This window comes from Salvelinus namaycush, chromosome 4, assembly GCF_016432855.1.
Source record: "Salvelinus namaycush isolate Seneca chromosome 4, SaNama_1.0, whole genome shotgun sequence".
Classification (NCBI taxonomy): domain Eukaryota; kingdom Metazoa; phylum Chordata; class Actinopteri; order Salmoniformes; family Salmonidae; genus Salvelinus; species Salvelinus namaycush.
The window spans coordinates 15,346,437-15,489,024 of NC_052310.1; the positions used below are offsets into that span (position 1 = coordinate 15,346,437).

At 44.0% G+C, this 142,588-nt stretch overlaps 8 protein-coding genes across 14 annotated transcripts; 4 read left to right on the plus strand and 4 right to left on the minus strand.

The window, feature by feature from the left end:
- Positions 1–6,193: 6,193 nt before the first annotated feature.
- Positions 6,194–15,255, plus strand: calcoco2 (calcium binding and coiled-coil domain 2). The gene is made up of 16 exons (XM_038991246.1): positions 6,194–6,323; positions 6,861–7,036; positions 7,272–7,374; positions 7,588–7,748; positions 7,956–8,081; positions 8,192–8,314; positions 8,795–8,920; positions 9,013–9,135; positions 11,259–11,374; positions 12,966–13,023; positions 13,172–13,345; positions 13,432–13,620; positions 13,801–13,896; positions 13,999–14,176; positions 14,321–14,343; positions 14,514–15,255. Exons 2-16 carry the CDS (start codon positions 6,869–6,871, stop codon positions 14,676–14,678), a joined length of 1,929 nt encoding a protein of 642 aa, XP_038847174.1. The 5' UTR covers positions 6,194–6,323; positions 6,861–6,868; the 3' UTR covers positions 14,679–15,255.
- A 41-nt stretch (positions 15,256–15,296) lies between these two features.
- snf8 (SNF8 subunit of ESCRT-II) lies at positions 15,297–21,376 on the minus strand. Its single transcript, XM_038991247.1, has 8 exons — positions 21,034–21,376; positions 20,875–20,925; positions 20,127–20,265; positions 19,855–19,959; positions 19,692–19,764; positions 16,256–16,397; positions 15,924–15,998; positions 15,297–15,750 (listed from the first exon to the last, which is right to left on the minus strand). The coding sequence occupies exons 1-8, from the start codon at positions 21,085–21,087 to the stop codon at positions 15,613–15,615; spliced, it is 777 nt and encodes a 258-aa protein (XP_038847175.1). The 5' UTR covers positions 21,088–21,376; the 3' UTR covers positions 15,297–15,612.
- Positions 21,377–22,626: 1,250 nt separating this feature from the next.
- On the minus strand, positions 22,627–24,635 carry LOC120045474 (gastric inhibitory polypeptide-like). The gene is made up of 4 exons (XM_038990364.1): positions 23,427–24,635; positions 23,171–23,308; positions 22,932–23,028; positions 22,627–22,805 (listed from the first exon to the last, which is right to left on the minus strand). The coding sequence occupies exons 1-4, from the start codon at positions 23,510–23,512 to the stop codon at positions 22,803–22,805; spliced, it is 324 nt and encodes a 107-aa protein (XP_038846292.1). The 5' UTR covers positions 23,513–24,635; the 3' UTR covers positions 22,627–22,802.
- Positions 24,636–36,451: 11,816 nt separating this feature from the next.
- Positions 36,452–44,216, plus strand: msl1b (MSL complex subunit 1b). Of its 2 annotated transcripts, XM_038991249.1 has the most exons (10): positions 36,452–37,098; positions 37,455–38,230; positions 38,332–38,528; positions 38,613–38,941; positions 40,472–40,536; positions 40,688–40,755; positions 40,939–41,063; positions 41,221–41,293; positions 41,822–41,883; positions 42,455–44,216. In XM_038991249.1, coding segments are annotated over exons 2-10 (1,578 nt in total). In that variant the 5' UTR covers positions 36,452–37,098; positions 37,455–37,573; the 3' UTR covers positions 42,457–44,216. The 2 variants fall into 2 exon arrangements, with proteins under 2 accessions (XP_038847177.1, XP_038847176.1); XM_038991248.1 differs by lacking the exon at positions 41,822–41,883 and having other exon boundaries at positions 36,453–37,098.
- A 311-nt stretch (positions 44,217–44,527) lies between these two features.
- On the minus strand, positions 44,528–48,400 carry LOC120046207 (charged multivesicular body protein 2a-like). Its single transcript, XM_038991250.1, has 6 exons — positions 48,252–48,400; positions 46,566–46,733; positions 46,179–46,358; positions 45,861–45,991; positions 45,611–45,672; positions 44,528–45,476 (listed from the first exon to the last, which is right to left on the minus strand). The coding sequence occupies exons 2-6, from the start codon at positions 46,731–46,733 to the stop codon at positions 45,355–45,357; spliced, it is 663 nt and encodes a 220-aa protein (XP_038847178.1). The 5' UTR covers positions 48,252–48,400; the 3' UTR covers positions 44,528–45,354.
- Positions 48,401–48,919: 519 nt separating this feature from the next.
- On the plus strand, positions 48,920–64,256 carry fbrs (fibrosin). 5 transcript variants are annotated; one of them, XM_038991251.1, is made up of 18 exons: positions 48,920–50,708; positions 53,136–53,321; positions 54,003–54,038; positions 54,160–54,189; positions 54,310–54,358; positions 55,503–55,860; positions 56,028–56,242; positions 56,470–56,768; positions 56,877–56,918; positions 57,058–57,156; positions 57,268–57,351; positions 58,002–58,040; positions 58,498–58,569; positions 58,963–59,116; positions 60,167–60,244; positions 60,532–60,615; positions 60,732–60,936; positions 61,137–64,256. In XM_038991251.1, the coding sequence occupies exons 1-18, from the start codon at positions 50,409–50,411 to the stop codon at positions 62,740–62,742; spliced, it is 3,936 nt and encodes a 1,311-aa protein (XP_038847179.1). In that variant the 5' UTR covers positions 48,920–50,408; the 3' UTR covers positions 62,743–64,256. The 5 variants fall into 5 exon arrangements, with proteins under 5 accessions (XP_038847179.1, XP_038847180.1, XP_038847181.1 ...); XM_038991252.1 differs by having other exon boundaries at positions 57,283–57,351; XM_038991253.1 differs by lacking the exon at positions 58,002–58,040.
- A 2,249-nt stretch (positions 64,257–66,505) lies between these two features.
- Positions 66,506–94,294, plus strand: LOC120045375 (Snf2-related CREBBP activator protein). Its single transcript, XM_038990249.1, has 33 exons — positions 66,506–66,515; positions 66,853–66,927; positions 67,049–68,560; positions 69,452–70,269; positions 71,322–71,576; positions 71,721–71,906; positions 72,278–72,617; positions 73,326–73,504; positions 73,644–73,722; positions 73,837–73,926; positions 74,106–74,282; positions 74,486–74,697; positions 74,952–75,129; positions 75,251–75,387; positions 77,336–77,505; positions 77,787–77,979; positions 78,176–78,312; positions 78,540–78,726; positions 78,843–79,164; positions 82,821–83,030; positions 83,213–83,377; positions 84,102–84,251; positions 84,361–84,777; positions 84,857–84,999; positions 85,222–85,532; positions 85,761–85,963; positions 86,323–86,492; positions 86,695–86,891; positions 87,164–87,278; positions 87,374–87,499; positions 87,816–87,998; positions 88,106–88,189; positions 88,311–94,294. Exons 1-33 carry the CDS (start codon positions 66,506–66,508, stop codon positions 92,799–92,801), a joined length of 12,222 nt encoding a protein of 4,073 aa, XP_038846177.1. The 3' UTR covers positions 92,802–94,294.
- Positions 94,295–94,588: 294 nt separating this feature from the next.
- Positions 94,589–101,615, minus strand: LOC120046210 (syntaxin-1B-like). 2 transcript variants are annotated; one of them, XM_038991257.1, is made up of 11 exons: positions 101,407–101,615; positions 100,397–100,501; positions 99,937–100,036; positions 99,533–99,607; positions 99,341–99,411; positions 99,116–99,224; positions 98,845–98,918; positions 96,590–96,727; positions 96,310–96,420; positions 96,128–96,216; positions 94,589–95,990 (listed from the first exon to the last, which is right to left on the minus strand). In XM_038991257.1, the coding sequence occupies exons 1-10, from the start codon at positions 101,434–101,436 to the stop codon at positions 96,139–96,141; spliced, it is 891 nt and encodes a 296-aa protein (XP_038847185.1). In that variant the 5' UTR covers positions 101,437–101,615; the 3' UTR covers positions 94,589–95,990; positions 96,128–96,138. The 2 variants fall into 2 exon arrangements, with proteins under 2 accessions (XP_038847185.1, XP_038847186.1); XM_038991258.1 differs by lacking the exons at positions 99,341–99,411; positions 99,937–100,036; positions 100,397–100,501; positions 101,407–101,615.
- Positions 101,616–142,588: the final 40,973 nt, after the last annotated feature.

The following is a 142,588-nucleotide window of genomic DNA, read 5'->3' on the forward strand; positions in this document are numbered from 1 at the left end:
TCGTACAACTGACCATCCTACCGATCCTCGACTTCGGCGATGTCATCTATAAAATAGCCTCCAACACTCTACTCAACAAATTGGATGCAGTCTATCACAGTGCCATCCGTTTAGTCACCAAATCCCCATACACTACCCACCACTGCGACCTGTACGCTCTCGTTGGTTGGCCCTCGCTTCATACTCATCGCCAAACCCACTGGCTACAGGTCATCTACAAGTCTCTGCTAGGTAAAGCCCCGCCTTATCTCAACTCACTGGTCACCATAGCAGCACCCACTCGTAGCACGCCCTCCAGCAGGTATATCTCACTGGTCACCCCCAAAGCCAATTCGTCCTTTGGTCGCCTTTCCTTCCAGTTCTCTGCTGCCAATGACTGGAACGAACTGCAAACATTTCTGAAGCTGGAGACTCATATCTCCCTCACTAGCTGTCAGAGCAGCTCACAGATCACTGCACCTGTACATAGCCCATCTGTAAACAGCCCATCTATCTACCTCATCCCCATACTGTATTTATTTATTTATCTTGCTCCTTTGAACCCCAGTATCTCTACTTGCACATTCATCTTCTGCACATCTACCATTCCAGTGTTTAATTGCTATATTGTAATTACTTCGCCACCATGGCCTATTTATTGCCTTAACTCCCTTATCTTACCTCATTTGCACTCATTGTATATATACTTTTTTGTTTTCTTTTTTTCTACTGTATTATTGACTGTATGTTTTGTTTATTCCATATGTAACTCTGTGTTGTTGTATGTGTCAAATTGCTATGCTTTATCTTTCCCAGGTCGCAGTTGCAAATGAGAACTTGTTCTCAACTAGCCTACCTGGCTAAATAAAGGTTAAAAAAAAAAATATATATAGAAAAAAAATAAAAAAAACGATCATCCAGAGGCGGCGCTCTTAGTGGCCCGGGAACTTTAATGCAGGGAAATTTAAATCCGTTTTACCTCATTTCTACCAGCATGTTAAATGTGAACCAGAGGAAAACAAACTCTAGACCATCTATACTCCACACACAGTGATGCGTACATAGCTCTCCCTTGCCCTCCATTTGGCAAATCTGACCATAATTCTATCCTTCTGATTCCTGCTTACAAGCAAACACTGAAGCAGGAAGCACCAGTGACTTGGTCAATAAAGAAGTGGTTAGATGACGTAGATGCTAAACTACAGGATTGTTTTGCTAGCACAGACTGGAATATGTTTCGGGATTCTTCCGATGGCACTGAGGAGTACACCACATCAGTCACTGGCTTCATCAATAAGTGCATCGATGATGTTATCCCCACAGTGACCATACGTACATACCCCAACCAGAAGCCATGGATTACAGGCAACATCCTCACTGAGCTAACTTCTTATGAGCAGGTGGGATGGTAGCGTCCCACCTGGCCAACATCCGGTGAAATTGCAGAGCGCCATATTCAAAATACAGAAATACTCATAATAAACATTCATAAAATATACAAGTGTTATACATCGGTTTAAAGATTAAATTCTTGTTAATCCAGCCGCTGTGTCAGATTTCAAAAAGGCTTTACGGCGAAAGCATACCATGCGATTATCTGAGGACAGCGCCCCGCTTACAAACGCATACAAACATTTTCCAGCCAAGTAGAGGAGTCATAAAAGTCAGAAATAGCGATAAAATTAATCACTTACCTTTGATGATCTTCATATGGTTGCACTAACAAGACTCCCTGTTACAAAATAAATGTTTGTTTTGTTCAATAAAGTCCCTCTTTATGTCCCAAAAACTCAGTTTTGTTGGCGCGTTTTGTTCAGTAATCCACTGGCTCCAGGGCGGTCAAAACATGCAAACGAATACATCCTAATAGTACCGGTAAAGTTCGTCGAAACATATCAAACAATGTTTATAATTAATCCTCAGGTTGTCTAGTGTCTAAATAATCAAATCATATTTCAACCGGACAATAGCGTTTTCAATAGAAAGGAAAAACAACGAACGGTGCGCTATCGTTCACATGCGCAAAGCTGCTCTGCATTCTTCCTCTGATCAAAAGGTATTTTTACTCTTCGTTTTTAAAAATACAAGCCTGAAAGCATGTCTAAAGACTGTTGACATCTAGTGGAAGCCATAGGAACTGCAATCTGGGCCCTAACCCATAACATAGTCAATAGGCATTCAATGGAAAACAACTCACATCAAAAAAATCCCACTTCCTGGATGGATTTTCCGCAGGTTTTTGCCTGCCATATCAGTTTTGTTACACTCACAGACATTATTTTAACAGTTTTAGAAACATCAGAGTGTTTTATATCCAATACTACCATGCATATGCATATCCTAGCTTCTGGGCCTGAGTAACAGGCAGTTTACTTTGGGCACGTTTGTCATCCAAACTTCAAAATACTGTCCCCTACCCAAGAGAGGCTAAAGGGTAGAGCTGTCGCTTTCAAGTAGCGGGACTCTAACCCGGAAGCTTATAAGAAATCCGCTATGCCCTCAGACGAACCATCAAACAGGCAAAGCATCAATACAGGACTAAGATTAAATCATACAACACCGGCTCCGACTCGTGTCGGATGTGGCAGGGCTTGCAAACTATTACAGACTACAAAGGGAAGCACAGCCGAGAGCTGCCCAGTGACACAAGCCTACCAGACGAGCTAAATGAATTATATGCTCGCTTCGAGGCAAGCAACACTGAAGCACGCATGAGAGCATCAGCTGTTCCGGACAACTGTGTGATCACGCTCTCCGTAGCCAATGTGAGTAAGACCTTTTAACAGGTCACCATTCACAAGGCCGCATGGCCAGATGGATTACCAGGACGTGTACTCCAAGCATGCACCGACCAACTGGCAAGTGTCTTCACTGACATTTTCAACCTGTCCCTGACTGAGTCTGTAATACCAAAACCAATTTCAAGCAGACCATCATAGTCCCTGTTCCCAAGAACACTAAGGTAACCTGCCTAAATGATTACCAACCCGTAGCACTCACATCTGTAGCTATGAAGTGCTTTGAAAGGCTGGCCATGGCCCACATCAACACCATTATCCCAGAAACCCTAGACCCACTCCAATTTGCATACCACCCTAACAGATCCACAGATGATGCAATCTCTACTGCACGCCACACTTCCCTTTCCCACATGGACAAAAGGAACACCTATGTGAGAATGCTATTCATTGACTACAGCTCAGCATTCAACACCATAGTGCCCTCAAAGCTCATCACTAAGCTAAGGACCCTGGAACTAAAAACCTCCCTCTGCAACTGAATCCTGGACTTCCTGACGGGCCGCCCCCAGGTGGTAAGGGTAAGTAACAACACATCTGCCACACTGATCCTGAACACGTGGGCCCATCAGGGGTGCGTGCTCAGTCCCCTCCTGTACTCCCTGTTCACCCATGACTGCATGGCCAGGCACGACTCCAACACCATCGTTAAATTTACTGATGACACAACAGTGTCACCGACAACGATGAGACAGCCTATAGGGTGGAGGTCAGAGACTTGGCCGTGTGGTGCCAGGATAACAACCTCTCCCTCGACGTGATCAAAACAAAGGAGATGATTGTGGACTACAGGAAAAGAAGGACCGAGCACGCCCCCATTCTCACCGACGGGGCTGTAGTGGAGCAGGTTGAGAGCTTCAAGTTCCCTGGTGTCCACATCACCAACAAACTATCATGGTTCAAACACACTAAGACAGTCGTGAAGAGGGCACGACAAAGCCTATTCCTCCTCAGGAGACTGAAAAGATTTGGCATGGGTCCTCAGATCCTCAAAAGGTTGTACAGCTGCACCATCGAGAGCACCCTGACTGGTTGCATCACTGCCTGGTATGGCAACTGCTCGGCCTCCGACCCCAAGGCACTACAGTACATCACTGGGGCCAAGCTTCCTGCCATCTAGGACCTCTATACCAGGCGTGTCAGAGGAAGGCCCTAAAAATTGTCAAAGACTCCAGCCACCCTGGTCAAAGACTGTTCTCTCTGCTACCGCACAACAAGCGGTACCGGAGCGCCAAGTCTAAGTCCAAGAGGCTTCTTAACAGCTTCTACCCCCAAGACATAAGACTCCTGAATAGCTAACCAAATGGCTACTGTGGTGTACAGCAGGTCAGCCACCAGGGGGAGCCTCGTCGAGGCGACATCACGAGGCGATGGCTCCATCTGCTTGACGTGCCAGGTCTCGACGGGCTCTCCGGCCAGGACTAATTGGGGCTGATTGGGAGCTGGTGAGTAATCAAGGGCTGATTGCTCACCAGCTGTGCAAGGCCCATAAAGCTGCCAGAAGGGCAGCACACAGGAGAGAGTGGGGGAAGAAAGGACTCCCGTATAGTTGGGGACGGTTGCAGAGGTATGAGGAGGGAGTTCAGTTTTTGTGCCCGACAGGATACAGCAAGACCCGGAGCCGAGAAGACAGTATCCCGAAGAGGGTCTCATGGGGGAGACCTATCCTTTTCTTTTTGATTTATTATTTAAATAAACACCCTTGAAACCGAGCTAATCATACTCTGTCCGTGTCTGATCTGTGTAAACGTCTTGACCAAACCCCCTGGTCTGCCACACTACCATTGCTCCCCCACCCTCTTTTACGCTGCTGCTACTCTCTGGTTATTATCTATGCATAGTCACTTTTACACTATCTACATGTACATATTACCTCAATTACTCAACTAACCGGTGTCCCCGCACATTGACTCTGTACTGGTACCCCCTGTATATAGCTTCGCTACTGTTATTTTACTACTGCTCTTTAATTAGATGTTACATAACACATATTTTTCTTAAAACTGCATTGTTGGTTAAGGGCTTGTAAGTAAGCATTTCACTGTAAGTTCTACACCTGTTGTGTTCGGCACATGTGACACATACAATTTTATTTTACTTGATTTGGTGTCTGCTTCTGCTATAGCAAAGTTCTACCCATTGTATGCCTTAGATTTCCATTGGTTGTCATCCTCTATGGCCCTTGTTTCATCTGCTATTGTTTGCCAATGGAAGGAGGAATCCTTGCACCTTCAATCACACCAGATTGCCAAGTATTCAAGTAGACACAGGAGATTGTGTAATTCAACCAACAATATGACATGATGTTGTTGGTTTCCTCTAGAAAACAACTGATTAACTGAGGAGAAGCCTGTAGGCTACATGCTACATACAGATATCTGAGTGCACTACAGCAGATGCAGGGAATTGAAAGTTGATCACGATTATCTCCCATCTTATCATCTATCCTGGGTGACAGTCTATTTTTGCTTTAGCTGAACTGTCATAGTTGAATACAGAAACAGTCTGACACCAAGGCTACCTGAACCCCTTTCCTAGTATATAGTGCTATATTGACTAGTGCATTGCCACTCATTGACATCAGCAATTACCACAGTCACAACATAAGACCAACCCTTTAATAATGGGGACAGGTCAATATCCAACTTTCGGGAGGGAAGAGGCTATATCCCATTTCATATTGTGAAATCTCCCCAACTGTCTAGATCAGTGTTTCCCAACTCGGGTCCTCGAGTACCCTCAACAGCAGCACACATTTCTGATGAATCCAAGGACAAAAAAAACTGATTTAACTTGTCAAATATTGATGATTAGTTGACAAGTAGAATACGGTGTGCTTGTCATGCGCCACATCAAATTCATGTCCTGGCAAACACTGGTCTAGGCGAAAGGGAAAGTAGAAACATGTACGTGTTCGAACAGCAGGCACGAGGGTTTCCACAAGTTACCACAGCCACAAAGTCTGAATTGGCTATAGGCGATCATAAAAGAATGTATGAAAACAAAAATCGGATTTTTGGTGTTCATTTAAGGTTATGGTTAGGCATAAGATTATCAGTGTGGTTAATGTTAGGTTTAAAATCACATTTTAAGAAGATACATTGTAGAAATGGGCTTTATGACTTTGTGGCTGGGGTAAGTAGTAATGACCAGCCACAACTCCGATATAAAGTGTGTTTTCTCAAAGTTCCCGGGATGTCAGGTGTCCTATTTATATCCGTACACTCGTAACAACCTCATCATTATGAGACTTCTATTTGATCAAATAAGCCACACATAGAAAATAAGCCATCGCATTTTTGTGTTAACAAAATTCGACACTTTCTCATTGACCTCCATACAAAAGCTCCTCGCTTGTTGAGCGAAAAAAACGAAACAACGCCACCTGTTGGAGAAGATAGATTTTAGCCCTGTTATCCCTCTCCCCTAACCTCTTCCTCTCTGCTGGAAATTAATACCTAGGGACAGTAAGTACTTCTTGTTGTTGTCTGAGTTGCGACACCGCTGAGTTGAACTGGCAGTTGCTGTTGGCAGTCCAAACTTCATGTAAGTTCAACCATTTAATGTCATTATTTTAGCTAAACCGTATAACACATTGATCTTAATAGTGACAGAATTGTGTTCACTTTCATATTCGTTTTCTCTCCAGTGATTTATTTGTGGCCCTGTATGGCTTATTGTAGCTTGATCAAACATAATAAATCACCCTCGAATAAGTTATTGGGTTAGAAGTATATGTTTGACAATCAAATTGACGTCCAAAAGTCTTAAAAAAACATTTATGGGTATGTTAAATGTGATTGTCAAGTGTGAAAAATAGGCGATACGTTTCACAATTTTTTTTAAATGAAAGTGAAACTTAGTTTTGCGAACGCAACATTGTATGCAATTTTTATGTGTTATAAAATGTTTGGCCTTCTAATTAACACACGAACCATCCGCAACGTATGCTGCCAGATTAGATACATATACGGGGTTCAGTTGAGAACATAAATTATGGTTTATTCGAGTTGTACATGCTGTTAGTTTTTTATGCGCATGTTGGGCCTACTTGTTTTCATTTTGCTATATTCTCCATTTCAGAGGTCACAATGGAGAGCGTCGAAAGTGCAGCCAACATGGAATTGTCAACAACCTTTTCCCAGGTTGTATTTCAGGAAATCCCCCACTCCTACGCACCAAATATTGCCGTGACTTGCTGCTACACTCTGACAGCAGCCATTCAACAGAACCCCAGAGACTGGGTGGGGATATTCAAGGTGAGTTTATAGATATTTTGTCATGAATATTCATGAGTGGTCTGTTTCATCAGATATTATGATATGGATTGTATTTCCACAAAGGAAATAATAACCTAATATATTTAACAATAGAAATCCACAGTCTGGAATGCCTCCCAGTTGTCAGTCAGTCATGATTGTGTTATAACTGATGTTGTGCTGATTGTGTTATAACTGATGTTGTGCTGATTGTGTTATAACTGATGTTGTGCAGGTGGGCTGGAGCACCACAAAGGATTATTACACATTTGTGTGGATAGAACCATCATTGAATCTGATAAAACAGGATGCAAACAGAAAACAAGTGCTTTTTAATGGTAAGACCATGTGTGCATTTTATCCTCAAACTTTTCAACTGACATGAACTTTGATATGAATGATCGTGATCAATTTCGGTTAATTCATTTTTGATGATACCTATAGGCCCATGTTCATTTCTTAATTTTAGATACAAATGACATTTATTTGACATTCAAGTGATCAATATTATGCTGGGGATTACACTGACAATGATGTTGTTATTCTGATAGCATACTACTTGCCAAAGGATGATGCAGAGTTCTATCAGTTTTGCTATATTGATAGCAACGGCCAAGTGAGAGGAGCCAGCACCCCCTTCTGCTTTAAAACCTCAGGGGAACAAAGCACAGACGGCAGCCTGGAAAACGACCTCTTGGTCATCACAACACAGGTACAACGCAATCCACCATACCTAACATTAAAAGTTGATTTGATTGTGTTTTAAAGACCATGCTTGAAATACTTAAAAATGCAGAACTTGTTGTTTGGCTTGCTTAGTTGCTGAGTCAAGGAGATGATGTCCCTCACAAGAACATTTTAGCTAGAATTATCCGTAGGAGAGGTTAGGTATGTACATGATGTGCATTTCTGAATCTAGGAAAAGGTAGAGCAACGTGAGAGGGAGAAAGAAGAGATGGTCATGGAGTTGGGGCAACTGAAAGAGCAAAATGAGATTTTGAGAGGAGTCCTGAAGGAGCAACAGCAAGAGATTGATTGCCTCAAGGTTTGTTTTCAAGATGTTCGTTACAGCATCTGCTAATTTCTAGCCCCTAGTCATGTGTGAGAAGGGAAATTACAATGTGAGGTAACAGAATTGTAACATTACTTCTGCAGTTGTCTAACGAGGAACTATACAAGGCAGACGGGAACCTGGAGAAGCAGCAGCAGAAGTCAAAAGAGCATGAACAACTGACACAGAAAGCTAAATCAATGGAAGACTCACACAAAGGACAGGAGGTAATATTTGGTGAATTCTGTGTCTACAACACAGTGATCACAAATCATCTGACAACTAAGAAACTCTTTCCATACTGAAACATAAATGCTTTTCAACATAACTGGTGGAACTATACTTGATGGATAGATGGGACTTTCCAAACACAGTAAACAAATCAAAGTGTATTGGTCACATACACCTATTTAGCAGATGTTATTGCGGGTGTAGCGAAATGCTTGTGTTCCTAGCTCCAACAGTACAGTAGTATCTAACAATTCACAACAATACACAAATCTAAAAGTAAAATAATGGAATTAAGAAGTATATAAATATTAGGGTGAGCAATTTCGGAGTGGCATTGACTAAAATACAGTAGAATAGAATACAGTATATACATATGAGATGAGTAAAGCAGTATGTAAACATTATTAAAGTGACTAGTGTTCCATATCCATAACCAGTAGAGGTTATGGACATGATTTGAGCATTTCTGAATCTAGGAACAGGTGGTGCAAAGTGAGAGGAAGATAGAAGAGCTGGCCATGGAGTTGGGGCAACTGAAAGAGCAAAATGAGACTCTGACACGTGCCCTAAAGGAGCAACAGCAAGAGGTTGACCGCCTCAAGGTTCGTTTGAAAGTCTTTTCTTTCCACCAGCAGGTTTACTTCTAGCCCCTAATCAGGCTGAGAGGGTGATGAATTGTATATTGTTCCTGTAGGAATCCAAAGAGGAACTTGCACAGGTAGTGAGCAAACTGGAGCAACAGCAACAGAATGCTAGAGAGCATGAAGAACTGACACAGAATGACAAATCAATGGATGAATCACACACAGGACAGGAGGTAACTGTCGCAAACCATTTTCCCATTTGGGACTACCAAAGAACTACCACTACTATGGAGTACATTTTGTCTTGTTTCTAACAGTTTCTTTCCATGAAAGGCTAGAGTCTCTGACCCCAATTCATAAAAAATATTTGGTGAACGTGTCAAAACATGTGACAGCTGTTTGTATACCATCAATATTTTTCAATGCCTCTACTCTTTTTTCCCCACACTTTCTCTGTCTCCTTGTCATGTATCGAAGGGTGTTTTCACATACAGTTCCTTCTGAAAGTATTCAGACCCCTTGACTTTTTCCACATTTTGTTACGTTACAGCCTTATTCTAAAATGGATTAAATAAATTAATTTCCCCAGCAATCTACACACGATACCCCATAATGACAAAGCGAAAATGCAAATGTATAAATAAACAAAAACTGAAATACTTTATTTACATAAGTATTCAGACCCTTTGCTATGAGACTCAAAATTGAGCTCAGGTGCATCCTGTTTCCATGAATCATCCTTGAAGATGTTTCTACAACTTGATTGGAGTCCACCTGTGGTAAATTCAATTGATTGGACATGATTTGGAAAGGCACAAACCTGTCTATATAAGGTCCTACAGTTGACAGTGCATGTCAAAGCAAAAGCCAAGCCACGAGGTCAAAAGAATTGTCCATAGAGCCCCGAGACAGGATTGTGTCGAGGCACAGATCTGGGAAAGGGTACCAAAACATTTCTGCAGCATTGAAGGTCTCTAAGAACACAGTGGCCTCCATCATTCTTAAATGGAAGAAGTTTGGAACCACCAAGACTCTTCCTAGAGCTGGCCACCCGGCCAAACCTAGCAATTGGGGGAGAAGGGCCTTGGTCAGGGAGGTGACCAACAACCTGATGGTCACTCTGACAGAGCTCTAGAGTTCCTCTGTGGAGATAGGGGAACCTCCCAGAAGGACAACCATCTCTGCAGCACTACCAATTAGGCCTTTATGGTAGAATGGCCAGATGGAAGCCACTCCTCAGTAAAAGGCACGACAGCCCGCTTGGAGTTTGCCAAAAGGCAATTAAAGACTCTGACCATGAGAAACAAGATTCTTTGGTCTAATGAAACCAAGATTGAACTCTTTGGCCTGAATGCCAAGCGTCACATCTGAAAGAAACCTGGCACCATCCCTACGGTGAAGCATGGTGGTGGCAGCATCATGCTCTGGGGATGTTTTTCAGCGGCAGGGACTGGGAGACTAGTCAAGATCGAGGCAAAGATGAACAGAGCAAAGTAGAGAGAGATCCTCGATGAAAACCTGCTCCAGAGCACTCAGGACCTCAGACTGGGGCGAAGGTTCACCTTTCAACGGGACAACGACCCTAAGCACACAGCCAAGACAAGGCAGGAGTGGCTTCGGGACAAGTCTCAATGTCCTTGAGTGGCCCAGCCAGAGCCCGGACTTAAACCCTATCAAACATCTCTGGAGAGACTTGAAAATAGCTGTGCACCAACGTTACCCATCCAACCTGAAGAAGCTTGAGAGGATCTGCAGAGAAGAATGGGAGAAACTCCACAAATACATGTATGTCAAGCATGTAGCGTCATACCCAAGAAGACTCAAGGCTGTAATCACAGCCAAAGGGGTTTCAACAAAGTACTGAGTAAAGGATCTGAATACTTATGTAAATGTGATATTTCCGTTTTTTCTTCTTCTACAAACCAGTTTTTGCTTTGTCATTATGCGGTATCGTGTGTAGATTGAATACATTTTAGAATAAGGCTGTAACCTATCAAAATGTGGAAAAAGTCAAGGGGTCTGAATACTTTCCGAAGGCACTGTATAGTCCTCTTTAATAAAGTAGTGTAGTGTGTGGTGCAGGAATAACGACAAGCGAACCTGGGGAGCTTTGTGTTCACATTGGTCTAAAAAAAAAAGAACCGGCCTGCAGAATTCAAGCGAACCGAAGTCAGACCACCTCTCGAGATGGTCTCAGTTCGGTTCACTTCGGGGGGATCTTTTGAGGGGTTTGAGTTCCTTTGGAGTGTTTACGCTACACAAAATATTAAGCGAACTGCACTCGCAAAAATTGGCTTAAAAAGGGACAAAGTCTGAATCACTTTAACTTGCTATTTCTCTTCACAAATGCCTGCAGTCTCTGACTCCTATTTGTGAGAAATATGAACGAGCATTGACCAAGATCAAACAGCTGAAGAAGGAGCGAGAGGAGTTGAAAGGAAAGGTTGAGGTTCAAAGTGTGGAGATTGCACAGTGAGTACTTGTCTCGAGCAATCCATTCAATGGACATATCTTCCTAGTACAACACCTTTCCAGTCATATCATGATATCATCCTGTCTATATATAAACTCAGCAAAAAAAGAAACGTCCTCTCACTGTCAACTGTGTTTATTTTCAGCAAACTTAACATCTGTAAATATTTGTATGAACATAAGATTCAACAACTGAGACAGAAACTTAACAAGTTCCACAGACATGTGAATAACAGAAATGGAATAATTTGTCCCTGAACAAAGGGAAGGAGTCAAAATCAAAAGTATCTGGTGTGGCCACCAGCTGCATTAACTACTGCAGTGCATCTCCTCCTCATGGACTGCACCAGATTTTCCAGTTCTTGCTGTGAGATGTTACCCCACTCTTCCACCAAGGCACCTGCACGTTTCCGGACTGGCGGGAATGGCCCTAGCCCTCACCCTCCGATCCAACATGTCCCAGACGTGGTCAATGGGATTGAGATCCGGGCTCTTCGATGGCCATTGCAGAACACTGACATTCCTGTCTTGCAGGAAATCACGCACAGAACGATCAGTATGGCTGGTGGCATTGTCATGCTGGAGGGTCATGTCAGGATGAGCCTGCAGGAAGGGTACCACATGAGGGAGGAGGATGTCTTCCCTGTAGCGCACAGCGTTGAGATTGCCTGCAATGACGACAAGCTCAGTCCGATGATGCTGTGACACACCGCCCCAGACCATAATGGACCATCCACCTCCAAATAGGTCCCGCTCCAGAGTACAGGCCTCGGTGTAACGCTCATTCCTTCGACGATAAATGCGAATCCGACCAAAACCGCGACTTGTCAGTGAGAGAAATTTTTGCCAGTCCTGTCTGGTCCAGCGACATGGGTTTGTGCCCATAGGCGGCGTTGTTGCCGGTGGTCTGGTGAGGACCTGCCTTACAACAGGCCTACAAGCCCTCAGCCTATTGCGGACAGTGAGCACTGATGGAGGGATTGTGCGTTCCTGGTGTAACTCGGGCATTTGTTGTTGCCATCTTGTACCTGTCCCGCAGGTGTGATGTTCGGATGTACTGATCCTGTGCAGGTATTGTTACATGTGGTCTGCCACTGCGAGGACGATCAGCTGTCCGTTCTGTCTCCCTGTAGCGCTGTCTTAGGCGTCTCACAGTACGGACATTGCAATTTATTGCCCTGGCCACTACTGCAGTCCTCATGACTCCTTGCAGCATGCCTAAGGCACGTTCACAAAGATGAGCAGGGACCGTGGGCATCTTTCTTTTGGTGTTTTTCAGTCAGTAGAAAGGCCTCTTTAGTGTCCTAAGTTTTTGTAACTATGACCTTAATTGCCTACCGTCTAAGCTGTTAGTGTCTTAATGACCGTTCCACCGGTGCATGTTCATTAATTGTTTATGGTTCATTGAACAAGCATGGGATACAGTGTTTAAACCCTTTACAATGAAGACCTGTGAAGTTATTTGGAATTTTACGAATTATCTTTGAAAGACAGGGTCCTGAAAAAGGGCTGTTTCTTTTTTTGCTGAGTTTATATATATATTTTTTACACTTGTGTAACAATGCTGTTCCTCATGCCCCTGTGTCAATAGGCTGAGAGATTCTGAGCAGGAGTCTTACAGACTGAAGGATAACATTCAGCTTCTACAGGTCAGCACACTCAGCAGAGTAATTGATGTAAATGCATGCCTGTAACACACATACACTCTTTAAAAGACCTGTTGGCCAATTAATTTAGTGCTTTCTTTGATGTGAAAAAAACCTGTCAATCACAGAATCTCATGTTGACCCTTTCCAGGTGGATCTCCAGAGCAGTGAGAAAGAGAAGGCGAAGCTTTCTGTGGAGCTGCGCAAACTGCGTGGTCTCACACATGACCTGGAGGACTTGAAGACTGAGAACAAGGCCTTACACAGAAGCCTGTCAGAGCAGGGGCTCCAGCCACAGCAGGAGATGGTGGACAGTGATTTGAAGGTTGGAACAAGTTGCTAAAATAACAATGTCCTTCCTGTACACGCCATTGTGAAATGTAATACTGTAGTCTTCTTGTGTGCCTTCAGGTGCAATACCAAGCTCTTCTTGGCCAGCTGCAGGAGGCTCGGACACAGTTGCACCAGGAGCTGCAGGCTTCCAATAACACACGCAGACGTGCAGAGCAAGCAGAGGGGGAACTGGTGAAGGTCAATGAGTGCACGAATCTCATAGTCATGAGGTCTACACAGGCGGAGCAGAAAAGCAGCAAACTAGAGGTGCTTAGAGAATATCTTTGACGCTATTTCGATCCACAGACAGGGTCGGGGATATCATTTTTTTCTTACCAATATGTTGTTTGTTCTGGGAAAGTAGTTCACCTGTGAGAGCAAATGAATATAAAACGCACTAAACGTATTCTCTTGGCTGATCACAAGTTCCCTGTTCTCTCCTCTCAGATGCAACTTTTAGAGTTCCACAGAGTCATTGAGGAGAAAGAAAGCATGGCAGAGATCGCTAAAGTAGAGAAAGAGGAGCTGTCCAGAGAAAATCAGGTGATTGCTGTGAATTTTGATACTCTTTACTAGTCATTTAATTATTTACAATTAGGGACATTTGCTTACATTGGGGTTTTGCCACTGTATTCTATCTATCAGGATCTCAAAAGAAATGTTGAGAGACTCCGCAAGGAGTTTGCTGACATCCAGGCTGCTCCAGTGTCCATGCAGCATCCCAACCCTTATGGCTCTTCAACTGACCCCACCCCCACTGAGGAGCAGCAGCAAGATACACTGGCTGCCTCTCTCCACTTTGGGAACCCTTATGAGACCCCAGGTATTCCCAATATTCCAGCTGGTGGAAAGCCTCACCTAAATATTCTTAAATGAGACATGAACGCCACTTGTGCCTCATGGACACGCCTTCTTGGAAAATAACAAAACAGGTTCAACTATGGCTGACATATGATTCTGTTTGCAGGCCCTGCGACAAACGCGGAGGAGGTATGTTAAGTCATTCCTATGATATACATGGTTATACGGCAGATTATGTTTGCAACAACATACACTAGTGGTTTGGTTTCATAATGCTCTATAATTTTTGTGCTGGAGTAGTTAACTATCCAGTCTAGATCCGATATTATTACCACTTATGACCCGTGTCTGTCCCATAGTTGTCCTTGACGTGTCGTCACTGCCATGAGCGCTTCCCTGGCATCACCCCGAATGAGCTGGAGCTGCACGAGGACAGCCACAGAGTGTGCCCCTTTTGCACCCTCATCTGTGACGGAATGGAGCAGACCAAGTATGAAGAACACGTCTACAGCCATGAGGTGTAGGGAGGCCACATCCTCACAACCCAGAGAGTTGACTACTATTTAAAGAAAGCTGATACCCTACTAATTATATTTCTAAGAGGTGGGGGGGGGACAAATAAATACAGGCTAACAACCTATCCACGACATTGTAAGACAAACATTTAAAGTCCCGTTTATTACTGTAAACGTTATCTTACCTGGTAAAATAAGGGTTGTGAATTTAATGTCTGGGAAATCTGTATCTAATTGAATTTGCCTGAATTGATCATATTGTTTTAGACACTTTGATGTTTAGGGTTAGGGTTGACTGTTTTTTCTTAATTTGCCTCCATCGCTGATGGATAGGACTGTATGGATTTGCTATTTAATCGTTTCCTAGGTTTACTCTACTGCTATTATCTCTTCTGAACTACTGTATGTTTACTTTGGCTAACTTCACTATATTCCCCTTGAACCTGCTGCTAAAATGTAAATGATGTGTTGCATAATAAAGTCAAATGATTAATGGTCAAATGATGCTCTCTGATAATGTAAGGGTTGAAATGAGATTCATGTGGGATGTTCAAGCAACAAATAAAGTTCTCTTCACAGTTGTGTTGACATGAAAAGAAACATGTTTTTGTAGCACAAACTGCAACATGCAAAGAAATCCTCTGATGTTTTAATAGAAGGTAATTGAATATAATGACATTTTTTTTTAAATAAAAAAAACTAATCCATGATTGACAACTGCCACAGAAAACAACAATTGTGACCTAGTTTTCATCTCCACAATCGCTGAAGGGAAGGAAGCAATATCACGTGTACCTACCAATGATTTATATACATAATTGGTACCTACCCTTTAAAAGTTATAAGTTAAATACACCATTTCAATTCAGGACATTCCCAACAGGCACACATTGTTCTTCAAGAAGTTACCGAGACTTCCCACGTACCAAAAATCCTATCTTTCTTAAGGCGTTATCTGATTGGCCTCCTCAGGTGTGACATCACGGGAAGTCAGCTCAGAAAAGAGGGCTGGCAGCCAATACTGTGGCTCTCCAGAAGCTTGGGAATCCAACCACGCCAAGCCCTCTTTCAACAGGTGATCCTAAGACAACAAGGAGTGTGTATGTTAGGATGGTGGTGAGCTAAAATCAAATCAAGAACCATGGTTCTATGGTGCTTCGTCACTCCCAATTTTCTTCTAACCATTTCCTTCTCTAAAATATCCTCCTAAACTCTTGGCAGCTTTGCTTTGCATTTCCTCTGTAGGCGACTTACCAGCACATGACAGGCCCGCTCTCGCTCCCACTTGAGACTCTCTCTGATCTCACTCACTGAAACGTAGCCCTTCTTCTGCAAATTGGCAGAAAAACAAATATTCATGACACCCGGCACCATATTTGCAGTCCTCTAAATGACTCGGCAAAAGTATCAGAGCAGCATGTTCTGGATCCAAGCATGATGTTGGCAACTGCTCACAAGAAAAAACAAACCGCGCCCCTCTTTAATCTCACAATCAGTATTCTGAGACATTTTTGACAAGTCATTTAGCATAATTACTGATGAGGCAGCCACACAATACAGATTCAAGAGGTGAAATGAAGGATTACCTCAGCCAGCTGAAGTACCACAGTGTGGTCCATGTTGAGCTCTGCTGGCACTGACTGCACGAGGTAAGAGCCTCCAACAGGAATCATCCCAAAGCCGTTCCCCATGACTTTCAGCTTCTTTATGGCCCGTACCAAGTCATCTCTGGAGTGGAGAATAGAGATACAATTTCAACTTCATAATGAAAGTGCACTAAAGTTGATTAATAAATATCAATATGTTTACATTATTGTATTTAGTATTTATTAGGATCCCCAATTAGCTGCTGGAGAGGCAGCGGCTACTCTTCCTGGAGTCCAAACAGGAAACAGGACAACAAATAAAATACATAATATACATAGCACTAAATTTACATTACAATTTAGCCATTCAGCAGATGCTCCCATACAGAGCGACCCACAGCCAGGCGAGTCAACCACATATCAAAGTCCTATCCCAACCACGTATCACATACATAATACAATGCAAAATACAATACAAAATGCATAAAAATGTCTCTGTCTCTCCACAGTCCCCGTCGTGCCGTATGGTGTTCTTTAATTTATTTTTTATCTTGTTTATTTGCTAGCTTGAGTTACCTGGGGTGGCAGAGTTCAATTTAGTCATGGCTCTATTTAATACTGTGTGTTTCCCAGCCTCTGTTCTGGACCTGGGGACAGTGAAGTCCTCTGGTTACATGTCTAGTGTTGTGCCGATGAGTGTCCGAACTGTGTGCCAACTGCTTGAACAGACAGTTCGGTACCTTCGACACATCAATACCTCGCACAAAGACCAATAGTGATGCAGTCAATCTCTCCTCAACTTTGAGCCAGGAGAGATTGACATGCATGTCTGTTGACATTCGCCCTCCGTGTACATCTAAGAGAAATCAATATGTGCTGACCTGTTTTAGATCAACTGCAATTTGCCTATGTCCTTCTTTGCTGCAACTGACCACACAACTGCACAGTAGTCCAAGTGCATCAAAACTAGGGCCTGTAGAACCTGTCTGGTTGACTGGGATATCAAGAAAGCAGAGCAATGCCTTATCGTGTACAGACCTCTTCCCAATTAAGTAACCATTGCATTCGGAAAGTATTCAGGCCCCTTGACTTTTTGTTATGTTACAGCCTTATTCTAAAATTGATTCAATTGTTCCAAGATTGAACTCTATGGCCTGAATGCCAAGCGTCACATCTGGGGGAAACCTGGCACCATCCCTACGATGAAGCATGGTGGTGGCAGCATCATGCTCTGGGGTTGTTTTTCAGCGGCAGGGACTGGGAGATTAGTCAAGATCGAGGGAAATATGAACGGAACAAAGTACAGAGATCATTGATGAAAACCTCCAGAGCGCTCAGGAACAAAATGTGGAAAAAGTTAAGGGGTCTGAATACTTTCCGAATGCACTGTATATATTTTGACCATGATAGCTCGTTTAGTCTCCTTAACTTGCTCAATAGCCACACTATTCAATAATCGATTGATGAGGTTTAGGGTTGAGCGAATGATTTGTCGCCAAAAATGATGCTTTAAGTTTTTGAGATATTTAACACCAGCCTATTGCTAGTTACCCATTCTAAAACTGACTAGACCTCTGTTAAGGGTGTCAGTTATATATTTTACTGTTACAGCCGACGTGTATACTGTTGAGTCATCTGCGTACATGGACAAAGAGGCTTTATTCAAGGTCAGTGGAAGGTCATTACTAAAGACAGAAAACAATAATAGTCCAAGCCGGTTACCCTGCGGTACACCACACTCAACCGTATTTGCATTACAGAGACTTCCATGTGTTCTATTGGACAGATATCAGTCCATCCATGATAAGGCAAATTATGTTAATCCTTATAACAACTGTTTTTTCAATGACATCAAAGGCTGCACTGAAGTCTAACAAAACAGCTCCCACGATCTTCTTATCAATTTCTTTCAGCCAATCATCAGTCATTTGTGTCAGGGCCGAACACGTTGAGTGCCCTTCCCTATAAGCATGCTGAAAGTCTGTTGTTCATTTATTTTCTGTAAAATAACATTGGTCGAACAATATTTTTTTTTCAAAAATGATGCTAAGCACCGGTAACAGGCTGATTGTTTGAACCATTCAAGGGTGCTTTGCTATTTTGGGGCAGCGGAATGTCCTTTGTCTCCCTCCAGGCCTGAAGGCACACTCCGTCTTCTAGGCCAAGATTTAAGATGTGGCACATAGGAGTAGCAATGTATTCCGCTACCAACCTCAGTAGTTCACCATCCAGGTTGTCGGTACCAGGTGGTTTGCCCTTATTTATAGATATTAATAATTTTTTCACCTCTTCCACACCCACTTTGCAGAATTTAAAGCTACAGTGCTTGTCTTTCATCATTTGGTCCTTTATGCATGAATATGAAGGCTCAGCATTTTTTGATTGCATGTCATGCCTAAGTTTGCTTATCTTGCTAACAAAAAAGTTATTAAAGTGGTTGGCAATATCAAAGGGTTTTGTTATGAATGGGCCATCAACCTCGATGGAGCAGAGTTAGCTTTTCTGCCTAGAATTTCATTTAAGGTACTCCAGAGATTTTCACTATTATTCTTTATATAATGTATATTTGTTCCATAGTATAGTTTCTTCTTATTTTTGTTTAGTCATGTGATTTCTCAATTTACTATATGTTTGCCAATCTGCTGTGTTGCCAGACTTATTTGCCATTCCCTTAGCCTCATCCCTCTCAGGCATACAGTTTTTAAATGAATCATCTATCCATGGGGATTTGGCCGTTTTAACAGTACGTTTATTTATTGCCGCATGCCTGTCAGTAACCGGAAGAAGCAATTTCATACATGTTTAAAGTGCAGCGTCAGCATGTTCCTCATTACACACATTAGACCAACACATATTTTTCACATCTTCAACATAAGAATAATTGCAAAACCTCTTGTTCGCTTATACACTATTTTAGGTCCAGTCTTTGAAACTTTGGTTTTCCTAGCTATGACTATTATGTTCACTACATCTGATAGGTGTGGAAACTGCTTTAGATCAGATTTCGGAAGCATTAGTAAAGATGTGTTCAATACAAGTGGATGATTTAGTTCCTGTTCTGTTTGTAAATACACTGGTAACCTGAATCAGGTTGTAGGCACTAGTTACAGTTTAAGGTTTTTTCTTGAGTGGACAGCTTGATTAAAGCCAGTCAATATTTTGGTCACCCAGAAAATAAACCTCTCTGTTGATATCATATACATTATCAAGCATTTCACACATATTATCCAGATACTGACTGTTAGCACTTGGTCTATAGCCGCTTTCCACAAGAATAGGGTTTAGGTGAGGCAAGTGAACCTGTAGCCATACTACTTCAACAGCATTTGACATGAGATCCTCTCTAATATTAAATATGATGATAAATGTTGACTTTCTGCATTACTTAGGAGAGAATTTATTATATCATTTCTGATATTTGTCAGATAGTACTCACTGGCTCACATCCTGAGCAAATTTCCCCCTTCCCTTCAACACTCTGTGATGGAGTTCGTCCAGGGTAATAAGTCCTAAAACACAGAGATGGAACACCAATGAACGACACATTTCAAAATGCAGTGTTTTGCTATGACTTTGATGATGTTCCAAAGAAGCCTCACCTCCATTTCTGTGTTTCAGGGCCAGGCATACTTCAATGATCTGCACACCCAACTCGTAATAGAAGTCACCCACACCAAGCATCTCTGACCAAAAGCCTTTGCCAGCTGTCAATGATACAGAAAACACTTCATTGGTTGTATTTCAATTCCTTGAATAAATACAACATATGAGTAACCACATGCATAAAAAAGGAGTAAAGGACATTTTAATGGGCTTTTAATGTAGAGCAAAAACAACTTCTATTTTAAACAGACACAGTTGTGATTCTCACAGGCAAGTGGGTCAACTCCAATGGTGGCACACATCTCCTGAAACTGGACCCGGAACTGGGAACTCTTACGAATCTCTTGCTTGTGCTTGCTGGCAAATTCCTCAAGGTTAGATTTGAAGGTCTCCAGCTGTTTTGACATCTGAAAGACCATGATGTTTTAGATATTTCCACAATGGCAACAGCTTGACTAGCTACATGGATTGAATAACATTCCAATGAAGACACACTTGCACACATAAGCTCAGTTGGTAGAGTATGGCGCTGCTCGACTATGAAAACCCAACTGGCATTTACTCCTGAAGTGCTATATCCACATTTACCTTAACCACTGTGGTTGTTATCTGACCCTACCGGTCATCTATGAACATTTAAACATCTTGCAGAACAATCTGGCCTAAATGGCCAAACTATTATAATCTCCACCCTGCACAGCCAGAAGAGGACTGATTCCCCTCTAGGTTTCTTCCTTGGTTCCTTCCTTACTTACTCGGGAGTTTTTCCTAGCCACTGTGCTTCTACATCTGCATTGCTTGCTCTTTGGGGTTTAAGGATGGGTATCTGTATAACACTTTGTGACACTTACTGGTGTAAACTGGGCTTTATAAAATCAATTTGATTGTTTGCAACGCCAGGATAGTGGGTTGATTCCAGGGACCACTCTTAAGTAAAATGTATGCACGCATGACTAAGTCGCTTTAGATGAAAGTGTCTGCTAAATGGCATATTATAATATTATTATCGAGCTTACCTGAACAATTTGATCCTCAGCTAACACTGTCCCCCTCTCTTTATACTTGGCCTACAAAAAAATAAGAGAGTGTTTTGGATAAGATGGTTGTACTTTTGAAATGCCTTGGATTCATTGTTTACATTTTGTAGATGGGCCCATTCATCTAGACAACGTTACCTCTGCAAGCTTCTTTTTGGCGATTGCTCCCGCACCTACTCCTCTCCTATGCATCTTGTTGATGTGAAAAAAGTACTAGCTAGCTATGAAAAAGTTTACACCGCTATTGTTATGCTTGCCAACTAACGTTAGGTAGCTAGGTAGTTTACAGTTGCACGGTCAAAGTAATTTGTTAGGTCGCGAGGTGCTTTTAGTCTATTGCAGCCATATGATAGCTCTCAGCATTCCGTTCTTATTCAATAATAATTTCTATCCACACAACTTTGAAATCGACTCATTTCGAACTATTCGTGACACTTGAGAGCTAGCAAGGTATATTTGCTTAGTTTAGGAACCCGGAAGTAATTTCATCCTGTGTTTGACGAGAGGCAATGCCATCAAATTTGGTACTGCCACCTACTGCCTCGGCAAGAGACTTCTTCTGCCACCAACTAGACTGTGAATCAGAGACTGTGAAGGAGTGAGTGCATACACTTTCATACTTGTCCCCCATGGGAATTGAACCTACAACCCAGGAATTGCAAGTACCATGCTCTACCAACTGAGCCACACAGGACACCTCCCAGTTGGATGTTTCCCCACCAATTTCATGGTACTATTGAGCCCTGTGTGTCGCAGTCTCAGCCTTCTGATTACACTTTCCTCCCTTCTCTCTTGGCCTGAGGATCTCCCTGCCCCCAACTTTTCCTGGATCTTATACAGGTGTCTTCCCTTTCTCTCCCTGTTCCACAACTCTTGCCATTTGTTTTTAACCACTGACCATTGGAGTCTTAGTCACCTCCCTGACCAAGGCCCTCCCCCCGATTGCTTAGTTTGGCCGGCCGGCCAGCTCTAGGAAGAGTCTTGGTGGTTCCAAATTTCTACCATTTAAGAATGATGGAGGACACTGTGTTCTTGGGGACCTTCAACGCTGCAGACATTTTTTTGGTACCCTTCCCCAAATCTGTGCCTTGACACATCCTGTCTCGGAGCTCTACGGACAGTTCCTTCGACCTCACGGCTTGGTTTTTGCTCTGACATGAACTGTGGGACCTTATATAGACAGTTGTGTGCCTTTCCAAATAATTTCCAATCAATTGAATTTAGCACAGGTGGACTCCAATCAAGTTGTAGAAACATCTTAAGGATGATCAATGGAAACAAGATGCACCTGAGCTCAATTTCGAGTCTCATAGCAAAGGGTCTGAATACTTATGTAAATAAAGTATTTCTGTTTTTAATTTTTAATACATTTGCAAAAATGTAATACGTTTGTGTAGATTGATGAGGGGGAAAAAGAATTAAACGAATTTTGGAATAAGGCTGTAACGTAAGAAAATGTGGGAAAAGTCAAGGGGTCTGAATACTTTCCGAATGCTCTGTATATGAAGCCTCCTCTCAAGCTACGCAAAGGACCTTGTTATTCTTTCAATATGACCAGTAGGACTCTTTAAGGTGTGACATTTGTGAAAAATTTGAACATTTGTGAAAATATTGCAATTCAAGATTTTACTTTTGTGAAATGTTTATCTCATGCAAAATGCTAGATGCAATTAACAACTCAGTGAGGCCAATTTTTGTTTTTTACTTCAAGCTATTTTATTTCCCCTTAGCAAATATTTATGAAAAACTTCAGACATGCTGGATTCATATTTCTAACTTTACAATATATATTGTGTACACAAAAATAGAAAGCATACATTTTCCTCCAAATTGTCATAATGTTTTGGTTGACTTCTTTGCATTACTCTCCCACCTATGTTGATCATTTGTTGATATTCTTCAAAACATCACTGTGTTCGGTTTTAGTGAGGAAACAAATGTGAAAATATTATAATAAAAACAATATGACACAACCAATAATTTGGCAACAATTTACTATATTTACTATATTAAAGTAGTTCACAGAATGAACTCACATGGATCTGTCCCTTGCTGCGAATGCACAGTGCAAGCATTTTCAGGAGATTGTTGTACAGCCGAGCCTCTGGATCTTCCTCTGGAGTGACATTAGACCTATGACAGTTTTATTTTATTATTATCGTTGCCAGTGGCTGAATTTGCTCTCCGCTTCTGCATATCTCTCCGATTCAGCTTCTGCATATCTCAAGTTCTGAACTGCAGTAATTATAGTAATTTCAAAGCCAATTTGACTTACATGCTCTTTTTCTCTCTCTGGTTGAGCAGGAAGTTGACAAAATTCTTCTGCACCATGGAGTCCATGATTTTGCTCATGTCACTGGCGATGGTTGACTCTGCATATCTTCTCCCCAAACCCTGTCCATTTTCTGTGAGACTAACAAGCAGACATGAACACAAACATGCGAGAGGAATGGACATATTTGATAATGCAGGCGACTCAACATCAAAATGAAATATGATCAGACATCGCAAACGCAGGATGGGAATCTTACCTGTTCTCGTCAGACTGGGACAGGACTTCAGCATGCAGCATCCCAGCCAGGCAGAGAAGCACCAGTGAAAACAAAGCTACCTTCATGGTGACAAAACTAAACGAGGAGAGAAGCGAGAGTCAGAGAAAGTCAGGAAGAGAAAAAAAACTGCAATTGTGGAGAATGTCTTACACTTACAATATAGGGATGCCTTTATATTTCTAAATAACTGTTATATTTCTGTAAATGTATTACACATACAGTAAGCTAGACACAAGATTGCATGTATTAAGTAGAAATGTATAGTTGGAACAACAGAATACTGGAAGGGTATATTTTGAAAACTATCTTACCTTGTGAATGGATATTCTTCAGTGAGAGATGCAGGCTTTTTGTGAATTGCTACAAGACATTGGTCCTTTTATACAGTTTCTCAGAGGTGATTTGTGGCAACACCGGCATATCAACAGGAATAACACCTTAGTTCCACTACATTAGGGCAATAATATACACATACTTCCGATAAGCAAGCTTTCTAATAAATTCAAAACTTTTAAGCCTGTTTTTCCTCACTGAGTAAAATAATAGGATGTTTAAAATTGTTCTCTAGATTGGAGGTAACTACCCTTAATATGATCAGTGGAAACCTTTCTGGGCTATTAGGCTAATCTGAATGGTGCTAGATGGGAAACAATTGAGACGTGAACAGCTTATGGTCAAACTAGAAGATAAGGGAATGAAGTAAAAGGTGAATGTTTTCAATGCTGTAACCTGTTTTGGGTTACGTGTAGCTAAATTTAAATCTAAAATGGTCCTTGAGATCGGAAAACATGATTTGTCTTAAATATGAACGATGGTGTAATGGTAAATATGCTAATGCTGTTACTGTTTGTTTTTTATTCATCATGGTCATTTTAGGTTGCTAAAGGAGTGACCAGGCTAAACCCACCTGTCTCTCACAATATCGAATGAAATTGTATTTGTCACATACTTTGTTAACAACAGGTGTAAACTAACAGTGAAATGCTTACTTACGGGCCCTTCCTAACAATGCAGAAAGAAAAAAATGTAAATAATATGCATCACAGAGAAAGCAGAAAACACGTCTCTACCTTGCCGGCCGAACATCAACTAAGCCCTCGTATTTATCCCTAAAAGCAAAAACATGGAAATGTTTATGAGTACAGGATAAAGAGCACACAGGTGTGACATATTGGTGATTGAAGTGAATCACCTGACCAGTGGCGATTTTAGCATGTAAATCTTGGTGGGGCAATAAAAAAAAAAGCTTTTAGACGCATCCCAGCAAATCCACTACATAACACAATACAACCCTAAACAATACATTATAATTGGACTATAAGGGTGACAAACGGTGCCCACTAACTGTTAGGGCCTACATAAAGCTGTCCCAACAGCAGAGTCCCAAAAGCAGTCCCAACACCTTACCACTGTTACACCTGGCTATCAGCGGAGCCTTGTCTGGCAGAAAAACATTTAATTCAGCCTCATTTACTGCCTTTTAAAAAAAACATAGCTGATATGGTTTACTTGCTTAAACAAATGTGGTTTCTATTGATAACTGAAATGTACAAATGATGGCATAAGGGGATGACAATACATAATTTCGATTAAGACATTAATGATCGAGCTAGAATGGACGTAGTCAATATACCTATTTGTTCAGCACTTTTGAAATGTACAGCGACAGAATTCAGAACATGGACCGTTCTTACAGTATTCTCCCTGTACACCAAGTCAGAACCGTACGATAAATAAAGGGGGCATATTGTGGTTTAATTTTGGTAGATGTTATTTACAATAATCTTTAAGGGTGCCATTAATTGTGAAACCTTGATTTGGAGGACATTGATTTTTAATTTATTAAATCAATAAATTATTTTGGTTGGTTCCATTGAAACATTAATAAAATACAGTATTTCTCACATGTTGGTATTTTGAGTTTCTCTCTATAATTATATTGTTTATATTTTTTTAAGTATTGTTTGTGCATTGCCAGTCAGGGGTGCCAGTAATTTTGGAGACCACTGTAAGCAGACAATGAAAGCTCTTACAATATTCAATGATGACATTTCTCTAAAACAGGCTATAGGCTACATTTGCACCACCAAGTCAGAACAGTAGGCCAAATTATGAGGTGAAAGGGGACCAAATTATTAGGGTAAGGCACATGGGCTACTAACAGCTTACTACACAACATACACTTACTATTACTTTCTTAGCTACGGTATACATATCTCCCTGGCATAGTACATAATTTATGCAGCAGCAAACAAGACATTTTTGTACTCACCTTGTTGTGCTGTGGTCACTTGAAAAGGAAGGTGGCGCGGCGGTCCTTCATGGGCAAATTTTGTCATCAAACTTTGTCATCAAAGTCTGACATTCTCTGGATTTATGGTGCTTTCAAGACAATTGGGAACTCTGGGGGGGAAAAAACAAGGTTTAATCATGACGTTAGTAACCTTCAGGTCGGAGCTCTAGAAAGAAGGCCGAGTTCCCGATTTGGAATGCCGAGTTGGATGACAGTTCAAAACATATTTTCCCAGTCGGAGGTCATTTTTTTCAAAGTTCCCAGTTGTCTTGAACTCACTGAAGTCTGATATTTCCCAGTTCAGAGTTTCCAGTTGTTTTGAAAGCAGCAGAATATGTTTTATATATGTTTTTTATATGTTTATCCTTTTAAGTTTGGAAAAGAGATCCTTAAACCCAGACTTGGACCACACATCCACTCCACTGAATAGCTGGCTAGTGATTGCTTTGCAATGCTTGCATTTAGCCACTGATTCCTTTCAAACTACTTATTGTTGAACTTGCGATTTACAACTTGTTGTGTAATGTTTATGTCCAATGATCGATGAGCACCGATAAGTTTTATCTATAATTTCTCTTAAAAAATTTGCCAGTAGATTGTAGACTTGATTCATGATGATAACTGCTAGCTTGCTAGTTAAGATTTTGAAAGTATGATGTTGACATGATCAGTCCAATCAAAGCTAATGTTGATATAAAGTGATTTGACATAATTTTATCTGTGGCCAATGACCTTGAGCCTTCTTGGATGGGCACTTCCAATGTAACTCTATGGCTACACCAAAGGGGCTTGAATTTTTGAGCTCTCCCGTAGATTTTGTGGTGACATAGTTTCCCCATGAGTGAAAGAACACTGAGCCAATCACGGCGCAACTACAGAACATTACCAACCCCTTCGCTCCGTATTTTTCGCTGGCTGTCCCTTCTTGGAAGGTTGTTAGCCTAGCCAGCTATAAAACGTGGGATTCGGATGGCCTCCCCCTGGTATTCCCTCTCCCCTGGTATTACTAGCATGGTACAAGCTAGCTAGCCACTGTGTGTCGTCAGCTAGTTTACCAACTCCACCTAGCTGCCACTGTATGTTGTCACCTTGGCTTACCAAACGACAGCCATTTGTACGTGTTTCGCATAAATAAGCCTATGTTTAAACATAATATCTCTCCTGCTCCAACCCTGTGATCATACTTTACCTCGCCTTACCCAAAATTATTTTGCAGGTGCTGTACTGCTCCCGCCAGATTATTGTAGCTCTCTACCCTTACTGTGTATTGTGGTAGCTGTTGTATACAGTTTCTGGTTACTATTATATTAGTTAATTTGATGAATCAGTGTATCACATAAGACATATGTTATAATTGACTTTCTTCACATTCTGAACTGAGAGAACACCGCATCACCATGATGCTGGGCGTGCATTGCTGCTCCTCTTGTGGAGCTGAACTACAAGTAGAAGATGGTCATGACCTGTGCCCCACCTGCCTAGGCGTTGGCCACCTGCGTGAGGCCCTTTCTGACCCCTGCATTAACTGCGCCATCCTGACTGTGAAGGTGAGGGAAGTGTGGCTAGCCAGAGTTGAGGGCCTGGTTTTCACAGATAATTTACCAGTGTCCGGCGAAACTGATGGCGCTCCCCGGTAAAAAAGTAAAAAAATAAGAGCCTCACTCGGAAGGTCGATTCCTTATCCTCTGAGATAGAGCAGCTAAAACACTTTTGCATTCCTTCAAGCTCCCTGAGTCGGGACCCTCTAGCACACCCTCCAGCATGGGGGACGCAACAGAGGACTCTGATAGCTGGGATGATGACCTGCTGTCCACTCGGGCATCCAACCGGCACTTTAGTGTCCAGGATGATGACACGCCCAACATGGTGAAGGAGGTGCCAACCAGTGTTGTGGACCCATTCAGTCTCAATGCTAAAGATGGGTCAGAGGAGTCATTCCGAGACTCTGATCACACAGAGTCAAAAGAAAGCTATGCCTCACTACGCGCGGCCTTAGCTAGGCTAAATCTTGATGACCCTCAAGCCACAGGCCCTGCAGCTAACACATTCTTTAAGAAGGCCCCGGGAGCTACACCGTTCAGTCTGCCACCTTCACCAGCTTTTCTTACGGAGCTTCAGAGATGCTGGGCTGACCCGTGGGCAAGGACAGTAGGACGCTATCTGCCATGCGCAATGCAAAACAACATGGGCTGGACCATATGCCTAAGGTGGATGAATGCATAGTAGAGCTAATGCTCTCCCCAGATGAAGCACTGAAGGATGACGCCCGCTGCCCCAGACGACAGGGCCAGAGGTGAGCTACTGTCACGGGCCTACGACACAGTGGCCCGCATTGAGAACACCCTCTCAGTGCTCATGCTAGCACAGAACAGAATGCTCCAACCGGAGCACGCAGACCTGGACCTCTGCAACCTGAATGACGCATCTCTTCAAGCGTTTGCGTTCATAACCCCCCCCCCCCAACCCAACCCAACCCAACAAACAGGCGTGGGGGCAGAAACTGAATGGCGGGGCCGATTTACCCAGCAGCACCTGACCTACTGGGCATCCCACTCCTTAGACCCATGGGTGGTGATGACCCTCTCACAAGGGTACAGGCTGCAGTTCCGACGCCAGCCCCCACCATTCTCAGTGATCAGAATGACTTCAGTCACAGAACCCCTGAAAGCTTGCACCCTCAACCAGTAGATTACATCTCTCCTGGAGAAGGGCGTGATCACAAGAGTAAAAACATCAGAAGAGCAAGATGGCTTTTACTCAACCTATTGCCTGGTTTCGAAGAAAGACAGAGGGTTCTGTCCAGTCCTGGATTTAAAATGGTTCAATGTTTTCCTAAAAGTTCTCCCCTTTGACATTTTGCGGAAGGTCGACATTCTACAGACCGTAGCCACAGACTTAAAAGATGCTTACTTTCACATTCCTGTGTTACTGGAACACTGGCGTTTTCTGCAGTTCACCTTCCAGGGCCAGGCATACCAGTTTGCGGTATTACCCTTCGGTCTTTCTCTAGCTCCTCGCGTCTTCACAAGATGCGTGAGTGCAACCCTGAGCTCAATCCACCTACAGGGGATCAAGATCCTTTCTTACCTCCTTGACTGGCTCATCTGCGCCCCCGCTTGCGAGTGTGCGGCCAAAGGCACAGCACTGACACTAACCCATGTCACTGCACTGGGTCTTACCGTGAACAACGAAAAGAGCAACGTCACACCAAGCCGAGAGGTCACCTTTATTGGCATGGCTCTGAACTCCCGCACTATGAGGGCATGTATAACACCTCAGCGCAAGGACAGCATTCTTCTTCTTCTGCAACAATTCCAGTTGAATGCATTGGTGAAAGTATGGACGTTCCAACAACTGATGGGCATGCTCGCAGAGACCTCTGCGGTGACACCGTTAGGCCTGCTTTCTTTAAGGCCACTACAAGTGTGGTTCAATGACCTCCGCTTGGACCCCAAGTGGGACAGAAACACCTAAATACAGGTGACAAGGGCGTGCTACTCTACTCTGTGGCTGTGGAGGAAGAGAGCCTACCTGACTACAGGTGTCCCTTTCGGATCGATTCCGGCAAGTCGGGAAGTAGTCACGGCCGACGCTTCACTACCAGGCTGGGGAGCAGTGTGGCAACACAGTTTATTAAGGGGAGAGTGGTGCCCCCGTTGGAGGAAAGAGAACATAAACTTTCTAGAACTTCAGACAGTTTACCTAGCCCTGAATCACTTTCTGCCGGTTCTCAAACACAAACATGTTCTGATACGATCAGACAATACATTGACAGTGTTCCACATCAACCATCAAGGGGGAACAAGGTCTGTACGCTCCTACAGGTGGCCCAACAACTCTTGATATGGACATCCCATTGCTCCCTCTGGTTCTCTCTGGAAGAGTTCAAGAGCCCCTGGTCATGGACGCCTTAGCTTACACATGGCCGGAGGGCCTACTAAATGCTTTCCCTCGGACCCCCCTTAGTAACGCTGCACAGGGTCTTTCAGGCTCAGCGCAGACTTCTGCTTGTAGCCCCCAGATGGCCAGCGAGACCCTGGTTTCCAACCCTCCTCAGTCTTCTGGAGGGAGAGCCATGGCAGCTCCCTTACAGACAGGACCTGCTCTCACAGTTGGACGGCAGGATATGGCATCCCAGCCCAGACAAATTACAGCTATGGGTGTGGCATCTGAAGAGCCCGACCCTCTACTGATCGGCTGCGATCCTGCTATTATCGAGATGTTACAGAATGCCAGAGCCCCATCGACCAGGAGAATGTATGCTAGTCGCTGGAAGCTGTTTACAGAATGGTGCTGTACCAGGGTGGAGGAACCAGTGTCCTGTTCTGTACCTTCCTTCAGAAACTATTGGACTTCGGTCACTCTGCCTCTACCTTGAAGGTGTATGCCTCAGCCATATCGGCTAACTATTTACGCATCGATGGAAAATCGGCAGGGGCCCAATACCTTATCTGCCAATTCTTACAAGGTGTCCGCCAGCTGCATCCCCCCAGGACCGTCCGCGCAGCATCCTGGGACCTGCCACTAGTATTATTTGACCTTATGGACCAATCCAGCCTTTTTGCCTAAGGTTTTATCACCCCTTCACATCAATCAAGCCATCGAGCTGGCGGCCTACTGCCCCCATCCCTTCCAGAATGTGGAGGAGGAGTGAGCAAATCTCCTGTGTCCAGTCCGTTCCCTCAAACGCTATATGTAAGCCTCGGAGGACTACAGGAAGTCAGACCAGCTGTTTCTGTGAGAAGTCAAAAGGACTTGCATTGTCCAAGCAGAGGCTTTCACACTGGGTTGTGGATATCATCACTCAGGCCTACAAGGGTGTAGGGCTCCCTGTCCCAGAAGGTGTGATATGTCACTCGACCAGAAGTGTCGCCACATCCTGGGCTGCGCTGTGAGGCGTCCCCCTGAATGAGATATGTGCAGTTGCTACCTGGTCGTCGCCCTGCACGTTCTCAAGATTTTACAAGGTCAACGTTTCATCCTACCACACCATGGGCTCTGCCATTCTTCCAGTAGCACTGGTGCATTAATTAGAGGTTAGTAGTGCAATTGTTGGTATGAGTCATCCATACTTTCAACCGTACGGACGGTCTGAAAGGTATGAAGTAGAACGGAAGTTACGAATGTAACTATGGTTCTACGAATACCTGGAAGTCTGTCAGTACTTTCCTGTCATTCTGAACATTTTGGGCGAGAAGATTCTCTGAGACAGTGTGTGGTCTGACGTACGGTTTTACATGAACCGCGGGGCACATCCTCCCACGCTGTCACGTCATTGGCGTGATATTGTTGTTATTATTACTTGACCAACGCGGAGAGCGAGGGATATAATACATACAGTTGAAGTCTGAAGTTTACATACGCTTAGGTTGGAGTCATTAAAACTTGTTTTTCAACCATTCCACAAATTTCTTGTTAACAAACTATAGTTTTGGAAAGTCGGTTAGGACATCTACTTTGTCCATGACACAAGTCATTTTTCCAACAATTGTTTACAGACAGGTTATTTCACTTATAATTCACTGTATCACAATTCCAGTGGGTCAGAAGTTTACATACACTAAGTTGACTGTGCCTTTTTGGAAAATTCCAGAAAATTATGTCATGGCTTTAGAAGCTTCTGATAGGCTAATTGACATAATTTGAGTCAATTGGAGGTGTACCTGTGGATGTATTTCAAGGCTTACCTTCAAACTCAGTGCCTCTTTGCTTGACATCATGGGAAAATCAAAAGAAATCAGCCAAGACCTCAGAAAAAATTGTAAACCTCCACAAGTCTGGTTCATCCTTGGGAGCAATTTCCAAACACCTGAAGGTACCACGCTCATCTGTACAAACAATAGTACGCAAGTATAAACACCATGGGACCATGCAGCCATCATACCGCTCAGGAAGGAGACGCCTTCTGTCTCCTAGAGATGAACGTACTTTGGGGCGAAAAGTGCAAATCAATCTCAGAACAACAGCAAAGGACCTTGTGAAGATGCTGGAGGAAACGGGTACAAAAGTATCTATATCCACATTAAAACGAGTCCTTTATCGACCTAACCTGAAAGGCCGCTCAGCAAGGAAGAAGCCATTGCTCCAAAACCGCCATAAAAAAGCCAGACTACGGTTTGCAACTGCACATGAGAACAAAGATCGTACTTTTTGGAGAAATGTCCTCTGGTCTGATGAAACAAAAATAGAACTATTTGGCCATAATGACCATTGTTATGTTTGGAGGAAAAAGGGGGAGGCTTGCAAGCCGAAGAACACCATCCCAACCGTGAAGCACGAGGGTGGCAGCATCATGTTGTGGGGGTGCTTTGCTGCAGGAGGGATTGGTGCACTTCATAAAATAGATGGCATTATGAGGAAAGAAAATTATGTGGATATATTGAAGCAACATCTCAAGACATCAGTCAGGAAGTTAAATCTTGGTCGCAAATGGGTCTTCCAAATGGACAATGACCCCAAGCATACTTCCAAAGTTGTGGCAAAATGGCTTAAGGATAACAAAGTCAAGGTATTGGAGTGGCCATCACAAAGCCCTGACCTCAATCCTACAGAAAATCTGTGGGCATAACTGAAAAAGAGTGTGCGAGCAAGGAGGCCTACAAACCTGACTCAGTTACACCAGCTCTGTCAGGAGGAATGGGCCAAAATTCCCCCAACTTATTGTGGAAGGCTACCTGAAACGTTTGACCCAAGTTTAACAATTTAAAGGTAATGCCACCAAATACTAATTGAGTGTATGTAAACTTCTGACCCACTGGGAATGTGATTAAATAAATAAAAGCTGAAATAAATCATTCTCTCTACTATTATCCTGACATTAAACATTCTTAAAATAAAGTGGTATTCCTAACTGACCTAAGACAGGAATATTTACTAGGATTAAATGTCAGGAATTGTGAAAAACTGAGTTTAAATGTATTTGGCTAAGGTGTATGTAAACTTCTGACTTAAACTGTACTTTCAACTGTACTGACGGTCTTCCAGGTATTCGTAGAACCATAGTTACATTCTTAACTTCCGTTATGGTATGGGCAGGAAAGTGCTCCGGACAACGAACACAATTTCATTTTATCTATGGCAATATGAATGCACAGAAATACCATGACGAGATCCCGAGGCCCATTTCTTTTAAGGTATCTGTGACCAAGAGATGCATATACAGTACCAGTCAAAAGTTTGGACACACCTACTCATTCAAGGTTTATTTGTTGCTATTTTCTACATTGTATAATAATAGGGAAGACATCAAAACTATGCAATAACACATATGGAATCATGTAGTAACCAATAAAGTTAAATGTAAATATATTTTATATTTGAGATTCTTAAAAGTAGCCACCCTTTGCCTTAATGACAGCTTTGCACACTCTTGGCATTATCTCAACCAGCTTCACCTGGAATGCTTTTCCAACAGTCTTGAAGAAGTTCCCACAAATGCTGCTTTTCCTTCACTCTGCGGTCCAACTCATCCCAAACCATCTCAATTGGGTTGAGGTCAGGTGATTGTGTAGGCCAGGTCATCTGATGCAGCACTCCATCATTCCCCTTCTTGGTCAAATAGCCCTTACACAGCCTTGAGGTGTGTTGGGTCATTGTCCTGTTGAAAAACAAATGATAGTCCCACTAAGCGCAAACCAGATGGGATGGTGTATCACTGCAGAATGCTGTGGTGACCATGCTGGTTAAATGTGCCTTGAATTCTAAATAAATCAGTGTCACAAGCAAAGCACCCCCACACCTCCTCCTCCATGCGCCACGGTGGGAACCACACACGCGGAGATCATCCGTTCATCTACTCTGCGTCTCACAAAGACATTGCGGTTGGAACCAAAAATCTCAAATTTGGACTCATCAGACCAAAGGATAGATGTCCACCGGTCTAATGTCCATTGTTCATGTTTCTTGGCCCAATCAAGTCTCTTCTTATTGGTGTCCTTTAGTAGTGGTTTCTTTGCAGCAATTCGACCATGAAGGCCTGATTTACAGTCTCCTCTGAACAGTTAATTTTGACATGTGTCTGTTACTTGAACTCTGTGAAGCATTTATTTGGGCTGCAATCTGAGGAGCACTTAACTCTAATGAATTTATCCTCCGCATCAGAGGTAACGCTGGGTCTTCCTTTCCTGTGGCGGTCCTCATGAGAGACAGTTTTATCATAGCGCTTGATGGTTTGTGCGACTGCACTTGAAGAAACTTTCAAAGTTCTTGAAATTTTTCAAATTGACTGACCTGTAATGATGGACTTTACTTATTTGAGCTGTTCTTGCCATAATATGGACTTGGTCTTTAACCAAATAGTTCTACCTTCTGTATACCACCCCTATCTTGTCACAACACAACTGATTGGCTCAAATTCCACAAATTAACTTTTAACAAGGCACACCTGTTAATTTAAAAGCATTCCAGGTGACTACCTCATGAAGAGAGAATGCAAAGCTGTCATCAAGGCAAAGGGTGGCTACTTTTAAAAATCTCAAATATTTTCATTTAACACTTTTTTGGTTACTACATGATTCCATATGTGTTATTTCATAGTTTTAATGTATTCACTACTATTCTACAATGTAGAAAATAGTAAAAATAAAGAAAAACCCAGGAATGAGTAGGTGTGTCCAAATATTTGACTGGTACTGTATGCATCCCAGTCATGTGAAACTCGTAGATTAGGGACTAAAGAATTTAAATTGACTGATTTCCTCATATGAATTGTAACTCAGTAAAATCTTTGAAATTGTTGAATGTTGCGTTGATATTTTTGTTCAGTATATATCAGGGGTGTCAAACTCGATCCATGGAGGGCCAAGTGTCCACAGGTTTTTCCTTTCAATCAAGACAACCCAGGTGACAGGAATTCATCAATCAAGTACAAGGGAGGAGCTAAGACCTGCAGACACTCTACGCGTTTCAAACTTATAAAAGACACACCCTCGGGCGAATCTCCACGGCCATATTTGTCGTCGGTCCAAATGATTAGTCAAGCAAGGGAAATTTACAATTTAAGCCCCTCAGCTTTAATAGAGTTAGCGAGTGTACAATTATGTTCCCTTCGGTGCCTGAAAGGCCCCATAATTCAATTTGCAATGTTTGTACATCCGCTAAGTCAGCCAAAACTTAAACGTCAATATTGAGTCAACATACAAGTGTAAGTAAAAACGCATGTAAATAAGTTAAATTGTGTTAATGCACAAACACGTCTGGTAATGTTTTTGTTTGGTTAGCTTTTGGAAGTTGTAGAAAACATTTTCCATCGGAAGTTCCATCTAGACAGGCTAACATTAGTTGGCTCATTAATTTTCTAGCTATCATACAGTAGGTGTATATTGTCACCACCCTGGGTTTATCAGTGCTGATATCGACTCTGCCGCTCGAGTATCCTTTTGCGGCACAGTCGATAGCGCGCTGGACTTCGGGCTAGAATGTCGAGGGTTCGAGACCTGCTCCCTGCTGTTTCATTACATTGGTGTCAGAAGTGGGATCGGACCTTGCATCCACGACAGTGCGTGTGCTTGGCCGGTGAGCGCGTTCCTGTAAGACGCAAGCTAGCGCGAGGACGCGCTCTTTGAAAGGAGGGCGTAGTGTAACAACCCTGAGTTTATAAGCGCTGATATCGACTCTCCCGCTCGAGCATACTTTTTGCGGAACAGTAGATAGCGCGTTGGACTTCAGGCTAGAAGGTCGAGGGGGTGTGTCTTAAGTGTTTGGAATGTAGACTCGGCCCTTCATGTAATGAGTTTACACGTGATCTATTGCTCTTTGACAGAGGTCAATATGGTTAAACACTGGACAAACCCTGGGTCGGGGTCCAAAGACTTAAGACCCATCCTATCCCCTCCGCCCTCAAATTAAGTGGACACTTCTGATAACGTTTCATGACGTCAGATGAGTATGCACTTGCAGGGTGAGGGAGGAATTATTTTTAAATGGATCGCCCTTGGCTAAAAATTCCCTCCTTCATCCCATGATTGTTTTCATCCACCTGTAACTGGTGGGTGCTTTGTGCTGCAGTCAATTGTGGGCATGTCTGCTTATATTAATTTAATATACACCTACTGTATGATAGCTAGCAAATATTAGCCTGCATAGCTGGAACTTCTGAAGGAATTGTCTGCCAAAAGAGAACCAAACATTAACTTTACGAGACGTGTTTGTGCCGCCATGTTAATTAGTAGCACAATTTTACTTATTTGCATTAGTTTTTACTTACACTTGTATGTTGACTTTTCCATTGATGTTTAAGTTTTCGCGGACTTTTCTTAATGGAAGTACAATCGTCGCGAATTGAATTATGGGGAGTATCAGGCCTCGAAGTGAACATAATTGTACACTCGCAAAGCCGACTGAAACCGTGGGCTTACGTTACAAACTTCAACTTGCTTGGCTAATCATTTGGACCGTCCTCCAAGATGGCGACGTACGTTTCCAGCTCAATGCTCCCTACTGAAGCTTTTCTGCGACTTCATTCTTCCCTATTCATTTGGCGTAATTACGCATGCGCAATTATGGGGACAATTAAAAAAAAAAAAAAGTGAGCAAAATTGGAAAATTAACCAACTGACGTTCGCAAATTAAGGATAACACAAAATACCATGCTATTTGAAACTATGATAACTTATTTTCAGTAGGGTGTGTTACATAGGTCCTCTAAATCCCTATCGCATGCGAGTCAGTGCTGTGACCCTTTTCCAGTACACGACACAGTGACGTCACGCACAGCTGTAAGAAAGCCAAAGCTGCACCCGTTCAACAGCCTAGATTTACGTTATTACTTATAAACAACATAGCTTTTTTGGCTTCTCATACGCTTACAATGATGGTTTGATTCTTGCTTGAACAGTCGCTAAGATTATGTTTGGTTATGATCTTGGCAAAATAACTATTTTGGATGGAGAAGTTGTTAGCTAGAATGCTAACGCTCATTGATAGGCTAGCAAAGGCTAGCTGAAGAGCCATTTTATTGGTTGAAGTGTCTTTTAAAAAGTATAATGCGGTTAATTTCTGATGATGACCCAAACATTATATTAAGCAGTACATTAATACGAGCCTTAAAATCCAAAAGTAGTGTGAAATGCACTCATATGCAACATGTAAATAGAGGCTTTTTTGCTGGCGTTCTATAAGAACTCCCCCTTGTTCTCCCACCAATTTGCGCTTATCGCCCTCGTGCGGCAATGTTTGCAAACACAGAAAGGGGACTGTACTATGTTTTTCATCAATGCGTGCAGGACTAAAATGGAGGAAATGTCGAAGTGCTATCACTTGTTAAAGCACGAGCCACTCTAGCCAAACGATATCCCCGCGCGTCCTCTTGGCTTGCAATATAATTGGCTAGCTACCAAACATTTCTGCAGGACCATGAGGGTGTGCAAACTATATATTTTTATCCGATTGTAAAATAATAGACCCTACGTAGCAAGTTAGCTAGCTAAATGCTAACTAGATGCTGGGAGAGTTTTGTTACCTTGTTTGTCCCGTACAGTTAGTAAGTTAGCTAGCTGAAATTGTGTGTTTTTTTATGTCTAACTGGTAAAAATGAAGCCCAGCAGTCAGACGCAGTGCAGTATTTTATGCGTCAGTCAGTTGAAGTAGCTAGTGTCGAGGTTTCCAGTGATGGAACAACATGGTGCCCAGCGTAGCTAGCTAGCACTTTTCATCTGTTATTTAGACCCGTTAATTATAATGGTTTCAATACTGATAAACACTTCTTTCTGTTACAGGACTGAGTCTGATCCAGGCTCAATGAAACAGAAAATAGACTCCAATGACACTTGACTGCTTTGCAAGACAAGCAGTTATTCTGTCATGTTAGTTCAATAACACCTGCGTTTTATTCGCCATGACTATGAGATCAACTTTGTTTGCTAATGCAGGATTTAAGCTGGACACAGAGAAACTTGACTTTGACAAATCACACGTGGGAACTGCAAACGTCGTGAATTCCATAACCATCAAGAGAGAATCCTGTGACTTTGTCATTGATGTCCATGACGTACATGGGGCAATCCACAAGACTGGAGGGGAGCTCCTCAGCAAAACAAAGCTCCTAGACCAGAATTACATCATTCGGACCCCAGTGGCTGCTCAAAATAAAGCGGAAGGGGCACCGGTTCAAGGTGACAATTGGGAAAGCACAGGAGTGCTGTCATCTTCCGTCAGACAAATGGGGGGTGAGGGAATCCCAATTAAAGGTAAACTCATTCTGAGAGACCGTATGGATAATACAGAGTTGGTTTCAAACAATAACTCCAAGGATGCTGGTACTGATGAGAGCACCAGAGGGGTCTCCCCTGGAGGAGTTGTCAACACTGCATCCATTGAGCTCAGCACAGAGGGCAAGTGGAGGAACATCAGGAAAACCCCTGCTAACCCTCACACACAGGCCACCTGCCTCCAGCAGATTATCCTGCTTCAGCTGGACTTGATTGAACAACAGCAACAACAGCTGCAGTCCAAGGACAAGGAGATAGATGAGCTGAAAGCGGACAAAGAGACGGTATGCACGGTATCTGGAAGTGTCTAATTGTTTTTAGATGACAGTAAGTCTGTCATTTCTTTTGAACCAAATCATTTATAAAAACATGTCTGCATACACAGTTGCTGGCGCGTATTGAGCGTATGGAGCGCCGTTTGCAGCTGACGAGGAAAGACCCACGTGATAAGCGCCTATTTCAGCCGCTAGAGCCCTGGACCCCAGATAAAGAGGACATGTGGGATCTAGAAGTGGGTGACAGCCCCCAGACTCCCACCCCTAGGTCACTCCCCTTCAGCCGAGGAGGCAAAGGCCTCAAAAGGTAACACATCCCAAATACTACAATGCATTCACATCTTAGTCAAACTATCTTTCATTCACTAATATCTCTGCTCTGCCCATGCAGGAAATTTTGCTTCCTGGACTCCAAAATCCAGAAGTCACGAGGAGGCAAAGGCTCCAAGTTCGCCGCCTCTAAGTCAGAGTGTGGAGCTGGCTCTCCACATCAGAGGGAGCTGCGCAATAAAGAGACCCCAGAGAAGACAGGGTTTGGTCGGTCAGCGGTAGAGAGGGGTACTCTGCAATCGAGCAATGAGGACCCGGAGCTCACCGCTCGGATGGAGGAGCTCCCTTTCATGTCGACTACTGAGATGTACCTGTGTCGTTGGCATCAGCCTCCCCCCTCCCCCCAGCGCGAGCCATCGCCATCCCCAAAGAAAGAGGAGGTTGTGGCCAGTGAGTAGACCCACCACACAAGCCAGTTTTTCAGTTCTAAGTGTAAAGCTGTGTAGTATTGCTTCACAATGAAGTAGAAATCCAAGTAGAGTCATAATTAGGCTTATGTCTCTTACAGAATTATGTGAAGCCTTTGGAAATACCTGGATTTCTGCATAAATTGGTCATCAAATTTGATCTGATCTTCATCTAGGTCACAACAACAGACAGTCTGCTTAAACTAATAACACACAATTATATGTTTTCATGTCTTTATTGAACACACTGTAAACATTCAGTGTAGGGTGGAAAAGTATGTGAACCCTTGGATTTAATAACTAGTTGACTCTCCTTTGGCAACAGTAAACTCAACCAAACGTTTTCTGCAGTTGCGGATCAGACCTGAACAACGGTCAGGAGGAATTTTGGACCATTCATCTTTACACAACTGTTTCAGTTCAGCAATATTCTTAGGATGTCTGGTGTGAACCGCTCTCGAGGTCATGCCACAACATTTTAAATCGGGTTGAGGTCAGGACTGACTGGGCCACTCCAGAAGGTGTATTTTCTTCTGTTTAACCATTCTGTTGTTGATGTGCTTCTGTGTCCTATTGCATGACCCAACTTCTGTTGAGCTTCAATTGGCAGACAGATAGCCTTGTGTGTTCCTTCCAAACAACTCAACTTTAGTTTAATCTGTCCACAGAATATTTTGCCAGAAGCGGTATGGAACATCCAGGTGCTCTTTTGCGAGCTTCAGACGTGCAGCAATGGTTTACTTGGACAGCAGTGGCTTCTTCTGTGGTGTCTTCCCATGAACACCATTCTTGTTTAGTGTTTCACGTATCGTAGACTCGTCAACAGAGATGTAAGCATTTTCCAGAGTTTTCTGTAGGTCTTTAGCTGACACTACGATTCTTCTTAACTTAACTTCTTAACATTGAGCATTCTGTTCTGTGCTCTTGCAGTCATCTTTGCAGGACGGCCACTCCTAGGGAGAGAAGCAACAGTGCTGAACTTTCTCCATTTGTAGACAATTTGTCTTACCGTGGACTGATGAACATCAAGGCTTTTAGAGATATTTTTGTAACTCTTTCCAGCTTTATGCAAGTCAACAATTGTTAATCTTAGGTCTTCTGAGATCTTTTGTTCGAGGCATGGTTCACATCAGGCAATGCTTCTTGTGAATGGCGAACTCAAATTCTGTGAGTTTTTATAGGGCTAGGCAGCTCTAACCAACATTTCCAATCTCGTCTTATTGATTGGACTCCAGGTTAGCTGACTCCTGACTCCAATTAGCTTTTGGAGAAGTCATTAGCTTAGGGGTTGACATACTTTTTTCGACCTACACTGTGAATGTTTAAATTATGTATTCAATATAGACAAGAAAAATACAATAATTTGTGTTATTAGTTTAAGAACACTGTTTGTCTATTGTTGTGACTTAGATGATCAGATCAAATTTGATGACCAATTTATGCAGAAATCCAAGTAATTCCAAAGGGTTCACATACCTTTTCTTGCCACTGTATACACTGTTCTGTCTTCCAGTCCCCTCTTGGAGGGAAAACATTATGGAGCCCTTGGAGGAGGAAGCTGCCAGTGTCATCCCAGAGGTGAGAGAGGAGAGCGCACAGGCTATACAATTACAGAATTGTATAGAGATAAAGTCAGAAATAAAGTATTACCACACTATTCACCTCGCCCATTTGTCCATGCAAATGGTCCTTAACCACATCAACTATGTTTTTGTGTTATTATACCAAGATGTTGGACGACAGTGTCTTTTTGAAGCGACATGCAAAGCTGGAGTTGGATGAGAAGAGGAGAAAAAGGTACAAATGGGTTTTACGACTTTGAAGTTAATCAATGCCTCATGAACCATCTTTATCCTCACGCACTAAGGCTCCTTTTGTTTTTTGTGTAATTCAATCTTGATTTACTACATTGAGCCACCAGCATTTTCATCCTTTCCTTGCGCTCTCATCTTCCCTCCGTAACTGTCCTGTTTTTTGTAGATGGGACATTCAGCGTATCCGCGAGCAGCGCATGTTTCAGCGTCTGCAGCAGCGCATGAACAAGAAGAAGGGGATCCAGGAAAGTGAGCCAGAGGTCTCGTCGTTTTACCCGGACACTGAAGATGGTATGACTGGCCACTTCATCTGCTGTGTAAACATGTTGTTTTCTCAGAACCATGATGTTGCACCACATTTAATACTGTCATTTAGTTGCAAAAGTTTTCAGAGCGACGTTTTCATTGCACGCAGACACTCTTGATTCCTTTTCTTTCCCTTCTCTAGTCGAGTCCATAATCATCACCCCTTTCCTGCCTGTGGTGGCCTTTGGCCGGCCATTGCCGAAGCTCACTCAACAGTAAGTCTTTGTATTTATGATTTCCACCACCAGTAGTTCTGTCTCTCTCTCTCTCTCTCTCTCTCTCTCTCTCTCTTTCTCTCTCTCTCTCTTTCTCTCTTTCTCTCTTTCTCTCTTTCTCTTTTTCTCTTTTTCTCTTTTTCTCTTTTTCTCTCTTTCTCTTTTTCTCTCTTTCTCTCTTTCTCTCTCTCTCCGCAACACTTGTTGTAGTTTCAGTTCAACATGCCGGAATCATCTTATCATGGCACCCTTTTCCAAGCACCTGGTCCAAACACACACAAATGCATAGATGTATCTTTCATGCAAAGGATATAGTTTGTGATATACCATTCATATGCAGAGATGTTATTTGTCAATTTTTTATTATTTTTTTGTCCGGTTTTGACATTTTCCTATAGGTTCATTTTTTTGTTCGGCTTGTCGCTGGACATTTCTTTGTACAGTGAGTTAGGGGATAAGTTAGGAATGTAAATCATTACGCCCACTAGCTTGAGTTCATCCATTACTATGCATAATTTATTTTTCAAGATGGTACCATGGTGCAGGTGGCGGGGCAGGGCGAGTTTCACAGAAAGACCTTTCATCAAAATGCAAGTATTTATTCTTCCCCATAAGTATGTCTTTTAAGTTAAGTAAACTGAACATTTGTCGCCCAAAACACTCGTCTCAAAGTCAATCATTTTCTTGCCTATTCTTTCCTCTGGTCTCAAAGAAGATGATTTAGAAAAACAGGTTAATATGAATGCACACTGGTGTAAATTCAAAAAGGGTCTCATGAATGATTGCTAATGCCATTTTGAAGACATGGTGAGGGACTTAACATAGAATCTGAAGGGGTAAATATTGATACTGGATATTTAAATACCAGTAGTTTTGCTAATCCTTTAAAGAAAATTGACAAAAACAAAAAATATATATATACAATAATGCACTTTCCTAGATAAGAAATGTTACACATTTGTCCATTCCAACAGTCATTAATATTATTATTATTAACATGTCTGCATGCTGAAAACAATTTACACATGATGTGCCAATTGAATGATAACCCAATGTGAAATGCTTTTCATGTTCCAGGGGTCCTATTTTCCCGGTGACCTTCCCCTTTCCCTGATTTCTCCAGTCAACTTTTCAATTGCTGAATTGTGTCTTCCTCTGTAGGAACTTTGACCTGCCTTGGCTTGACGAGCGAAGCCGCTGCCGCATTGAGGTGCCCAAGAAACACACACCACACCGGACCTGTCGGAAGTGAGGTGGTATCTGCGTGTGTCATGCAAAAGAAAGAGAGAGGGAGAGCGCACCCTTCCTTTACCACATGTGAAAAGTTTAATTTTGTGGGTTTAGGCTATCAGTGGTGTAGCATGCACCACTCTCAGTAGTCTGTGGGAAAGTAAACCACTGTCTTCCCGTGTGGTTACTTGCCAGCTGGCCTGGAGAAGGAGCTGCTGGAGATAAAGAAAATGGCTACCAAATTGGTTAGCTATGGTAAATTAGGTGCCCAATCTACTCAAAAGGAATGAAAAGCTGCCCCCCCCTTAGATAACAGACCCCCTACTAACAATTAAGTGATTATAAGGTAAAACACAACTGTTACTTAATGTCTGTAGTAAGTAACTATTTAGTAATAAGCATGTTCTGTGAAGCAAACCTGGGGAGCACAAACATTTTCCAAATGTTTTGGAATTCGGTGTAATGTAATACTTAATTACTGCATCATCACTAAAATGTGTAACTTTTTATTATTACTACATTATTACATAGTTGTCAGCCTGACTTACCCTTTAGATCCCAGTCCCCAAGTTAAGAGAAGTGATATTTTCTGATTTGACTGAATGGCAGTGCTTGAATTGTACAATATGCACATTGCTACAACTAACCCTGTATGCTGGAAGCTCCATTGGCATTTACATGCTCGGTGTTTTGCTTAGATTGAAACTCTGAACTATTTTCCCTGTCTGTGTATTAACTGTAATAATATTTCCTTGTGTGGACACCGCTTCAAGCGAAAGGTTTTATTATTGTGCACTAAAGTGTGGATATATGTTTGATCCTCACTCTGCATGTATGTTTAATCACAAATGCAGTAAATATGAGATAAATGTCCTCTTCTGATGCTAAAATGTGTCCATACTTTGCATCATGAAGAGAAGTTGGTTGTTTGAGTACTTCTTGGCAGAAAAAAATTGGCTGTTAAATTAATTTGAGGACCATGGGTCTTCTACAGTATGCTTCTTTTTTCCCCCAAGATTTTATCATGCAAGTCTGCATGGTCTTTTTTGAGGTGACAAATCTGTTCCAAGCGATATCAACTATCAGCATGGTAGATCTGTAAATGAAACATTTCCGCTGAGTACAATTCCCGAGAAGAGTAATATCTGATTTAATTTCGAAAGCATGACTCTGGCTGCATTATTCAAAAAGCACTGCTTTGTTTCTAGAACATTCTCTGTGAGGAATTTGCTCGTGTTTTTCATTTAAGATGTTTTTTTCCCCCATTACATCACAATAAATTGCAGTAGACAACTGAGGTTTAGAAAACATGGGTTGGCATTAGAGTAGCCTAATCAGCTAGAGCACTCAAACTTAATGCTGGGTATTTTCCTTCTCTTAAATGCTAGCTATATCTAACGATATTGGCATCGAGCAGCTGGCGATGTTAAGCTTGTGTTCTGTCATGTGTTATCGCGTCAACATTTTTACTTTTGGCTCAATGGCTTCCTGGCTCTCCGACGCTACAGACCGCAAAATTGTTCTTCTGTACATAGCTTTCAGGAACAAATGTAAATATGAAATACATGGCTTATTTTTGTATTATTTAAATGTTTGTTGATTACATTCAATATTGTTCTATGATAATTGATTGTATGTTGACGAAATAATTTACAGAAGTTTGTTTTGGAATAAAAATAAAATTTGAGCTTAATCTTCAATTCTCGATTTGTAGATTGACAATGGTAGGCCATATCCATGAGAGAAATGTAGTGAAAAAAACAGGTTTCCCCAATAGTATAATTGAGTTTGAACATCATGGGCATGTAAGCGCACACCATGAAACAAGGCAGCAGCTATGTGAATCTAGTGGTTAAAAAACCTCTAAGCAAGGTTAAACCGTGGGAGCTTAGTGTATTACCACTACATAAATGAGATTGAGCTAGTTAGCCAAATGTTGTAGTCATGGGGGTTAGAGAATCTAAATTAGCACATTTTTAGGTATTGAAGACAGACCCCTTACTGTCAAATGTAAAAACACAAAAGTTTATTGAATAAAGGCAAAATAGGAATTTCTTATACAAACCACACCTTCCATCAACCTTTCGATAAATATTACATTGATTATCAAACTCAATGACTACAGTCCTAGGATAGAAAGGCTATTTCAGTTTTACCAGGCACCATCAAGTGAGTGCCCCCTTTTTGGACATCTGACATGGAAAGATTTGCCAAACGGTAGACATTTTACCCCACTTAAGTATTTTTGTTGAATCCATTTAACTCAAAGGACGTTACGATAATGGTATTGTTGAAACCTCAACCCCTATGTTATTCAAAGTCACCAAGTAAATAAAAAGCAAGCAACTAACAGTAAAACCATTACTAAATCATGTTAATGTTATCTGGCAATGTGTACTGTATGCCTGCACACCACTAAAAGTTGAGATTATGTACAAATGTAATGATACTTGTACATATACTTGTATATACAAAATGTTTACTTTAATAGGATAATCTAATGATTTTAAAGTGAATTTAGTGTGTAATGCATGCCTCTGGGTGTATAAACTCCATTAAAATATACTCCCTAAAGAGAATGCTTCATTTTTAAGAGAACAATTGTATGGATAATGATTCTGATCCGTCATTGATTAAAGATAACATACTGCAAGCGAAAAAATACCTGCAACAAAAAAGCTATATACCAAAACAGAGTTCTCACTGAAACCATCCAGTGTTCCTCTACTTCTGTTCCCCAAATAAATCTATGTACAGAGATTTGAGTTGCTGAGTACATCTGTATTAACGCCAGGCAGCCAAAGTGCTGTTGTGTGCCAGTTTTTCCACGCTCAGTCTCTCCTGAGGTTATTCAGTCTCTCCTCAAGGTCAGCATCTGCATCTGCCAGGGCTGGCTGGGGTTCAGCTTTCTTCCCACCTGCTACAGAGAGGCTACCTCCCGTGGATGGCAGATCTAAATGAACAGGAAGGAAATCAAATCAATCAGTATTCATAGGAATCTTGATGAAGAGACATCCAGCTTTATCACTACAACATTTTACTGAATGCAGTTGTAAATTTAACTGCAAGCGCAATAATGTTCCTTACTTGAGAGTTCGTCAGAGAGATTGAGACCCAGCTCGTCCAACACTTGGGACACAACAGCATCACTAAATAAAACAGTATGAGAGTTAGTGTTTCCATAGATTTACCAGCTAACATAAATATGCCAAAAAATATGAATAGTACAAATTAATATGACATTCACAAATAACGTTGTGATCAAATTGAGGTAGTACAGGCTTTGGTTTTGAGATTTAAATGATTTGGCTGGAGATTTGTGTCATGAACCCCCTACCTCTCTTCTTCATCATCCTCATCACCCATGGCATCGTCTATGGCATCATTCATCATCTCCTCCTTCATGTCCATGATCTCACTCTGTCGCTCAAACTCCATCATGATCTTCTGAATCTGTGGCAACTTCATCTGTGTAGGGGAAGTGAACATATGATGTAAGCCAATAGAATGTATTGGCACAATTCACTGGTAACAAGAATGACTACAAATATTTTGGGTTATTAATAGTGTTTTACAGTTCTACTGGCAAGTTATCTTAAACAGAATTGGATCGTGTTTAACAGGAATCAATCAAATGATACAATGAAACGATCACCTGTCTGTTCATGGTAGCCATTGCTTTGGTGACACCTTTCATTGCTTGTGCCATGCTGTTGTTTGACTTGAGGGTCTGGATCTTTAGACTGACTGCTTGGATATTTGCCTTCATCATAATGAATTTCTTCACATAGTGTCTTGTACGAACCAAGTCCTTCGCCATGATCTTCACAGCATCCTGTAATGGTAACAGAGGAGTGAGAATACATATATATTTTTTTAAAGCATCAAGACTTTTCCCCTTTACAGCATCTTATCTCAAATCAAATTTATTTATATAGCCCTTCTTACATCAGCTGATATCTCAAAGTGCTGTACAGAAACCCAGCCTAAAACCCCAAACAGCAAGCAATGCAGGTGTAGAAGCACCTCCTTATTCTCTCACCATCTGTCCCTGTTTGGCCATTTTCTTAATGTCAGCTATGATTTTCTTCTCCTGCTGCTCCAGTCTTTGTCGCTCTCTGTCCAGATCTCTCATGGCCCGAGTCAGTGCCCTCTGGTTTTGCCTCAACATCTCCTCCGGGGTCTTCCTCTTCCCAAACAGGAACTCCATCTAAGGAACAAAAACAGCAAATACAAACAATCCAAATCTAACTCTCGTCAGTCATTATTAATTACAATGTGCCAGTTTTTCCCCAGAAGAGGCACACATTTTAGGTATGTTTTATGCATACGTTTTGTTCGCGCCTAAACAAATTCTTGTTTATAGCTAATGTAGATAGCCAACTTCTCATTATATAAATTTACTGTAGCTAGATAGCTGGACCCTGATTAAACTGCTTTTTAACATTCAAGATTAAAGGACAATTCCACCACTTTTCAACCTCATATTCATTATCTCTAGCACCATGCCAGTGTCTACATATGTCTAAATGGGCGGCAGGTAACCGAAAGGTTGCTGGATCGAATCCCCGAGCTGACAAAGTAAAAATCTGTCGTTCTGCCCCTGAGCAAGGCAGTTAACCTTTAATTAAATTAAACAAATTAAAAAAGGCCCGTTTTTATGATCTGTGGTTAAAAAATAAGGTCTTAAATGCTTCTCTGTGACATCACATGGTAGAATTAATAGTGCTTTCAAGACAACTGGGAACTCAAAAAATATTAACGAGGTCAAATCATGACGTAAGTCATTTTCAGGTCGTTAAGCGAAAGCTCTAATAAAATGCCCAAGTTTCCAACTTGGATGACCGTTCAAAACTATTTTTCTTCCAGTAGGAGTTCGTTTTGTCCCTTGAGTTTCCAGTTCTCTTGAACGCACTGAAGTCGGAGATTTCCGAGTTGTTTGAACGGGACATCTTTCTAGAGCTCCAACTTTCCGACCTGAAGATCGCTGATGTCATGATTTGACATAGTCCCCCCCCCCCCCGAGTTCCCAGTTGTCTTGAAAGGACCATTAAAGTTAATTGACAAAACCTGCAACGAGTTTCTAGCCATTGTGAGGATATTGTCTTGCTCCACATGTCACCACGAATCTCATATGGTGTTTTTAATGCTGCGTTCAAAACAACTGGGAACTCGGGAAAAAACGAGCTACGATTGGGAAAATCTATTTGAACGGTTATCCAACTCGGAATTCCAACTCGGGCCTCTTTCTTGAGCTCCGACTTTCCGACCTGAAGATCACTGACGTCATGATTTGACCTCATATCCGAGTTCCCAGTTGGTTTGAACAGGGCAATAGTGTTTGAAAATAATGCTGTAACTTTCAATGTCAACTGGTAGAACTTCTTTTTTTTTCCAAGAGAAATGCGCCGTTTTCACATATGTATACATTGTTATTCTGCAGTAGATAATGAAAATGAGGTTAAAGTTGTGAAATTGCTCTTTAAGGTTATTGATCGGAGTCTAATAATTCAACAGGCATATGCATAACTAAATGAGACTGATTACGCTACTCTGGTGAGTAGACGTTTAAACCACAGAGTACTGTCTTTGTTTAAACTATTGTGCTTGTTTCCTTGCTAGTTTAGTAACAAGCTAGCTAACATTAGCTGCTAGAAGCTAAGAAGTTGAGTCATAGTAACAAATTAAATGTATTGGTCACATGCTTAGTTATTCCATGTTAGCTTACCGTGTATGAGGTCTTTCGTGTGACTGTTTATATCACGATAATGACAATTTCAAAGGAAAATACTGTTTGAGAGCTCTTCAAAGGTTTTAATTCGGGAATAGTCTACCTATTTGTTTTCTTTCATATACTTCCGCATAAAGATATCTCCACTTCCATCCCAGCAGGATATGACGTAATAAAGAGTTTTGAGTCATAAATGCTACTGGTTCGTTTGTTTTGAAAGGAGACTTTTGCCGTTTCTGTCCCGGTTAGGCAGTGCCCACTTAAGTCGTTAAATTACTAATATTCACTGCTGGGTAGTAAGTATAACACCAAATAAACACACTTGGTTGAGACAATCAATAAACAGACTGGCAGTATTACCTCTTTATTGGTATGTTTATTAATAATTTCGTGGCACGGTGTCTTGCAAAACGAGCGTACCAAAGAGTCATGGCGTTCATGTTCTTAGTGCGATAGTCACAGACACAGACCAGTGACTTTATTATATAACCATTTAGAGTGAAATCAATAGGTGGTAAATTAACGACTTAACGTTAAATCCATAAAGTGTAAGGTTTGAAATGCATTTGGTTTCACAAATCTGATTAAAACAGACCCTGACATGTTCAGACCAACTATGTCCACTTGGTGGCAGCAAGGTACTTGCAGTGGTATCAATTTCCCAACTACCCAGATTGAAGAAGAGGACTGGCTGAAGCACGCAATGCACTTCTGACAAGGGTAGTATCGCCTAAATCTTCATATCCTATTTGTTTAAAAATATAATAAGTCGTTGGAGAATCGTGCTATTTTGTGTGTATTTGAAGACTGTGGTCAGGGTAGATTTGGTTCGACCGGAAACGTCGGCAAATAACTTCCCCCTACACAGTGCATTATTGTGTGGGCCGCTGACGGAGTTGTTCTGCCAGGGGCTTGGTCGACACCCTTATCAATGGAACTCCAGATCGAGGCTTAAGTAGGGCCTTGAATAATTTCGTCTTTAATGACTGTTATGCGAAAACAAATTGGTGTAGGAAGAGACACATCGATAACACACGGATGGTGGGTGGCCAAACAGTCGCCATATAACGTCAGTCTTGGTGTAAACAAAACCATTTTTGTGGATTAGTTAGGTCTTTTACGATAATTCAACCATTCGTATCGGGCCCATCGTCAGACTGGAAAAATTATGTTAGCTATCTTTACCCCCAGCTGCTGCAGGGTAGTTATTGATTTTGTACTAATCAATATTTCAGACGGTTTTTAAAGAATGCGTTTTACTCCAGTAACGTTGCCTACTCCGTGATAACTAGCTACATTGAGTTTGCAATACACATGCTAATTAGCTACCCAATGTTAGCATAATAAAGCACTTGAATACATATATCTATGTAGCATTAGCCTAGCTAGCAGCAAGCAAATGGATATAATTCTCATGTATTGCTAAAGTTAGCTTAGCTACAAAAACAGTTAACTGTCTAGCTGCTTATAATAATTGTGTGGCTGCGCTAAATTAGTTAGCTAAACAGTGATATATGCTTTAAACTAGCAACACATCTTACTCTGGTTATTTTCCGTGGCAGGTAGCTATCTATCGAGCTATTGTCCGTTTAGCTAGTTAGCAGTTAAGCTATCATTGGCTAATGAGTGATTTTAGCTAGCTCATTTGTCAGCTCGTACCAAAATTTTAATTGGAACGAGATGGGTTTGCTTTACATTTCAGTATTACATCAGTAAATGTAACATTGCTATAAAATACACGTTTTTGGGGAAAAACAGCTAACTACGCAAGTTAGTTAGCTAGAGTTAGTGATTTTGTTTACATACGCATATTTGGTTTTTGTCTTGCCAGCTAGCTTTTGAGACTTAGAATCAGCCATGTCTTGACAAAAGCTTCCTAGGGTTACTCCTGCTGAACAGTAATACCAACAATTCTGGAAATAAAGATAACATCTTAGTGCATTGACATGACAGTCAAAGTTCGCCGAGAGAAAGGCACAGATGCCATCCTGTCCGCAAAAGACGCTAAATAATAGACTACTATTAACGCCATTTTAAACAGGGGCTCAGTTGTGGGCCTGTGTTGGTGTTTCTTTTTGGTCTAAGGAAAGTGCCACCGTGCCGGATTTTTACAAGTGCCTTTGGTCAGACTGTGACTGGTGCTGATTTTTTGACATGGAAGGTCCGATTCGAAGTAGTGTGTTCAGACAGAGCCGACGCTCCCGTTCTCAACGAGACAGAGAGCGGCGCAGGAGAAGAGTAGACCTCGCTGTGCAGCGGGCCACATCGCCCTCCTCGGGCTCGGAAATGGAGATTTGTGGATCAGGATCTGTACTCGGTCCTGGAGGTAAAGAATGTCGAACCAGCCCCAGACACAGGCCTCCTCGACGGAGGAAGCGAGTGTCGGTGTCCTGCGAGGAGGACATCATCGATGGCTTCTCAATTGCCAGCTTCATCAGCTTTGAGGCCCTGGAGGTAAGTAGCTGTATTTCCTTATGTGAGCACAATCTTACCCTGAACACAATACTCAGATATGATGGACTTCAACCTTATGTAAATAACATTTGGTCCTGGAATAAATCAGACTAACACACATCAACAGTTTTTGGAGGCACACAATGGTCTCCACAGAAGTGGATTGTCCTCCCTCTATCTCTTTGTCTTTACTTGGTCACTAGTTAGGCTAACATCCCCTCCAGGTGTGAATCAGTTGTGCATTGAACTTCTTACAATTCAGCTCATTTACACTTTGAACACTTAGGAGGAGCAATCCAATCAACAACAACAATGAAAGCCATTGGATACAATGATCTTCTCTGATGTGTCTTAACAACCTTAATTATTTGTGTACTCTAAGCACCCTATGTAAATACAAATAGCCTAGGTTATATTAAGGTTTAGGAATCTGCTTGACATTAGACCAACAATAACTAGTCTCGTTCTTCTCTTGAGTTTAAACCCCACACAATCCAGTATTTCAGGATACGTATTTGATATACACTATATATACTAAAGTATGTGGACACCCCTTAAAATTAGGGGACTCGCCTATTTCAGCCACACTTGTTGCTGACAGGTGTATAAAATGGAGCACACAGCCATGCAATATCAGTTGCAACACTCACTACCGAGTTACAAACTGCCTCTGGAAGCAACGTCAGCACAATAACTGTTTGTCAGCAGCTTCATGAAATGGGTTTCCGTGGCCGAGCAGCTGCACACAAGCCTAAGTTCACCATGAGCAATGCCAAGCGTCGGCTGGAGTGATGAATCACGCCATCTGGCAGTCCGAAGGGACGAATCTGGGTTTGCTGGATGCCAGGAGAATGCTACCTGCCCGAATGCGTAGTGCCAACTGCAAAGTTTGGTGGAGAAGGAATAATGGTCTGGGGCTGTTTTTCATGGTTTAGTCTAGGCTCCTTAGTTCCAGTGAAAGGACATCTTAATGTTACAGCATGACATTCTAGATGAGTCTGTGCTTCAAACTTTGTGGGAACATTTTGGGGAAGGCCCTTTCCTGTTTCGGCATGACAATGCCAGCATGCACAAAGCGAGGTCCATACAGAAATAGTTTGTCGAGATCGGTGTGGGAGAAATTGAGTGTCCTGCACAGAGCCCTGACCTCAATCCCATCGAACACCTTTGGTGTGAATTGGAATTCCAGCTGCGAGCCAGGCCTAATCACCCAACATCAGTGCCCGACCACACTAATGCTCTTGTGGCTGAATAGAAGCAAGTCCCTGCAGCAATGTTCCAACATTGAGTAGAAAGCCTTCCCAGAAGAGTGGAGCCTGTTATAGCAGCATAGGGGGTTGGGGGCATATTAATGACCATGATTTTGGAATAAGATGTTTGATGAGCAGGTGTCCACATACTTTTGGTCATGTAGTGTAGCATGCTCTGGGGGCAGTTGAATGGCAGCAATCCAGTATCCATACTTTAGACAACCTTCAAAACTGAGTTGCTAAAACATGCAATATCATTGTAACCAATCTGAAATCGTGTCAGGGCAAGTCATCACTGACTATGCTATTAATTTCTCAGTCGAGGCTTCATTTGTTTTTTGGCCAATTAAATGTCGGTGGCAAGAAGGTCCTTGGTGGCTATCAAGGCAAGGCATGAGCTGCTTAAAACTTGCGTGCGAAATTCTGGGAAATACTAGGAAGTCAATCAAATCGTTGTCATTGTTTCAGTAAACCTAACATGCTGACCACACCGCTCGCGTGCGTGGCAAAATAAGTGTACACATACATCAATCATTGCACCCACACTGTTCGTGCGCCTCAGCAAGCGTCTGCGTGGCCAGGCGCTAAAATAGAAATAGGTTCTATTTGTGACACTCAACGCGCTGCAAGTCCGTTCTCTCCCATCTCCTCAATGGTTTTTAAGAGCGTATACCCACGAGCCATCTCCTCATTGGTGTTTAGGAGCATATACCCACGTGGGTGATATGAAAGATGAACTGACGTCCTCACTCCAGTCGGTTGTAGTAATGCACTGTTAAGTTGGTTGCCAACCGCCATATAAAGTCCAAAGAAGTAAAAAAGAAGCCTGAGGAAGGTGACAAAACGGTTAACTGAATTCCTTTCTCATCTATGGATTAATTGTCAGAGTAGAGGACCTTGTGCATTTCAGGTAAAATAACAACCCAATGTTTATATACCAGAACAAATTAGCTAGCAACAGCAAGCTAGCTAAATTGCCATAAATGTTTAATGCTTTTCGATCTGTCCCCAAATTAATATAATTGGTTCAGTTTTTGTTTTGATATTTCAACCTGCGTATCCTGATCATGTCTGGTGTAGGGGTACAAAATCAACATGCGCACACAGGCGTCCGGTTTGATCAGCTTGTAACAGTTTTGTACCACTTGTTTAACACTGCGATGTATCTTCTATCAAGATGGAATGCTCCATGAAGCCTAACCAACGTGCCGCCATGCTCATGGGAAGGGGGAGCAAGAGAAAGAGGGGCCCAAAGGAGAATGGCAGAGGGCTCGTCTCAGAGCCAGAGGAAGGGGCCATACCCAGCATCTCCCACAGCTGTTGTAATAGGAACAGAAAGAAGAGAAGAAAGACAGAGGTGAAGGTAAGCAGCACACCGGCGGTATGGTTGCCATGCTATTGCGACCCATTTGTCTCTTGTTTTTGGGAAATAGCTGGCCTGTTCATCTCAAATATTTAGACTGAAGTGAATTCAAAACCTTTAATGGCCTTCAGGGCTAGTAGGAGCACTGGCTGAGTAACACTTAATAGTGACAACTTATAGCAACGTGTCGGCCGAGCGTCAAATGGAACGATGGGGATTTATTGACTCAAGGTCAGACAGACATGAAGATTATTTCAAGTTGCTAAATACCCTGTCGATGGGGAAACTATATTTAGAGTACGACTGCTCTTTGACACTGGATTTTCAGGTGTTATGTATCCCAACCTAGGGAACGGCTAGCCTACACAGTATAATTTGGAAATTCAAGGGTGTTTAGTCCTGAAAAAGTCAGTCAAAGAATGTGAAGGCAAGAATAGCAACCCAATAAAACCATCTGCAAAGTTGAAGCCAAGGGACCTCCTCAAAACTACTAGGCTGGGAGTTGCAGAAGAAGTACAAATTGATTCTGGAAAGGCTTTGATGTCTGAACTATCTCAGGATACAGATCCTGCATAACCTGTAATGTCCCACCTGCTCTGCCTAAGGCTTGGGCCAACATTTACATTTATGTTGAAGGTGATTACCACCTATTTTACATATTAACTGTGAGAATTTGTTTAGGTTGGGAGCATCCTCTTCTTGGAGACTGGCTACATTGTAAGTTTCTTTATACTTCTATTGATACAGTACTTAAGCTGTCCATAGGACAGTGTTTCAAATGTTGTGGCACATCTAAATGTAGCAATTTTTATTTTTTTATTATTATGGTTTCTTTTAGTGTGACACAGAGAGCGAGTCAGCAGATAAGGTAAGGTACTGCTTGAATCAAACCACACAAAATTAAGATTCATTTTTGGAGTTGCACTATTGTTCCTGCCTATTGTTAGGTTTAGATTTACCTACTGTGTTTTTCCTCTCATCCCCCTAGGCCTCTGACAATGACTTGGAGCCAATGTTCACTGTTAGCACCAGGAAAGGTAAAATGTTGTTCTCTCATTCCCATAGCCGTATGCCTTTGCTTTATAATTATGCTCTTGTCATTTGGTGACTTTTGTTTTCAGTGTGCACTCATTGATAATTTTTTTTATTCAGTTTTGTAATTTTCTTTTTTCAGAGGGGGGTTGCGGGTACAAAAACAATAAAATGAATGCATACAAAGAACCCATGCCACCTCCCCGCATCCTCTACTCCCACCCGGAAACCATGCCCCCGCCCACCACAGCATGCCTCCCACCCCTTACCAATCCACCCAAAAAACAGGATTGCTTATTTCTCCACCTATCCATCCCCCGTTTCTCCACTTATATTCCCTTCCCCCGTACCACCCCTTCCCCGTGGGCCTGAAAGCAAAGAAAGTAACAATAGTCTATATAAATATATATAATTGGTTTGAAGGTGTTGGGCTTTAGCTGAGATTGTTCTTTAGAGTCAAGTATATTTGCCCAGGCCTCAATTGCTCCTTGACTATTACCATTCATTCTCACTGACGATAATTCTGTTTGAACTTCTAATAGTAACTGTGTTCACCGGTTAAATGGGAGGGATGTGGTTTCCATCTGAGCCAACATCTTTTTTTTTTTTTGGCAGTGCTGCCTGCTAGCAGTATTCTTCTCTGAGAGATTCAAGGAACTATAATTGTTAAGTAACGTAATAGATGGAGGCATTGACTATTTGAATTCGTGTATTTTGTAGTTGGTCGTTCGGATTACGGGATGCGAAGGTCAAGTTTTTCCATATTCTTTTCCAGTTAAAGGTTCAGATTCAATTAGATCTGTGGACCATACTTTTTTAATGACTCGCTCAGAATATGATCTTTCCAAAAAGGTGTTTATATATTATAGTGATCAGTCTTTTCGAGAGCCCAGAGAATTTATTTATAAATTCCATTATTGGATGTTTCGGTAGGTGGGTTTCCGAAGGGCATAGCATAGCTGATCTAAATTGTAAATATTGAAAAAAGGAGTTGCCTGGTAATATGTATGTATCTTTAAAATGGAATCTTCTCAAACCATTACTGTCCATGATATCAGTAAGGGTACTGATTCCACATTAGGACCATTGGGGTGAAACAAAGTATGCACTCATTTGAAATTATGCAGTGTTTTTTTTCTCGCCCTTTAGTTATGGAGCCTATCCCTGTGAGTGTTGCCTCTTCTATGGGCAAAGGCTGCCCTCTACTACCACTACCAGGCCGCTGTGGCCTCTCGCGGCTGGCGGTCACCCCACGTGTCTCTGGCCTGGAGCGCAGCCAGGAGAGGAGCCTGGAGCCGCCTTACCCCGAGCCCCTGTCTACCTCCTTCTCCTGCCTGCCGTCCCTCTCCCCGGCCACGGTCACACGGCCCGGCCAGCTCAACGGCGGCAGCAGCAACGGCCTTCACCGCCCCCACCACGACCCCAGCCCGCCACGCTCCAAACACAAGCCCTTCCTCACCTTCCCTGGGCGACACCCATCCATCTACAGCATGGGCATCAACAACAGGTCAGTCACTGGTACTACCAGGTCTGCTTAGCAGTTCGCACTATTACTTCTGCTGTAAAAACAACTACTTCCACTTCCACACCGTTTTGGACAGCTGAAGCAAACACGCATTTTCTTCAGGAAATTTACCTTTTTTTCTAGTCTAAACTTGTTTTCACTCTCCTTAGGAACGGTACCTCAGTCAAACCACAATCCTCTTCTGCTGCTTCTTCATTGTCGTCTATGCGACCCCCAACTCCCTCTACCGGTATGTCGATGTCCCTCATGAGAGGTCCAGGGTCGTCAGGATCTCTACGCCCCCCTTCGCGTTCCGGCTCCCTGTTCACCACCTCCCCTGGGCTTCCCCCTCCACCTCCTCTCCTTACGTCCCACTCAGGAGCAGGTACTGTACAGTTGGCACCAATGTTTAGTGCTATTTTTTTAAAATCCTACAGCCTCAGTCAGATCGTCAACCATAATTGAAAATGTTTGTGTTTTATTTACCAATCAGGTCTGCAATTAGCTTCCTATGGGTACATGGACAGCCTAATGTCACAGTGTAGTAAAATGAGTTCTTTGTTTCTGATTTAATAATAATTCCATTCTGATCTGTCTGTTCCCCTACTGTAGAACAAGACCTGCTGCGCCAGGGCCTGAACTCTCACTTCCTGGCTTCGCAGGACCGCGAGGGCCGCCGGAGCGTCCCTGGGGCTGAGACAAACGGTGGCGGGCCAGGCCGCTCTACTCCCGGAGGTCCGTCGGGGGCCAGCTCCAGTTCGGGCTCCTCAGGCCGCTCCTCCCAGACCAGCGTCCAGCCCCTGGCCTTCCAGTTCCACCAGCACAACCACCAACACCAGCACACACATACACACCAACACTTCACCCCCTTCCTGCACCCCAACGCCTCCGCACCACCGCCTCAGCACCTGGTAAGAGATGACATGCTACCCTTCTCACATTGGGTTTCATAGAGCAGCTTCTGCCTTGAAATGCCAGTGTTGGCATGTAACGTACCACTTTTTGTATTCATCTTTTAGTTTGATAAGTATGGCAAGATGGAGGGGCTCTACAGAAACACTGTGAGTTTATGTTTACATGCTCCAGAATTGGTGTGTTTGTTTATACATTTGAGGTGGATGTTGAGATGAACGTGGTAGGGGTCTGAGGAGTGTCGTTTTAACCAGCCTCTCTGTGTGTATGTGTGGCTGGCTGGTGTAGTTCTTCCCACAGTACCCTGCTCCCTCAGTGCCAGGCATCCAGCCTGTGCTTCCTCCCACTGGGCCCTTCAGCTCTCTGCAAGGAGCCTTCCAGCCTAAGGTGAGTGGCGCTTTCGCTACATTTCCCTGAGAGATTGTCCCTTTACAAGTCAATGGATTATTATATGTTGTTGTGTCTAGATGAAGAACCATTTGCTGTGTTTTGATACAGCCTCTTGCCCCCCAGAGAACGAGTCCTGAGATGACCGCTCGACTGGGGGGTGTGCCTCACCACCTGCAGCCCAAAGACCCCAGGGTAAGATGCTCCGTGTAACTATGACATTATAGAATATATCATGGCAATGGTTACAACGGAAGCTTGTAGTACAGGATTGAGTTGATAGACGATACGCGTGCCTATAAAGGCATTATGTGCGAAGACTTGGGCCTAGTAGTCAGTGCAGGAAAAAGTGGACAACAATTAGCAAACAGTTGGCTAGAGGTTCCAGTACAGTCAAATTATTTTCCTGTGTTTTATATATATTTCCACACTGATGTTGGAATGATTTTATTAAATTATTATAATGCCCTTTTAGTGTAAGAGCTGTTTGAAAAGACCACCTGAAATTTCTGCCTGTTTGGGTTGAATGGAGTTTTAGCCTTTCATGATGACATTACCATGTGGTAAATTAGTTAATAGAGCAATAAGAATGAGTTTGAAACTTCTGCCAATGACAGCTAATTATCTGTTTTCCCACTCAAACCACTCCCAGACAGCCATAGCAAAATTCTTGCTCGAGAAATTGCTCTTTGCTAAGAAGCTATTTGTTTCTTTTTGACCATTGTTTTCAATTAAAATCACAGCAAGGTACTTAATTGTTACCCAGAAATGATTTGATATTGTTATAATAACGGCTGCATTGGGCCTTTAACAAACATGGTTTACTACTCCTTTTTGTTTTTTAGCTAACTGATCCATTTGGGACATCGTTGAAAGTCAGTAATGTAAGAAAAGTCGGCTGCTTTGTCAGCCCTTGAAAACATTTTTTAAAAGTGTTATGATACTGTCACTGTTCTGTTGGTGTTCCTACTAACTCTTGGTCAGATTCAAAACTATTAGACTAAACGCCCTTGCACACCAAGTCTGACTTCTTCTCTGACTTTTGGCACACCTACTGTGAAACTCTGCAACTTTCCGTCATTACTCATTTTGGAATCAGAAGGATTCTGATATTTTTAACATTTTTTTTTTGTCTCGGATAAATAAACTGACCCATAATTTGTTTATTAATGCTGTTTGCCTTAACTGTACTTCTTCCACCATACTCACGTTCATGCTATGCCAGACAAACATTTCATACGGCAGACATTAACACCATTGCATCTGACTCTGTGCAAAGGCCTTAAGTCTTAATGCAAGCTAAACAGGATCACAGTCAATCATGTGTTTTTGAATACACAGAAACCAGGGAAGTGGTGTGCAATGCATGTACGTGTGGCATGGATGATTCTGAGCCATCAGAAGAAGGTGAAGGTAATGACTTGTGAAACATTTCTCACTTTTTAAATGTTTTATTATTTGACTTCATTCTGATCCAATCTGTATTAGAAAGTATTTCGGGGAAATTTGACCACTCAAACATGATCAGATGTCAATATAAAAAATCGTAACAATATTGGTTTAGTTGTCCATGTTTATTGAAAAAGCTATTTGCAATTGCTGATCTGTAAACAATATTCTAATCTGCTCCTATTATATGTATTATCTGTAAATAGTTCTCTAAAGTTTTCTGCATCATACTGCCCACCGACTTGTTTTCTTTCTTTGATTACCTGCCATTTAGGGGCCTACCTTCCACTGCCCTCATCTCACTTGACAAATGCTATGGCCATTGCATTGACTAACCACCACTCCCCTCTTTCTCAGCTGATGCAGGCAGATCCTCACAAGCTGGACTTCCGTAACGAGCTGCTGGCTCGTCTTCCAGGGGCCGGGGGTCTGGGCCCTCTGGGGCCCCTCGGAGGTGGCCTTCCATCTGCCCACGACCTGAACCGACCTGCCAGCCTCTTCACAGCTGCTGGTGGGTGCTTTTGTGGTCTTGCCAGATATGTTCGAAGAAAAGGGGCAGCAATTGTTTGCACCATAAAGAGAGAACTATGGGCTGTTCAAAAACCACAGGAAAAGAGAAAAGATTCCCTGACATTGCAAATAGTTAGTAAATTGTTTATAGTTTTTATTATGGATAGTGGATTTATCAAATTTGGCATCTGATATGTGCAATGTTTAAAGGTCATGAACAGTCAATCATGTTTTTCATGAAATGGGATGATATTTGAAGGAAACCAGTATGATGACCGACCTGTGAAAATTATTGTTGCTTCTACATTGATAAAGTTACGGGTTTGCTCCCCCATATCAAGCACTTAGATTCGTTATTAAGGGGACATCACCTGAACTCTCATTTTAATACACCAATGGTAACATGATATTCACGTACCTAATTTAAGTAAGTACCGCCTTGTAACCAACATCGGAGAAGGCATGTTTGCAGAGGGACTTGGTTGAAATAGCTACTCTACTGGTGCCAAAATGTCACTGTAGGGTGCTAGCAAATGTAATTAAAAGTTTACCCTATTCATTGATGGCAAAGATACTTGTGTTTCCCCTTTCATCTATGTGTGGTGTTAACTAGTTACTGGCTAGCTAGGTCTTCAGATAGCATTGAACAAAAGGAGGGGGTTGTTAAAAATGCAGACGCAGTTGTCAACACATCCATCAGTGCTGCTGTGAAATGCTCCACAAGAGACATGCCAAACGGGAGATGTATATTTTTATGATAGAATTGATGCAATTTCACTGAGTTGCTTTCTGTGTCACCAAATTCGCTTGAGGATTTTACTGCAACATTTCTCACTGCATCCAAGTTGCTTGGCATGGGCGTTTCGAAGAGCTGTCAGTCAAGGCAAGCTCATGAATATAAGCTCCCTGCCCACTCAGCCTGTCTTTTCAAACTTCTTAGTTAGCTATATGAGAGAAAGTACTTTTCAGAATGACTGAGTACCTTTTTAAAGTCTTATGTAGAGGTGTGCATATTATTTGACATTTTGGTGTGTGCCCCCTTTTCCCTCAGGTGGAGTCAATCCATCATCTCCTTTCATCCCACCATCAACGCCCCACTCATCTTTCCTCACCCCAACTGCACACTTAGGTAAGAGACTGCTTCAAAGGTCTTATCTGTGCCACTTGCACCCTTGGTAAACAATTCTTATTTTGATACACCGTCTCAAGAAACTGCTTTGTTTAGCATATTCACAGGTCACTGAAACACTGTATTAGCCTAGATAATCAATTGAAGCATAGTAACTTTAGAACATGCGACTAAAGTAGATTGTGCTCCAGTGAGTCTGAACACAAATAGTGAGTATTGCCAGAGGTTTGATGCTGTAAGGTTTGTGTCCGCTTCAGTCCTGATGTTTATATGCGCATGTGTTGCAGACCCGTACGGCCGCTCACCTCCGTTCGCACCTCTCGGAGCCCTGGGCTCTGGTGCCTTCGGGGGACTGGGCAGCCCTACACTGGGTGAGTCACCATTTCCTTCCTCAAAAAGGAACAATCGTTTGTCCTTACTCCTTCGATAATAATTTGTACTGTCTACTGAAATGACTAACATTACTCCAACGTCTTTCCGTCTCTAGCTAACAGCTCAGTGTTTGGCCACAAGGAGCCTCCTGCGGTCGGGGGCTTACCAAACCCTCATGACCCATGGAACCGGCTGCACAGTGGGCCTCCCCCATTTGCCGGCCCCAGCTGGGCCAAGGGGAGTGAGAAGAGGGATGAGCGGGACCCGGGGAAGGACATGGAGAGGAGAGAGATTATTCACATCAAAGATGAGAAAGACCGGTGAGAGACAACGGCCTCACTCAAACATATTTCATCAACCTAGTTCCTAAATATGTTGTTTGAACTTATCTTTCTATAGTAGTTTTCTGTCTGATTCGGTTCACGTTACTCAACACATTTTTAATGCTGTTTTTGATTTGAGTGCTTAATTGGTATACCTCTCCCCGCAACCACTGATCAACTTCTATCCTCTTTTTCAGAGACAATATGCTATATGGTCGTCAACCTGTGCGGATGTCTCCGGTCGCCCCGGCCCTCAAGCTCCAGCAGCATCGCAGCAGCACCCCTGTCTCCCACATCAACGGACATGGGGGCCCCCTGGGAGGCCCCAGCGGTCTCACTGAGGATCTGACACGCAGCCACAGCAGGGACCGAGAGAGGGACAGAGACGGGGACAAGAGACCGCTCTCCTCCAGGCCACCTCCACCAGGCCCTTCGTCCTCAGCAGCTGCAGCAGACAGAGACAGGCCTCGCTCCTCTTCTTCCTCTGTGCTGACGACTCCCCCACCCTCAGGACCCGGCGCCGCCTCGCCCTTGGATCTGTACCCCCGTCAGCAGCCCCCAGCGCAGCACGGCCTACATAACGAACTCTCCCACTCCTCACAAAGAGAGGGAGGCCCCCCTGCCTTATCCTCAGCCACAGTCACCTCTCTGTCCCAGGCCAAGAAGCCTGACCGAACCACCACCCCGTTGCCCAAGCCTCCCCCCCTCTTCCCCCCGGTCAAGGTCAAGGAGGAGCGGAAGGAGGAACCGGAGCCCGTGCCAATCTCCCTGCCGCCTCCCCTGCCCCCCAGCCACAACTACGATCGGCCCAACAGCCGCCCTCACCTCCACCGTTCCGCCACCCCCTCTTCTCGCTCTCTGACTCCCACACCCGGCTTGCCCCTGCCTCCTCCCACCCCGCACAACCCTCACCATCACCTCTCCATCCTGGAGCGCTCCCGAGCGCAGGCCGCCATTGAGGCCTACCTAGGGAGCACACAAGGGGCTGGCGGGATAGTAGTGGGTCCAGGGGGAGAGAGGTTCTCCACCCATCCCCACGGCCCGCCCCAGGGGCATGGCCAGCACCCCCACAGCTTCCCATGGGACCCATGGAGGGAGCTGGCTGCCCAACAGCAGCAGCAGCAACGCCGGGAGGCCATGGCTCTGCGTTCGGACCCCCACCTGGCGCTGCGCTCCGACCCCCACCTGGCCCGGCTGCTCCAGAACCAGCACGCTCAGCGCTTCTTGGAGGCTGAGAGGGCGGCTGCCATGGCAGCAGCGGTGGCTGCAAACAACCCTCACCACCACCCTCCTACCTCCTCCACCTCCTCGGCCCGCCAGGAGTTTGGCCTGATGGCCCACAACTTCGACCGCCCTCCCCAGCTGGGTCCCCAAGGTGGCGTGCTCATTGATGAGCAGCAGCGTGCCCAGATCCTGAGGGAAGACTTTGAAAGGGCACGCTACTTTGGGATGCATTCTCACCCGCACCTCTCGGGCTCCCACCTCCCACCGGGTTCTCACTCTGCCCACCTGGAGCAGCTGCACGCTGGGATGCTCTCCCACTCACACCTCCATCAGCCTGGAGCTTCCACCCACTCGCCCCACCACCCCGGCCTTTACTCCCGCCTGGGGCCTCTACACGCGCACCACGTGCCCAACGGCATCCTGGCCAAGACCCCTGCTGGCCTGGTGGGGGCACTGTCCGTAGGAGCCCCCCCTCCGCTCATTCCATCTGTGACCAGCAGGTCTTCCACCCCGACCCGCAGACTGGGTGGGCCCGGGGACTTGGCCATGTACTCTCACAAAGACAGCGAGTCCAGATAGTACAGGGTCACACCGGAGGAGTCAAAGGGAAACATCAGGATTACTTTGCTGCTCTCACTCTGCTTCCTGAAACACACAACTCACTAAGGCTCTAGACCAGAGATGGGCAACTCCAGTCCTCGGGGCTGGAGTGGTGTTACACTTTTCCCCCCATCCCTAGTAAACTCAGCTGATTCAAATGAATTTGATTATAAACTGAAGATCATGATTAGTTGATAATTAAGTCAGGTGTGTTAGCTGGGGCAAAAGTGTAACACCAATCAGGTCCCTGATGACTAGAGTTGTCCATCTCTGATCTAGACCAATGAGCCCCCCAAAGGGTGTTTCTGGGGTTGAAGATAGGGAAGGGATATGAGGAGACTTGTATGGGGGCGAGTCAGCACATTCACAATGGTTCAATCAGTGCAATTTTAAGGTACATGGTTTCTGTGCTTCCTCGTGTTTTATTATTTTAAGGTTTGTTCTTTGTCCATATGATGTATACAATAATGGTAGCTGAACAAAGAGGCAGAGAAAAGGCTTTCCCAATTGAATATGATCAGGTTTCAAGCAAGCTTTTTCAGGTTTGATAAGATGAGCTCTGAGAGATGTGCAAATTTTGTACACATGAATCGTTCATCCTACTCTGGTTCCAACTCATGGTGATATATAAATCCCTTTGCATAAATAAAACGTTGGGATGTTTTCTGGATGAGCAAAATAATTATGGTAGCACAGTATATTTCTCTGGTTCTTTTTTTTTGGTGTCCTCTGTAATTGTGAAAAGACTAGATTATTGATGAAAGTTTTGAAGATTCTAAATCTATAAAGAACCGTATGCTTCTGTACCTCTTCTCACCACTCCTCTGTGATCTAAGATCCTTGGCTCCAACTCTTGTATTTAATAGAAAGACTGATGATGTATACTGTGCCGACACGGTGGACAATATTTCTCTTCTGACTTGACATATGAGCAGGACCCTAATATAGTAGTCTAGTGAAATTGCCTTTGTAATTATTGTTAACATTTTATCTTCTATAATGATAATAAATATATTCACTGTTATTTGTCATTGTTTCAGGTATCACCAATGCACTCCCCTTTAGTAACAATTTCAAGTTGTTCCACATCAGGCAGTAACAGTTGTTTGACGGAAAAAGGAAATGCTTGTGAATGTGAGTAAGACACAACCATAACAACCTCTGGCTTCTTCATGGATCAGATCTTTGAATATATGATGAATACACTGAGGGAGGTTTGTGTTGGTGTCACATCACATTTTGGACTATGAATGCCTGCCGGCAAGTCATTTTCACATTGATGCTCCATGAACAAAGATAATTTATATACATGGAAGAATGGGACAGGAGGCTTGGAAAAAAAGAATCGGTACACAGGACTGGACTAAGGGTATACTGAGAGAAGGAAAAGACATTTGGGTCGATTTATTTTAATAAGGCCATTTTATACCTTTCAAACCTCTTCCCCTATAGTCCACAAAGATGAATTATTAAAATAACTGTTGGTTACTTGATTGTGGGTCTTTTATTTGTTTTGGTTGTCTTGGTGTCTAAATATGTCAAAGTTCAGCAACTTCAAAGGGATGACAGCACATCTTAATGTACTCTGACATTTTTGTGCATCTTTTGTGCTTTCCAGAATTTAAGTTTATTTGGAGAGCGCATACAGCGTGGAGCTCCAACGCCGACCTTGGAGAGCAGGATTTTGTTCCAGCCCAGCACTAACGCCTTAAGTAGAGACAATGGTAGGCAAGCACCTAGTCCAATTTCAGCATCCTGACCCATCTGTACAATTGTAAATGGCTAAAGTGTTTTGTGACCACCAAAGAAGTAATGGTAATTCATATTCCCTGTCAAATAGGTTCTTGATTTGACAATGGTGATTTACTTATTGTACCATTCAAAGCCCTGTTATGATTTACAATGAAAGCTTTTATCTACCAGTATCTAGTAATGAATGCTATTTCGATTTGTAAGGTTTATAAGGTTACTTTTTTTTTTGCATTATTGAGTCCATTTGGGTTTGTAGAAACCACAAATACATTACAGAAAGGTGCAGGAGTAGGGGAATTGTGTACTTTTATATGGAAATAGAATAAACATTTGCAGTAACCAGGTAAATGAATGAAACCCTAGTGGAGTACATTGCATGAAAATAATCTAAAATCTAACCAGAGAATAGAAACAAAACATGAACCCCCAAATTATCATGGGATTTGCTAGAATTTCAACTAAAGCAATCAACGCACTGTCTTCCAACTACTTGTCCCAAAAATTGCAGTGGCGCGCCTGGCAACTTCTCGCGAGATAATACTTCTTCACGTTGTCAGCAGCGGTTCTCCACCATTTCGCTGCGTCTAAAGTCTCCTCCCCGCAAATGCTAGATTCGGCGAGCCGAACCCGCTCTCTTTCGGACCGTATTTTAACTTCTTCCCACGGACCTAGTCGTACCTCGTTGGGTACCGAGAGACAGTTTGGAATACTATCATCACGGATTGAGTAAGATTTTATCCGGATGACGACTCCTTCAATAAGAATTTAGTAAAAGAAAACAGCTCGGAAATTTCAGGTAGGTGGGAACTTAAGATGGCGGCCATGAGAAGGGGGGGGGGGGGGGGGGGGGGGGCTATGGAGGAAGTAGTGGGGGGACACTAAGGGGGCTTGTTCGCGGCGGAACACAGGATTCCGATACTTCTGACAATCTATTTATGAAATTGAGAATTACCAAAGTTACTATTGTATGCATGCTCCACTGCAGCATAGATACAACACATGTCGTTGATGACGCAATTATAAAGTTAATTCATTTTCCTGTATACTTCACCTGCAGCCAGAACATGTAACGTTACCTAGCTACTAGCATCATGGCCAAACAGTGGCTTTGGCATGGAATTTGCCTTATACCAGTCAGTTTTGCTGCGGTGTAAAAGGATTTAGCAAGAACTGCCACCAGCTCTCCACGCCGTTACACGTTACTTCAAGTCTTGGACTGTGTGGGGTCACTCGAACCCCCTTGATCCCCCTCGTAATCGTTGCAAAATTTTAGCAAGGAACATTGCAGCAACAATTTATTTTGTCATTATTTTATTGTTGATGTAAATTATTTATATTAATTCACTATATAAATGTATGATGTCAAGGTTGAGTTTTTGTGGTTATTATTTGACCCCGCGCAATGACGTCACGAGTAATTGTCCCCCTCAGTAGTGCATGGGGAAGTGGGGTTTAATTCGGCTTTTTAAAACCATTTTCGCTTCAAGCAAATAACAAATGCATTTATAAAGGCCCAGACCATTACATAACTTCGGGTGGGATGGGGGCGCGTGCGCGCCTAGTTGAATGCATCGGTATTTGGGCTAACAACTCTCATATAGATAAAGCTGTATAGTCAACTAGCAAGCATGCTAGCTAGGTACTACTGTTGCTTGCTAGTTAGCTAGCTAGGTACTATTGTTGCTTGCATGCTAGCTAAGTACTATTGTTGCTACCTTACATTAACTGGCGAACTAGCTAAATCAAATTATTGAAACGATACTATCTGAAGAGCGCACGAAAAGTGTTACTTTGCTATAAGAACACAAATAAATGTTACCACTGCGCATGCCATATCCAGATTATTAGACCCAGCAATGAATTGCATTTGCAACAGTGTAGCTACACTGTGAATTCAATGGCTGGAGGCCCGTGTGTCAAAATCATAGACATTAAAACCAGAGCGCGTGCATATGTTGATAATGCCACATAACAATCGTAGCTACAAACTATGCTAGCAGGTAGGTTTCGATTTAGCGACTATCTGCTCAATTCTGTTGGAACATTATAACGTTACGTTGTGAACTTTGACTCATACAACAAACCACCGCCCCATATAATATGTTTGATTCATGAATAGTTTACAGTGTAGGCCTAACTTTGTTGCCAATTTCATTCATTGCCATTGGCCAGTACTGTACACTTATGCAACTCTTCAGAGAAACGCATGAAACCAGAGTTGAACCATCATTTGTGGTTCTATGATGGTATGGAACATTTTATTGTAGACCAGAGAACAGTGGGATAGATAATTGGACTCTTTGAGGTTACCTTCTAAACACTTGTAATTTTCCTCAGAATATGCGGACAGGACCTTAATCAGCATCCTGGAAGAGGAAAGCACGGAAGATCTGTGTCCCACACCACAGACAGGTAGTCATTCTTTAACCAGAGACACTGATTTAATTTGACAAATTATTAAACCTTTTCTCTCTCTGAATACATGTACTGTACTTATCTACGTCAACTGACAACTTCCTCGCTCTTCTTCCAGGTGCAGTGTGTAGCCAGAGCTGCACAGAGGGAGGAAGCTCTGGGGAGGAGGTGGTGCAGCAGTGCACCCCTCCGGCTGTGGCTGTGCTGGGTGGCGACCCCCAGGCTGAGCATTATGTGGCTGGGTCATCCCAGCATGCCCTGCATCCAGTCCCTGCTGCGCCCCTGCCACCACTGGATAACACGGCCACGTCACAGCCAGAAAGACGCGTACACGTCAATGAAAAGAACGCACCCACAGAGAGTCACCCCAACGGCAAAACTAAGGACAGCCGTGAAGAAGGGGCTATGTCGGATAGTGGTGCTGAGGTTGTCCAAGGAGGATTGGGCCCATCGCACCCCAAGGATCCTAGTGTCTCTACAGAGTCTCACTCAGACAGATTCTCTGACATACAGACGGAAGGAACAGAGCAAGATTTGCATTACGGGTCACAAACTGATAACCGCAGCCACACAGACAGACAGACGGGCGCTGCTGGACCAGGTCAGGACCAGGCTCTGCAGCAGGGAGGTGCAGGTGGAATGGAGGTTGTCAGTCGGACAGAACAGCGACAGCCTCTCCCAGAGACGGAGAAATTGGAATATAAACAAGAGACTGGAATGGAGGAACTTAGCAGGGAACACCCAGCTAGAAACCTTTCCTCTGAATCCTTCTCAACAGCCTCCCCTCTTCCCCGCAGCCCAAATACAGATAAAGTCCCAGACCACACAGAAGACGGAGGGATGGAGCAGCCTCAAACAACTCTGCCTACTCAGGCGAATCAGGCCAGCCACAGACCTCTATCTGAGGTTAAAGAGCAAGCAGGCATTCTTCAAAATTCTGAGCAGCCCATCACTGACAACTGTGAGAGGAAACAAACCGACATCTCCACAGAACCTAAAATCACCATGCAGAACTCGAATGACGACAAAGGAGAGATGCCGGGAGCTAATGCTGTGGAGCAGGGACCACAAGAACCTGAAAGACCTACAGAACCATCTGAGAGTGGACATGTCACACTTGGGAGTTCATACACACAAACGCCACTCCCAGCCCCACCAACTGACGTATCTGGGACCCCACAGCCAGGAGCTAAATACTCTGGACTTGTACCCTACACGCCTCCTGGCAGTGGAAATTCCACCCCAAGCTACTCAACTGACCGACAGAGTGAGAGCGATAACGAAAAAAGTCCACCTCAACAGAAGGAACAGATTGAGACTAACGGGGCAGAGGAGGAGACTGAAATGGCCGAGTCCTCGCCCAACCTTACAATCCAGTCACAAAGCTCTTTTCTACATGAGACGTCAACAACAGCAGCAACCCCTCATGTCCACCACCTCCCCAGTTTAGAACTGGACTCAATGCAGACAGAACAATCTGTTGAAGTTCAGATGTCTAATCTTGAGCACGTAACCAGGATAGAGACTCCACTGGTGTCTGAGCATGTCCTCTCAACTGACACTCAAGGAGCTGTGATGCTTGGAGGAGAGACCAGCCTGGAGTTGTGTGAGGAGGTGCAGGTTAATCAGTGTATCCTCCTGGAAGAACACGATGTTATTGAATTAAACTCTGAACTTTCTTCTGGAGAAACAAAGTCGTTTATTGAAGGGACCCATTCGGATATTGAAATGTCCCAACTGGCTGCTGGAGAATTTGAGATTTATAGCTTTGCAGAGGAGGAGATTGCAACAGAAGTTGTTGGAGAGAGACTGTCTCTCTCCCCAAGCTATGAAGTAAACTTATTCACCCCACTCATTGAACACTCTGAGAATTGTACAGCCAGTGAGGGACAAGACATACACCTGCCATCTCCCCCTCAAACGGGTAATGACAATGATCAAGCCATTATCCAGCAAGGCCCCCTTTCATCAGATCACGGTCTCTCAGAAATGGAGGTCTGTTCAAATGACTATATTCCTAGTCTATCTACACAACATGTAGAGATGACTGATGAAAGACATCATTTAGAACCCGAAAACACAACTACTGAAGCGGACACTGCTGTGGTGGAAGATTCAAGTGAGGTTGATTTAGTCATAACTGTCCCAGGATCAGATAAAACAGTTGGACAGGCGAACACTTGTACACAAGCTACAGCACCTTGTATGGAGACCAGCACAGCTGTCTCAGACCATAGAGGGGTGAGCGTTTCCCCAACCACCCATCTGAGTGACACCCAAAAGCTGCCAGGGGAAACTGAAGTAGGGTCAACGACCAGTAAGTCTTCTCTTGTCTCCCCAATGGACGAATTAACAGAGGTTGTTGTACAGTCAACCAGTCAACACAGTATTGAGGTCCTCTCCTTGCCAATTACCATACACTTGTCAGAGAGTAAAGGGCAGAATTGGCCTCTAATAGAGGTACCAGGAGTTACCTTACGAAGTACTACAGAACCAGAGTCATGTGTTTCTTCTCATGAAGGGCCTGAAGATCCACAGCCCTGTCCAACTCTGACAGAAACCCCAGTGCAGACCCAGCAGGATGTTGATCGTGCTGTTAATGTGACATCAACAACCGAGGTCAAACCGGAGGCTTCCCGGTCCGCGCTCTCCTCTGGCGTCATCGACCCAAAGCTCCTCCTATTAAAGCGCGGGGACACCCCTCTCCTCAAACATCCACCTTCCTTATTGTTGGGGTTGTGCGTGCAGCAAAGCAACAGCTTGACACATCCTAGCGCTAGAAGCCCCAGCTGTGGCTCAGACACGGCGCCTGTGGTAGAGTGCCCTCCCAAAGCTGTGGCAGCCGCAGTCTCTGTGCAGGAGCCTGTGGCTCTCTGCATTCATAGAGGCCAGACAGAGCCCTCCGTCAAGAGAGAACCCACAGCAGCACTTCCCTCTACAAACACCCCATCACAGCCCCGTCTGCTCCCTCCCTCTGGTCCCACGCCATGCAAATCTGACAGAGGGGCCTTAACTTCGATCAAAACTTCCATGGGGAAAGCAGTGACAGTTTCCCAAACCTTAAACCCTCCCACCATTGGCAACACACCTTCCAAGCGCCCCTCTGACCCCAAGTTGCCCTCAACATCAGGCAATGTGACGAGGAGTAGTCTCTCCATTTCCTCCTGTGATGGGAGCCAGTCTGGACCGCTCCCCGTTATCCGGCCACGGCTAGCTGGTGTGAAGGGCCCAGGGATCAGCAGCGCCAAGGAGGAGAGCAGTGATGGGGAGGCTGACCTAGCAGTGGAGGCCAAGCCTGGCCGCAGGAGCATGGTCACCCACAGCCCAGCAGAGAGCAAGGTATGCCCCAAAATGGCTTTCCTTAAGGCCTAGCTGTTTCCTTAAGATGTTCTGCCAAGTCAGCAATTATATTGCTATGTATCGACAGAGACAATTATTTTCGCATAAAAATTATTGCTCTGCCAGCGGCACACTAACATTTTTCTACTGTATGTATACTTGTTAATTATGCATATTTTCATTGTTTAATGAAGGTATAATGTGTTATGCAATTTTGTGAAACATTTAATTCGGCTATATAATAAACTCCCTTTTCAGTTTGAAGAATTTTGAGCTTGGCTTGGTTGACCGTGTTTGCCCTATAATTAATATGCTATGGTTAGTTAAATGTAGGAAAATGTAGCTGGCTCAGCTGGTGCTGCGATTATATTTGAATGAGGCAATTCCATGAAATCTTGTTGAAAGTGCAAAGCTACAAGTCATAAGTTTATCATTCAGATTAGTTTTTGAGCATGGGACTTTTTTTCAGGTGATGAAAAATGAACACGCAGGCGTAATTCCATACTTTTATTTAAGATGTTAATTGTCAGCATGTTTTCAGCTTGTTTTCAAATTATAGCATTTCATTCTCAGTTCTCAAAATTGTTTCTCCATTTGTTGCATGAAATGATCTTTCATAATCAGTGTTTTGCCCTAGTGATTTAAAGTTGGCCGCATGTTAAGCCATGTGTGTTTTCCAGCATGAGCAGAGACAGAGCAGGCCAGACAGAAAGGCCCTTTTCTCAAAGGTAAGCGGTGGGTATCAGACACTCTGATAGGATCACACTTGCAGAATGATCACTGAACCATCATTCAGCTGACATTTTTCACATGAGATGGCAGGTGGTGCACACACTGCACAGTTTGAATGGGTGTAGGCTACAGAATATTAATCTGTTTGTTTTGTATTCAATGCTGCATGTGATTTCAAAGAGAATTGTTGACAGCTTGATGTACAACATCGTGTTGAGACAGGTTTTTCTGTGATCTCTATGCATGTTTGGCCTCTGTTCCTGTAGGCACAGTCTTGTTATGGTCTTGCTCAAAAGTCCTTGTTACCTTCTCATCTCCAGGTACGCCAGTGGATAGCAGACAGGGTCACTCCAAGTTCGTCTCCCTTCTCGCCCTGTTCTTCACCCCCCTCTACTAGCCCATCTTCCTCCAGTGACTGGACTCCCAGCACTACTCCCCTCGCTCTCCGAGGTCCCCGGGGTAGGTTCCTCTCCCCGCCCTCTATGGGCCTGGGAGGTTCCTCCCCATCGGACCCGGTCACTCCCTATCGACCCCGCATGGAGCGTCACGCGGACATGGCCGAACTGGCCAAACACGTGAGTCAGCGTTCTCCTGCTCATCCTTCTGACCTTTGGTCCTAAATGTCAACTGTGAATGTTTATTTTATTTTAAACAACTGTCTAGACGAGATAAACTTTATTTCTTTGCTTCCGGATGTGAACTGTGTTGTGTTGTTGTAGGAAGCTGAGATAGAGGGCAGGACCCTAGCGTTGAAGAGAGAAGGCTTCTGGTCTATAAAGCGACTGACCCGTCTGACGGAGCCGATCCGGCCCAAGGTGCACTGGGACTACCTGTGTGAGGAGATGCAGTGGCTCTCTGCTGACTTTGCCCAGGAGAGAAGGTGGAAGAGAGGGGTCGCCAGGAAGGTCAGAGGCTCCCATAGATCATTTTCATTTCACATCGCTTGGCATCCATCCAAAGTGGAATTCATAATGCAGAGAGATTGGTATTACCTACTGATGGCTTAAAGCAGGGGTGTAAAAGAGAGAGGGTCCAATCCGGCCCGCGTGTGGTTTGAGTAAAAAATACCGGCTGTATTTCTGCCTGCTTCAACGGCAATAGTTCAGATACAAATGAAAACATGAAGTGACCCCGGGAATCGATAGAACACCGCTCAGAGATGCACAGAAACGGTATAACATTCAAAACGGGTGAATATCTCCTTTAACTGCCATCATGATTTCAGGTTAGGTTCAAAAAGTTCAAAGGAACTCAAAAGATATGTATGTTTCTGCAGGTGGTGCGGATGGTGATGCGACACCACGAGGAGCTAAGGCAGAAGGAGGAGAAGGCCAAGCGGGACGAGCACGCCAAAATCAGACGAGTCGCCTCCAACGTAGCCAAGGAGGTCCGGGCCTTCTGGGGCAGTGTTGAGAAGGTGGTGCAGTACAAGCAGCAGTCCCGGTTAGAGGAGAAGAGGAAGAAGGCTCTGGACCTCCAGCTGGACTTCATCGTGGGCCAGACAGAGAAATACTCCGACCTCCTTAGTCAGGCCCTGGAAACGGCACCGGCTGGGAACAGTGAACCTGCACCCTCGCCACCCAAAAAATCCCTTCCACCTGCTGTGGATGAGGATGGTGAGGACTGTTTCTTTGCTAATTGTTTCTTGTGAATCCAGATTGCCCCAATGCAGAATCTCTAGTCCTTACCTACCTATAATTTACAACATAAGGAGGTTGTTGTAGCCACAGCTCTTAGATCAGCTGATGTGTTGTATGTAGTGCATCCTGGTGCAAAATGCCTGCTGTGTGCCACCAGTTGTTGCTACACATTGTTGGTGGATGCGTTGCTTTGTGACCTTGTGAAACGTGCTATTTAAATGCAATCAATTGCTAATATTAGTTCAAAGCTTATTCTGTAAGATTGTTGCTAAGGTGTACGCTAGTGCTCCTGTATTTTAGTCTCCATTAGCAACTGTCAGACTCAGTGATGTAAGTCCAGTGACCAGACTGGCTGTGGATGTCAGGGCTGTTGGGTTAGGCTGCTGACAAATTGCTGTTTGTGCAGAAAGCCATAGGGAGGTCAACAGTGACTTCAGTGCAAGGGCTGCTCAACTACTAGAGAAAGCGCTGTCTTGACAAGAGGCCAGTCTCATCTCCTGCCATTTATTTCTCGCCAGAAATTATGCAATTATGCTTCTCTAAAGTGCATTGACATTCCAATCATCAGACCTGACCTAGCATAATGGAAGCGAAACTTATCCTGGTACCGACTCCTGCACGGCTTCCAGATGCCTTAACAGACCCGTTTGAACTTTCCTCTGTCTCTCTTCCTCCCGTCTGCAGACCGAGACTTTGAGCCTCCGTGTGGCGAGGAGGAAGATGACGAGGAGACCATCGACGTAGAGGAGGCGCAGGACGGCAATGATGCCGAGACCCAGAGGAGGGAGATGGAGCTGCTGAGACAGGAGGGGACCATGTCCTTGGCAGAGTTGCTCAGCACCCTCAAACGGCCTCATTCACAGGTGGGTACCACTGGCAAAGCCCCTCACTCATACTGCACTCCCATGTCCTTCCTTTGTATACGTTGGTGCACATTACAACTTCCTTGATCATACTGTAAATGTTGTTATTCGGTGGAGACTGACTTTGTTCCTTCCCCAGGACTCGGAAGAGGAGTGCTCAGGCAATTCGTCAACAACAGTGGAGGAAGACGAAGAGTTCACAGCCAACGAAGAGGATGGTGAGGCCCTAGTAATACCATTGTAGTTGTGCATTGTTCAATGGATAACTTGTCAATTTAGTGACTTGGCTGTGAGCATTGGTGTAATTATTTGTCCCTGTCTGTGGTGCTCAGCTGAAGACGAGGAGGACACCATCGCAGCCCAGGAGGTAGTGGAGGGGGAAGCTGATCACACAGGAGAGCTTGATGACTTGGCTAAAGAAGGTTACCACCCACACTACTAAAACGGCTGTATCTGCTGCACAGATGATGACTCCAATGTGCTGCGTAGTTGTTTTTAAGCTGTTGTCATTACAAGCCCCAAGTAACTGCTACATCCCTGTCTGTAACATCTGTTATTTAAGACTGCTCTAAACGTTCTTTTCTTCCCGTTCCCCTGCCAGGTGACATGACCGTGGAGGAGCTGCTGGAGAAGTACAAAGGAGCGTATGCCTCTGATTTCGAGGCGCCCTCGGCGTCCGCCTCTCCTGCCAGCACAGAGGAGTCGGAAAATTCCGGAGACGAGGAAGAGGAGAGCGAGGAAGAAGAAAGTGATGTGGAGAGCAACACCACCTCCTCAGGTACCTCCCACACACACAAACAATGTTGCAACATCTTTTCTCTGACCTTGCGAAAGCTCTGGGACGCTTCACACTGTAGATGGACCTACAAACCAAAAATCAAAAGTTTTCAAGTGCTTTTACTTTATGTCAAGCATGTGCGTTTTGTCCTGATTATACCACCCTCACTGCATTACCCCTCTTCTCAATGAACCACTCACCAGATGATGAGGACAGTGAAGAGGACGAGGTCAGTGACATTGAGGAAGAGGACAGTGAGGAAGATGAGTGCGGTGAGGGGATGGAGATCCTGCTGAAGGAGGGGGACCACAGCCCCCCTCTGCCAACCGGCCCGCGGCCCAAGAAGGAGATCAGCCACATTGCTGCTACTGCAGAGAGCCTCCAGCCCAAAGGCTACACCCTGGCCACAACCAAGGTGGGTAACCCATGCCTTACGACACTGGCCAGATAATCAAACATGAAACGAGGATCCTTTGCCATAAGCTTGTTGATGACTTAAGGGGAAGGTTGATACTTTTCCATTCATCCCATTCCAATAAGCCCGTCCTCCACTTTTAAAGCGACACCAGCCTCCGCTGGCTTGGGTGGCTATGATTCCACCATGATGCTGTGAAATGTAACTAGTTTGCATCTCTTTATTCATGTAATTTTTTTGTTCTTCGTCAATAGGTCAAAACTCCCATTCCCTTCCTGTTGGTGGGCCAGCTGCGTGAGTACCAGCACATCGGCCTGGACTGGCTGGTCACCATGTACGAGAAGAAGCTCAACGGCATCCTGGCTGACGAGATGGGCCTTGGGAAGACCATCCAGACCATCGCCCTGCTGGCTCACCTCGCCTGTGAAAAGAGTAAGACATTGAGTCATTCATTACAGTCCTTTCGTCCATTCATACACTAACGTTTTACCAGGACAATAGAAGATATGCGCACAGCCTGGATATCGGTTACTTAATCAAGTTGGTTGTTCAGGTAACTGGGGGCCCCATCTGATCATCGTGCCAACCAGTGTGATGCTGAATTGGGAGATGGAGCTGAAGCGCTGGTGTCCCGGATTCAAAATCCTCACTTACTATGGCAGTCAGAAGGAGAGGAAACTCAAGAGACAGGTAAACCACTACCAACAATCACCAAATCCCCTTGTAAATGGATACAAATCTTCAAATCACCAAATTGTTACTAACTCAGCGCCAATCGCTCCTCACGAGGACCGCTCCCCATCGCACTCTGTTCTGGGCAGTCCTCCAGCTTGTACCGTCTATGGCCGGACGATATGGCCTAAAAATCATATTGTTATTTTACACATTTTTTGTCATGTTTATTTTCTAAATAAGCGTTGTTGTGCAATTAAAGGTAAAATACACGCATTTCAAACAGACAGCAATGATCTGATTAATTAAGGGCTAGTGAAGTTATACCTAGGCTCAATATAAGCCTTCCACAACCATAAGACCCCACTAATAAACTATTTTGATAAAATAATGAAAATATATATTTTTTTACAATCACTTTTCTGGCTTTCAAGTCTATGAAAAATGCCCTTTTTGTTTCACATTTAACTAGAACTATGCATAATGCACTAACTTCTTGTAGCAGGCATCTGGCTACAGAAAATGAACACTGGTCTCATCAACAACCTCAAGGCCTCGTGCTAGTGATTAGCCAGCTAATCTTTATATTTCAAGTTTAGCCAACTTGGATCTATTTGCTAGCTAACCAAGTTGAACTGTTATGAACACACCCTTCTGTCTGTCTCCAACTGTTTGAAAAGCATGTTAGCCTGTCCACTTTGTTCAGGTGTTGAAATCAAGTGGCCTACCTTATTTTTCAGAATGACAACGAGTTGCCAATTCCTTATAATTGTGTTTTATGCTTATTGCACATTTATAAAACACAGACTAGACAGCAGCATTTTAGCCACAGACTGTTATATTAATGGTACATGGTATTTGTATTGCTTTTAATTATATTTTTTATCTTATTAACACTTTGTTCTAGCTAGCTATTTGTGTAGGTAGCTATCAAGTAAACACAATGATATAGTAAAAGAGGCAAGCTATCCCGGGCCAACCGAAGCTCCACGGCACTACGGTATCATTCCGTTTAAGGGGGATTCTGACTTAGAGGCGTTCAGTCATAATCCCACTGATGGTAGCTTCGCAAATAAAAGTTGTCCAGTAGTCATTGCAACAGACTGACCATTGATTGTTGTTTTAGTAGTGTCTGCTCTGCGCGCTATTTGAGGAGTTGAGACATAAAAAGGGCATCGTTTGAAAAGTTAATTTCTCTATTACAGTAAATAATGTCTCAATGTGTTTGTGTCCATATTACCAATTTTTGTACCAACCCTCAAATACAAATAGCGTGTTGAAACCGCTTGCCAGAGAGGAAGATGTGATCTCTCAACTTTGTTGGCGTGAGAGGCAGGGGTAGGGGCGTGTGTGTGTGTGTGTAAACCGAAAAGGGGAAGTGAGAGGTTTCACTCTTGCTCAAATGTCAAAATAAGGCCAATGCGTTTCTATGGGCTTATTTTGGACCTAAGCTTGTCGACTGTCCTCTAGCCTTTGGGACAATGACTCCCATTGTTAGTGTGAAGAAGTGCACCTCGTCATTACATGCAGATCTCTGGTGTAAATGTGGAAGGTGTACACGCAGCACGGAGGAGCGAAGGAGAGATCAAAAATACAACATGAGAACAAGTGGACATAAACGCTCAAAAAACGAAAAAATAACAAAACCTTGATTCTTGAGATACAGGCATTTGGAATATCACGCAAAAACACACATTCGAATTAATCAAATTAATTTGATATATCACCCAGCCCTAGTTCCACCCATGCCGGTTTTCTTAGTGTCTGCCTTAAACTCCCGCCTCCCCTGTGTTTCTTTGGCGTCCTCTTTTCCTTTTCGTGTTCCAAATGAATCTTCCCTGGTGCTTCCTGTCTCATTCCAACTGAACAAAAAGTCAGCCTTGCATTCTGAAGTGGATAAAAGCCCTGGCCCTCTGAAGTGTCACTGTTTCAATAAGCTAATGAAAAAAGTCCTTTCTCTACTCAGGGTTGGACCAAGCCCAACGCTTTCCACGTGTGCATCACCTCCTACAAGTTGGTGCTGCAGGACCACCAGGCCTTCCGACGCAAGTCCTGGCGCTACCTCATCCTGGACGAGGCCCAGAACATCAAGAACTTCAAGTCCCAGCGCTGGCAGAGCCTGCTCAACTTCAACAGGTCCGCACTAAGGGAAGGGAGAGGAGGGAGGAGATGTTTATAGACGGCCAGTATGTGTTGCCAGTGAACATCCTAATCCTCATTTATGAATAGTAATAATACAAGATTTTTATAGCGCTTTTCTAAAATCCTTCAAACGACGTGCTCCCATTTCTCGGCATTCTTCCTTTACAATATCAGTCCAAATTACGACAACTAAAGCTGAAAGTTCTTCGTCCACTTAGAATATAATAAACTTAAATCCTAACCTAGTGTCATTTTAACGTTTTCTCTGGACCCAGTCAAAGGCGCCTGCTGCTGACAGGCACCCCGCTGCAGAACAGCCTGATGGAGCTGTGGTCCCTGATGCACTTCCTCATGCCCCACGTCTTCCAGTCCCACCGAGAGTTCAAGGAGTGGTTCTCCAACCCCCTCACCGGTATGATCGAGGGTAGCCAGGAATACAACGAGGGCCTGGTCAAGAGGTTACATAAGGTAAGAACTCAGGCTGCGATAGATGGAGGAATGCGCAGTTGGGCAAGGGAGTGTGGATTGGTCAGAGTATGTAGGGGGGTCCAAATGAACTGTTAAATACCATGAACTGTTTTACATGTTTGTGCACGTTGAGATGTTGTAAACGACATTCTGTTCCCTAACCCGACATATCACCACTTTCTGTTTTTCCTTCTAGGTGCTCAGACCGTTTCTGTTGAGGAGAATCAAGGTGGATGTGGAGAAGCAGATGCCTAAGAAATATGAGCATGTGGTGCGCTGCCGTTTGTCCAAGAGGCAGCGCTTCCTCTACGATGACTTCATGGCACAGGCCTCGTAAGTTTATATAGACAAGGGGGTTTACTGGAAGCAAATGATGCATTGCAGGAGGGCTCATTGGTTTGAAATTCTGCCAGTAATACGCTTTTTACCTGTATATTCCTCATTGCCAGAATGTTATTACATCACTATGATGTTGTCAGCTTCTACTGTAGGTTTGCTTAGATCATCTACTAGTTAATATTGTAAAGGAAACCCCTTTTCACCCTTTTTATTTCTCTCAGGACCCGGGAAACGCTGGCTAGTGGTCACTTCATGTCTGTGATCAACATCTTGATGCAGCTCCGTAAAGTGTGTAACCACCCCAACCTGTTTGACCCTCGGCCCATTCACTCCCCCTTCATCACCAAGCCTATCGTCTTCCACACTGCCTCCCTGGTACAGCGAGCCCTGGACGTCTCCCCATTCAAGGTTACTGCTCCCACTGCCCCCTGGGGATGGGGTGTGTCACTAGAGCTGTGCAGTCTAATTTAAATGCATTTGTACTTATCTAAACGTCCATAACATTACCCCTCCTCCGTCCCCAGCGCTGCGACCTGTCCATGTTTGACTTGGTGGGTCTGGAGGCCAACGTGTCCAGGTACCAGGCCGACGTGTTTCTGCCTTCCAGGAAGGTCACCCGACAGCTGATCCAGGAGGTCATGGAGTCTCCCGACACCCCTCCCCGTCCCAAACCCGTCCGCATGAAGGTCAACAGGATGTTCCAGCCCTTACCTAAGGCTGATGGTCGCACGGTGCTGGTTGTGAACAAACCCCGACCCACCTGCCCTGTCACCCCTGCTGCTCAGGCCTCAAGGACCCCTCTCATCCAGGATGTGACCCCAACCCCTACACCGCCAGTCCAACAAAGTTAGTACTAAATAGCTTGGATTTACAAGTACAGTGCATTTGGAAAGTATTCAGACCCCTTGACTTTTTCCAAATGTTACGTTACAGCCTTTTTCCTAAAATGGATTAAATCATTTTTTTCATCAATCTACACACAGTACCCCAAAACGACAAAACAAAAACAGTTTTGAAATGTTTGCTCATTTCTAAAGAATTAAACACTGAAATATCACAATTACATACATTACCAGTCAAAAGTTTGGACACACCTACTCATTCAAGGGTTTTTCTTTATTTTCACTATTTTCTACATTGTAGAATAATAGTGAAGACATCACAACTATCAAATAACACATATGGAATCATGTAGTAACCAAAAAGTGTTAAACAAATCAAAATATATTTGATATTCTTCAAAGTATTCTTCACCCTTTGCCTTGAGTGCTTTGCACACTCTTGGCATTTTCTCTTAATGAGGTAGTCACCTGGAATGCCATTCAATTTACAGGTGTGCCTTAAGTTAATTTGTGGGATTTCTTTCCTTAATGCATTTGAGCCAATCAGTTGTTGTGACAAGGTAGGGTTGGTATACAGAAGATAGCCCTGTTTGGTAAAAGACCAAGTCCATATTATGGCAAGAACAGCTCAAATAAGTAAAGTCCATCATTACTTCAAGACATGAAGGTCAGTCAATCCGGAACATTTCAAGAACATTGCACTTGAAGAAACTTTCAATCACAAAAACCATCAAGCGCTATGATGAAACTGGCTCTCATGAGGACCGCCACAGGAAAGGAAGACCCAGAGTTACCTCTGCTGCAGAGGATAAGTTCATTAGAGTTACCAGCCTCAGAAAATGCAGCCCAAATAAATGCTTCACTTAGTTCAAGTAACAGACGCATCTCAACATCAACTGTTCAGAGGAGACTGTGAATCAGGCCTTCATGGTCGAATTGCTGCAAAGAAACCACTACTAAAGGACACCAATAAGAAGAGACTTGCTTGTGCCAAGAAACAAGAGCAATGGACATTAGACCGGTGGAAATCTGTCCTTTGGTCTGATGAGTCCAAATTTGAGATTTTTGATTCCATCCGCCGTGTATTTAAGAGATGCAAGTGAACGGATGTTCTCTGCATGTTTCGTTCCCACCGTGAAGCATGGAGGAGGTGCTGTGATAGTGTGGCGGTGCTTTGCTGGTGACACTGTCTGTGATTTATTTAGAATTCAAGACACACTTAACCAGCATGTCTACCACAGCATTCTGCAGCGATACGCCATCCCATCTGGTTTGTGCTTAGTTGGACTATCATTTGTTTTTCAGCAGAACAATGACCCAAAACACACCTCCAGGCTGTGTAAGGGCTAATTGACCAAGAAGGAGAGTGATGGAGTGCTGCATCAGAAGACCTGGCCTCCACAATCACCTGACCTCAACCAAATTGAGATGGTTTGGGATGAGTTGGACCGCAGAGTGAAGGAAAAGCAGCCAACAAGTGCTCAGCATATGTGAGAACTCCTTCAACACTGTTGGAAAAGCATTCCAGTTTAATCTGATTGAGAGAATGCCAAGAGTGTGCAAAGCTGTCATCAAGGCAAAGGGTGGCTACTTTGAAGAATCTCAAATATAAAATAAATGTTGATTTGTTGAACATGTTTTTTCTTTTTTTTTGGTTACTACATGATTCCATATGTGTTGTTTCATAGTTTGTCTTCACTATTATTCTACAATGTAGAAAATAGTAAAAATAAAAGAAACCCTTGAATGAGTAGATGTGTCCGGTCTTTTGACTAGTAGTGTTAGTATTCAGACCTTTTACTCAGTACTCTGTTAAAGCAACTTTGGTAGCGATTACAGCTTCGAGGTCTTGGATATGACGCTACAAGCTTGGCACACCTGTATTTGGGGAGTTTCACCCATTTCTTCTCTGAAAAACATCCCCATAGCATGATGCTGCCACCACCATGCTTCACCATAGGGATGGTGCCAGGTTTCCTCCAGACGTGATGTTTGGCATTCAGGCCAAAGAGTTCAATCTTGGTTTCATCAGACCAGACAACCTTGTTTCTTATGGTCTGAGAGTCTTTAGGTGCCTTTTGGCAAACTCCAAGCGGGCTGTCATGTGCCTTTTACTGAGGAGTGGCTTCCGTCTGGCCACTCTACCATAAAGGCCTGATTGGTGGATTGCTGCAGAGATGGTTGTCCTTCAGGAAGGTTCTCCCATCTCCACAGAGGAACTCTGGAGCACTGTCAGAGTGACCATCGGGTTCGTGGTCACCTCCCTGACCAAGGCCCTTCTTCCCCCAATTGCTCAGTTTGGCCAGGTGGCCAGCTCTAGGAAGAGTCTTGGTGGTTCCTAACTTCTTCAATTTAAGAATGATGGAGGCCACTGTGTTCCTGGGGACCTTCAATGTTGCAGAAATGTTTTGGTACCCTTCCCCAGATCTGTGCCTCGACACAATCCTGTCTCAGAGCTCTACGGACAATTCTTTCGACCTCATAGCTTGGTTTTTGCTCTGACATGCACTGTCAACTGTGGGACCATATATAGACAGGTGTGTGTGTGCCTTTCCAAATCATGTCCAATCAATTTAATTTACCACAGGTGGACTCCAATCAAGTTATAGAAACATCTTAAGAATGATCAATGGAAACTTTAGCTCAGTTTCGGGCCTTATAGCAAAGGGTCTGTATACTTATGTAAATAAGGTATTTCTGTTTTTATTTTTAATACATTTCTAAAAATGTGTTTTTGCTCTGTCATTATGGGGTATTGTGTGTAGATTGAGGATTTTATTATTTATTTAATCCATTTTAGAATAGGTCTGTAACGTAAGAAAGTGGAAAAAGTCAAGGGGTCTGAACTTTATGAATGCACTGTAAATACTGCTTGAGTAGTTGCTAATTTTACATGGAAAAAATCAAACATATGATCCAAGTGTTTTTGTAATGGTCTGATCTTAGATGCACTATGCAGAAATCGCTCTGTTTGTCTAATTTCAGTTTGTGATAAAATCAAGCAAGCGTAGTGTAGAGAATCATTGTACGATCTACACCGCTGTGAAATATATTTTCCATATCCAAACATATTGTATTTTCAGCTGTTTGAAGCTGGTGTACGAAACCGAAAGTAAATGACGCAAAAGCGAAACTTAACAGGAAGCATAGAAATGGCGCACAGAAACAGATCTCTAAAAAAAGAGAGATTCTTAGTGACAGATCTATAACTTACATTTCTATGTGCATTTTTTGGGGGCAAGCCCAAAAAGTAGCATGTTACAGCTTTTAAGGAAAATTCTACTCAAACTATATTTGATTTTTTTCATAAGTCCACTGATACAGTCCCAGAATGTTTTGCATGTCAGCAGTTAAGGTTTCAAGATATAGGACTTTCAAGAAGCATAGTGTCACCTGCCACTTGATGATGTTTCTTGCATCACATGATGCTTCTTAAAGTCCAATATCTTAACTTTACTGCCGACGTGCAAAACATTCTGGGACTGTATCAACAGTGGACTAATAAAAAAAATATACCAAAATATAGTTTGAGTTTTCCTTTAACCTTGAATTCCGTTAAACATTTCTTGTGGGAACTTCTACTCAGCCAGACAAACTATTCTACTCTACACAAACAGACATAATGTAATACTGTCTTCCCTTGTTTCCATGAACCCTCAGCAGTGTGTTCAGTTGCACCCACAGCCCCTCCTCGCCCGCCCTTGCACCCCAGTGGCCCCTCTGTCATGAGGTCCGGCTCCCCAATGCCAGTCCTGGCCGTACGCCCGCCCACCACCTCCTGCAACCCCGCCACCCATCTCACCCATCCTCCCAGCAACGTTTTGACCCAACGGGTTTTGCTCAGCCCAGACATGCAGGCCCGGCTTCCCTGTGAGTACCTGCCATTCTCTCAAACACTCTCTGTCGGGCAACGAATGTGCATGAACAGTTCATAAGAACAAACTGAAAATGTATTAGAATGTAAATTCATGACTTTTTTTTTTGGTTTATCTCTACTGGTGAAATGAAACTCATCTACATTTTAATATCTAACATTTTTCTCTCTATCTCAGCTGGGGAGGTAGTGAGTATCGCCCAACTGGCCTCATTGGCCGGGCGTCCTGTGTCATCGTGCCAGGGCAGTAAGCCTGTCACCTTCCAGCTGCAGGGCAACAAGCTCACCCTGTCTGGAACCCAGCTCCACCAGGTTCCCATGGCACCTCCACGCCCAGTACAAGGTCAGGTCAGATCCCAGCACTAACTAGACTACATGGAGATTCAGTGAGTGTAAAAAAACATTATGAACACCTGCTCTTTCCATGACAGACTGACGAGGTGAAAGCTAGGATCCCTTATTGATGTCACTTGTTAAATCCACTTCAATTACTAGAGATGAAGGGGAGGAGACAGTTTAAAGAATGACATTTTCAGCTTTGAGACAATTGAGACATGGATTGTGTGTGTGTGCCATTCAGAGGGTGAATGGTCAAGACAAAAGATATAAGTGCCTTTGAACAGGGTATGGTAGAAGATGCCAGGCGCACCGGTTTGTCAAGAACTTCAACGCTGCTGGGTTTTTCATGCTCAACAGTTTCCCGTGGGTATCAAGAATGGTCCACCACCCAAAGGACATCCAGCCAACTTGACACATCTGTGGGAAGCGTTGGAGTCAACATATACCAGCATCCCTGTGGAACGCTTTCGACACCTTGTAGAGTCCATGCCCTGATGAATTGAGGCTGTTCTGAGGGCAAAAGGGGTGCAGCTTAACAGTAGGAAGGTGTTCTTAATGTTTTGTACACTCAGTGTATATTACCAGATTGGCTTATGTCATAAAACTCTAGAACGTGCTGATATAGACAGCCATCTTGATGTTCTATTTAAGTCAGGGGTACAGTATCTATCCTATCCTGCACTTTCAGGAGTGTCTAAATGGCATGGTTCTTACTGTGGGCTCCGCAGGTAACGTCATGCATCTGGTGACCAGCGGAGGGCAGCACCACCTCATCAGCCAGCCAGCCCAAGTAGCAGTTTTCAGTTCAGCCAATACCCACGCTGTCCCCACCTCTCCTGTACCCTCGGGAATCCAGCTGCCTTGCAATTCTTCTCAAGGTACAGCGGCATCCCCTTTTTAAGACTATGGTCACTGATCTGTTCTTCGTTAGCGGTCTTTTGCCCTGGTTCAGTCACGGTTGTGCTCTTACCTGCCTTTACTTTCCAGTGCCCTCCTCCGTGGTGACCAGCTCTGGGATTGTGAAGATTGTGGTACGCCAGTCAAGCAAGGAAGGAGGGGGTGTACCCACCCTGGCAGTGCCCCCTTCTCCTCGCGTAGCCCCCCAGGCGTCAACCTCCATGCACCATCATGCCAATACTGCCGTGAGAACTCCTGCCCCCCAGCAAACCGCCCATCGCCACCCCGGACCCACCACTGCTCAATACACCCTGGCCCCCCCTAGAACCCCTACCTCAGTCACAATTAGAACCTGTACCCCAGCCCCCCCCCGAATCCCTGCCCCAGCCCCTCCTCGAACCCCTGCCCCCCCCCGTAATCCTACCTCAGCCCCCAGTCAGTCCCAGCCCCCTCGCCCAGTGCTGAAGGTAGTAACGGGACCAGCAGAAACCAGCACAGAACAGAAAGGTGAAGAGATGAATGCAAATCATTTTTTATGATTCTGTATTTACAATCCCTGTATTGAACAAGTAATTCTCCTCTCTAGCGCGTGTGAATTCTACATTGACACGTGAGGAGAGCAGCGACACCAAATCAGCCGTTCCTAAATCAGGGTCCCATGTTGGTGGATTTGTCCCCCCTCGACCTCGGGCACAACCTCGCCCACCTCCTCGCTCCCCCTTCTACATGGTACTAGCTACATCTGCTTTCATTTACAAATCTCTTTTCTTTTGTTTGTGACTTTTCAATCACCATGTGTGAAATTATGAGGTTGCGTATATCCCACAGTAGTACTTTGTTTTAGTTCTGTCAGGTATCAGCCCACAGCAACATTCTTAAATTGACTCCTGTCATGTTCCTTTAACTGTTGTTGTCCTATCAACTGACAAACTGTCCCTTTCCCCCTGTCAGGCATGGCTGGCAGACAGCCGCAAGAAGCAGCGAGACAGCCGCCTGACCCAGATCATCCGGATCAACGACCTGCACTGCAGCGCCAAGCCCGTATTTGGCCATGAGGTGCTGGACTTCCTCACCTTCCTCCCGGGCTCCTGCCCTGCTCCGGCCCCCAAGGCCCTGGGTCAGTGGGGTCGCTCGGGCCACGCCGCCTGCCTGTTCGCCCAGTCCCACAGCGCTACGGACTACTGGGACCAGAGCCGCGCCCTGAGGGAGGGCATCCACACCACCGAGGACAGGCTGCAGCTGCTCAAAGATGTGATCGAACGGTAACACGCTGACTGTTGCTGTCCACTCTCTGGAACCACGAGACTGTCCACATTTTTTGTTTTATCCCTGCACTAACACACCTGATTCAACGAATCACCAAGCCCTTCATTAGTTGAATCAGTTGTCAGTTTTCAAGCACTTTCTGTTTATCTTTATTGTGATGCCCCAGGGATTGATAAAGGGTAAATATGACCATTTCTAATCGGACCCTATTTCCTAACCTTCAGGTTTACGTTTGTGATCCCGCCGGTGGAGGCTCCGGCCATCACCATGCACAGCTGCCACCCCCCTCCGTCTCTGAGCCACCAGCAGGCCGTGTTCACCTCGCTGCTCTCCTCCCAGGTGGCCCCGCTCGCACGCAGTCTGCACCGCATCCAGTGCAACATGAGGACCCACTTCCCTGACCTGAGGCTCATCCAGTACGACTGCGGTGAGTCCCCACTCAGACAACACAACCGCGTGTTCCTTAGGACTTAGGAAACTTGTCTTGTTTTACCTCGGCATTGGCTGAGGAATTTGAACTCTGACACCTAAATCAGTTTGGCTATGTGTTTGCACAGGCCATGACATGAAAATACACTTAAGTGGAAGTGCTGTTACTTCAGCGACGGTACGGGACACAGTCTGTCTCTAGGGTCACTGGGTCAGGGTCAAGTTCTGTGTCACTGAGTTCAGTTCTCCAGAGCAGCGTGTCCTTCAGTTGAAGACGGAGGTATTTTTAAAATGAGGAGGAAAGGTTATGAGCCTTTGAATGATAACACTTTGGTGTGTGTGTGTGTGTGTGTGTAGGTAAGCTGCAGACGCTCCACACCCTGCTGCGTCGGCTGAAGGAGGGCCAACATCGCGTTCTCATCTTCACCCAGATGACCCGCATGCTGGACGTGCTGGAGCAGTTCCTCAACTACCACGGACACATCTACCTCCGCCTGGACGGCAGCACCCGCGTCGAGCAGAGACAAGTGAGGGGCGCCGTGACTAGACCTGAGCTTTATGGGATACTGTTGTTGTGTTGGACTTCAGCAACTCAGTTGGGGGTCAATTCCATTTCAATTATTTTGGACATTTGCGATTTGATTGGCTGAGTTGAATGGAATTGAGCCGGAGGTCAATATTGTTCTGAAACTGATAAAGGATGCTGACTGTTGTCCTTCTCTCCCTCAGTCCCTGATGGATCGCTTCAACGCGGACCGCCGCATCTTCTGCTTCATCCTGTCCACGCGCAGCGGCGGCGTGGGGGTGAACCTGACAGGCGCCGACACGGTGGTGTTCTACGACAGTGACTGGAACCCCACCATGGACGCCCAGGCCCAGGACCGCTGCCACCGCATCGGACAGACCCGTGACGTCCACATCTACAGGTACACCGTGAAACCCTCCCCTGCCTCTTAGACTGTTGAACCAAGCTGACACTTAACTCCCTCAAATCGTCTCAGCACTACAGTCGTTTTTTAGTTTCCTTTAGATTTGACACAGGCAGGATCTGAAAGTCTCCGGAAGTAGCATGAACAGTGTCCATAGTTCTACTCTGAAGATATGAATGTGGTAGGCATAGAGCCTGTGATTACTACTCTGCCACTATGTTAGCTAGTCTGTTGAGCATCTGGTGTGACTTTTCTCCACCCCACCCCAGGCTGATCAGTGAGCGCACGGTGGAGGAGAACATCCTAAAGAAGGCCAACCAGAAAAGAATGCTGGGAGACATGGCCATAGAAGGAGGCAACTTCACCACCGCTTTCTTCAAACAGGTACGTCTCCACCGATATAACACTCTGTGACGTCGTCCATTCACTCTGAATCGAGGGCAATTCAAAACGAACTACGCTCCCCTCTCTCCTCTCAGCAAACCATCAGGGACCTGTTTGACGTGAATGAGGGGGAGAAGAAGGAGGTGACCCCAGAGCCGTCTGTGCCCCAACCAGAAGAGGAAGAGACGGGCAACAAACAGAACACCACCATCCTGGAGCAGGTCAGTCGCACCCAAAACACTGGTAATAACAGTATGTTGTTGAGTTTTACTGGTGTGTTCAGAGCAGGTGTCTCTCAGACCATAGATACCTGTTTATACCACACCATACAACAGCAGGAGTCTAGAAGACACCCAGAAACCAGCAGCTGAGTGTTTGGACCAGCACTGACTCCATACAAACAAGCTTTATTTTATGAAATTAACATGGTTATTAGAGGTCAAATGATTGTTTTAGGTATTTTACAAGTCAGCAAGACACATCAATCTCTACTCCAGGTGGCACTGTTCTCAAAAGCGAATTGTCTCTCTACCACAGGCCCTTTGTCGTGCCGAGGACGAGGAGGACATAGTGGCTGCCTCCCAAGCCAAAGCAGAGCAGGTAGCTGAACTGGCAGAGTTCAACGAGGCCATCCCATTGGACGAGGCTGGCGAAGGGAGGGACCCGGAAGAGGAGGAGCTCTCCAAGGCAGAGCAGGAGATAGCGGCTCTTGTGGAGCAGGTGATTGTTGTTCAATATCCCTGTTTTTTGGCTATTCCATCTGTGTTGTTTGACTATTTTGAGCTTTTTTGCAAAACCTGACAACCTATCTTTTTTCCCCCTCATAGCTCACTCCTATAGAGCGCTATGCTATGAATTTCCTGGAGGCTTCACTGGAGGACGTGTGCAAGGAGGAGTTAAAGCAAGCAGAGGTAAGATTGATATTTCTCAGTGCATTTAAGAGAGCTTGCCATGTGTCCATGTTTAATTGGTTCACCCTATTAGAGACCTGGGTTCTAATAAAAAGCCCATCTCTCTGCTCTGTGTTTACAGGAGCAGGTGGAGGCTGCCAGGAAGGGGCTGGACCAGGCCAAGGAGGAGGGCCTGAAGCTGCATGCAGGCTCCTCGGACAACGACGACGAGGACTTCTCATCACAGCCAGCGGAGGAGCCCTCGCCGCCCGGGTCGGGCCGTCGCCCACGCAAACACAAAGAGAAAGGCGCCCCCTCCACCAGAATCAGCGGTAGGCTCCGAGGAGCCACGGCCTCCCCACCGCCCACTTCCCCAGAGCCAGAGTCCGATTCCCCCACCCCCAGAGAAGTGCCTGAAAGGCTCCGCTCAGCTCTGAGAGGACGAGGGGGGACCAAAGACACTACCACCACACCGGCCCGCACAGAGCACCCCAGGGCCCACACCTCCTCATCAAAGGAATCTGCCAAACCTGCATCCACAGCCCCGGCCTCTCCTTCTAGAGACTCCAGCCTCAAATCCGGGTCGGCAGCGCAACCTCTCGGATCTCAGTCCCATTCCAGCTCAGTGCCTTCCACTGCCACCAGTCCTCTAGCTATGAAACCACTGACACTACCAGGGGAGTCACACACCAGGTCACCCAGCAGGGAGAGGGCAGTGTGTATCCCCTCAGAGTCCACGTGTCCGGTGGACCACCAGTCATACTCTGCCCAGGCCAGGGACTACGACATTAGGGACCAGGAGTCCCTGTCTCCCAACTCTGTGTGCCCTCTCTCCCGGTCGCCACGCAAGCGCCAGTCGGCTGACGGGGAGGTCCTGCTAGGCCTTCCGGAACATTCCCCGTCGGCCAAGGTCCTGCGGAAGCTCCCTGGTCGCCTGGTGACGGTGGTGGAGGACAAGGAGCCCAGGAAGAGGAGGAGGAGAGGCAGCGGGACAGGAGGAGGCTCATCAGAAGAGACGGAGAACGCTGAGTCGGGCCGAGGCTCAGACGAGCCAAGCAGAGACTCCCAAACCCCTGACAAAACCAGCCAGACACCCGAAGAGAAAGGAACTGCTTCAAAATACTCAACGACCACCAAACTCACAGAGGACCAAGAATCCCCCTCAACACACACCTATCCTGCCAGAAGCTACCTCCCTTACTCCCCGCCCCACCAATCCCCTGACATGCCGGTGCTGAGGAACCTGCCGGTGCGGCAGCGGCTGGAGAGCGAGTCTCGCGTGGCGGCGCAGTTAGGAGAGCTGGGCCGAGGGAGGGGAGGGAACTACCACAGGAAAATGGACAATCAGCCAGGAAAAGACGGAAACTTGTCCTCAGTCGCTAATGTTGCGAACTCGACCCCACCAGTGAAACGAAAGAGGGGCCGACCCCCCAAAACTCCCCTCAGGTTGGCGGTATCCCAGCCAGAGTATGTATCTCCTCCCAAGCCCACCTCAGCAAGTGAGGGGAGCCCCGCTCTCTCCCCAAAACGCAAGCGGGGTCGTCCCCGCAAGGACTCGACAACTGTAAAGAATGCTGTGGGTGCAGGACATAACTCAACCGCCAGCACCACCAGCCGACCTGGTTCCCTGTCTGACGCTGTTGACACAGAGCCACTACTCCCGTCTGCCCCCACTGAGCCTCAAACTGTGGCCTCCTCTGCTATCTGCACCAGCCAAGACTCTCTGTCTACCAAAGCTGAGGACTCTACCGCAACATTAAAACCAAACACTAAGACTGAGGTCCTTACCACAACCCCAACTGCTATCCTAGCACTAAGCCCAGCTCAAGTTCTTACCACAACCGCTATTCCTGCGCCAAGCCGAACTCGAGTTCCCATCTCAATTCCAATCTCTGTCTCCACCTCAAGCTCAACCGATGTCAGTGCCTCAAGCTCAACAACCATCTCCACCTCGGTTCCAATTTTAGTCCCTGCCACAAGCTCACCCACAGTCCCCGCCTTAAACTCAACCTCTGTTCCTGCTTCAAGCTCATCCACAGTTTCCACCCCAAGCTTACCCACAGTATCCACATCGAGGCCGCCCTTTAGCCCTTCCTCAAGGTCAACCTCTGGTCTCATTCGAATTCCAACTGCAGTCCTCACCTCAACACTTGCCCAGTTCCTCACCTCAAGACCTAGAGTCTCCACTTCTCCACCAATCTCCACAACTACCACACAAATCGTCACCCCTACCCCCAACAAGATCTCCACTCCTCCCCTTGCCCAAATCGCTATCCCTACTCCAGCTCAAATCTCCAAAATGGCCACATCAGCCTCTACTCCAAACGTCACCCCCACTCCAGCCCCTACACCAACACTCACAAATGTCAAACCAACCCCTACTCCGGGCCCTACCACAATTGTTGCAACCCATGTGCCAACACTTAGAAAACTCACCTCAATCGCAAATCTGACCACCATTTCCACACCAGCCCCAAGTATAATAGTCACCACCGTCACATCAGCCCGAACCACAGCCATCACAGCAGTTACTGCAACAACCTCCATACCAACTTCTACCAAAATCACCATCACAACCCCCACACCAGCCCCTACAACAACCACCACACTAACCTCTACACCAGCCCCTACCACAACTGTCACCACCGTTACACCAGCCCCTACCACAGCTGTCACCACCGTTAAACCAGCCCCTACCACAACTGTCACCACCGTTACACCAGCCCCTACCACAACTGTCACCAGCGCTACACCGCCCCCACCCAGAACTGCCACCACTGCTACTGCAGCCGCTGCCACAAGCATCACATCAACTCCTACCCCAATCTCTACCCCAACCCCCACTGAAGCCCCCATGCCAACCCCCGCCCCTTCCCAAGTATACAACTCCACTACCAACAAAATCCTCACCCAGATATCCACCCCAGCCCCCACTCCAAGTTCAACATTAGTCTTGCCCCTGGCCCAAATTCCTATTACATCTACCCTCTCCAGCAACTCTACTGCTGTGGCTGCCACAGAGAACCAGACTGTGGAGACTGCCCAGAATCCAGATTCAGAGAACATAATAGACATGGAGGTGGAGACCCAGGCGGCTAAAGAGGACAAAAAGACGGAGGGTGGAGAAGAGGAGATTGGTGACTCTCAACCGAAAAAGAGGAAAGTGGAGAATTCTCCTGAAGCCAAAGACACTGTCCTTTCCACTCCCTCACTCGCTGACCCAGAGACTCCAGTGGCTCCTCGGCCAGAGGAAACAGATAAGCAGAAGATAGAGGAGAGCGCCAGAGATGACAAAGCCGCCAGCAAGAAGAGGCCTCTTAGTCGCCAGAGCAGTCAGGAGTCTGTGCGCTCCTCTTCTCCCTCCTCGGTGTGCTCTACATCCAATCCCACCCGGTCATCCCAACACAAGAAGAGTGCAGAGAAGAGAGCACCTGCCAAGAGGAGGCGAGGAGAGGTTCTGTTTGACCCAGAGAAGGGAGAGGGGAAGTCTGAGAAAGAGTCCACCAACGCCACTCGGAGGAGGCAGTCCAGGTCCTCTTCTTCAGACTCGGACCCCTGTGAAACCAGGAAAGAGCGCCTCCTCACCCGCTCGTCCCAGATCTGGCAGGAGAAAGAGGGGGAAGGAGAGGGCAACAGGCGGAGAAGAAGACCCGCCAGGAGCTCTGAACGGGAGGGCAGGACTGTGTCCAACAACACCGGTACTGGGGAGTCTGGCAGCGAGACATCCTCTGTGAGGGTCACCCGGAAATCCTCTGGTCCTCTGCCCAACCCAGAGAGTAAACCCCAGTCTAACAGCGTGCCCTCTACCCCTCCCCAGCCAGAGGTCCTGGGAAAGAGGTGCTCAGCCCTGAACGCTGCAGCCAAACTCCTTGCCATGCGAGGCAGGGTCGACACCCCTGGCAGCAGGAAAGACCCTGCGGCTAAGGCTGCTGGGCAGAATGCCATTTCTCCTGCTTCCTCTGACAAGAACCACAAGTCCAAATCTAAAAGTGCACCAGCCACTCCGCAAACAAACTGCAACAACAAAGCAGGAATCAGCCAGATGACCCCCACCAAGTCTAGCCGCACTGCCGCCCGCTCCACCCGTCAGTGCCCTGGCGCCCTCGTCCCACCCCTGGAGACAGACAACAAGAGGGGGAGCAAAAAGGAGGAGAGTGAAAAAGAAAAAAAGAAGCCCTCGGAGGAGAAGGAAGAGGGGTGCGAGAGGGAGACTCACTCATCCAGGGGCCACAGCGCCTGCAGCAGCGTGAGTAGCGATGGTGGAGGGAGTAGTCGGAGCAGCAGCAACAGCAGCCAGCGCACCCACAGCCTCAGCTCCCAGAGCACCGGGCCCAGGCTCAACAGCTCGCGAGCACCCTCCTCCGGCAGCGAACGTGAACGCAGCACCGAGAGGGGCAGGAGGCGCAGCCACAGGAAGGAAGGAGAAGGCCGGGGGAGGGAGACCCGGAAGGAAAGAAAGGAGAGGCACGCCCAGAAGCGGGAGAGGCTCTCACAGGAAGGGAACGCTGGCTCGGGAGAGGGCACACCGGACAGGGTGCTGCGCAGCGTGGCGGCTATGGCAGCAGCTCAGGCCCGCACACCTGCCGCCAACACCCGCTCCTCCCGCTCTTCCTCTGCTCAACACAAGACATGATGGAATAACAAGATATATTTTTTTAAACTGGGAGAGGGAGTGAGGGATTCTGACTGGAAAACGGCCTCTAAAGTTGCTGCTTTGTCTACACTGACGGAGGCCAGAGCAGAACTACGTGTTGTGCAGGTCAGTGACCTCCCTCCCTCTTGGGCCCTCTCCCCCACCCCACATTAGAGCTGGTCTCCTCTCCAGTTCAGCCATCATCAACTGGGGAAAGGCTTAGAGATGCCAGACTGTCTGCGGAGAGAAAGGTGCCACCATGGTAGAGCCCTTCCAGAAGTGAGGTGTTGTAGTCCTGAAGGTGTCACTTCATACGGACAGTGGCTTTACTGCACACCGGGGACTTTGGGACGAGGTGGGTGCGAGTGAGTTATTTGTTAGTTCACACTATTGTACTGTAAAACATTTAAAAAGACTGGAATACTAAGATGTATGTGTTCGAGAGAGGATTAGATTGCACCCAATATGCAGATTTTATCCTCTGCCAGGGTTATCGATGGGAATCATTCATGCGACATTCAAAATAATATTTTGAGTGACGATTGTATCGTACGTTTGAAGGTTTTAGACTTTTTGGGTTCTGGACATTTTGTCAGCTGTTCTGACCTCTGTTGATAAGTTATGGATATTTTATAGTTTCTTCCAGGAAGAGAGCAGATCTGTAAATGTGATATTTGCTGCACTATGCTGGAGTTACTCTTTGCTTGGGTCTCTGTATCTTGTCATTTTCTGTCCATCTGACTTTTTAAATCCAGCCTGCAATTTTCCTTTGCACATCTGACATGATGTCCTCAGCATTTGAGTGCATTGTGGTGTAGTATTTTACATAAATTTCAATCAAATTACTACTACGTTCCTGGTACCTCACACAATGTAACTCCAAAGCTCCAAATATGGCTGTTTCTCTCAAGCTTGTTATGCATCTCGAAGATGCAAATTATTTTACTCACTGGCAATGCAGAAACGGGAGCAGAACCTTGATTTAACTCCTCACCTTTCCAAAGTCGGACATTATGGTTAACATTTCATGAAGTTTATACTAAAAGGGTATTGAATCAGTGTGAATAAAAAAAGTGCCTATTAGGCCGAGTGGGTGGACGGAGATCCCAGTTTGCGTTGTAAAGTACTTGACGTTGAGGTGTGGAACTTACCGAGTTGTCATTTGTCACAAAAAAAGGATATGCTTTCTGTAAATCACGAGGAAAGCACCTTATGCATCAGTGCTACCAAATTTTTTTTTTAATCTGAATTTCTACTATCATTTCATTGCTCCTCTTTCATGTAAGGACTTAAAATAGTGCAGATGGCTCTGTGACTTGCATTTGTCAAAGCAGTTTTTGGGCAGGGTGATGTTTGAGTGAATGGGTGGAATATGGTGATGGTCTTACCTTGATTTGTCCCTTTAATTTGTTACATTCCTTTGTTCCCTTGTAATTCCACATTGTTTTACTTGAAAGACAAAATGACAGTTGAATAAAAAGACCAAAAATGTATTGGGTGTTTGGTTGTGTAACCTACCTCTATAAGAGCATCTGCAAAATAAAGTGTAAATGTTTGTGCATAACACTTGTATTATACACATCTTCTCAGTAGGTGCCATGCAGTATTCGTTTTGCTGCTTGGCATGTGGAAAATGTAGCCATATCTTATGGCTTTTGAGATCATACGGTACTGGATTTTACAATGCAAGATGTCCCTCTTGCGATTATCCAGGTAATTCTGGGGACCGTATCGTTTCTCTCAGAACATAGGCACACACGTTTCACAAACTTGAATCTGGGCAACAGTTAAACCCATACAAGCACAACAGGCAATTTTATTTGAACTGCATTAAAATGAGCTGAAAGTTTTATACAAAATTAAACAGCCACATGTAAAGTGTTGGTCCCATATTTCACGAGCTGAAATTAAAGACACCAGCAAATGTTCCATATGCACAAAAAGCTTAGTTCTCTGAAATGTTGTGCACAAATGTTTACATCCCTTAGTATTTCTTCTTTGCCAAGATAATTCATCCACCTGAAAGTTGTGGCATATAACGAAACAGCACGATCATTACACAGGTGCACCTTGTGCTGGGGTTATGGTATTCCCAGTTATGTGAAATCCATTCATTAGGGCCTAATGAATTTATTTAAATTCACTGATTTCCTTATGTAAAATCTTTGAAAGTGTTGCTTTTATATATAGATAAGTGCTCATTCTGCAAATGTAGGCCTGTTTTTCAAATACATAATTACAGTTGGTCACCATGGGCGTCAAAACAAGACATGAACAAGCACCTACGATTCCTCACATGGCAGCTTCTTGTCATTGTTGCTAGCTCTCTGGCCATCCAGATTGACTTCTGAACCGTTTTTGTGATGTCAGCTAATATCTATAGGGAGAAGCTGGTCAGCACAGATCAATAAGGCTAGGGTAAAATACAGATATTTTAAAAAATGGTTAATGCGTTCTTGAAGCGGAAGCATTGAATAATTACAGCAGTTTCCATCCCTTCACAAAATAAGAGTGCACTACATTGTTCTTAGAGCTGTCCGTCAGCACATACGGAAAAAAGGCACCATAACTATAAGGATTCCGATTGTTGCTGTGGCAAGACTTAAAATAGCAGCTTCCACAACAATATTCAAACTATAAATAAATACTGATGTAAATAGGATAACATTGCAGTGATCAGACAATATTGTCTTAATGGGAGATCAATTTCAGGGGCAACATGGAAGCCAGTTCAGACATCTTGAAAGATTTATAAAACCGCATGTCTTACTCAACAAATAAGAAAATTGGCGATATACAATTATATTCTATATCTGCATTTAAAAACAAGCCCTAAAAAGATTATTTCGCGTTGTACTTCGTAAAATAACCACCTTTAGCTATGGGTTTTCCTGAGTAAATCTGATCAGTGCCAGTTCCAATACTGCATTCTTCCGTGCTTGTGGATACATAGGGCTCCAGCACGTTGAGTTGTCCACACATTTCTTCAATGGCACCCTAAATGGAAAAGGGCGCCACAGAGGGGGCCAAAAAGCCTTCAGCAATGCCTTTCGCTGAGAGTGGGGCAGTTAACATGAGAGACTATGATTGTTTGTGTCTGTCTATATGAGAGTGGTGTTAGTCAAAAGTTCAGTAGGACAGGACATGTCTTTTTTGTCCCAGGGCAGGAGAGTGGGTTAGGGGAAGACACTGTAAAAGGAATGAAAAAAAAGTATATTGATTACTAATCAACCAATACTTCCAAGTTTTGTATTTGCACACGTTGATATATTAATATGAAATGTCAATTTTTGCAAACCTCGTGTGCACGTCAAGAGTGAACTCACATGTCTGGATCTCAGGAGAAGGTGATCGCCAATGAGATGGCTAAAATGAGGAGGAGAATGGCACAGCATAACGCGATCCATATCTTCTTCTGTAGAGGGAGAGAGAGGGGTAGTATCAAGTATCAACGCTCATTAGCTAACTTGTCCAATAATTAGCAGTACAGCCTTAAATTAATTCCTACCTTGCGTGCTTTGTTTTGGTAGGTGGCAGCTTTCTCGGTCTCTACCACTGCCTTCTGCACATAATCAGTTGAGTTGAGGACGTTGGCTTCAATGCGGTTGACCATCTCCCCCTGCACAACAGTTAGTCAATTCAGCAAACACCTCACTAAGGTTTCCACCAACCAATTTTCTCAAAGCCCATTTCATGAAATGTGCTTTTCACGGGGAGTGAACAAGTGCACACTTGGGTGGGAAAGGTATTATGGCTCCAGTCTGTCCTCCTGGGGGTGACAGTCTTACCTGGGCCTCCACCTCCATGGCCAGGTACTGGAACATGTCATGCAGATCCCTGATGCTCCTTTCCAGTTTGAGGATCTCGTCATGCCGGGACTCAATCTCATTCAGCGCCTGCTTAGTGGCTTTAGCGTCGATCAGGATCTACAGGAGGAAGAGTGTAAATGTTACAATCAGGTTGTTTCGAGCCTGACCCCCCAAAAAAGTCACACGGGTGATGTCTGAGAAATGATAACACATGTCTATTTAACTGCTCATAAAACACATCCAGCAAAAGAGAACTACAGTTGAACTGAAACAGCTAAAGTAGTCAATCTTCTAAAAGCAAGTAAGGGTTCCATTTACGTGGGGCTCGCTTTCACAGCTATGGCGACTATACAGGTTACAGATGTCTAAGGATGTCCTGTACAGCACAGGCATCTCAATGAGTGCTTACCAAATTCAAACCTGTAGTCCAGTGCAAGCCATCAAGAGTGTCTTAAACAAAACAAATCTGTCATCATTTTACTCCCAAGAGAATGTAGAAACATTTGTTGTCGTCCCAGACATTACCGTTTACATACAGTGCCTTCGGAAAGTATTCAGACCCTTTGACTTTTCCCACATTTTGTTACGTTACAGCCTTATTCTAAAATTGATTAAATTATTGCTTTTTCCTCATCAATCTACACACAATACCCCATAAGGACCAAGCAAAAACAGGATTAGACATTTTTGCAAATGTATGAAATATCACATTTACAAGTATTCAGACCCTTTACTCAGTACTATGTTGAAGCAGCGATTACAGCCTCGAGTCTTCTTGGGTATGACGCTACAAGCTTGGCACACCTGTATTTGGAGAGTTTCTCCCATTCTTCTCTGCAGATCCTCTCAAGCTCTGTCAGGTTGGATGGGGAGCGTCGCTGCACAGCTATTTTCAGGTCTCTCCAGAGATGTTTGATCAGGTTCAAGTCCTGGCTCTGGCTTGGCTACTCAAGGACATTCAGAGACTTATCCCAAAGCCACTCCTGCATTGTCTTGACTGTGTGCTTAGGGTCGTTCTCCTGTTGGAAGGTAAACCTTCGCCCCAGTCTGAGGTCCTGAGGGCTCTGGAGCACGTTTTCATCAAGGCTCTCTCTGTACTTTGCTCCGTTCATCTTTCCCTCGATCCTGACTAGTATCCCAGTCCCTGCCGCTGAAAAACATCCCCACAGCATGATGCTGCCACCACCATGGTTCACCGTAGGGATGGTGCCAGGTTTCCTCCAGACGTGACACTTGGCATTCAGGCCAAAGAGTTCAATCTTGGTTTCATCAGACCAGATAATCTTGTTTCTCATGGTCTGAGAGTCCTTTAGGTGCCTTTTGGCAAGTTCCACACAGGCGGTCATGTGCCTTTTACTGAGGAGTGGCTTCCGTCTGGCCACTCTACTATAACAGGCCTGATTGGTAGAGTGCTCCAGAGATGGTTGTCCTTCAGGAAGGTTCTCCCATCTCCACAGAGGAACTCTGGAGCTCTGTCAGAGTGAACATCGGGTTCTTGACCAAGGCCCTTCTCAGTTTGACCGGGTGGCCAGCTCTAGGAAGAGTCTTGGTGGTTCCAAACATTTTCCATTTAAGAATGATGGTGGCCACTGTGTTCTAGCGGACCTTCAATGCTGCAGAATTTTGTTGGTACCCTTCCCCAGATCTGTGCCTCGACACGATCCTGTCTCGGAGGTCTATGGACAATTCCTTCAACCTCATGGCTTGGTTTTTGCTCCGACATGCACGGTCAACTGTGGGGCCTTTCCAAATCATGTCCAATCAATTGAATTTACCACAAGTGGACTCCAATCAAGTTGTAAAAACATCAAGGATGATCAATGGAAACAGTGCACCTGAGATCAATTTCGAGTCTCATAGCAAAGGGTCTGAATACTTATGTAAATAAGGTATCTGTTTTGTAATTTTAATAAATGTTCAAACATTTCTAAAAACCTGTTTTCGCTTTGTCATTTTAGTGTATAGATTTCTTTTTTTAATCCATTTTAGAATAAGGCTTTAACGTAACAAAATGTGGAAAAAGTCAAGGGGTCTGAATACTTCCAAATGCACTATGTTTTTTTGTTATTCAGCTAAACACAGAGCCTGATTGAGTAAGAGAGAAAAGTCATAGCATACTACCCAACAAAGAGGAAGAAAACACTTGTGTGATTGCAAGTAGGTGGTTTCCAGATAAGTAATTAATTGTGGTTAGTTTCCGTCAGTCAGTGAATCTGTCAGTCAGTCATACTCACATTCTGTGTGAAAACATCAGTCTGTCCACTTTCAAGCATAACATCCAAATCTTCATCTGTTACATTGGTGCCAGCTAGAGGGATATAATAACCTTATCAGTTGCTGCTTTTGGGTATATTTAATTTTCATACGAAATCACCTTTGTGGATGAACTTCTGCATTGCAGTCTTGAATTCAGAAGACAAAAATCCATGGTGTTGAAATCACTTACGATTCCCCTTTCTTAACAGCCATACAGTGACAGTAATAGATGAATAGATGTAGACCCACTGATTCTGAGCTGCCTCTGTATCCTCTCCACGTTGCGATCTCTGTAGGAAGCCTGGATGGTGTTACAGTGGCCCATCAACTCCACAAACTCCCGAGACAAGACGCCATGCTGGAGAGAGAGAAAAAGGAGGTAGAGGGATGGGAAAAGTGTTAATTTAAATGGCAGCCTACAGTAAAACTATATAAATGAAAATCAATTTATTTTTCGGAAATTAGAAGCCTCACTTGGGCTCTCTGCATCCTTAGGTTTATGGGGATGTATTTCCCATCATCTTCTCCTTTCTTGGGTTCAATGACTGTGAAAAAAAAACTAAACAATGGGTCTGATATTTCTGTATTCAGGTGTATCCGCTGGGGGCACCGAAACACGATCAATAATCAATAGCTGATCATGTTACTTCAGTTAAGAATACTCACTCTTCAGTTTCTTATGGATCTGCATTGCCATTGTTTTGATCTGTTCCCGAAGGGTTTGGAGTTCCCTTTTCATGCCTGAAGCAGAAAGAAACCTTACGACATCACCTTTAGTAACTGTCAACAGGCAGAGTAACTAATCCCTCAGAATAGGCAGCCTGAGGGGAATAATGGCACCTAATCGTATAATTAGCACAACTGCTTTATCACCAAAAATGATAAAAATGGAGACATTTCTTAGTGGAATGTGATCCTTTTGACAAGACATGGAGGTGCAGTGATTAATTAGGCTACAGCTCACATTACATATTCTATGCATATCATAACTCCTAACAGTACCACCATAGCATATATTTACATACAGCATATTAGCACTAACGTCAATGTGTTAGTGTTGATCTACTGACCGTCCTCTGGCAGTGCCACACCCAACACGGTCTTCTGTTTGTTCTCAAGGTCAGAAACCACCTTTTTAAGCGTCTCCAATCCCTCTCGAATCTCTTGGACCTGATATGAAGGGATAAACAGGCTGGTTAACGTAAGATGTGAATAAATCAGTGAATTTGGTTGTTTGGGGCACTTGAGAACGGGCCAGGAGACATATTCTGCATCATCCTATGTTTTTGCATAAGATGTAAATTGGGCATACAGAAAAGCTGCTCATTTTAACTTGCCAGTATTTCAGATTATAACTTGCCAGATCACATTGGCACAGTAGTTTAATGTTGACACAACAAACTGTTCCTGTGCTTGGCATCCACAAGCCAAGAGAAAAGTACTGCAGAACAACACAACTTGAAACTGACAGCAAGTCATTATAAATGCAAACAGACGGCTTGACTGTTGTATTAGGTTGCATGATTTCACCTTCTTGAAAAAAGCATCATTCTCCTTCTCCTCCCTCACTGTAGAAGTCCCTGGTTTGATCATAAGTGCCCTGCCCTCTTCATCCTCGTCTGACGCCTCGGCAGTCTGGTGTGTGAGGAAGAGCAAGAGGGGGAAAGAATGGACACAATCCTCAACTTTTTGTAGGCACTAACTCCGCCATGGCTCGTTGGCCAAAGCCTATGGGGAAATGTTTTTTTTTTGTTGATAAACGCGGGGGAAAAGGGTCTGTGGTAAACAGGTTTAGGAGATCTTATAGTTTGTTCTATGAGATAATCATCAGTTAACGTCACTTACTGTGCATTTTGAAGTATTTATGTAATCAAAACAAGCAAATAAAGGCTTCATATTTCATAAAGGTCATGTTAACTGAATGATATCATAGAACAAAACGTATAAGATCTCCTAAACCTGTGTTAACCTCAGACCTTATTTTCGGCGTTCATCCCAAAGTCCCAATCTTTCCCATGAATTTCAAATCAAATTGTATTTGTCACATGCGCCGAATACAACAGGTGTAGTAGACCTTACAGTGAAATGCTTACTTACAAGCCCTTAACCAACAATGCAGTTAAGAAAAATACCTTTAAAAAAACAAGAAATAAAAAGTTCCCCCATAGGAATGGCTGAACGAACCATAGGTAATTTATTTCTGTTTTTTAGGACTACGAGCTGGCGAGCTCCATTGCCATGTAAATCCAACATGCAACCCATGAGTGCGGCATTGAACTTTTAATGCACTTCTAGCCACTGACCTATCCTTGGGGTGTAAACTATTTTAGCAATGCTAGCTAGCCAAGCCAGGTTAACAAGTACGTTAACTTTAGCAAAGTTCGCCGATTAAAAAGCAATGTAGCTAGCACTAATAACTAGTTACCAGATAAAGAATACCCCAAGAAATAGCTAACAAATCTGCATGAAACCTTCCCTTGCAAACTGACCAATTGCTAAATTAATTGGTATTGGTTAGCATAAGTTAGCTTGAAACTCACATTGCCCAGTTCCTTGGTTCGGTCCCGCATTTCTTCTCAGTCCAAATGCAATGTATTAGCTAACGAATATATTATTACGATATCCTATATCAAGGTGAAGAAAAATTGGTATAAATGCGCAATAAAACATACACAAAAATAACTTTCGTGCTTATGTCATTCAACAAGTAATCTAAACGGCTAGTTGGTCTTCCCTTTAGGATGTTAGAGAGAAAGACAGCCCATATTAGAACACATAGCTACGCCACCTACCGTACTGGAGCTTTTTTGTTTGTTTGGCTGTCAATTAAATACGCTGGTTCATTTTGCCCTCCGCTGTAAACATGGTCACATTTATAATTCGTTTGTGCTTCATTGTATTGTTTGTACCCCCACAACAAAAGTCCTTTACCTATTGTGAAATTGTTATTGACTTGATATGATCATAATGATCCTTCAAACTGAGAAATTAAATTTTAGGTGACTAAAATGCAGCATTTCCCAAACTAGAGGTCACAACCCCATGTGGGGTTGCCTGATTTGAAAATGGCTGTCGTGAGAGAAACTGCAAAAATAAAACTGCACTTGGTTCATAGAACTGCGGGTATGTCAGTAACCTTCGCTAACAGCTAAATGCGGTTGTAATAAACAGAGCAGTTTCTGTTTTCTTCCTACAAATGTGACTCTAACTTTCTGACCCCCTTCCTGAAAGATAAGACTCCCAGGAACACATAGGTGTCTTCTGTTTCCTTCTACAATGCCCACAAGCTCAGGATTCCTTAGAACAAAGTGGACAAGACCAAGCACTAAATCAGACTGGGGGGAAACAAACGTCATCATGATGTTCTTTTCTACACAGAAGATCATGCACAATTATTGCCTGATGATCTTCTGAACTTCACAATACCTTTCTGATGCATTCCAGTCACTTCAAACCATACTTCCTTCAGATTTTTTTACATGGTGGGGAAAAAAATTTGATATCAAAATGGGGTCTCTGGCCAAAAAAGTATTGGAACTCCTGCTATAACGTGTCTATAAGAAGAACATGCATCCCACTATCTATTTCAGATGCTTCAATCTTTCAAAATGGCTTCAGAATCTGGAATTCCAGACTTTACAGCAAGTGAAATATTCCTTGGTGTTAAACTGAATTAATTTGAATTTGGTCAATCTACGAGGAGGCCTCCAAATCCACAAAGGAAGAGGGTGGAAGGTATAGATACAATACACAATACAATGTGATCATCCAAATCAGATCAGATTCAATTAAAACCAAAATTAGAATTTCTAGGTTAAGAAAACACAACATCACTTATCAATTTAAACATACGTTCTCAGTGTAGTCATGTTTTGAAATATAATGCATGTACTAAGGAAATTCCCAGATATGGTAGTCTAATCATAACTGAATAGCACCCGAAGTAATTTCTTTGATGACAGCATATTCCCTTGGATATTTTGTATTGGGAACAGAATGTGTTGCTGTAAAAAGCTATCACTGACTTTTGCAGCCAATTGCTAAGCACTAATTATGTAAATTAAATGAATAAATAATCTGTGTGTGGTAGGATACTCTGCTTTCATAGCCACAAGATGATGCTGTTTGCCTTACTAATCCACAGAATCAAAGTTTTCCGCTGAGTAGGCCTGCCTAAACTAGTTATACTTTCAGAATGCTTTATTATACTATCAACAAACCAAATTGGTCAATGTAGGCCTAAAGGACATTCTAGGGACATGTGCCAGGGTATGTGTGTGACTGACCCTACAGGTATCAAACCAGGTTACTCAGACATATGGTGTTTCAGAGGCATATTTCACCTGACATTGTAAGTAGGTTGCATTGCCCGTAATGAAATACAAAAGGTTTATTTTGGCATTTGGGGTCTGTAAGTAGTAGACCTTGGCCTATACAAACATTAAAATACCACTCAATTCTTGTTTTTCAATGTAACTTATAGAGCAGTGGTTAGTAACGGGGTGACGGGGTGGCAGGTAGAGTGGTTAGAGCATTGGGCCAGTAACCGGAAGGTTGCAAGATTGAATCCCCGAGCTGACAAAATAAAATTATGTAATTCTGCCCCTGAACAATACAGTTAACCCACTGTTCCTAGGCCATCATTGTAAATAAGAATTTGTTCTTAACTGTCTTGCCTAGTTAAATAAAAATAAATGTAAAAAACGGGAGTAGGTTATCACAGGTGCTCTGCAATTATTTTTCTTCCAAAAATTATGTGTGTTATTAGTGGTTAATGGTATTATAATCAATGTCAAAATTATTTTTACAATGCAAATAGGCCTTTAATTTGTTACATTCACTGCTAAAATTTACTAAATTTACTAAATATTTGATGTTACTGTTCTGCAACTGGTGGTCCTCAAGAGCTTTGGGCAGTGATTTGGTGGCCCCCGGAACATAAACGTTTGGGAACCGCTGCAATAGAGCAATGGAATTACTTTAAAATTGAACAAGGGACAAAGGGTATACGCTACATTTGTTTTTGTCAGGTTGAAATAAACAGATTCACCTTGTTTTAAACACTGTATCATATCAAACAGTGGTTCCCAACTAGGTACTAGGACCCCTGGGCGTAATTGGCCTATCCACAGGGGGTACTTGAGAAGACTCATGAGACTATACTGGTAAAATGCACATGAGGAGGAACTTGGGGGTACTCCGGGCAGAGAAAAATTCAGTTGGTGGAACAGTAACCGAAAAAGGTTGGGAACCACTGAAATACAGCTATGGTCTCGTTGTAGGCTCAACGTTTGATTGTCAAAACTACATTCCCCATACTGCGCTAGTGCGCAGCGTCGTGTCGTGAGCTGTCACTCGCCCGGGGAGAAATTGGTATAGCATCTCTGAGCAGTGAACTGACTGGGTGACAGGGACCATACAATGCGTTGAAAAGTATCTCACCCATACCTCTTTATTTGCGATACCTTCCTTATAGCTATGGACATTCGGATTGTTAAAGGGTGGACTGTCTCGTTATTCTCGTTGGAGACCCGGACTGTTTGTCAATGAGATATGTGGAGTCGCTCTATCCATCGGTGTTAACGCAGAAAATACAAGATGAAGAAGCAATTCAATCGAATGCGACAGCTCGCCAACCAAACAGTGGGCAGGTAAGGACAAATGTATTGAGAAACCCATTCAGTTCTGCAATCTTGTAAGGACTTCGATGTGGCAGAATAGGCTGCCATTATGCTCTATCCGACATCTCGGGTCGATAATGATTGAATGAATCTTATGTGAAGTTACAGCTTTCATATAGCAGATTATCTGTATGCAATACTGATGGTTTTAGTTTTTCTTTATGCCTAATATGACCTAATTTATGTAGCCTAACAGTGGTCGCGCGCGCACGATCGGGGAGGGTGAGAAATAATAATATGACACACTACTTGGGTACCATCACCATTCCAAGCTGATGTTGGACTCTTGGACATCGCAAAAGCAAATTATTCTATGCTTTACTGTGATTAAATGCTATGCCTGGTGCATAGCCTATGCAATTTAAAGGTCCAATCCAGACAAATCTCATGTTGGCTAGCCTATTCGCCAATCAAAGGGAGTCTTGATGTAAAAAACAATGTTGCACCGCTACTCCTGGGTAATAAATACATTTATTCACTACATTAAAGAGTATTATCCACCATATTAAGATAAAATACGTCAAAATTGCATTGCATTAGAAAATCATGAAGCCCACAGTCACAGTACACTCCAGTGGCGTCATTAGGCCTGGGCTTCCAGGACTGCAGCCCCGAATGTTTTTGGTCCAGCCCTGAACATTTTGATGGTCTTTTGATGCAGGGGCTGGAGCCAAAGTTATTTTCCAATCTTTCATCCTGAACAGAAGCAATTTTTTTTTTTTCCACTGTTCTGACCAGCAAAATAAAGTTCTGAACTGGTTTAAACCCAAAAAAATACTGTTATATATCATTCATTTCTGTTCCTTTTTAAACCTCTGAAATATACTTTTTCTTTTTTTACATTGCCTCAACATTACATTATTTCACTAGTCAGTGCGAGTAGAGCAGCTTGCTGTGGAGTGGGTAAGTTATTTAATCTGTATAGGAAAGTCGTTAAGAGCAAATATTTTGTATTTTGGTTTAATGATAATGAAAGACAAGCACCAGTGTAGGGTGCGAGATGCAACTGACATTTTAAGGAGAGAGGATGGAGGAAGCTTGCCTTGAAGTGCTCAGCATCTTGTTATGATATCGATTATCTGAATTAGTCCCACAGAATTATACCTACGGAGGAGTGGCTTCTATGGAGGAACTTTGAATGTCTTTGAACTTCCGAGTTGGTTTAACATTGGACCAGAGCAAACATTAGCTAGCTAGCTTGTGTGTGCAGAGCACCACTAGAATAAAAAACATCTGAGTGACAGAGTGAGGGCTTTGCATAGGCGCTTTGTTGCAATTTTTGTGGGACTGGAAAAAAATGTCCGGAATGTAAGATAATGTTATTAACCAGTTCCCATGCTTTTATACTGTTCCGAAACAGTATAGATCACTTTCATTTTCAGTTCGGGTCCTGTCCCTCAAATAATTTAGTTATTTTCTGGTTTTCGGTTCTGTTCCCTTAACCGGTTCCAAACCTTGATTGCAGGCTCTATGTCTGATATGAGTTCCCATAACAGTGCATCACTTATGTAACGGATGTGAAATGGCTAGCTAGTTAGCGGGTACGCGCTAATAGCGTTTCAATCGGTTACGTCACTTGCTCTGAGACTTGAAGTAGGGTTTCCCCTTGCTCTGCAAGAGCCGCGGACTTTGTGGAGCGATGGGTAACGATGCTTCGTGGGCGACCGTTGTTGATGTGTGCAGAGGGTCCCTGGTTCGCGCCCGGGGCGAGGGGACGGTCTAAAGTTATACTGTTACATTGATGCTGTTGACCCGGATCACTGGTTGCTGCGGAAAAGGAGGAGGTCGAAAGGGGGGTGAGTGTAACGGATGTGAAATGGCTAGCTAGTTAGCAGGTACGCGCTAATAGTGTTTCAATCGGTTACGTCACTTGCTCTGAGACTTGAAGTAGGGTTTCCCCTTGCTCTGCTGCGGCTTTTGTGGAGCGTTGGGTAACGACGCTTCGTGGGTGACTGTTGTTGATGTGTGCAGAGGGTCCCTGGTTCGCGCCCGAGGTCGGGGCGAGTGGACGTACTAAAGTTATACTGTTACACTTACACACTAGACAGTATGCCATAATTCACCATTAATCTACTGAAAACCTTGTCTTTAGCCCAAACCATTGAAAAGATATGATCCATTTTACCAGAGCTATGTTTTTTTTCTACCGCAAATTCGCAGGAACCATTTGATAAACAAACCATGTCCTGGGCCCTTTTAAAACTGGGCTACTCGTGGACGGCTAATTAACTTATTTGTTGAATAACAAATACGTTTGTTCCGTCGTGTTACCTTATTAGCTAACAACCTGGTAACTGGACAGTTAACAATCTGATAACGTTTCCTCTCCACAGGGAGTGGAACAAAAATAAATACACGTCATTTGTGACGTAGTGTGTCCCGGGTAGATTTAGGCTATGCCATGTTGTCTTCAGGATATTTTCAGTTTTTATTTTAAGTCAGTGGAACCATTTCTATTTCTTATGATGGGCTATCATATTATAGGATAATTAGTATGCTTGTCAGAAAGAACAGTAGGCTACTGTTATTCCTCATACTTCTTTTATTATTCCACTTCTTCCTAATATTTCAGGTGTAACTGCTTATGTGGTGTTTGGTATTTTATTAGGATCCCCATTAGCTGTTGCGAAAGCATGAAACATGACGTAATACAGAACATGAATAAACAAGAATAGCTCAAGGACAGAACTACATCAAATGTAAACGTCACACATAGCCTACATATCAGTACATATACACAAAATAACTGGGTCAAATAGGGGAGAAGTGTTGTGCCTTGAGGTGTTTCTTTATCTATTTAAAAAAAAAACAGGTTTGCAGTTCACTTGAGCAATCTGAGATAGAAGGGAGTCCCCTGCAAACATGGCTCTATATAATACTGTATGTTTTCTTGAATTTGTTCTGGATTTGGGGACTGTGTAAAGACCCCTGGCTGCATGTCTGGTGGGGTAAGTGTGTGTGTCAGAGCTGTGTGTAAGTTTACTATGCCATGTACATGTTGATTTTAAGTAATAAAAACGAGAATAGGCTATATTGAAATGCATGTTCCCTAAATGATTTTGTAATTTTAGTAGCGTGCACAAGCTGCTGGTCAGAGATGGCAAAGGGACTATCAATAGCTCATAAATGCAAAAGATCATGCCTACTGTATGTATTGTAAGATGACAAGTGTCTGCAACTAGTCAGCCTCAACCACCTTTAGATTTTTCTTGAAGGTGGTGTGACTTGTAGAAATGAATTATTATAGCATCAACATAAAAACATCCCACTCTGCAGGGCTTTCGTCAAGCCCTATTTTAAAGGGATGGTTCCTCTACACATTAATTATTATTTTATGTATTTTTTTTGTGATATAATCTTTACATATTCATCTCAAAGTGTACCAGATTGATGCAGTTAGCTGTTGAAATTAAAATGTTCTTCTTCCGGGGGAGGATACCCCGGGACCCCCCTATTAGGGTTCCACCTCTGGATTTTGGCTAAGCCCCTGATGGCCTCAAATCCTAGAAACGCCCCTGGTCCCCTCTTAGAAAAAAAGGTACTATCTAGAACCTAAACAGGTTCTTCATCTGTCCCTGTAGGAGAACCCTTTGAAGAACCCTTTTGGGTTCAACAAAGAACCCTTTCCACAGAGGGTTCTACATGGAACCCATAAGGGTTCAACCTGAAACCAAAAAGTGTTCTACCTGGAATCAAAAATGGTTCTCCTATGGTTCAGCTGAAGAACCCTTTTGCAACCCTTTTGTCTAAGAGTGTAGACACAGGTTCCATGCCCTGTTCTATATCTGCATGTACTGTATGGACAAAAGGCCTCCATATCCATATCAGTTCAGATAGTCTGAACTGGCGTTCTCTCCTAATTTGAATGTTTATGGGGGCAAGAATGTGCCCCCTATTTTGGGCTCCCGAGTGGCGCAGCGGTCTAAGGCATTGCATCTCAGCGCTAGAGGCATCACTACAGACCCTAGTTCGGTCCCGGGCTGTATCACAACCGGCCGTGATCGAGAGTCTCATAGGGCGGTGCACAATTGGACCAGTGTGGTCCGGGTTAGGGGAGGGTTTGGACCAGGGTAGGCCGTCATTGTAAAATAAGAATTTGTTCTTAACTGACTTACCTCGTTAAATAAAGTTTAAATAAATACAAAATCTATGAAATACAAAATCTGTGTTTTAGTTACTACGGCAACAGCAGAGCCAAGAGCACTAGTGGTTTTTATGTCAATGGGGTGAAGGCCACGCATATACTCTGGGGCCAAATTGAACTGTGACAGGGATACAGTAAGAGAGAACGGGAGACCAGAAAAGAGGTGAGATTTTAGCTCCATTCCCTCAGTAATCTGGTTTTCTATTTTTTTCTCTTTCTTTTATTTGTACCACTCTACCTCATACGGTAACTAAAAGGCAAACTCATGTTAACAGTGTGTCTTTGTCGCTTGACTGAAAAGCTTTTTTCTGTCACTGTTGCATAACCCAATGCAGAATCAATGTTGTGTTTGTTTAATCTCAACTCCTTATTCTTCAGGTATTGAAAATTGGGGAACAGAACCTGCAAGTCAGATTAAACACAAAGGCGATGATTTATGCGCCACAACCAGATTAACTTGTTTCAGTTCCCAGGTTCATCTCAATTTGAGTCCGATACATCCTTGCGGTGGTATAAGTATGTTACAACCAGTTTGTTTTTCATGCCTGGGTCTGACACGATGTTAACGGATGACGCTGGCACACACCTACAGGATTTTCTGTCACACCGTCCATATAGCCTCGCCTGCTGACTTTCACTTTAAGGCTTCGGTGAGTCAGTCAGTCGGACAATGATATAGGTGTTCATCAATGCAAAAGGTATTACCTCTCAACAGAGTGGACCTGGCAGGCAGAGGTAATAGGAAACTGTGATGAAAGCAGTTTAATGGCTGGTTATAAGTCATTACTGGAACTCAGGAGGAGTATTGGATCATATCCTCCAACCAGTATCATCAGGGCATTTAGAAAGGATGAGTCACTATTTAAAGCCTTGGGAGGATTCCCTTTTGACCATGGGATGCAATCTGGAGCTAGATTAGATTTGTCTTGCTGCTAGACAGTAGAGTCTTATGTGTGCCTCACGAGAAGCAGAGGAAGTGTTGCTATCTCATTTAGTATCTTCGTAAGAGAGTCGAAGCGTGCATGCTGTACCCCTGCCCTGTGGTTGCAGCCAGGTGTGGTGTGTTTATATCACTGCACGCTAGTGATGGCATCAACATGTTGTCCGAGCCAGCTGTGTGTGTCTGTGAATGTGTGTGTGTGCATGTGTGTGCATGCATGCATGCACAAGGGTGTGTGTATGCAGAAGTGTATATGTGTGTTTGTGTGTTTCCCTGTCTTCCTTGTGAGCTGGCACTGCTGCATAGAACACTAGCCCACTGAGGCGTAACACCCCAGTAATGAGTTATAACCTGTATCCTAAGAAGTGGAACAGCAGGGGCAATTAGTCATATTTAGAGGGCAGAGGCTCCAGCATGGCTCCTGACTGCTGGGGATCCATGTACGTAAATGGGGATGTCTCTGTGACCTTGGCAGCCGCCGGCACTATACCTGGCTTTCACTTGCTGACTCAGTAGGCTATAGGTAGAAGATGTACTAAAGCAAAGGCCTTTTCAAGGATATGTTGTTCTATTTTAGCATGGTGAACATGATAGAAAGGTTTCACCCAGTAACGAGTATTTGCAGACCCTGAACCTCCATTATTAGTCCTGTGTAATGGTGTGTTATAAAAATGTGTCTGTGTGAAAATGTGTGACGGTCTGTCTTGGCTGTGGTGAGGGAGGCACAGTCATGAAGAGGAGTGTTATTATCCGTCTGGCTGGATCACTATTCTGCTGTTTATTTTGAGCTATCTTCTCAATCACAGTTTTTGTGTTGATTGGACTTTCTGTGAGAGGTGAGGTCGTGAATAGGGGAAACTGTTATGTTAGCGGGAAGTAGCGGAAGGCTATCTCTTTAGGAAAGGATGATTTCATCTCGAAAACGGGGGAAAAAATTGATTTGCGTCGGTCAAACTGCTGGGTCAGCAAAGGAAGTGAAAGAATGTGGGGGCTGATAACATTTTTGAAGGAAATGTTTTCCAGGGAATGGGGATTTTAGAAAATGCGTTCCTTATCCTCAGAAACAGTCTGGGAAATTGTTTATTTTTGTCACTTTATGATTTGTTTAGACTATCAGACCCTGGAACATTATTAGCCTCCATAAATTTCTGGCCTTACCATTACTGACTGACGGTCATTCTGCCCTGCTATGACTGATGATTAAAGATATTGCATGTTTTTCTCAGGGAAAAAGACAGGCATTCTACTAAGGTCTTCAATTTCGGGGTATCCATGTTTTGCTTTTACTATTTCCCTGTCAAAACTAAGGCAGGGTATGATGTATAGCCGTGTCTGGCCTATTTGATTGATGAGCGGGGTCGTTCAATGACAAACAAACTATACTTGGAACTTAGGGCGGTGTGTATGGCTTTTCTCTGGACCTTGGTCGTGGAAGTTTGAGTGCCATACTGGAGATGGTGAACCCTGTTCAATGCCTTGTGTGAAGATAGGTGACATTACATACCTTGTGGCAGCATGCAGAGTCAGTGACACACATGACATGGAAGAGAATGATGGGACATGGCTTCCAAACATTGCATGTGGAATCCCCAAGTTGTCTGAGGTCTCATTGAAGACAGATCCAGAGTTTCTCCCTCGAGCTGCTGTACTTACAATAAGCCTATGTCTCTCTGTGACATAATTATCTGAACATTTACTATCAAACCAGTTCATTTCTTACCAGGGGCAACGGTTGTGGTTCATCTCAGAGTTTAGTTTTTTCTCAATGTTGAATCAGCGTTTCCTCAATGTTGATACAAGGGCTGGCGTGTAGCACTTGACTGTGTCTGTCAGGGTATAGAATTCCACAGGGATTCTAAATCCAGTCTGGAATTCCCTGTCAATCCCTGACCTCATATACATCTACATGGATGTCCCCATGGCCGGCACTTCTGTGTCCTTGTATACAAATGAGAGGCATTGTTTTCTTGACCGTCAACCCTCACAACCATTAGCTTCGCCTTGGTTTGAAGACCACCGCCACCCAACTGCTGGGTCTTAATGAGAGTATCGCTCTACATGTTTCGGATTAGGAGAAATTACTCCACAGGGGTGATTTTAAATGATCCTAGCCTGTTTTTTCATCCTCCCTGATTGCTGGACCATTCAGTTCAAAGATAATGAAACACATTTGTCAAACATTGTACGCGTAGTGGACTTGATTCTACAGTGCAGTGTATTTCCACCTTCTGCATCTAACCCTAGGAAACTCTTTTCCACCTTCTCCTCTCTCCTTAATCCTCCACCCCTCCCTCCTCTCTCTCTGCGGTCGACTTTGTCAACCACTTTGAAAAGAAGGTTGACGACATCCGCTCCCCATTCACTCAGCCTATTGAGTCCACTGGTCCCACTCACACAGAACTACCCTACACCTTGATCTGTTTCTCCCCCCTCTCTCCAGATGAAATCCTGCGACTAGTGAGGTCTGACCGCCCGACAACCTGCCCGCTCGACCACATCCCCTCCTCCCTTCTCCAGACCATCTCTGGAGACATTCTCCCATTCCTCACTTCCCCCATCAACTCATCCCTGACCACTGGCTGTGTCCCCTCTGACTTCAAAATGGCCAGAGTCGCTCCCCTCCTCATGAAACCAACACTTGACTCATCTGACGTCAAAAACTATAGACCTGTATCCCTTCTTTCTTTTCTTTCCAAAACACTTGAGCGTGTTGTCTCTGATCAACACTCTCGTTACCTCTCTCAGAATGATCTTCTTGACCCTAACCAGTCAGGCTTCAAGACAGGTCACTCACGTGTGTCAAGATTTTGATTGTATGACTTAATTTGCCCTTTTTATATTTAAAAAAGGCTTCAAGACGGGTCACTCTGTGTCACAGAGTGCTGTTATTGTGAAGTGAAAACGTTAAGGAGCAACAATGGCCGAGCCGCGAAGTGGTAGGCCACACAAGCTCACAGAATGGCACCGCCGAGTGCTTAAGCATGTAGCGCGTAAAAATCGTCTGTCCTCGGTTGCAACACTCACTACTGAGTTCCAAACTGCCTCTGGAAGTAACGTCAGCACAAGAACTCTTCATCGGGAGCTTCATAAAATGGGTTTCCATGGCCGAGCAGCCTAAGATCACCATGCGCAATGCCAAGCGTCGGCTGGAGTGGTGTAAAGCTCACCGTCATTGGACTCTGGAGCAGTGGAAACGCGTTCTCTGGAGTGATGAATCACGCTTCACCATCTGGCAGTCCGACGGACTAATCTGGGTGAACGCTACCTGCCTGAATGCACAGTGCAAAGTTTGGTGGCTGAGGAATAATGGTCTGGGACTGTTTTTCATGGTTCGGGCTAGGCCCCTTAGTTCAAGTGAAGGGAAATCTTAACGCTACAGCATACAATGACATTCTAGACGATTCTGTGCTTCCAACTTTGTGGCAACAGCTTGGGGAAGGCCCTTTCCTGTTTCTACATGACAATGCCAGCGTGCACAAAGCGAGGTCCATACAGAAATGGTTTGTCAAGATCGGTGTGGAAGAACTTGACTGGCCTGCACAACGTCCTGACCTCAACCCCATCAAACACCTTTGGGATGAATTTGAACGCAGAATGCGAGCCAGGCCTAATCGCTCAACATCAGTGCCCGACCTCACTAATGCTCATGTGGCTGAGTGGAAGCAAGTCTCCGCAGCAATTTTCCAACATCTAGTGGAAAGCCTTCGCAGAGGAGTGGAGGCTGTCAGAGTAGGGATGCCTGGAGGCTGTTTTAGCACTAACTGTAAGTTGCTCTGCTAAATGACTAAAATATAAATGTAAAAATGTATGGTAATTTTCACAACTGGGCTTATGAATTGATTGTCCTTTACTTGGAACGTAATCAGTATTGTGTCTCAGCTGCCTAATACAATGAGAAAATGTTTTTGTGCAAGTCAAAATAAATCATGTAGGTGTGACCAACTGGGTTTGAACCCCGGTCATTTGCACACTACAATGTTGTGTTAGCCCTTTGAGCTAAAGTCGAGGCAATAGCTCAGGGGTGCTAACGCACCTCTTAAGGTCTCAAACCAGATTAATTGAGTGCTGTATTGCTACAGTGGGTTCAGTAGTGGACCAGTTAATGGGAGCTGACAGGTGTGACATTACCTTTATAGTGTGAAGTGTTGCACCTCACCGAGGTGTTGAGAGGCTCTGAGGCACAGGGGGTGAGAACAACCAACACCATCACCTTCTTCACACTCGATGAGTGTGTGTGTGTGTGTGTGTTTGTTAATCATGGCGATAGTGTAGTAATAATGATAGATTCCTGCAAGCAATTAGAGCTGGGCGCTATCTCTGGGCTACACTGTAATTAGAAGAAAATGAAAGGCGCTAGGAAGCTGCCAGAGGGGGCTGGGAAGAGCTGAACACACACACACACACACACACACACACTCACTAACACCGTGTCTCTCTCCCAATAGCATACATACATACTTTTCATCTATTTTCTCCCTATGCATCTCTCTCTACTTGCTCCACTCATACATTTACCTTTCCATTTTTTCTCTTCCTCTTTCCCTCCGTTTTGACATGTCACTCTGGCATCACTCCTCTTCCCCTGCAGTCTATTCTTCTGTGGAAGGGGGGGGGGGGGGGGGGTAGCCTCTCCAGATATGGTGGTGCAGAAAATGTGCCTCTGAGAGATGAAACAATCTTGTTTTCTGTGCGTTCCACTGATCATGATCGAACAGGACCTTCTGAATGAATTGCAAGTGGTCCTGTAGTTAGGGGTAGGACCCTGACTTTTTACTGGTCAGGTCACATGGTCAGGAAATGCTCAGGGCCCTACCAGTACCTATAGGCCTACTACTGAAATATCATTGGTTTTAGAGATTTAGAGGTTTTAGATTTTAGAGTCTCAGTCAAAAGTCATCTGACTGAGACAGTTAGATAGTGAGGGCTTCTCAGTATGTTCCTGTGGGACATCATCCGCCCTCTTCTCTCTGTAACCTTGGGAGGATCTCAGTCAGAGACATTGCTGTCTGCAGCCAAGTGTTGCTGCAGCCACTGGAGTGTGAGTCGGATCCCATTAGGACCATGCAGACGCCACACCCAACCGTTCTCCGCTCTACCCGATGACAGCATCTTCTAGATCAGAGGATAAGAGGTGGACTGGAGGAAGCCTCCTGTCTGGAACAGTCTTTTTCTCCTAGCTGTTTGGCCTGCGTTTATCCACGATGACAGAAATATTAGCTCTAAAATGGCAGCCTTTTTGGTCATTTTGGCTCGTACTTTGATCAGATTCCATGTCTCGTGCAGTCAAGGGGCAAGGAAAGTGAGCGTTTGTCAGAACGCTGCAGCTGTGTAGCGTATCCTCAAAGAGTTATCCAGAGGGCTGGTGCAGGGAGGGGAAGGAACCAATGATGTCGAGTGAGTAAGAGAGGGGGCCAATGGGTATTACAGCATTGTATATTCTTCCATCACCGGGGCAACCCAGGTCATTGAGAGCCAGGCGTTCCCTACTCTGGCAATGCCAGTGAGTGGCATCACAACCCGCCACACCTTTCCTGCATGCCCGCCTCTCGCCATGCCAATACTCTGTGATTGAATTTCAACATTACAAAAACAGATTGAGATCCCACCTGGCAAGAAAACAAACTGACTTTCTCTGTGAACACACTCACTAAAATTACTCTACACACACATAAAACCCTCTGACTCTGAAACATGAGTATTTCGTCAACATGAACGAAAAGGCCTGGTCTCAGCTAGACAGGAAATTAGTTGGGTTGAGTAACAATCCCAGGGCCCTAGCTGGGATTTCGGTGTTGTAATAATATACGCTAGGCTAATTGTTGCCTGTTGGGATTGGGAGTATGAATGAATTTCACTCAGTGACCACATCTCCTTTCCAGTACGTTGACGTCTAACTCAGAGTTGTCACATTCTCTATACTGAAGTCTCGACTGCTGCGAGAGCTGTCAGACAAGGTCCCAGAGAAAATACATCACATCATGGTCCTCCTGTCGTCACCTCATATAATTGGTTATATTGGCCATTAATCAGGGATGATTAGAGGATTCAGTGAGTAAACATTTCAAAAGCACCGATGGAACCTCTCGTTCCTGTTATGCCGCATTTCAATATAACTAGGCAAATCAGTTAAGAACAAATTCTTATTTACAATGACAGTCTAGGAACACTGCCTTGTTCAGGGGCAGAACGACATATTTTTACCTTGTCAGCTGTGGGATTCGATCTAGAAACCTTTCGGTTACTGGTCCAACGCTCTAACCACTAGGCTACCTGCCGCCCCTATTGAGGATTTACCCTAGTGTTTTACCCAAACGGGTCAGACTTTTCTGTTTCCATCTACGGGGGCTGACACCTGTCTCAATGGAAAAGCACCATTAGTGGTTTCACTCTTCTCTGTTATTAGATTAGTCGAAGGTAACACTTTACATTAAGTTGTTCTTATTGTAATTCAGTAGCATTGTAGTTACTATAGTAACAACATATTGTTACAGTAGATAGTAAGGAATGGTCCTTATTCCATTTGTGTAATAACAACAAACATGCTCAACTCAATACTATGCAACAACAAAGCAATTACTCATATGATGAGGTTTTATGAGTAATCACAGTCCCAGTCCTCTTCGTTCTTATTTCATTGTAGTTCATAAACACTATCATAAGCCAATGGCGCTTGCATGGTTAAAGATCTCCTTCTCCACCACGCTCCCGTCAAGCAGTGTAACAGTGAGGAACAAAGGACGATGAGGCTGATGGAAGAGAGAGAAGGAAAGAGAGGGACCGTCCTCATTATGTTCACATTAGCTCGATGCTCCTCTCAGGGAGAGCTCGAATCATTCCACACATTCTAATGGGCAACATTTTTCTTCTTTCATGCTCCTTTCCCTCCACATATCCGTCCTCCGAGGCCGTTTTTCATTCGTTGTAATGGTGGCCTTTGGCTGGCACACTACTACCCCTGTGGAGTGACATTTGCTGAGCCTAATCTTCTCAGAAATTGTCCAGTGGGGTTGGCTGCCCAGGTGGATAGTCGTTGGTTTCTTTTTCCTTTTACAGGGCTTTTATATTTGGTGCACCATTGTGATCGAGACAGATTGTGTTGAGACTATTGCATATGGGGGGTTACAGACATTTCTGGGGAGGTACAGATATCTTGTACAATTGAGTCACCTGTATAAAGGATCAATTAAGGCCTAGATTCAGTCTGATCAATCGTTAACCCATAATAGCCCGACGCCCGCATAGCTGGTGTTTTGGCTGTGTCGGAGGTGTAACTGCGTTCGAGCTGTCAAATCGGTGAGCGGCTGCTCGTGTGGTCATTGTCACGAAACCGCTCCCGTCCCACTCGTGTTAGAAGTTCAGAACAAGAAAGTGGAGGCTCCAGATGTAGGATCTTAATTTGACCTATATTGTCACAGCAAAATAATCCTCCAGCAACAGGATTTTAACGTTTTGTGATCGGTGGTTAGGCTATTAGCTGGCCAAAAGTAGGCTACATGAAAAGTGCAATACTGTTAATATAACCAAGTGTTTTGTGTGGGTTTGCAGTGAATTTATGTAAATCACAAAGCTCATCTGTATTTCCTCCGGCGCAGGAAAATTCTCAGCAACAAAAGAGTGATCAAATTGAGATCCTACATCTGTATATAGAAATAATGACACACCGTCTAATCTTGGTGTAGATTGCGTCACACATTCCAGTGTTCGAATTTGTAAACACGTCTGCAGGTGAATTTTAAATGAGACTCCGTGCAGCCAATGGTAATGTCCACTTTAGGTATAATGCCGGGAGCAGCTTGTGGATTTGAAAGCTCTTAACGGCCATGATTGACAGACAGCGATGCTTCGCCTGTCATGTGGGCGCTAACAAGCCGACAGCAAGCTCGGTAGTGCTAGGTATCAAAGCCAATCCAGTCGGGGCTGGAGGCAATTGTGAGCTTCGATTGGCCCTGTTCACGCTCCTTCGCCCATGCTCGCGTCACCTTCCATTGAAAATGAATGGCTTCCGATGTTTCATCGTGCGACATTTTCATCGTGCGACATCGTCCATAGTCAATACGTGTCATAAGACAATTCCACCTCTGACACTGGTAAAAGGAAAGAGGGATACCTAGTCAGTTCGGCTATGGCGAATCTGATTTGAAGATGATGACGATGATGACGAGACCTCATAATTGATTGAATGAAATGTCACATGCCATAGCTTACAAATGCAGCACGAAATGTTGGTAATCTGATAATACAAAAAGCCCCCATTCATTACAGTGTGAGTGTGTGTGCATGTGTTATACATTTCTAAATAACCACTAAGATCATTCCGCCTACCTTTGACTGGAGTTTGCTTTATGAACTCAGGATGCCAAACATCCTCTCCTCACCTGCCTGTTAAACTTTAATGGCAAGTCAAACCTCTGGGGCTCAGGTGTCATTGGAGCTGCCATGCCAACCAAGGAGGGCAGCTGTGGGCTACTGGGTAGGTCTACAGAGGAAAGGTGAGGACTGGACTGGCATAGGAGAGAGAGAGAGAGAGAGAGAGAGGGGATGCCTGAAGGGAAAAGAGCAGACGGCTGAAAAACTCTCCCCTTCATTTCCTGCCTCCTGCTCTGTAGCGTATGTCTCTCCTCAGCGCAGCATTAACCCTTTGAGTTTCTAGTTTCTGCTGTCATATCACTTTAATAGACCCCGGCCCACACGCTCTCATTTCCACACAGGAATACCATGGCAACGGTTGATTTATTCACGCAGGAGGCCACAGCAGCGATGTAAATGTGTTGCATTCCTGAGCACAGATATTAAGCATATTTTAACAACATTATCAACAATATCAGCTGGGGAAAATCATCATTTATGAGCATACTTTTCAGAAAGTAGATGTTATAAGTTTTCCAACCCCCACAGATCATGTTTTCATTATAGGATATCCTTAGAACAACACAATGGCTATTGCCTCTGTGTGAAATATGCTGTTATGGACCTTGGAAAGAGCTCATTGTTTTAAACCTCTGTTTTATTTTCAATAATTTAATAATTGAAATCAATACAGAATTTCATTTGAATAATGCTGGAATTGCATTGAGGTGAGCAGAGTGCAGGACTGGACTGTCAGCTTTGTCTTGCTGTGCAGAGAGAGAAAACATTGTGAGCTAGCTCCTGCTGAAATCAGAGACTTCCCTTCCTGGCAGGGGCCTCAAATCTCCGTATCCCCACACACCTTGTAAAGAACAGCATCGTGGCTAATGCTCTAACTGAGCTCAGTTTTCCAACACACAGTACTTCTTCATAATACAGTAACATAATTGGACAGCGCTGCATGAGCAGAGCTATGTGCCCCTTTAAACAAAAATGCAAATGGACTCCTCCTTTTTGGATTTTAACGCAATTATATTGGACGTGGAGAAGCTGAAAACTACGGCCACTGGCATCCTCTCAGACTCCACTGTATGGATAGACATAAGCTTTTCCTTTATTTCTCTTCACTCCATTTTTTAATAAGAGTCGAATACTAAAATAACTCCTCTTGTCCTTGTCAGCATTATAGTGCCCCACACAAAGTGGAGTTCCAATTTGAGTCTTTAAAGAAACTCGTTGGCAAACTCCATTCACTAAATCCTCCATCAAGACAGGATAGTATCACCACTTCTAAAGAACCTTAGGTACATATTGTCTGTGACTCTCTGTGTGCGCTATGGTAACAACTTTCCTGTGAAAGACCCCGCCAACTCCTGTATTGGAGGAAAAATGCAGTAGGTGACACTGACAGACAGACAGTCAGACAGACATACAGACAGTCAGACAAACAGGGCACACTACCCACCCCTACACACCCTCTCACATTCTCCCGAATAAACAGGTGTGCTCTTACGGACAGGTAACCCGAGAGAGATCGATGTGACTTTGATCAGCCCTCCCAGCCTCCCTCTGGGTTTGTGAATTGTTCATGTTCCATGCACTGACAAGGCAGCAAGGTAGCGAATCTCACTTTAACTAATGGACTACAGTTGCCCTCTTTCTCTCTGTCTCTCCAAAAAAAAGTTTCCATGTTCGTCTAGAAGCCTCGCACAGCACCAATCATCACTGTCAACTCAGAGATGAAAATCTTTGATGAAAGACGAAGATGCCAATGCTTATAAAGTGACAATGAGCCAGTGCACACCAGGAGCAATGTTGGCCCAGATTCTGGCTTCGTTCAAGCCATACTCAACAGCTTTTTAGGAGAAGTGTGGCTCTTTGTAGCCTCCCGCTGTGAGCGGTTTCAGATCAGATGGAGGTGGAAGGGGAGATTTAACTCTTTCACTAACACAGCTTACCTGTTACCGCTTTATGTGATAGACAAGGCCCTGATGATAATGACGCTGTAGAAGATGGCTACCGTTTTACGATCCCCTAACCAATTGTGCTATTGTGTGTGTTTTTTCGCATTGTTTGTAACTTATTTTGTATATAATGTTTCTGCCACCCTGTCTTATGACCGAAAATAGCTTCTAGATATCAGGACAGCGATTACTCACCCCGTACTGGAGGAATACTTTTTCTTTAACGAGTCAGACGGGAAGGATTTACTTCAGACGTCCGACAAGGCCCTCATCCTCGTCATTCGCAGGAAAAAGAGACAGAGATATCAGGGACGAAGGTCTGGGTGCCTTGTAAGGATCCAATGACGAGTGGGTAATCTGCCTTTACCATCGGTCCTATTAGCCAATGTACAATCATTGGATAATAAAATAGACGAGCTACGAGCACGTATATCCTACCAATGGGACATTAAAAATGGTAATATCTTATGTTTCACCGAGTCGTGGCTGAACCATGACATGAATAACATACAGCTGGTTTTAAGCTTTTTCGGCAGGATAGAACAGCGGCCTCTGGTAAGACAAGGGGTGGCGGTCTATGTATATTTGTAAACAACAGCTGGTGCACAAAATCTAAAAAAGTCTTGAGGTTTTGCTCACCTGAGGTAGAGTATCTCATGATAAGCTGTAGACCACACTATTTACCAAGAGAGTTTTCATCTATATTCTTCGTAGCTGTCTATTTACCACCACAAACCGATGATGGCACTAAGACTGCACTCAATGAGCTGTAAGCCGAATGCAAACAGGAAAATATTCATCCAGAGGCGGCACTCCTAGAGCCGGGGACTTGAATGCAGGACAACTTAAATCTGTTTTACCTAATTTCTACCAGCATGTTTATTGTGCAACCAGAGGGAAAAAAACTCTAGACCACCTTTTACTCCACACACAAAGCTCTCCCTCGCCCTCCTTTTGGCAAATTCCTGCTTACAAGCAAAAACTAAAGCAGGAAGCACCAGTGACTCGGTCAATAAGAAAGTGGTCAGATGAAGCAGATGCTAAGCTACAGGACTGTTTTGCTAGCACAGACTGGAATATGTTCCGGGAGTCTTCCAATGGCATTGAGGAGTACACCAAACCAGTCACTGGCTTCATCAATAAGTGCATTCGTGACGTCATCCCCACAGTGACCGTACCTACATACCCCAACCAGAAACCATGGATTACAGGCAACATCCGCACTGAGCTAAAGGGTAGAGCTGCCGGTTTCAAGGAGCGGGACTCTAACCCGGAAGCTTATAAGAAATCCCGCTATGCCCTCTGACGAACCATCAAACAGGAAAAGCGTCAATACAGGACTAAGATTGAATCGTACTACACCAGCTCCGACACTCGTCGGATGTGGCAGGGCTTGCAAACTATTACAGACTACAAAGGGAAGCACAGCCATGAGCTGCCCAGTGACACGAGTCTACCAGATGAGCTAAATTACTTCTATGCTCGCTTCGAGGCAAGTAACACTGAAACATGCATGAGAGCATCAGCTGTTCCAGACGACTGTGTGATCACGCTCTCCGTAGCCGATGTGAGTAAGACCTTTTAACAGGTCAACATTCACAAGGCCGCAGGGCCAGACGGATTACCAGGACGTGTACTCCGAGCATGTACTAACCAACTGGCAAGTGTCTTCACTGACATTTTCAACCTGTCCCTAACTGAGTCTGTAAGATCAACATGTTTCAAGCAGATCGCCATAGTCCCTGTGCCCAGGAAGGGTAACCTGCATAAATTACTACCGACCCGTAGCACTCACGTCTGTAGACATGAAGTGCTTTGAAAGTCTGGTCATGGCTCACATCAACACCATTATCCCAGAAACCCTAGACCCACTCCAATTTGCATACCGCCCCAACAGATCCACAGATGATGGAATCTCTATAGCACTCAACACGGCCCTTTCCCACAAGGACAAAAGGACCACCTATGTGAGAATGCTATTCATTGACTACAGCTCAGCGTTCAACACCATAGTGCCCTCAAAGCTCATCAATAAGCTAAGGACCCTGGGACTAAACACCTCCCTCTGCAACTGGATCTTGGACTTCCTGACGGGCCGCCCCCAGGTGGTAAGGGTAGGTAACAACACATCCGCCACGCTGATCCTCAACACGGGGGCCCCCTCAGGGGTGCTTGCTCAGTCCTCTCCTGTACTCCCTGTTCACTCATGACTGCATGGTCAGGCACGACGCCAACACCATCATCAAGTTTGCCGACGACACAACAGTGGTAGGCCTGATCACCGACAACGATGAGACAGCCTATAGGGAGGAGGTCAGAGACCTGGCCGTGTGGTGCCAGGACAACAACCTCTCCCGCAACGTGATCAAGACAAAGGAGATGATTGTGGACTACAGGAAAAGGAGGACAGTGCACGCCCCCATTCTCATCGAAGGGGCTGTAGTGGAGCAGGTTGAGAGCTTCAAGTTCCTTGGTGTCCACATCACCAACAAACTATCATGGTCCAAAACACACTAAGACAGTCGTGAAGAGGGCACGACAAAGTTTATTCACCCTCAGGAGACTGAAAAGATTTGGCATGGGTCCTCAGATCCTCAAAAGGTTCTACAGCTGCAACATCGAGAGCATCCTGACTGGTTGCATCACTGCCTGGTATGGCAACTGCTCGGCCTCCGACCGCAAAGCACTACAGAGAGTAGTGTGTACGGCCCAGTACATCACTGGGACCAATCTTCCTGCCATCCAGGACCTCTATACCAGGTGGTGTCAGAGGAAGGCCCTAAAAATGGTAAAAGACTCCAGCCAACCTAGTCATAGACTATTCTCTCTGCTACCGCACGGCAAGTGGTACCGGAGCGCTAAGTCTAGGTCCAAAAGGCTTCTTAACAGCTTCTACCCCCAAGCCATAATACTCCTGAACACCTAATCAAATGGCTACACAGACCCATTTTTTACGCTGCTGCTACTCTCTGTTTATTATCTATGCATAGTCACTTTAACTCTACCTACATGTACATATTACCTCAATTACCTTGACTAACCGGTGCCCCCGCACATTGACTCTGTACCGGTACCCCCTGTATATAGCCTCGCTGTTGTTATTTTACTGCTGCTCTTTAATTATTTGTTACTTTTATTTTCTATTTTTTACTTATCTATTTTTTACCTAACACTTATTTTTCTTAAAACTTCGTAAAGCATTGTTGGTTAAGGCCTTGTAAGTAAGCATTTCACTGTCAGGTCTACACCTGTTGTGTTCGGCGCATGTGACAAATAAGATTTGATTTGAAAGGATGTCTTTGCACTCTAAGGTGAGGAACAAACATTAAACATACCAACAGCAATGCATCAAATGGCACCGTATCGAGTGGCTTGAATGAATGACGAAACCTGGAAAGGTTAGCCCACAGCAAGGCTGGCCTGTAGGGCTGGTGAAAGGACCCTACTGTGTCCATAAAGAAGGTCCATAAAATGACCGACTTCGTCAGGCAGCTCCTTCACACAAACACGCCAACACCCTCATACAGGAATGACAAATGTCTCACACCAGGAAGTGGGCAGCATGCACTCTCACGTGCTCCCTGTTGTGTATGTGTGTTGTGCGCGTGTGCGAATAACTCAGTGCAGTGCTGATCTCTGCCAGCTAAATCACTGGCTCATTGATCTCGGCATAGCTGGTAGGACATTGATACAGGCCATTTCCTCTGTGCCCACACTGGTTTTATGGCAGTGAATATCACTGAGCGATTTACCGGAATGTCTGTAATTTTTTGGTTTTAAACAACTAATTGACCGATGTCGTTTCAATTATTTGAATTCCATTTAATTTGTTTGTTTTTTGTGAGCTCAATGCCACATTGCACAGTTTCTCTAGAGGTGAATCAGATCCAGCCTGAACTGTGTGATGTAGTAGGGAGTTGTAATTTCTAACAGGCCAATATTCTACATAGTTTAGCGCATAAAACATGGTAAATAAGTACAATTACCATAATCCATTGTGCATCTACTTGTCGGTGTTTCTTTATGCCTGCTACGGAAAATACATAAAAATGCGCGATCGTGAGGGGATATAGAGAGCAGCTGTTGCTTAACGAGGTATCTCTACGTGAAAATACATGATCCAAGTCATTGATAGTTGGTATTCAGCAGTCATAAAAGTATGCCTTATCTACTTTGAAGAACTACAGAATAGTGATTTTGTCAGACAGCATAGGCAGCAGCTCTATTGTCACGACTTCCGCCGAAATCGGTCTCTCTCCTTGTTCGGGCGGCGTTCGACGGTCGACGTCACCGGCCTTCTAGCCATCGCCGATCCACTTTTCATTTTCCATTTGTTTTGTCTTTGTCTTACACACTTGGTTTCAATCCCTCAATTACTTGTTCATTATTTAACCCTCTGTTCCCCCATGTTTGTTTGTGAGTGATTGTTTGTTATTATGTATTATGTTGAGTAAAGTACATTTATTTACTCATATCGGCTGTCCTGCGCCTGACTCCTCTACACCAGCTACACACAGACCTCATTACATCTATAGAGATGATGACTTGGAATTAAATAATAAAGTCATCAAATAAAACAAATATACACAACAATTAAATATTTTATTAAAGTAAAGTAATGTGAATAATTGATGGTTTGAATGCATTCAGTTGTACTGACTAGGTATCCTCATTTCCCTTAATAAGTGATAAGCCGTAATGTCGGTCACTACCATCATGGGACTTTTATTCATTGTTTTATTCTGTGTTGTTACAGCATTCAACCCAAATAGGCCTAATCGAAACCGAAATTGAAAACCGTGATTATTTTGTAGGAATCAAACCGACTTCAAAAATAACTAATCACTCAGCACTAGTTGTTGATCATTGCTATACAGGTGTTTTCAAGTCTTGCCAAAGATTTTCAAGACGATTTAAGTCAAAACTGTAACTAGGCCACTTAGGAACTATCAGGTATGAAAGTAAGACCCAGATGCAGACCATGTCGAATAAACAATAGTGTAATATTCCAACAGGGGCAGGCAATAGACAGGTCAAGGCAGGCAGGGGTCGGTAACCCAGAGGTGGGGCAACGGTACCGGACGGCAGGCAGGCTCAGGGTCAGGGTAAGGCAGAGGTCGGTAATCCAGAGTGGGGCAAAGGTACAGGTCGGCAGGCAGGCACAGGGTCAGGGGTAGGCAGAGTGGTCAGGCAGGCGGGCCAGGACAGGCAAGGGTCAAAACTAGGTGGGCGAGAAAAGAGAGACTGGAAAAAACAGGAGCTGAGACACAAAACGCTGGTTGACTTGAAAAAAAAAGGCAAACTGGCAACAGACAAACAGAAAACACAGGTATAAGTACACAGGGGATAATGGGGAAAAAGAGGGGGGTGGAGACAATCACAAAGACAGGTGAAACAGATCAGGGTGTGACAGGAACAGAGTATGTGAGCGGAGCTGGAGCGAGGAGCGGAGTGTGACCAATTTGACTGGAGCGCGGAGCGAGATTCCTAAAGGCTGGAGCTTTGGGCTTCTCGCCTGCTCCAATTTCGCTCCAGTAGCGCTCCAGTACGGCTCACTTCATGAGCTCAGGGCATACCCAGCATGCATCTGTAGTCTACCTGTGTGCTGCTATAGCCCCTTGCTTTAGCTACTGTCATGGAGTTGGCTAAATATTTTCATAAAGTAACAAATAAAACACACAGGTGCAAAATCAAGATGGCTTACAAAGATGAGGACCAAGAACAAGAGAGAGAATGCAGGGAGGTAGTGTCCACAACTGAATTATCAATGTGGACTCTGAAAAGACACTTATCCCGAAAGCACGATGGTGTACTTACTACGTGCACATGCTAAAAGAAAGGAAGGATGTGGATAGATAACTGCGTCATTGTAGCAAAGTATTTATAAACTAAAAATCAGATCTCTTAAAAATGTTGTTCATTATTCCCACTTTCATGGAGCTTTCTGTTTTGATTGGGTTATTTTGCCTAAAAACCTTTAGGCCTACCTATAAAAAACGTAAAAAAACAACTCTGCATCTCTGCCCAGCCTGGAAAGAGTGGCCAAAAGGGTGTTTATCATCCCCAGTGGCTTTGCAAGCTGGAGAGGATATTCTCGGCTGCTGGCCTGCTCTACAGGCACCATCGGATGAGCCTGAAGCCACAGACTCTGGCCAAACTCATGTTTCTAAAAATGAATTCAAATGCACTGTAGACTGCGCCAAATGTTTTGTTTAATTTGTATTTACTAGAGTGTATAAATGCTGTGTAATATGATATATAGCCTATTTAAAGTTATGAGCGCTTCTTATATTCACCTTTTCATGTTAATTAAAATACTTTTCATTCAAATCATATGGTTTGGTTTCAAAACTTCAAAACCAAATAAATGGTAGGTCCAGGCAGTCACAAAAATAGATGGGTGTTGGTTAAATTGTGATTTTAATGAATGGAGCGAATTTGAAGCAGCAGTTTTTTTTTTCTGTGATCGTGGAACGGTTTTTAGCAGAGTGGTTGGAAAGGACGTGGAGCACCGGAGCACCACTCCATGAGCGATGAGCGAAATCCAGCTCAACTCCACTCACACACTCTGCTCAGGAACATTCAATGTCATCTTGGTAAGCAAATCCAGTGTATATTTGGCATTGTGTTTTAGGTTATTATCCAGTACCCTGCCCTGAACTTAGTCACTGTTACTAGCTGGCTACAACCCAGTACTCTACCTCGCACCTTAGAGACTGCTGCCCGATGTACATAGAGTAATTGAACACTGGTCACTTTAATAATGTTTACATACAGTTTTACCCACTTCATATCTATATACTGTATTCTAGTCGAGGCTCATCCTATATAACTACTGCTGTACACACCCTTTCTATTAATATACTGTCCATAATGTCTATACACACCATCATATACATATATATTTATATTCTGGACTCGGACATTGCTCGTTCTGATATTTCGTAATTCCTTTATTTTTTATTTTGGGTCTGTTGGAACCACACCAGTGGAGGCTCCTCAGAGGAGGAAGAAGAGGACCATCCTCTTCAGTGAATTTAATAAAAATAAAAATAGTGAAATTATGCTAAATGTCTTCACGTCACCAAATAATTTATTAAAACACGCTGTTTTGCTATGAAGGTCTACAGTAGGGTCAACTGCACTCTGTAAGGTAGCATCATGGTGTAGCTGGAGGAAAGCTAGCTTCCATCCTCCTCTGGGTACATTGATTTGAATACAAAACCTAGGAGGCTCATGGGTCTTACAGGGTCTTACACAGGAATTATGACAACTTTCGGAGGATGTCCTCCAACCTATCAGAGCTCTTGCAGCATGAACTGACATGTTGTCCACCCAATCAAAGGACCAGAGAATGAGTCTAGTACTGAAAGCATAAGCTACAGCTAGCTAGCACTGCATAAGATGTAAGTAGTTGACTCAGAGAGAGAGAGAGAAAGAGAGGGATATTTCATGATTTCTTTTCACTTTCACTTACTTCGCTAACAAATGCAGCTAGTTTGTTTAGCTTACTCAAACCGAGGGATGCTATGTTAACTAGCTGGCTATGACTAGCCAACACAACACTGGAACTCTTCCAAGTCATGGTAAGCGGTTGGTTTTATAAATGTTTTGCCACCGGGGCCTGACATATAACTGCTAAACTGCTTACTGACTGTACACTGTATTGGATGATTATAGTGGGATTACTAACGCGTTAGTTATATTAGCTACGTTGACTATGACGTTACTTTAGCTAATATGGTAACAACGATTTAGGCTTTCTGTAGTGGTTATGATATGGTTTGGCTTGGAAAGGTTTCTTCAACCTGGTCACAGACAGCTGATGTGTTGTGCATTGAAGTCCACAAGCGAAGGAAAAAGGTGAGAAGAGGAGATGCGAGAAGGAATACGACGTGGCTGCTATGAAAGTGAAGTGTGTTTATGTGTGATCAGGGGTGTATTCATTCCACCAATTCTGTTGAAAAACTTTTCGTTATTGGAACGAAACGGGGATTAACATACTTGAATTTGTCCAATAGAAACTCTCGTTTGCAACTGTTGGACTAATGATTACACCCTAGATCAGCCAGATGCAGGCAAGAGTTTGCAAGGCGGTATTGACTGTGTCACTGTCTGTCTGTGTGTCACTGTTTGTCACCTCAAAAGTTTTTCATGGTAAAAAATAATCATCCTTCTTCATCTTAAATGGCACCGACCGCCACTGAACCACACACATGTAACATGCTTTGCTCTATGACGCTCACAAGCTACACAAGAGTCGTTAGAAGGTAAGGGGTTAGTCTACATAGATCACAGGAAATCCAAGGACATAGTGTCTATAATACTGTAATAAGCTCACATTGTTGCTGTCGCAAACTCCAAACTCCACACAGTTGTCACTGCCTAGTTGGATATTAATTTGCCACTGAGCAAACCATTTCTGTACTTACAGCATTCATATAAATGCATTTTTATCAGGGTTTTGCTTTGGCGGACCTTCTCTTTGTTGTTGTTGACATTTATCAATAAAACTCATGGATGCAACTGTTTATATCAATTTGTGTTCTACTTGTAGCCCTGGTTGTCCTGATAATTTTTTGTAAAACACTTCATTTTTACGCTAAATATAAAGGCTGGCCGTGCAGATAAATGAAAATTAGATTTTTGTTTGGGTCTCGGGATTGATAGGTTTAAGGATTAGGCTTTCCTTGATTTGTGCTGCAGACATTTTTCTCCCACTGAAGAAACCTGTTCAGTTTGTGAAGAGCACTATCCTGTCTCTCAGTATACTTTTTCGCCCATCTATTGTCAGCTTTTAGGCTGTGAGCTGTCTTCTTGAGGCACCTCTATATGTCAAGCGTGTGTGTGTTTGTGTGTGTATGTGTGAGTGAGTGTGTGTGCGTGTGTGTGTTAGCTACTTGCAGCTATTCTGGCATACTTAACAAAGCTTTGACCCAGTTTTCCCGACCTGCTAAGTGGGTTTCTCTGTTTTGGTAACCTGATTTCTCACGTCCGCTCCATCTCCACAATCCTGTTTCCCCACAACCTGTCTTCACTTTCGCTTTCAGTCGCCTCAATATTACTCCACAGACAGGACCACAGATCCCAGTTGTGCCTACCAAATCAATCATGTCATATGATTCTATGTCTCTGTGTATGTCATATATGTCCGCAACATATGCCGGCCAGCTAATCAACCAAGCTCATAAATCTTAACACTCGTTAGAAGATGCTAGATGCTAGAATATGCTAGATTGTCATGTTACTGTATATCTGTCACTGACTGTCTTACTAATCCTTCTTAGTATGTATCCTTCTCAGTGAAGGAGCAAGTTCAGGATGTTTTGTAGGCATGGGTGAAACTGATGACTCATGGCTAGACCTCCCTGGCTAGAGTAATGACTTAGAATGGATTTTCTTCACTATGCAGAGCCATGCAAAACCCACACAGTGGATGGAATGTGTCAGGCTGCCCGCTCTGATGCTGAAAAATGTCAACTGTGCAGCATGGCAAAGAACGATTTATCTACAGTACACTAGACAAATAAATATGTATGTATACTGTGCTCCATGTATACTTGCTCGTATGAAGTCTCAGGCACAGTCTAACTGCAGCTTACAAAACGAACTGAGACAGAGAAGCCTGCTGCTCCTTCCTTGAAGTAGACACTGTTTCTCTTAGCTTTTTACATTCTTTGAGAGAAAAAAAAGATGCTATATAGAACCTAAAAGGGTTCTTCGGCTGTCCCCATAGGATAACCCTTTGGGGACCCTTTTGGTTCCAAGTAGAACCGGTTTGCTTTCCATGTAGAAACCTTTCCACAGAGGGTTCTACATGGAACCCAAAATGGTTCTACCAGGAACCAAAAACGGATTTACCTGGAACCAAGAAGGGTTTTAATATGGGGACAGACAAATAACCATTTTGGAACCCTTTTTTTTCCAGAGTGCATCATCACAAAATGCTATGTTATTGTTGGTTATCATTTCTCAGTAGCTTCCTGCCTAATTTTCAGTTGAGAATCAGGCAACATATGTTCCTTAGCAGGTGCTCCTCCTAATGCATGTGGTGAACCAGACTTACTAAGGCGTGTTACCCTTCAAAGGCTTCACCTTCGGACTGTAAACACCCCTGTGACAACAATCCTCACTATCAGTGCTATATTTTTGCTGAATTGCAAAGCCATGTCCTAGCCATGTGAGCTATCCTGTATTCCCAGCACATCTCTCCCGGTCTCTCTCATGTCCTTCCAGAGCTGTAGAGAATGTGTGTGTTTGAAGACCAATTAGAGGATAGGGATTCGCTGGGCTTCGCTCAAGGGCCCGAGGACTGCCTTTCAGCCCAAGCATCTGGTGCCCAGTCGGAGAGCCTTAGTATGCGCATGAAGTCACCGCTGACATTTTGAGAAGGAAAAAAAACACACATCCAGAACAGTAGAGGAGATGAGGTATATTACCGTTAGTAGAATACATTTGGCCTGAAGCCGAGATCGACGAAATCACTCACGGCTCTACCCAAGCCTCCTACTGGCTCGTTGTGTATGTCACTGAATGATATCCCAAGGTGTAATCGGGGGAAGATCAATCCCGACATTAAGCTATTGTTGTTCCTTCGATGAGCTGGCTGACATTTCCAGATTGTAAATGGTATATTATAGTGCTCTGGGAGAGGGAATGACGAGGAACAACATCTATTAAGTCACATAGGCTGCGTTTAGACAGGCAACCTAATTCAGATGTTTTTTCCCACTAATTGGTCTTCTAATTCTAACCCTAACTCTAGTTGTAATCCTCAACATAACCCCTAAGCTTAAAATAGCCTTTGTCCTCATGGGGACGTGGGAAATGTCCCCACGAGGGAGAATTGTCCTTGTTTTACTCTCCTTGTGGGGACTTCTGGGGATCTTAGATATTTTCACATCAGAGCTGATGTGGGAAAAAAGACAAATTAGTGAGAAAAACATTTCTGTATTGGGCTGGCTATCTAACCACAGCCTAAGAGGGTCATTGTAAAAGACTCCTGCACACACGATTACCTAAGCATGTTTATTGTTGATATTTCGGGTACGTTTGCGACCTTTCTCAAGATAAGATGCATGAGTAATCTTTTACAAAACAATTACATGATGAGATAACCGTGAATTCAGTGTGATCTGTGACCTGATCCGATAAGGACACAGCATGCGTCCGAAATGGCATCCTATTCCCTATAAAGTGCACTACGTTTGACTAGAACCCTATGGAACTATATTTAGGGAATAGGGTGCCATTCCAGACGCTACCACAACAATAGTCACTGCTTTCCTATGCTATTGAGAAGGCAGAAAGGAATCATGATTACTAGTGACACAATGAATATTTCAGCGTGATAGGATGGAATGTGGGTCGGAATGAGGGAGAGGCCTCGCAGGCAGCCAGAGCAGAGCAGCAAAGACTACTGTTTTATTGGTTCTGCTGTGCTTTAATTCGAACTTTGTGTGTCTGCGATGCTCGCGATATAACGGGTACAAATAAACCCAGAGGACCTTCTCTCTCTTCATCTGCAGTCTGGAGCTGTGCAGCAGCAAGGAGAAATTTGTGGGTTGTGGGTTGCTGACTGAAAAATTTATCTGTGTTTGTGGGTAGGGAGAGAGTGTGTGTGTGTGTGTACGTGAGTGTTCTTTTTACATAATGGCACATTTCACAACACTTGTGATTTGTATGTGTCAGTCTACTGCTCAAGTATATTCATCATGAGGCAGTGTGTTTTCTCAGTGTGAGTCATGTAGGTATGTGTTGTATATAGATGTGGGATTATGGGATAGCAGCGCGCTGTTTGTGGCCCATGTGGGTGGCGTGTTATACCAACACCTGTATCAGGGGAGTAGCAGCGATGCTGGTCCCTGCAGACTGTGATATGAGAGAAACAGTCCACCGGCAGGTAGCCTAGCTGTTAAGAGCGTTGGGTCAGTAGCCCGAAAGGTCGCTGGTTTGAATCTTCGAATCGACTAGGTGAAAAAGCTGTCGATGTGCCCTTGAGCAAGGCACGTAACCCTAAATTCTCCTATAAGTCGCTCTGGATAAGAGCATCTGCTCTGTGAATACAGTGTATCGTAAACTGATGTGTGAGTAAAGCTACACACACCATATTATAGGGCTGCACACAAAAACAATTCTAATTTGTAAGTCTAATTTGTAAGCTTACACATGTGTTTTGGCTCAGCAGCCTTGTTTAGAGTGTAGGAAGAAAGCTGAACACACACATATTTTTGAAGTCTTATCCGGTTTTGTGTCTTATCTGTGTTAGTGGTCGTTGTCTTGTCTGTCATTTACTACAGCGGCCATGTTATCTCTGTGTCGGCTATGTTATCATAGGATGTTAGACCGCATTCCCTTCCTAACAATGTTGTCTGGCTGTTTTGCCTGGCTGTTTTTCCAGGCTGCTTCTCTGGAGGCCTTTAAACAGAGGGCTTCATTCCCTCTTGTCACGATGTTGTCACTTTTTTGCCTGTTGAAAGTGCCTTGGTGAACAGAAACACCTATAGTAAAGAGTACAATAAGTTGTTGCTACTTTCTAAGTGCCACCATGACGCTGGTTGGTTCTATGTGTGTTAATTTGTCTAAGTTATGTTGTTTAGAACATCCATCATCAGAGACCCATAGTAAACACATCCTCTGTGTCTCACGCCAACCAGTGCTTTTTCTATTACTGTTTTACAATCAGAGTGCACATTCCTCGGAACCTCGCATCCCCTGCCGGCTGTGTTGTCCCTCCTTGAGGTATTCCCCCCACCTCAATGAGGAACCAAGCTGTCTGATAGGAAGACCGTAGCCATGCATAGACTACAGACACACACACACATACACACACACACACACACACACACACACAGACACACACACACACACACACACACACACACACACACACACACACACACACACACACACACACACACACACACACACACACACTCACACACTCACACACACACACACACACACACACACACACACACACACACACACACACACACACACACACACACACACACACACACACACACACACAGAGACACACACTTTGTTATTCTATCCTCATGGAGACCGAAAATGTATTTCCATTCAAAATCCTATTTTCCCTAACCCCTAACCCTAAAACTAACCCCTACCTTAACCCTACCGCTAACATTGACCTGTAACCCAAACCCTAAACCCTAGAACCTAAACCTAACTCCTAAACCTAACCACTAAACCCTTACCCTAATTGTAATCCTAAACCTAACCCCTAATTTTAAAATAGCCTTTGTCCTCATGGGGACGTGGTACATTTTCCTTGTTTTACTATCCCTGTGGGGACTTTTGGAAATCTTTTCACATCAGATCTTTTTCAGAGCTGATCTGAAAAAAAAAAACAATTAGTGAGAGAAAAAAATTCTGAATCACCCCCCCCCCCCACACACACACACACACAAACTTGCTGAGTAATGAGAGATAAACTCCCAAGATAGCCAGCTGTACACCATTATCCATCTGATCCCACATTCGGAACATAATGTGTGCAGCCCTCCTAGCTATCTGTTAATGCACATTGTGTGTGTGTGTGTGTGTGTGTGTGTGTGTGTGTGTGTGTGTGTGTGTGTGTGTGTGTGTGTGTGTGTGTGTGTGTGTGTGTGTGTGTGTGTGTGTGTGTGTGTGTGTGTGTGTGTGTGTGTGTGTGTGGGAGAATCAGACAGCTTTTTTAAAAGGCTATATGGATTACAGTGGGGTTGTATCCTTCCATCTGTGGATGAAAACAAAGCCCTCCTGTGGAGGAGTGATATTGATGGAGGGAGTAATCCTCTGTTTAGAGTGGTTGGTTACAGCTTCCTTCTCATCCACCTCCCTGTATAGTCTTGTATCATTCAGAGGAGGACCTGGTTTCCCTTTACCTAGGCTTTACTTAGCAACCCTGTGTTTATAACCACGGATATCGACTCTGCTAATGGAGCTAGCTTTCTTGGATCCGTTGTTATCGTGCAGGTCTCCCGTCCAGAACCTTGTCGGTTCAATTTCCACCCTCGGCCAAGCTCACTCTCCCTACCTGTTTCACAATACTATTGATTAGATAATCATCTTTTAAGAAGTATAATGTTCACATATTTGATTGTCATTCACGAGCAGTGAATTCACTATTTCTCCAGGAATGGGAGCTGTAAGTGTTGTTTGTTTGAGTAACAGTCTGGGGATCAGAACAGACTCTCCAGCCTCCAGCCTCCTTCTTCCTGTGGTGTGACTCAGTGATTTATAGACCACTGGGGGAGACTTGTGCATGTACGTGTGTTTCAGAACTGGAAACTGTGTCTTTCTGTTACCACGGTGACAATCATAACTCTTAGGTATGTGTATCTTTCCCTTTCAAGACGATTCGATATGTATCTAGATGCATGGGCTCCGATACGATGCAGGAACAATACTTTTTAGTTTGAAACGATTCGGTGCGACTCGGTTTGATTAGAGGTACGGATCGATGCGATTCGGTTCAATGCGATACGATTCGATGCACTAGCATTTGTTACATAAGCACATTCATTTTCCATTCTCAATTCAAATCTGCTGATGGAGCGCATGAGCTGGGCCTGTCAGAGCTGACTTCTGTGTGTGTTTGTGTGGTGTGTGTGGTGTGTGTGCGTGTTTGTGTGTGTGTGAAATATGTATATGTCTATGGTGTATGTAGGCACCCACCCACACTTTTGATCTGAAATCACCAACACCCACTAATTAACTTGTCATTTTAGCAGATTAAGTGTTTGGGCTAGTAATGTATCAATATTTATCACTTAAAACTATGAATATATAAATAGCCCAACTTTGTCTCATAATTGAATGGGCTTCTCTTCTTCTCCTACTTGGACCCATGCAGTACAGGTAGTAAAAGTGATTGCTGACCTCATTATTAAACTATTAACTTAATCGTGTATGTCTAAAAATTACCATATACAGTTGAAATCGGAAGTTTACATACACCTTAGACAAATACATTTAAACTCAGTTTTTCACAATTCCTGACATTTAATCCTAGTACAAATTCCCTGTCTTAGGTCAGTTAGGATCACCACTTTATTTTAAGAATGTGAAATGTCAGAATAATAGTAGAGAGAATTATTTATTTCAGCTTTTATTTCTTTCATCACATTCCCAGTGGGTCAGAAGTTTACATGCACTCAATTAGTATTTGGTAGCACGATGGTCATTATGGCCAAACTGTTTTATTTTTGTTTCATCAGACCAGAGGACATTTCTCCAAAAAGTACGATCTTTGTCCCCATGTGTAGTTACAGACTGTAGTCTATCTTTTTTATGGCGGTTTTGGAGCAGTGGCTTCTTCCTTGCTGAGCGGCCTTTCAGGTTATGTCGATATAGGACTCGTTTTACTGTGGATATAGATACTTTTGTACCTGTTTTCTCCAGCATCTTCACAAGGTCCTTTGCTGTTGTTCTGGGATTGATTTGCACTTTTCGCACCAAAGTACGTTCATATCTAGGAGACAGAACGCATCTCCTTCCTGAGCGGTATGACGGCTGTGTGGTCCCATGGTGTTTATACTTGCGTACTATTGTTTGTACAGATGAACGTGGTACCTTCAGGCATTTGGAAATTGCTCCCAAGGATGAACCAGACTTGTGGAGGTCTACAATTTTTTTTCTGAGGACTTGGCGGATTTCTTTTGATTTTCCGATGATGTCAAGCAAGGAGGCACTGAGTTTGAAGGCAGGCCTTGAAATACATCCACAGGTACACCTCCAATTGACTCAAATTATGTCAATTAGCCTATCAGAAGCTTCTAAAGCTATGACATCATTTTCTGGAATTTTCCAAGCTGTTTAAAGGCACAGTCAACTTTGTGTATGTAAACTTCTGACCCCCTGGAATTGTGATACAGTGAATTATAAGTGAAATAATCTGTCTGTAAACAATTGTTGGAAAAATTACTTGTGTCATGCACAAAGTAGATCCTAACCGTAGTCCTAACCGACTTGCCAAAACTATAGTTTGTTAACAAGAAATTTGTGGAGTGGTTGAAAAACGATTTTTAATGACTCCAAACTAAGTGTATGTAAACTTCCAACTTCAACTGTATAGTGATTGTTTCACACAAAACTACCAAAATTATTGCTGACTAACTAACTAAATGTAATGTAAGCCCTGATCAGCATGTAGCCTACCTATAGCACAGATGAGAGTTGTATCCGGCGGTAACTTACACTACTTTATTCTGGTAAAACACATCCCTAATATCTCTTATTGCTGGGATTGTATTGGGACATAATGTCTGGAAGTGGTTGGATGGGCTTTAAGAGGTTATTAAAGTGAGAAAGAGGAGGGACTTGTCCTGAGTGACTGTTCTCAGATGCGCTCTTTTTCTTTAGTGCGATAACAAGTTTATGAACTTTTAAAGCAGCATAACTTTCCCATGTTTTCTCCAACCACAGTGTATCATATACCATTTTGAATATTCTATTTACTTTTATAAAATGCAAAAATAAGCAAATCACTTACATTTGACTTAAGCCTCAATAGCGAAATCTAGACATATTTTCTCTCCCAGGCAATGTAAAGTATCCCATGTATGGGGAGTTAGGCTAGGTTAGGTTTTCTTGGGAGACAGTGACTAGTATGGTCTTAGTTCAGTGCTGGTCTATAGCTTATGGATCCTAGCCCAATGTACTAACTCCTCCCTAACCACAGAGCCTGGTAGTGTGGGAACTACCCCTGCAGCTATAGTACCAACCTGTCTGACCTGAGCTGCAGGTAGGTGAGTGACAGCCAACAGCCAACAGCCTGGCAGATTACAGAAGCTTGCTGGAGCAGAGCGCCTTGCAAATGCGTCACTGCTAATCTGTCAGTAGTATGTCATACAAATCAGACGACAAATCAAACCCAATCAAATTGTATTGGTCACATCCACATATTGAGCAGATGTTATTGCAGGTGTAGCGAAATGCTTGTGTTCTTAGCTCCAATAGTGCAGTAATATCTAACAATACACAACAATACACAAATCTAAAAGTAAAAGTGAAATAATGGAATTAAGAAATATATACAGTGAGGGAAAAAAGTATTTGATCCCCTGCTGATTTTGTACGTTTGCCCACTGACAAAGAAATGATCAGTCTATAATTTTAATGGTAGGTTTATTTGAACAGTGAGAGACAGAATAACAACAAAAATATCCAGAAAAACGCATGTCAAAAATGTTATAAATTGATTTGCATTTTAATGAGGGAAATAAGTATTTGACCCCCTCTCAATCAGAAAGATTTCTGGCTCCCAGGTGTCTTTCATACAGGTAACGAGCTGAGATTAGGAGCACACTCTTAAAGGGAGTGCTCCTAATCTCAGTTTCTTACCTGTATAAAAGATACCTGTCCACAGAAGCAATCAATCAATCAGATTCCAAACTCTCCACCATGGCCAAGACCAAAGAGCTCTCCAAGGATGTCAGGGACAAGATTGTAGACCTACACAAGGCTGGAATGGGCTACAAGACCATCGCCAAGCAGCTTGGTGAGAAGGTGACAACAGCTTCTGCGATTATTCGCAAATGGAAGAAACACAAAGGAACTGTCAATCTCCCTCAGCCTGGGGCTCCATGCAAGATCTCACCTCGTGGAGTTGCAATGATCATGAGAACGGTGAGGAATCAGCCCAGAACTACACAGGAGGATCTTGTCAATGATCTCAAGGCAGCTGGGACCATAGTCATCAAGAAAACAATTGGTAACACACTACGCCGTGAAGGACTGAAATCCTGCAGCGCCCGCAAGGTCCCCCTGCTCAAGAAAGCACATATACATGCCCGTCTGAAGTTTGCCAATGAACATCTGAATGATTCAGAGGACAAATGGGTGAAAGTGTTGTGGTCAGATGAGACCAAAATGGAGTTCTTTGGCATAAACTCAACTTGCCGTGTTTGGAGGAGGAGGAATGCTGCCTATGACCCCAAGAACACCATACCCACCGTCAAACATGGAGGTGGAAACATTATGCTTTTTCTGCTAAGGGGACAGGACAACTTCACCGCATCAAAGGGACGATGGACGGGGCCATGTACCGTCAAATCTTGGGTGAAAACCTCCTTCCCTCAGCCAGGGTATTGAAAATGGGTCGTGGATGGTTATTCCAGCATGACAATGACCCAAAACACACGGCCAAGGCAACAAAGGAGTGGCTCAAGAAGAAGCACATTAAGGTCCTGGAGTGGCCTAGCCAGTCTCCAGACCTTAATCCCATAAAAAATCTGTGGAGGGAGCAGAAGGTTCGAGTTGCCAAACGTCAGCCTCAAAACCTTAATGACTTGAAGAAGATCTGCAAAGAGGAGTGGGACAAAATCCCTCCTGAGATGTGTGCAAACCTGGTGGCCAACTACAAGAAACGTCTGATCTCTGTGATTGCCAACAAGGGTTTTGCCACCAAGTACTAAGTCATGTTTTGCAGAGGGGTCAAATACTTATTTCCCTCATTAAAATGCAAATCAATTCATAACATTTTTGACATGCGTTTTTCTGGATATTTTTGTTGATATTCTGTCTCTCACTCTTCAAATAAACCTACCATTAAAATTATAGACTGATCATTTCTTTGTCAGTGGGCAAACGTACAAAATCAGCAGGGGATCAAATACTTTTTTCCCTCACTGTACATTTTAGGACGATATCTACGCAATGTAAAGCAATTCTGTGAGTGACGTCAGTAAGATGTCACTTTGTGAGAGAATACAGCTGATGACGCAATGATGACATGACATCATTGACGACTGCCACTCCCTCCCCACTGGCACTAGATAAGGCCACACCAGGCCTCTGAGACATAGTCAGTGTACTGTGACCGGTGTCCCACACCTCCAGAGGCCTGCAACAGATTTCTCGGTCCCTCGTTATCATTCTCAGGAGAACATCAAATAAGAACCCTCCCTTAGAAACAGCTGAGAAAGTTGAGAAATCCTCCTTAATTTCAAGCCTGTCCGCATAATTGTTTGCTCTAACCTATCCACTTTCAGAACTATGTACACTGTACCGAATGGAGATTTGAAGATGCGTTTGTTTCCGTATTCTCGGTCTACACCGCAGGAAACTCTTGGAACTTGGAAAGGGTTTTTAGGGTGCTCATCTCCTCTCACGTTTCTCCTCTCCACACCCAGGACGGCTATTAGTCATTCACTTTACTCAGTCTCTAATTGTTCAGTATGAGAACTTGGCAGTGTCTGAGCCACGACCAGTCCAAATAACTGTCCCCACACCGGGTGCCAGAGCTCTCTCCGTCAACACAACACTACACTACACAACACAACACTACACAACACAACACCAGGGGTAAAGTTGAAGAAACAGGGGAGTATAGAGAGAGAGAAAGAGGGAGAGACATAAATAGGGGTGAGAGAGAAAGAAAAGGCTAAGGAAGGGAGAGAAAAGAGAGGGAATGTGAGATAAATGGATCGGGAGAGAAAAACAGAGTGACATGTTGTAGGATAGAGGGGAGGAGAGTGAGAGAGAAACAGAGAGTAAAGAGCATAGGTCTGTTTGCCAAATATGTGACTCTCCAGAACACCATCGTTGGCTCTGGGTCAGGCCTGATTGGGGAGTGAGAATTGAGTAGTAAAGAATCTGTCCAAACTGGCCGATAAACCATTGGTGTTGTTGGATGCAAAACAGTCCGAGGACCAGATGTTTACTACTCTGGGAAAGCATTCCCAAATTAGTAAACATATTGACATACTGTAGTTACAGTTTTTTACGATTGCTTACACACTAAAATTTAACTTTTCCCACAATTAGCAAAACCTTACACTCAAGGAGCAAAACACAAGGCTAGATTTGCACAACTCTAAGCACATTGTCAGCTTCACACTATTTGCAAAACATTACACACAGTGATTTGCAAAAAACTAAACACACTTGTATACATCAGACACAGAAGTATATCATGATGTCACTTCCTTGCAATTCCAAAGCACTGACTGTCAAATTACCACACCTATGAGCCAATCTGTTAAACACAGCCATCAGTTGCACAAACACATGATTGCTAAATTGTAGACACACCAATCAGGTTTAAGCACTATAAAAATGCAGCAGGTAGGTTCAACCAAAATGGAAGGAGTCAGAAGAAGAGTGAGGGTGAGAGGAGGAGTACACAGAGGAGGAGAAGGAGATAGAGGAAGAGGCAGAGCCCGAGCCAGAGGTCGAGGAAGACCTGAAGCAGGAGGAGAACGTGCACAAAGAAGAAGAGGCCCAAACTTATCAAATGACATTTGTGCAACACTAGTGGACCATGTTGTGAACCACGGATTGACGCTGAGGGAGGCTGGACTGAGAGTTCAGCCAAATCTTAGCAGATATACAGTGGCATCTGTCATAAGGACTTTTCGACAGGAAAACAGGTAAAAGAAGATCTGTCTACAGTTACAGTAATCAGCCGCTTATTGTATGCACCATATCAGCACTTGTGATACCCCTTCCTGTGACATTGTCCAGTAAGTTACATGTATTATTCTCTACATAGGATTGAGGGTCGGGAACGGGGGTAACATCACCCTTTGCGCTGCCATTTCACAGCATGGGGTTGTCCTCCGTCATGCCAAAATGGGCCCTTACAACACACCTCATATTCTCACATTTTTGGACCGATTGCACCACATCGTCACAGCAGGAAATGAAATGCACCAGATGCAATACACGGTCATCTGGGACAATGTGTCATTCCACCGCTCTGCTTTGGTCCAGAACTGGTTTCAACACCATCCACAGTTGACAGTACTATACCTTCCACCATACTCTCCGTTTCTAAACCCTATCGAAGAGTTTTTCTCTGCATGGCGGTGGAAGGTTTACGATCTCCAGCCCCAGGCTCAGGTACCCCTCATTCAGGCCATGGAGGACGCCTGTGACCAAGTCGACGCCGCAGCTGTGCAAGGATGGATTCGACATTCAAGACGGTTCTTCCCGCGTTGTCTGGCTAATGACGATGTTGCTTGTGATGTTGATGAAATTCTCTGGCCAGATTCCACTAGGCGAAGAGATAATGTATAGTATGTTTACTGTAGTATTTTCTGTACAATATTGTCCGTTTTTTTGTTATTTACTGTAATTGTAACCTGTACTGGATACAGTATTTTACGTTTGTCTGTTTGCTGAGCTAACAGTGTTATGCACACTACTGTAGTAGCATGAAAACTGGGACATGTTTTGTTGTGATTCTCCATGTTGACATGTTGACTGATTTGGGTATATGGAGAGAAATAAATGATATTTTCCTCAGTCTGCAGCGTTGGTCTTGTGTAGTGTTTGTATAGTTGCACTTTCTCTGTGTACTTCATTTACACTACTCTAATCACTGACAATTAGACTTGCTAAAAGTGTTTTAGGTTAGCAACAGCAGTGTGTAACTGGTTCAAAAAGATTGAAGTCATATGAAATGTGTGTGTTTCGTATGGTAACAAAATATTCTTTTTATGAAGTCGTGTATAGTTTTGACAAAAGTGTTCCATTTTGCAAATGATCTGAAGTGTTGTGCTACTTTGGTGTAGGGTTGTGCTAATTGTGTGTAGTGTTTTGACAAACCGGGCCCTGTTTTCAAAATTGTGCTTAAACAATTGAAAAAAACTGTAATAGCCCAATCTGTTGCCTGGTCACAGGATTTTTCTAGTAGTATTTCGGAATTTTCTTCAAAGGATTCTTTAAAATACTATTTTGTAGCAGTATAATTAGCTAATTTTATCCCCAAATCCTGTCCTCACAAATAAAACTGTTGTACTGATAATACTAGCCTAGTGGTTAGAGCAACCGAAAGGTTGCTGGATCGAATCCCCGAGCTGACAAGGTAAAAATCTGTCGTTCTGCCCCTGAGCAAGGCAGTTAACCCAAAGTTCCCCGGGCGCCGAAGACGTGGATATCAATTATGGCAGACCCCCCGCACCTCTCTGATTCAGAGGGGTTGGGTTAAATGCGGAAGACACATTTCAGTTGAATGCATTCAGTTGTACAACTGACTAGGTATCCCCCTTTCCCTTTACTAAAAATACTTTCTCAGTCTCAATGGTAGCTGCCTTCCTAGCTAATCCAATGCCAGTGGTGTCAAGTACAAGACAATCAGTGTTGTTTAGACGCTGTGTGAAGACAGCGACATAAAGGCCCACCGTATCAGATGTCTGAGGATGGCCTGAGGCAACTCTTGTGTAAGTAGGAGTCAGCTGTGTCTGGGTTCAGCAGGGTCGTGTGAAACAGTGCAGAAGTGGTAAGTACAGGGGCAGACAGAAGGCAGCAAGCCTATGTTGCATGGGTGCAATGTGTGTGTTTGTGTGTGTGTGTGTGCGGGGGAAAGCTTGTTTCTCTCTGTGTGTGTGTGTGTGTGTGTGTGTGTGTGTGTGTGTGTGTGTGTGTGTGTGTGTGTGTGTGTGTGTGTGTGTGTGTGTGTGTGTGTGTGTGTGTGTGTTACAGACAGTCTGCAGTGATGATCTCGCTCGCTCGCTCTCTTTCACACACACACACACACACACACACACACACACACACACACACACACACACACACACACACACACACACACACACACACACACACACACACACACACACACACACACACACATGTTACACTCTGCCCTCTAACACCTACACAGTACCAAACATACCCACCGGTACACTCCTG

Coding starts and splice junctions, on each gene's coding strand:
- calcoco2 (XM_038991246.1), top strand. CDS start 6,869: ATGGAGAGCGTCGAAAGTGCAGCCAACATGGAATTGTCAACAACCTTT. Junction 13,346..13,431: donor TGGTGGACAGTGATTTGAAG/GTTGGAACAAGT, acceptor GTGTGCCTTCAG/GTGCAATACCAAGCTCTTCT. Junction 14,344..14,513: donor CTGCGACAAACGCGGAGGAG/GTATGTTAAGTC, acceptor TCTGTCCCATAG/TTGTCCTTGACGTGTCGTCA.
- snf8 (XM_038991247.1), bottom strand. CDS start 21,087: ATGCATAGGAGAGGAGTAGGTGCGGGAGCAATCGCCAAAAAGAAGCTT. Junction 20,266..20,874: donor CTGAGGATCAAATTGTTCAG/GTAAGCTCGATA, acceptor ATGGTCTTTCAG/ATGTCAAAACAGCTGGAGAC. Junction 15,999..16,255: donor TGGTACTTCAGCTGGCTGAG/GTAATCCTTCAT, acceptor GCCAATTTGCAG/AAGAAGGGCTACGTTTCAGT.
- LOC120045474 (XM_038990364.1), bottom strand. CDS start 23,512: ATGAAGGTAGCTTTGTTTTCACTGGTGCTTCTCTGCCTGGCTGGGATG. Junction 23,309..23,426: donor TCCCAGTCTGACGAGAACAG/GTAAGATTCCCA, acceptor TCTGCTTGTTAG/TCTCACAGAAAATGGACAGG. Junction 23,029..23,170: donor CAGAGAGAGAAAAAGAGCAT/GTAAGTCAAATT, acceptor AAACTGTCATAG/GTCTAATGTCACTCCAGAGG.
- msl1b (XM_038991248.1), top strand. CDS start 37,574: ATGACTATGAGATCAACTTTGTTTGCTAATGCAGGATTTAAGCTGGAC. Junction 38,231..38,331: donor TGAAAGCGGACAAAGAGACG/GTATGCACGGTA, acceptor CTGCATACACAG/TTGCTGGCGCGTATTGAGCG. Junction 38,942..40,471: donor GAAAGAGGAGGTTGTGGCCA/GTGAGTAGACCC, acceptor TCTGTCTTCCAG/TCCCCTCTTGGAGGGAAAAC.
- LOC120046207 (XM_038991250.1), bottom strand. CDS start 46,733: ATGGAGTTCCTGTTTGGGAAGAGGAAGACCCCGGAGGAGATGTTGAGG. Junction 45,992..46,178: donor TGGCTACCATGAACAGACAG/GTGATCGTTTCA, acceptor TCCCCTACACAG/ATGAAGTTGCCACAGATTCA. Junction 45,477..45,610: donor TCTCTCTGACGAACTCTCAA/GTAAGGAACATT, acceptor CTGTTCATTTAG/ATCTGCCATCCACGGGAGGT.
- fbrs (XM_038991251.1), top strand. CDS start 50,409: ATGGAAGGTCCGATTCGAAGTAGTGTGTTCAGACAGAGCCGACGCTCC. Junction 53,322..54,002: donor GAAGAAAGACAGAGGTGAAG/GTAAGCAGCACA, acceptor GAATTTGTTTAG/GTTGGGAGCATCCTCTTCTT. Junction 60,245..60,531: donor CACCCCAACTGCACACTTAG/GTAAGAGACTGC, acceptor CATGTGTTGCAG/ACCCGTACGGCCGCTCACCT.
- LOC120045375 (XM_038990249.1), top strand. Junction 71,907..72,277: donor AGAGAGGGGTCGCCAGGAAG/GTCAGAGGCTCC, acceptor ATGTTTCTGCAG/GTGGTGCGGATGGTGATGCG. Junction 74,698..74,951: donor ACACCCTGGCCACAACCAAG/GTGGGTAACCCA, acceptor CTTCGTCAATAG/GTCAAAACTCCCATTCCCTT.
- LOC120046210 (XM_038991257.1), bottom strand. CDS start 101,436: ATGCGGGACCGAACCAAGGAACTGGGCAAT. Junction 99,608..99,936: donor TGTGGCACTGCCAGAGGACG/GTCAGTAGATCA, acceptor TTTCTGCTTCAG/GCATGAAAAGGGAACTCCAA. Junction 96,217..96,309: donor ACCAAAACAAAGCACGCAAG/GTAGGAATTAAT, acceptor CTCCCTCTACAG/AAGAAGATATGGATCGCGTT.